This window comes from Lissotriton vulgaris, chromosome 7, assembly GCF_964263255.1.
Source record: "Lissotriton vulgaris chromosome 7, aLisVul1.2, whole genome shotgun sequence".
In the NCBI taxonomy this organism is placed as follows: Eukaryota; Metazoa; Chordata; class Amphibia; order Caudata; family Salamandridae; genus Lissotriton; species Lissotriton vulgaris.
The window spans coordinates 1,190,521,930-1,190,666,108 of record NC_141695.1 but is presented as its reverse complement, the minus strand read 5'-3'; the positions used below and the strand labels follow the sequence as shown (position 1 = coordinate 1,190,666,108).

General features: G+C 46.9%; 1 long non-coding RNA gene across 1 annotated transcript; it reads right to left on the bottom strand.

Moving 5' to 3' along the window:
- Positions 1 to 22,709: 22,709 nt before the first annotated feature.
- LOC147703138 (uncharacterized) lies at positions 22,710 to 136,253 on the bottom strand. Its single transcript, XR_015297282.1, has 2 exons — positions 136,157 to 136,253; positions 22,710 to 25,840 (listed from the first exon to the last, which is right to left on the bottom strand). It is a non-coding gene; the product is annotated as an uncharacterized LOC147703138 (long non-coding RNA).
- Positions 136,254 to 144,179: the final 7,926 nt, after the last annotated feature.

Sequence of the window (144,179 nt, the reverse complement as noted above, 5' to 3'; positions counted from 1 at the left end):
CTCTGAGAGCTTCTGCCCCGCCACCAGACATCCTGGCCTTTCTCCCTGACTTCCCGCTCAAAGAAAGGATTCTCAGGGAGGCTCGACATGCACAGCCCCTTCACTTTAAAGGTCACCCTGTTGCCTTGTATCAAGACCTTTTGGCCATCACTTTGCAAAAACGGAAGGAATTCAAAGTAGCAACGGATTTCTTACGGCAACAAGAAATCCTATACTCCCGGGGCCACCCGTTCAGACTGATTTTTAAATGGAACGGCACCCTGCACCAAATGCGCTCACTCAAGGACACATGCTCTCTTCTGGGTCTTGAAATGGAAAACGATGAACCAGTGACAAGGACCTTCCAGAGGCGGGTGGCAAACGGTGAGTCGTAGAAGATCCCCAACACATCGCTTGAAGCCTGACGCCTCCGTCATCACGCAAGAGAGGGCAACAGCGGTAGCTGAGGTGGCCCAAGAGGCTTCCCCTCCTGAATAATTTGTGCACTCATGGGAGAGATTGTTCATAGCACACACTTCGCTCAAGTGTTGGGGGGGTGACGGGCGTGGGGCCTGGTTGGCCACCACTGGAGATGACCCCCATAAGTAACTTCACCACGGCCCTGCATGGACTGGCAGGACTGGGACTGTATATTTTTCTGATTTGGGGGTTGGGGGGGGAGTTGGGTGGGGGGGACGACCATCCTGATCTGCACGTTGGGGCATTGGGCAGAGGATGTCGGGTTGAGAGTTGGGTTGCGGGGGAAGGGAGGGGAGAGGCGGGTTCTGGGTGGAGGGGGGGGCACTGGTTGTTTTTGGGGTGTTTGTGGGGGGTGGTTGGGACACAGATCGGGGATGGGGCTGAGGGTGGGACCCAGTGTGCCAGGGAACTCTATGGGGCTAATTTGCCCTTCGATTCATTATCGGCTCCCTCAGGGAAATTGGACTCACACAGCTCGAGGTCTTCGTGCTCTCCCTTGATGGAGTCCAGTTTGAAGGTACTAACTCTTAATATCAAGGGCCTGAACAATCCGATTAAGTGGAGGGCCGTGATCTCATACTTGGAGAATTCCGGCGCCGACATATGCTTACTGCAAGAAACCCATCTCCTACTCAAAGATTGGCATAGGATGCGCTCGCGCGCTTTCCCTCAGCAGTTCTTCTCCTCGCTTCCGACTAAGAAGGCAAGGGTTGCCAATTTGGTCTCCAGGGGCTTCCGCGGCTGCGTGGGGGACAAGGTGGGGGAGATTAAAGGCAGATTGCTAGCACACACTTTCCTCGTGGGGGGACAGCGCTTTACGATTGCCTCATTATATGCCCCGAATTTTGGTCAAGAAACTTTTCTGAAACAAGCTGCTTCCGAATCCCTTCAATCCCTTAACTCGCCTTTACTTATCGGGGGGGACCGCAACTTAGTAATGGACTCAAACATGGACAGGTCGGGTCATCGATATGGGGCCACGGGAGCCATAACAGCCGCTGGTAGGGATTGGTTACGCGACAAAGGTCTAGTGGACCTATGGAGATCCTCCCACCCCACCACAACACACTACACGTTCTACTCTCATGTCCATCACACTTATGCCAGGCTAGACCACTTCTTGGGCTCCTCTGAATTGCTCCCCATCCTTAAAGATATAACCATTACTCCTGCGGCGTTGTCTGACCACGACGCTGTGGAACTAACACTACAGGTCCCTAGGTCCACCCGCCCTCCTGGTACTTGGCGGCTGCGTCAAACCCTACTGCAACGAACGGACATCCCAAGCAACTACACACACGTCTCACTGACTATATGGCCACTAACGACACTCCCGGGACCCCTGTGACAGCCCTTGAAGGCGGTAGCCCGAGGCGAGCTCATTGCCATCGCGGCAGCAGAGGCCAAGGACCGCAAAGCGAAAAGAGACGGCCTCACAGCCCAGGTCTCTGAACTCGAGAGGGTCCACAGCCGCACCGGGGCTCCGAGGGTTTGGAAACAATTGAAGACCGCCAGGGCCCAACTGGCAAGCTTAGATACCAACCGTGCGGAATTCGCAGCTCTGCGCCTCCGTCCTTCTTACTATGTCGGGGGGAATAAAACAGGCCGCCGGCTAGCTAGCACCCTGAGGGCGAAGGCTCAACGCTCCCAGATCACTAACCTGACAGATGACTCCGGTCAGGACATTTCAGGCGAGACCCGGACTGCAGAGGCGTTCAGGACGTTCTATGCTACATTATACAAGGCGGACTTTGTCTCGCCGGAGGACGTTCGTAACTATCTAGACTTTGCAAATGTAACGGAGCTGTCTCAGGACAACGTGGTCTCCTTGGACGCCCCTATCCACCTGGACAAAGTCCTAGCTGCTATCTCCCGCCTCCGCCCTCTTAAATCCCCGGGGCCAGACGGATTCTCATCTGGGTTTTATAAAACTATCAGCCAGTTGTTGGCTCCGGTCCTTACTCGGCTCTTCAACTCCTTCGAGGGACCGAGCTCTATTCCTCCGGACATGCTGGCAGCCGAGATCATAGTGCTACCCAAACCAGGCAAAAAACCTACCTGTTGCCCCGCGTTCCGCCCCATATCCCTACTTAACCTGGACCTGAAGATCTTTGCAGGGATCTTAGCTGAGCGCCTAGGCCAGTGCCTGCCCGGGATCCTAGAGCCTGATCAGTCCGGCTTCGTCCCAAATCGCCAATGCAGCAACAATACTAAACGTATACTACACCTGATTGATAAAGCCCACTTCCAGAGCTCGGACTCAGCGTTATTGGCTATTGACGCAGAGAAAGCGTTCGACCGAGTGGACTGGCTCTACCTTCAGCAGGTCCTGCGGCGCTTCCGGGTGGGTGATTGTTTTCAGGCCTGGATTGCGAGCTGCTACCACCGTCCCCAGGCCTGTGTCTGCATAGGCGGTCTGCGCTCTGACCCTTTTGAGATTCAGAGGAGCACAAGACAGGGGTGCCCCCTTTCGCCCCATTCTATTCGCCCTCTATGTAGAACCTCTAGCGCAAAAGATCCGCGACAATCCCACCATCCGAGGGATGACCTTTGGTCGGGAGCCCCACGTGATAGGTCTCTATGCCGACGACATCATCGCCGCCCTGGATCGCTCGGACTGCTCCGTCCCCTCCTTTCTAGCAGCATTGGAAGCCTTCGGGCCGTCTTCGGCTTCAAAATCAACAAAGGGAAATCCCTTATATTGCCCTTGGGCAAGAACGCCCAAGCGCACACCATTCCGCCTGCTTACGGCAGAGGAATCCCATCGGCAGCACATCTCCCTTACCTGGGCGTCACGCTTACTGCTTCCACAGCATCCACGCTGCCCCTCAACTATGCGGCACTATCCTCCCGGATTCGATCCGACCTTGCACGTTGGGCCAAACAGCCACTCTCCCTACTGGGCCGTGTCGCAGCGATCAAGATGTCGGCCTTGCCTAAAATTCTGTATTTTTTCCAGACTCTCCCGGTGTTCCCCCCTGTGGATACCATCCAGGCCCTCCAGGCCGCCATCCATCATTTCATCTGGGAGGGCAAACGGGCGCGCCTACATAAACACCTAGCCTACAGGAGCCCGGACGAGGGAAGACTGGGTGTCCCCAATCTTTTGCAATATTTCCAGGCTGCGCAACTCCGATTTCTGGTGGAGTGGTTCAGGCCGGAGTCCGAGAAGCGCTGGTTATTCCAAGATAGGGCAATGGCAGGCACCTCCCTTTGGAGGGTCCCTTTCCTTTTCAGACAGCACCGACCACGCTATCTCCTAAAATCTCCTATCACTCGCACTGTCATGCAGGTCTGGAACGCGGTCGCGGTCAAAAGAGGACTTGCCACCTTCCCCTCTCCTTTAACGCCTGTTTTGGACAACCCAGAGTTCCCGCCAGGCAACACCCCTAGGGCCTTCCCACAATGGCGAGACATCAGTAGCTTCTCCACTGGTCATCTCTTCGACTTGCAGGGTTTCCTCTCCCTTAAAGACATTACTCAAAGTTATGACGTTGTGTCTCCTCATCTATTTCAATACTTCCCGCTTCGACACTGGCTTACCCATCCTGACGTCGCACCCCTGGTTGGCAGGCCCATGACTGTCTTCGAGAAATGGCTGGTGACAAAAAACTCGGACAAGCACCTCATAACGGACCTTTACAAAATGCTTACCCCCACTTCCCCATCGGGAAAGTCAGCAGGCCAAAAGAGGTAGGAGGCAGAGCTTGGGAGGGCCTTATCACCCCAAGAATGGCGGTCTGTCCACTACAGGGCCGCACACACCACCCGCAACACTGCATCCAGGGAAGCGGCGACGAAACTGGCCATATATTGGCATCTCACACCGGTCCGGCTCAATAAGGGTAATCCTACACGAAGCGCTCTATGTTGGAGGGGCTGCGGGGAACTGGGCACCCTGACTCACCTCCTCTGGGACTGCCGTGAATTCCAGGACTACTGGAAGGCTGTCTTGGATGAGATTGACTCCACATTTGACACCGAAATCCCCAGATTCCCGGCATATGCCCTCCTGGGCCTACCCAATGCACTCACCTTCCCCCTAAAATCTCAGAGGGGACGCCAGATGGGGGTTGCCATGCAGGCCGCAACACAACACATCCTATCCCTGTGGGGCTCCACCACCAGACCCACTCACAAGGGCTGGCTACATAAACTATGGTTTACCCTGGGCATGGAGTGCATTCACGCCACACTCACGCATTCCACGGCTGCTTATCAGAAAGTGTGGTTCCCACTGCTCTCCCTTCTGTCCAAGGAATTCAATGAGATCACATGCCACAAGTACCTGCGCATTTTACGACTCACAGTGACTACAAATGACTCCGCAAGTTCACCTGAATGATGACATCGACCACTACACGACTATAACTCTGCTTGTCCCACATGTTCGGCACACTGGGGGGGTGGGAGTGGGGAGGGAGGTTGGGGGAGCGGGAGGGGGCTAAAGTTGGGGTTTTTCCTTCTTATGATTTCATTGCCACACCGGGAAAAAGGTTCATACTCTCAGCACTAAGTTATTGTTTCACCAAATGCAAATTACCAAACATGTGATTATTGGACACTGCATATCTCTCTGCCTGATTGCCTCATATGCCCACTACGTATCTCTTGCAATGTTTTGTATACTGATGCTCATGAACCCAATAAAACAAATTTGAAATTAAAAGCGCTTAAAGCTGGAGCTTTTGCAATCTCACATTTAATGTTCTCAAATTCCTCTTAACACTCAGCAGACCACACAAACTTGTTCTTTAACAATTGTCTGATATTAAAAATTTTACTCGAGAAATATTTTAAAAACTTTGAGTAAAATTCAACCAGACCCACAAAAGATCTTACTTCATCTTTATTACTAGGATTCGGAGCATTAATCCCTGAATTCACCAGGGAAGGCTTAGTGGAAATCCCTTCTCCACTAATAACATGTCCGAGGTAAGTAATTGATCTCACACCAAACTTGCATTTAGAATGCTCCACCGTCAAACCTTTTTTTTCCAAAACACTTAAAACTTCTTTCAAGATGTTATCATGTACCGCTTTATCTTTTCCAAATACAAGAATATCATCTTGGAAGCATCTCACGTTATCAAATTTACTGAATAATTGGTGCATTAATCTTTGAAAGATAGCGGCAGCAGATGCTAAACCGAATGGTAGTCTCTTATATTGAAAACAACCCGAGGGGGTAATAAATGCAGTTAAAGATTTGCTTTCATCAGTGAGTGGGATCTGATGGCAAGCGGCTGACAAGTCTATTGTTGAAAACCAACTTGCATCCTTAATCAAACTCAACATTTCTGAAATCTTAGGCAACGGAAACTTATCAACTACAATATTGTTATTCAAATGCCTTAAATCCATGCAAAGTCTCAATTTTCCATTGCTACGTTGAGCCACCACAATGGGAGAAATCCATTGTGATGACTCGATAGGTTCAATGATATCCGCTTGAACAAGTTTTTCAAGTTCCAGCTCAACTTCTTTTCTTAACAAAATAGGAATGTTCCTCACCTTGTGCACTTTTAGACATGCATCTTGTTTCAAAATAATTTGATGTTTGAAATCATTTAGCCTTCCAATATTTTTTTTAAAGACATTAGAGTAAACATTCAAAATTTCCTTACAAAAATCTGAATTATCATCTAGTAGCATCACTGGATCCTCACTATTAGGATTAAGTATTATCCCAAGACACCCCTGATCAATCCATCCCAGTACAGACGGACCTTTCCTTGAGATATACAATTTTCCATAGGCCTCTCTTCCTTTAAATCTAAAGAGAAGAGGTCTATACCCAACTATGTCAATTTTCTCATTAGAAAACCCCTACTGGTCGAATATATGATGGTAATAATTCATTACTCAGTTTCTTAACAAACATACTCTTCCAAATAGCCTCATTGACTATTGTATATGGAGAACCAGAATCCGCATATATTTGGACGTCAACACCACCTAAGGATAGTAGACAAAGAGGTTTCTTTCTGTTATTTTCCTTGTCAGTGATGTTTAACAAAAAAAATTCTCTTGAATTCCCAGCATCCTTATCTTCTAAAACAGTATTAAACGAGATTTTTTTAACAGAGTTATCATCTTCGCTAGAACTAGTAAAATTTCATCATCTACACATTTCACCTTAACCGATTTTTTCCTGTAACAAACTTTTGCAAAATGACCTACAATATTACAATTTGAACATTTATGCTTTAAGGCAGGACAACTCTTGCTGTTAGCAAGATGTGAACTACTTCCACAGCGAAAACATTTTAAACCTTCCTTTTCCTTAGGAGGATCACGTTTAGTACTCTTTACATTAGTCTTCTTATATTTTTCAGACGATTTGTCTCTGATTTTACTGACGGCACTTTCACTCTTATCCTCAGTCTTGTTTACTTTCTTTAGAGCTTTAGCACTTCTGCTTGAAAGTTCTGCTTTTCTCACTAGCGCTAAAATATCTTTCAATTCTGAGTCACCATTAATCCACAAACGGTCTTGAATGGAAGTGTCACTAGCATGCATAACAACTTGATCTCTTATTAAATGATCAAATTTGCAATCCTCAGCTATTAATCTTAAGGCTGAGACATACTCGTCGATGGTTTCGTTAAAAAATTATTATCAAATTCTTTTAAAATAATTGCAAATTCATCCATATCACCACTAACTGTAGTCTTTTGCATTTTTCATAAGTTTTTAAACCAGCTGGGCCAAGAGAGTATAGTTTAAGAGTCTTTTTCCTTTCTGTACTCATTTTTTTGTCGACATCAATAGCCTTTATAAAGTTTAAAAAATATGCCTTCCATTCTAACCACTTAATAGGAGGCTCACAACCAGAAGACAAGAAAGGAGATGGATTTAGAATAGTAAAGTTTTGTTGAGAAGCCATCTCACAATTAAATTACTATTTTCCTTTGCAAAGAATTTTTTTTAAATTGTTTAAAATTATCAAATGAGAAAAAATTGTACCTTAAATCCTTATAAATCACGTTCCAGGAACTGAAGAAATCAAAAATATAATTAATTATATAAAATAGTAACTTTCAAATGAGAATAGAGTTTCACTTGGCTTGCGATGACTAAATCCTTCGAAATCAACAAAATCCAAGATGGAGGCACGTTGCTTAACCTCAGCGTGACCTTGCGTACGTCATTTACGTTAGCACACGTCAGAAGGAAGCTCATGTGCCCGTAACGTAAGCGTAAGAAGTCACTCGAGGAGACGTTCCAAAGCTGCAGGGATTCTGTGTTTCGAGTGCGCACTTTAAAAGATGCCGCTATGTTGGAAAAGCCGGTGAGAATTTTCTTCACAAAATAGTAAAATGCTCATACGTTACCAATTTCAATAAGCGCAGAGTTGTACGTGGGCCAAGAATGATAGACTTTCAAGCAATTTCCTTCGAAACAAATTTTAACGAGATGCATTAAAAATCTTGTAGAGTTCTTGTGGGTTCCTCCGTTGGCAAGGAATCGTCGCCAATTTGTTAAGTAATACGCCAGAGTATTCGTAGATTTAAGTTATTTATTATTATAGTCAGGATACCAACGGAGCTTCTTTCCTCAGTCCTTCTCTCTGGTCAGCTGCTTGAAGTAATGCAGTATGACCAGTGAGAACAACCGTCAAGGAGGAATGCTCACTACAAATAATAACATTCTGCATATGACATATTGGCTCGTGTAGCAACACGAGAACACATTACTTGAACACATTCCTTAAAGGTACATAACACAACAAGGCCCCTCCTGTATTGCTAGAATGAGTGGCTTCCGGGCTGTTGTCTCCCCCATTCGACCTCCTCGCTCAGGGGGTTTATCTCACCTTATTATCGCCTGTAGGAGGGCCTGGTTTCCACTGTACTGGCTTCTCTCTCTCCTCCCTGCTTGGCAGGCATTCTGTCTCAGGGGCCCAGTTCTGCTACTTCTGTCTCTTGCGAGAATCCTCACTCCATTCGCTTCCAAATGTTGGAGGTTTAAGGCACAGGCAGGCCCTTTGATTCGCTCTTCCGAATCTTGTAGGTATAGACTGCTTTATAGGGCATTCCCAGCCCCAGTGCGATGCTTATGTGGGGAGGGGGGTGGGGGGGGGGGAGAGACCCCGCCGCCCTCGTTCTTGATGTCCCTTTCGTATTTCCCTGGTCCCGTTAGGGTCCCTCCCCACCCGCAGGTCAATTCGCTTTTCTCCCCGCAGTTGCTTCACTTTGAGATTAGGCTCTTAGGCTGTTTCCTCCCTTACAACACTCTGTCACTGGGGCAGAAGCGTGCTGGGGGAGGACGACTCTGGACCCTCTTCACTCTGCACTGGCTCGCCGCAGGCGTCATTCCCTTCACGGCTGCCCGCAGCTTAACCTGTGAGACACGCAATGGCGTCTCGCTTTCCTGTTCTGATCTTCTGCCCGCGTTTCATGTGCTACATGGATCCTGCTGGGGTATATCCTCTGCCTGCATGTACCTTCAGCGGGCTCTGAGTCCCAGTATCTCCAGGGGGTTATTACTTAGAGGTCGTGGGCGCTATCTTGTCCATTCACCTGACCTTACCCCTCTCTTTTGCTTCGGGGGTCAATTACTGCCTCTCCTACCGCCTCACCACTCCCAGAACAGGGGTGCTCTGCGCTCCCAGAGGCCAAATTTACTGATTGTGGCCCCTGGGATCCACCGATTTGTTCAGGATACCACTCGATAGGGGCACGCCGCCAGAGCGCAGATCACAGCTTCCTACTCCATCAGTGTCAAGCCACTCCCCACAGTCCCATCACATAACATCGTTGGGGAGGGGGGTGAGGATATAGGAGGATTCCTCCAGGAGTGGAGGTCCATCACCTCAGACAATTGGATCTTAAACATTATAAGACACGGTTACTGCAAAGAACTTACCAATCCACTGCCACATGTTCCTCCAAAGACAAGACCCTTAAAAGAACAAGAACTCATATAGTTGTGAAAAGAAGGCAGGGAACTTATCAGAGAACTGTGCCTTATTGAGAGCCGCCCCTCCCCTAAGGAGAAAGGTAGTAGTGTCTACTCAGCGTACGTCTTAGTACCAAAACAAGACTTGACACCAAGACAGATTCTAGACCTTAGATACCTAGACAAGTTCATAAACTAAACACTTCAAAATGACAACGCTACAAATTGTAATACCAGTCTTAAGGAAGGGAGATTACAGTGTCACCCTAGACCTAAATGACGCCTGTGTACACTTACGAATAAACCAGAGGCATGAAAGGTACCTCAGATTCATCCTAGACCAGGCAGACTATCCATTTAGGAAGCTGCCCTTTGGAATAAAATCCACATCACGGGTGTTCATGAAGTGTGAGAGGGTGTGCCCTGGCACGCCAAGATGGCAGCTTGATCTTTTGAAGCATCCGGGCAGGGCCCTCTATATCCGAGCCCAAATGGCGGCTGCAGCAGCCATCTGCTTCCCCTGACCACCACACACGATAGGGGAGGTGTAGCAGAGCCAACTTCTGCCACAAGCTGGGAGGAGGGTCCTGGGACAAGATCCTACTGAGCAGTCTGCATCCCACACCCAGACGAGGCACAGCCCAGAGGAGGGCCTCCGAGAGAGTCTCTAACGGCAGGGCCATGGCCGGTGCAGGTATCCTGCCACAATCGATACCCAGAGCAACTGGTGACGATGAGTGGCACCTTGGAACCGTTGTGCTGTGCATCAGGGAAAAGGCCCTATACCGAGACCCGCATATGCTTTCTGCACTTCACATCGCAGACTGCACTCTGGACAGAGCGCTGCCCTGGGGACCCACCTGGATCTCCTACTACTAGCCCCCGATGATGACACTGTCATTAGGAAGTGAGTGGGGCGAGAGGCAGGGTGGCACATCACACACATGAAGGATCAGGGAGGAACACTAGCCCTGCCCTCCCCCCACTTCTTCCCTACCCAAACTCTTCAGGGATGCGCCCCACGGAGGGGGAAGTAGGGGCAGTGTAAGGAGGGACTCGCTCTGCTGGTTGCTGTTGGTGCTAGAGATGCACCACATTACAGTTGCACTGATTCAACCTGGAGACTCATGGGGGCTGTGTCTTGATGATGGGATGGGGCTGAGGGGAGAAGAGACAGCCTGCAACATGCCTATGGAACTCACAGCCTTCCCGCTGCTCTGAGACTACACGCTGCTCTTCCTTGTTTCCTTCTCCTTCCATCTTCAGCCCCCCTGACTTTTCTTCCTCCTTTGTTGCGACTTCCTCACTGCAGCCATAATTAGAGGCTATGAGGTGGTTAAGTTAAGACAAACCCTTGGACCTTCGCAACTAGGGGCCACCTCCCCAGTGATATATTGTAGGAAAGTGACCCTTTTTGGCATGGTCACTCCCACGTTTTGCCTGGTAAAAGATGTGATTTTGACTGAAAGTGCACTGGGTTCCTGCTAACCAGATCCCCAGTGCCAGAGCTTCCCCCCAAACTGTACAATTGTTTCCCCATTAGGCAAAACCTTTAGCACCCTCTGTAAATCCCTAGTAAATGGTATCATGGTACCTAGGACCTGAGGTACTAAAGAGGGCCCATAAGAGCTGCAGCACGAATTTTGCCACCCTAAGTGACCCCCTCATCCAGTACATGCAAGACTGCCATTGCAGGCTGCGTGTCTTAATGCAGATAAAAGTGAAAACATGACATGTCACGCATCCCTGGGTGCCATGTCCTCTACCACTGCATGTAATATTTAGAAGTCACCCCTACAGCAGGCTTGACAGCCCTAAGGCAGGGTGCTGAATATTACTTGTGAGGGCATACTTGCGTGAGCAGATGTGCCCCTCTGCTCGTCAGTCCTATTAAAGCCAGTACAAGTGACAAGGGAAGCCATTTTAAAACATGTGCCGGACACTGGTGAAAATAAGTTCCCCAGCTACATGATAGATTCACTGAAAATAAGGATGTTTGGTATCAAACATCTTGTATTGGAAAACCCACACTGATGCCAGTGTCAGATTTACCAATACATGCAGTCAGAAGGCACCTTAGAGGTGTCCCCTGAAAACCTACCAGAGTCTAGTGTGCTTGCTGACTGGTTTCTGCCAGCCTGCCAACCAAGACGCTGTTCTGACCTCCAAGGGTGAGAGCCTTTGCTCTCAGAAGACACAGAACAAAAGCTGGTCTGGAAAGATGGTGTACTGCCCACTGGACTCATAAATTCTACCGTGGTTGCTGGTCCCTTGTCCAGTCAGCTTCAGAAAGGGCTTTTGTCTGAGCCGGCAGGGAGCTCCCCTACCGGACTTCCGCTGCCCCCCCCCATCCCAGTTGACCATCCCCATTGGTCTCTGAGGCGCTGCAACCCTCAGCGATGAGGTGCCTCCATTCCGCTGCACCCCCAGTCTCTGCGCACTGGAGACCATGTGCCTCCCCAAAACCTCATCAGTTTGGGCCACCATTCCTCGCAAGCACCAGCAGACATGAGGCCAGAGTGGGGCCAGCCTGCAGTGACAATCACTGGGTCCTCCTTCCCTGGAAAAAGTGATATGTGAGAGGAAACGAGCAATGGAGGTGGCGGCTTCTATCCATACTGCAGACTGTGATACAGACTGATGCCACCCCCAGCGCTCCCCCAGAAAAAATAGCAGCTCATCACTAGCCTGCTGACCCCCCGCAGAGATCGCCCACACTGCCAGCAGTTATGCCACCAACGGCTCACGATATCCTCTGAACTCACTAAATACTTATTGTTTTTCTTCTACCCCTCTTCATGCAGCGTTTGGCCCATGCCATCCAGCAAGCATTATGTGCCCTATCTCGGGTGTTGCAGCACCCTTCTCCCTCCTTTCCTTCAGAGAGACCCGATGCACCCGATGCATGACCCTTGTCATTTCTCCTTCTCTCTTTCAACAACCTGCATTTGATCTACTAATTCCCCTTGCAGTTGCTTCCCTCATATGAGGCCCACCAAGAGGACGCCCTCAGCCTTGCCTGTCAAACCTCCAACATTGCACCATTACTATGGTGTGCGATTACATTGAGTTCGGGCGGGTTGCCTTTTACTCCTTGCCTGTATTAGTTTTATGCCCCCAATTTGCACACTAAACCATGCACGTCATCACCCACCCACTTCCTACTGAGAATCTGTCACCCCTATGGCGATCAACACCGACCTGAGTTTGCAACAAGTCTCTTACTTCACCCAACCTTAATGTGATCATGTGGAACATTAGAGGGATGCTTAGCCCCTCCAGACAATACTAGATCTACTCCTACCTATGCCATCACAACGTGAATATAGTGCTTCTGCAGGAGACACATATCACCCATGCGGAGTCTGTCCGCCTCCTTTGGGTTGGGGAGGCCAGGTCTTCATAACTGATTACTCCTTTCATGCTGGGGCGGAGGGGTCCTAATATGGAGAAAGGCGGTGGTTCCCTTTTAGCGACCTCTTTGTGGAGGGCACACTTAAGGAGAATCGCTTGTTGCTCGGAACAAAATATGCTCTGGACTCTGGCCAACCTGTCGTTTTCCTGGATAGGCTCTCAGGGATCCTGGCACGATGGGTAGGAATTCCCTGGATACTAGACGGAGACTTCAACAGTATCTCGATTCACTACTGGACAGGACTTATCCCCTTATCCCTCACTCTACCACACATTCTAATGCTAAACATTTGAGTGTCTGGCTACACCACTGGGCACTGGTAGATATATAGCAGCAACGCCGTGTGTACTCCCACTCCCACCTTCCGGACCGCCACATGAGCCTTGACTGCATTGTCTGCTCCACTGACCTGCCCGCTCTCGCGTCACACACTGATTACCTGGGGAGGGCACATCCTGACCACAACCCTCAATACACTCAGTTTGGTTGAGACCATGCCCCCTTCTCATACCAACATAGCACCTTTGTCTTGAGACCCTAGAGGACGCAACCCTCAATGTCTCCTGCCTCAAATTTTTTAAAACAAACGCTGGCACTGCATCTTCCCATCTGATAGAATAGGATGCATTCAAAGTCACTGTCAGGGGTCACTGCATGAACGCGGTCATGGGCACCAGGAAGCAGCTGGACCAAGACATTGCGCTAGCGGAGGATGATCTCTGCCTTGAGAGGCTGGCTGTCACCTCAGCAGAGGGTGGGGGGGCATTGGGTCACCAAGGCGAGATAGGAACACACGGTTTTGCTGGACCTCCTGCACTGCCTCAATAACGCTGCACACTCCGCCCGGACTCACTTCGGTGCAGACAAATCTGGCATCCTCCTGGCCTTGTTAATTTAAGTCCCCAGCACCCCATGCTATCCCTCGCATTGCCCCTAGCCACAACACTGCACACGCAACGCGAAATACATGTGGCCTTCACCCAATTCTACAAACGCCTTTACAAGCCAGCACCAGGGATCACTGGCTCGTCCATCGAGACCTTTCTATCAGACGTTGCTCTGCCACAGATTCCTCCTGACCTAGAGCTGATACTCAACGCAGAAATCACTCCATTTGAGAACCGCCAAGCCATCTTATTACTGGTGCTGGGGAAAACTCCAGGCCCTGAGGGGCTTCCCCAGGAGTTTTATAAGGCATATGCCACACTCCTGGTCCCCTGCCTTCAAACCATATACGAGGAAACGCTCACAAGCTCTGGTCTTCCTCAGTCTCTCCGGGAAGTGCTGATATTTTCCATCCCTAAACCAGACCACAACCTGTCCAACCTTGGTACCTACATACCCTTAACAATGCTCAATACAGACAATAAAATCTTTGGAAAAATACTTGCGAGCAGGCTGACCCCATTGATCCTGCAGCTGGTCCACAAAGACCAAAATGGCTTTGCCCCAAGCCGTAGCACATCCCTAATCCTCTGCCATCTCTTGTGGGTCCTGGAGCAGGCACCAGGTCGATGGCCACAATCGAGCCCCCTGGTGCTAGACCTGGAGAAGGCCATTACTCCTTGAAGGTGAGCTATTCTTTTCACCATCCTGTCCAAATTCAGCCTGGGTCCTCACATGCTTGGGTTCCTCAACCTCCTATACACTGGGTCAAGTCTGGCAGGTATATCTGCGAGAGCATACACATTGGTTGCCAGGGCTGTCCCCTCTCTCCACTTCTTTTCTCCCTGGCTATGGAGAACCTGAAACACAAACTGCAGGCCCAGGGATACGACTGGGATATTCTGTTGGAAGACAGCATCCATGCTGTCCCGTTCTATGCCTTTGACACGCTCCTTTACGTACAATACATCCTTCGCCTGCAACTGAGCATCTGTGTACATCCTGTGCTGCTGTCTCATGTCTATGCATCAACTGGGACAAGTCTTGCCTCTTCTCCCCCTCTGCTAGCAGGGGAAACAGACCCTGTACCCCGGCTGGCTGAGACAATGGTGCAGTGGCAGCCGGACACATTCCCCTACCTTGGCATTCAGATCTACCATTGCACAGCAGTGCTGGAGGACAGCAAGAAATGCCGGGTTGCTGGTGCACCTGCTTCTCCTCTTCCATCCTCTGGTTGAAGCTCCCATTCCGCTCAAGCGTCTCCGGTCTGTAGCACTGCACTTCTCCCGCCGTTGTTTGCGCCTCACTAACACCTTGGTGCCATATGCCCCTCTGCTTCCACTGCTCAGAACACCTAGAGGGCGTGCCTACCTCACACTGTCGGCTAATGTCCAGGCATTCATACCTTGGGGGACCTTTTCTCTGTCACTGCGCTCATTCCGTTTGCAGATTTGAGCGACCATACTGACTCCCCCGGGCAGTTCCTCGTATAAAATTCAATCGCACTGGGGGTCACTACATCCCCAACCATGCACACATGAGGTACGCCAATATTGACACCTCCTGGGTAAGGGATGCCACCTAGTCACATGACTTGCCAGAGCGATGCGCGAAAACACCTGCTTTGCGACTGGGGGGGGGGGGGGGGGGCGAGGACTTAGGCAGGGAATGCAGCAGCATGGATTGGGATGTGATTCTGGTCAACCGCACCACTGTCTCCCGGAATGCACAGGTCTTGAAAAATCTACTTGCCACGACGAGTTAGATTTTATTGGGTCAAGCTATTTTTAGCACCTTCTGGTCCGTTCTTGTGGGTGAACATATTCTAGAAAGGAACTGGTGCTCTGTTCATTCAAAAAGTAAATAAGCAATACAGCTGTCTTTAAATCCTGTTTTTATATTTACACATCAGCTGTCTCTTCAAGGAAAGAGGCCAAATGTCAGTTTGTCTTATTAATAATTGCTGCTTGGAAAATTGAGTTTATTTTTCTTTCTCTTACTACAATTAGAGGTTTTTGTCGAGTGAGTTTTAGGAATTAGGCAAGCAAATTTGTTTGGAATTAAGAAATATGATGCGGACAAAGATTTTAAGAGGAGCAAAAAAAATCAAAACACTTCACTTGGTGATGTGCAAATTACAAATAGTTACAGAAACTTGATTCCCAGACATTATGGTTTGTACACTATATCGTTTTTTCCGTAAAACCGCTTGTCAGTGGGTCTTTTGTGGCCATTTGAATGTAAAATCTGCTGATTGCAAATGACAGTATGCTACAACTTCATGCTTCAGCTATGTGTTTATTCTAAGTGATAGGTTTTAAACATGATTTGACAAACGGGCCTGCCCCTCCTCTGATGACAATGCTGTTGATGAGCTAAGAGGCAAGACGGGTCATGTGTATTCTATATGTGGCTGGATTTGTATTGTACATGGAGCAAAAGTTTAGTCTGTCAAATCAAAATAGTTTTTTGTACAGCAGATATGCTGAACACACATATTTGAAGATGCTTTCATATGTGGTAATTAAGAAAATGGCTACTTAATGAATTAAAATATTTGCACAGGATCACATCATTTGAAAACAGTTTATGGATCAAGAGCATTGCAATTAGGTTGAGTAGATTATTTAAGTCACTAGACCTGCAGATCTGGTAACATTTTTATGATTTCGAGGCCTGATGAGCTGTTCAAACTCAAACCTTTTATTATACTGTATAGGGCATACCAGTGGCGGCTTGTGTCATTTGAAAGTGGTGTGGCATAAAAGTTGGTTATGACTTTTATGTAGCAAGTGACGCAAGAAAGCTTAATGGACAAACGTAGGGTCCAGGGTGGGTCCTCCTCTCAAGCAAAACTTGAAAAAAGCTGGTTAATGATCTTTTTGAAAATCAAATGTTATGGTTGTTTAAAACAACAGCACAATAATTCATTTCACTATGGCATATAATACATTTTCAGATTTTCCCAGGTGTTACTCAATATTTACATAACTGGTTTTACTGCAGTGTGGGTCCTAAGGTTACCCACGCCCAGCTAGAGTGTCATTAGTTCGCCAGTCCTGGCCATTTGCTCAATATGTGATCTTATTTGGCAGAACATCCTCTCGCCTCGTACAGTGCTTTTTCCTGCATGGCGCACCAGTTCACTCCTTTGCACCATGTAGAGATGGTCGGGGCAGGGTCTTTCCAGATGGCCGCAATGTCCCTTTTGGCCACCATGGTAGCCGCCCCCAAGAACACTTTATCAGCAGGGGAGCCGTCTAACACCTCCATGACCCAGGATACAGGCTAAGGGACTGAGTGGTACCTTCCAACCCTGTGTGGTGTCCAATTCTGCTGCTATTGCTGTCCAATATTGGTTGAGGGAGATGCAGGACCAAACCATATGGTAAAAATCTGCAGGCTCTATCGCACATCGCCGATATTTGGGGGTAGGAAGAAAGCCAGCCCGATGCAGGCGTACAGGGGTGAGGTATGTACAGGGGAGGTAGTATATTTGGATTAGGTGGAGCTTAGCAGATATGGTAGTTACTCGGGGGCCATCCGGGCATCTCTCTAGTCTTCTTCCTCAAGAGAGCCCAGCCATTGGTTTCCGCGATTCTTTGAGAGTCTAAGGTGGATGGGGAATTGTTAACCAGGGAACAATAAATCTGAGATACTTCTCCCTTTCCTAGATTTCCCATAAGGATTTTGGTTTCTATTGGGCTTAAATCTGGGAATGTAGCACCTGCAGGCGCACAAAGGGTTATGGCATGTCCGAGCTGTAGATATTTATAGAATTGAGTGGAGTGTAGCAAGTAAGTGTCATGCAAGTATTGAAAAGAGCGTATTATGTCCCCCTTTCCACACATCTCCTAGGTGCGTTATCCCGATCAGGTCTTACTATCGACAATCTTCCAGTGCCTCCACCTCTAACAGCCAGGTGCCATGCCACAGGGGTGTCTGTAATGTGAGTTTAGCCTCCCATTGAGTTTACAGCAGCATGAAGCGCGATGCAAGCAGGGTTGCTCGAGTCACTGCTGGGACAGTGTGAGCGATCAGGTCCAATAGAGCATAGCCTAGATCCGGGATCCGGGAGAACCTGAAGGTCTCCAGTTCCAGACAGTAGGCCGGGTGGGACCAATCCCCGGAGAATTATATCACCAGGAAGCAAGTGGTACAGGAAAATGTTTGTCTTTCCCATACCCCCGTCGTACGGGGTCCGTTGGCAGTGGGCAAGGTCCATGCATGGCCTCAAGTTTCCTCAGAGAAATGGTGTGATCATGCTGTCTAACCCGGGGAACCATATACGGGGAAGATGGAGTGGAAGGTTCTGGATTACGAATTGGAAGCACCATCATCTAGAACAAGGAGATCTTACCAAGGAGATTAAGGGGGAGGGGTTGCCATCTGCGGAGGTCCTCTTTTGTTCATTTGATTAGAGGGTTAATGTTAAGGGACCAGGTAAGTTCTGAGAGGAGCGCCACCCAGATGCCAAGATATTTAAAGGTGAGGCATCATATGGGGATATTTGTCTGCCAGTCCACACATACCTTTGACATGTGGAAAGGCACCAAAGATGATTTGGTTGGATTCAGGCACAAGCCTGATGCCTCTCTGAATAGCTGAAGGATATGGAGGCATCAGAGACCTGAGCATAACGGGTTGGCAAGGAAGAGTTGAACATCATTGTCATATAGGGCGACGCGATCCTCGTGGGATCCCTGCCATTGCCACCAGATGAGGCGGGTGAGCGCCTCTATTGCTAGAGCGAAGAGGAAGAGAGATAGAGGGTAGTCCTTTCTCATACCTCTCCTGATAGGGAAGAAAATCGAGAATGTCCAGTTTATTAGTACCCTAGCAGACGGATTGGAGTAAAGCATCCTTACCAGTTTCCGGAAGTGTGGGCCAAATCCTGCTTTCTCCAGCACACTCTGCAAGTACTGTCAATCAACTGTGTCGAAGGCTCTTTCGAAGTCGATTAGTAGCAAAGGTAGGTACGGGGGAGCAGGTGGCGGTGAGCCTGTGCCACATGCAGGTATTGCAGGCAGTGTCTCATGCTGCAATGCGGCATATAGCCGCATTGTTCAGGATGTATGAGGCTATTGAGTACCGGTTTAAGGCATGTGTCAAGGATAGTCGCATAGATTTTGACTTCAGTATTAATGAGAGAGATCGGGTGGTGGTATAATAACCTATAACCTGGTATTTGTAAAGCGTGAACTAATCACCGAAGGGTCTCATGGTGCTTAGGGCCATCTGTAGTGCCAACAGGAGGCTGATGGGAGGTCCGTTTTGGGAATGACCACAACAGTAGCCATGTCAATTTCTGGGGAAAGGCGCCTTTCTCTGCCACCTCCTCATATAGATAAACTGGGGGGGATAGGCCCAATAGACCGGAACCAGGTAGGGCCTTTTTCAAATAGTATCAATAATAATGACCTGGTCTCCTTGTCACTTATATTTCAATTACTTATGAACAAACCACGCTAACTTCTGTTTGTGATTGGGTTATTTAATCACCCAGTTTTTTCAAAAATTCATTTTTTTTTAGATAAAAGGACTCTGTTCTCCTCAGAACCACATACACAGTTTACACACGTTTATCACAATACTTTACAAAAACTCACATTTACATATACAAACAATTCAAGCCTTCCCACTTAATGGGATTTTCTAATACTATACACAATAAACCTTACTATACATAGTACAACCACATTAAGAAACAAAAACCAATGTGGAGCAAAAATATATGCTCTTTGTTATTCAATCCAATTGCACAATAAATTTCATTTTCAAATTATTAATGCAGCGTCTTTCCAAAGTGTCAATCCTATATTATTTATGTAAGCGCTTTAGTGGCACTTTAATTTGACTCAGCGGAACTCTCGCTGTGCCGACGTGTTTCAAGCCACACTGTTGCCTTTGTGGGCTCTCATCAGGGCATCTTAGTTTCCAACATTGGGCTTATCTGCCAATGCGGTAAAGTTTTTTTTTAATATAAGGTCTCCTTAGCAATTTTCACAGCTGGTTGTAAGGTAAACCTGCAATTTCGTTCGTTATGCAACTTATTTGCTTTCTCTCTTCATTGCCAGGCAATTCTTTCAGCCTGTTATTAATTCACCGCCTACTCGTATGTGCTCTCTGGTCTTAGTTGTCACGTTTCCTTGCAGTATTCCTTGGCTCCCTTCAATGTAGCGCTCGCTCGACCCGTTTTCCTCAATGTGTGGCGCACAGTCATAGACACACTCTGCAAGTACTGTCAATCAACTGTGTCGAAGGCTCTTTCGAAGTCGATTAGTAGCAAAGGTAGGTACGGGGGAGCAGGTGGCGGTGAGCCTGTGCCACATGCAGGCATGGCAGGCAGTGTCTCGTGCTGCAATGCGGCATATAGCCGCATTGTTCAGGATGTATGAGGCTATTGAGTACCGGTTTAAGGCATGTGTCAAGGATAGTCGCATAGATTTTGACTTCAGTGTTAATGAGAGAGATCGGGTGGTGGTATAATAACCTATAACCTGGTATTTGTAAAGCGTGAACTAATCACCGAAGGGTCTCATGGCGCTGAGGGCCATCTGTAGTGCGAACAGGAGGCTGATGGGAGGTCCGTTTTGGGAATGACCACAACAGTAGCCATGTCAATTTCTGGGGAAAGGCGCCTTTCTCTACCACCTCCTCATATAGGGCATGAAGACGCAGTACAAGGGTTTCCCGGAATGTCACATAATACTCCGCTGGGAATCAGTCCGCGCCGGGTGTCTTCGCAGCAGCGACTGATAAGATTGCCTCCTCAATCTCATCTAGCATGATGAATTGGTCTAGGCCAGGCTTCTCCAACCAGTAGCTTGTGAGCTACTACTATCTCTCCAAATACCTGTGAGTAGCTCTCCTGTGTGCAGCCCAGCATGCCAACGTAGAAACTTTTGCTTGGTTAAATTGAGTGTGTGCCAAAATTGAAAAGTGTGTACTTGAGATGAAAATTTGTGTATTTTCAGAACCCATAATTTCAAAAATATATTTAAAGTGGATATTTAAATCATAAATCATGCAGCATTGAGAGAGTTATTACTAACAATAATCCCTTTGTGCTAGGGGGCATTGCAGCTGTGGATGTCATGAATTACCCTTGTAGAGGTATTCCAAACGGACTAAGCTTGTTTTTACATTCCTGCATAGAAATGATCATTGCTGGTAATTTTTCAGAGGGTGGCCACTAATGTACTAGTCCTAAGTGTACAGCACTGATAATTTTGGTTGCACAGGATGATTTCCGTGGAACAAAAGAAGCGCTCATTAGTGAAAAGGTTGGAGACCCCTGGTCTAGGCATTGTGCCTCTGGTTCCGACAGTCTACGGAGGGGAACACCATGTAGGAAATGGGGGCTGGAGTCGGATGTCCGAGATCGACCTGCTGAGTAGAGCAACATTTAGTAGCCTGCAAAGATCTGCGTGACTGCTGCAGGAGTGCGATGTGTGCCTCCCTGTTTTCGATGATCGCTGGAACTATCCAGCCATAGACTCAGGCCGTAGAGGACCTCCATATCCACTTGGCTGATTCAAGCGATATGTGGCGTATTTTTTCCTATAGAAGATCTAGTTGTCGGCACTCAGTTTCCCCACTCACTGTAGCAGTGTTCTGCTCTAGTTTGGAAAGGTTGTTTTACCGTTTGTGTTTGTGATATCCCTTGGCATAGCCTCTGAATGTGACCTTGCCCGCTGCCCATAGTGTACTCTGGGAGTGTACTGTGCTCTCATTTGTCTGGAAATATTGTTAGCGTTCTGCCCAAATAGCCTGCTCATAGTTGTGGTCCTGCAGGAACCAGGTGTTAAGTCTCTAAATGGGACGTTGGGTTCCTGTAGGACCTCCCACGTGGAGGAAGTGGGGAAAGTGATCAGATATGCCACGAGTTAGGATTTGAATATTGGTGACCACATAGCACTCAGAGCAGGCATAAACAATAGACCAATGCAGGAGTGGGTGTGGTGTGCGGTGGAGGTGTGGGTGTACTGGAGTGTCCTGGGAGTCCATGTTCGCCACACATTGCGTAGGCCTAGTCTGGATGTCCAGTCCGCATGTCGCTTGGCGCTCAGCTTTCTATTGGAGGAGGATCTCCCAGTGGCATCTTTGGTTGGTTCTAAGACTGTATTGAAGTCCCCCCAATCACTGTCTGACCCTGCGGAAGGGAGAATATTACATCTACAGTAGAACAAAGTGTGGGCTCAAGGGTCACTGGAAGCAGGTAGAGTGATACCAGATTGATAATAGCACCTCCTAGGGGCCCGTAAGGGCCAGAAATTGGCCTTGAGGATCCCTGATTTCTCTGACAGGTATGAAGGGAAGGGAGCGCCACAGGAGGATCGCCACTCCGTGGGAACCCTGTGTGGACCCTGAGTGCCAAACTCTGTCAAACCCCTGACGCACTAGGAAGGGGCAGTGATGTCCCACGAGATGCGTCTCCTGTAGCAAGATGACATCCGGGGTGTATCCCTGTGAATACTTTAATAACTCTGTGCATTCCGCCTTATCCAGGTGCCCGTTGACGTTCCAGGAGAGGACTCGTAGGAATGCAGCCATGTTGATTAAGTGTAGGTGCGTGGGGCAGTTTGAATTGGCTATCCATTGGACTTGAGTTTCTAGGGCCTGGGAATATATGGGGGCACCTTGCCCCATCTTGAGAGTGGTGCTAATGCGTATCGAGAATGTTATGCCAAGTGTTGCAGCTAAAAGGAAAAACTATAACAAAAACAGGTCCCTATCCATCCTCCCAACCAACCCCCCACCCTATACTTCTTTTGAGGAAGCATCTATTGCCCGGGTAATGATAACTCAAAACTAGATTAAACTACGAAGCTTAATGCAGGAGCAGAGTGGTAGACCCCTCCACTTAACAGGATTTTAAGACCTCCTAAGCAGTAGTACTAGTGACACTGCATTCTAAGTTAAAACTTTGGACTTTGCGAGAGTTCCGTATCTTCTGATCTCTGAAGGAATCAAAATTTTACAAGGCCGGGCTATACTTACCAATAGCCCATATATAACATAAAAGAATAATAAGACAGCCGGCAATGGAGAAGGTCGAATCGTTTATTCAATCAAATGCAAGCCCTGTCAGGGGAGCCTCGGTCTACACGACCCATGGAGGTGCGCAGAGGAGACTAACGAAATACAAGTGATACAAAGCATATATACGTTTTCACACATTCAGGTTAACACCCTACAAGGAAAAACACAAGTTGTCAGTAAGCCAGCAGGAAGACCCATATAAGGCACCATTGATTGCTAGTAGCTAATCCGGAGCTATTCCGGGGGCAGGTCGGTGAGGTGCCCTCCTGTCTATCTAAGGCCCGGGGAGTACAGGAAGGGGCTCTGCTAGAATGCATGCATCCCACAAGAGGGGCAGGTGTGACCTTGGGTTTCCCTGAGCCACACACAAAAGATCAGAGAAGCAAGCTGAGTGATTCAAAATGGTTTCGTACCAAGAACTAATACACGTGACTTCTGGGAAGCAGTACATGAACACTGAGAAACGAAACAAGGTAGTCCTGGTTATATCAATAGGTCTAGATGGGCCTACATGAATCAAATGTAAAACATACATATATTGCGGGATACTATATGGTTATTCATATGCATATATAGTTATATGGTACATAGTGGGCCAATCATGAATATATATGATTTTATATCCCAACAGACGGCCCTTTTGGCCTGCTATGGCCAATATGACTACTTCATTTCAAAAACACCCCTTCATCAATCTGCATGAGGTCTGTTACCTCTTTCTGAGTCATTTGTTTCTTTATCTTTTCCTGCCGAGAAAGGGTCAGAGCAGACGTTATCCTAGTTGCACAAAAAGTACAACATGCTGGGCCACATTGGAGGCACAAACAACATGTGAAAATAACCCCAAATGCTCCTGCTAGGATCATAAATGTCTTCCAACCCCAAGTAGCCATGAGGCCCCAGAACCATCCACTAAGGGACCAAGTGCCGTTCTCTTCATGAATCTCGCTAGCTAATGTATGGTAGGGGCCGAATTGGGAATAAAAACGCAACAAGAGCTGACGATCACGCGGCAAGCTCCACCCCTATCCGCTAGGATGACGTCTAACACCATCCGATTTTGAAGAGAAACGAGCCTCGTAGCCTGAAGTTCGACGGTAAGGTTGGTCGATATCTCTGTCGTGGTTTGAACCACATTTTCCACTATTCTAGACAAGCGTCTGATATTCCCACTATTGAAAATTGGACCCCAGAATGGAACCAGGCCCTTTGAAATGTCTTCAAACTGCTGCAACGAGGTATCTGTCTGATCAGTACTACCAGTATCATAGCTCCTAATAGTCCGATTAGATTCTACCTCTCTTTTTACTAGCCGATGGGTCTTATTGTAATCAGAAGGGGCAATATATACAGGGGGATAAGAAAGGAAAGATAACACCGTCCTGCCCATCCTCGAGGTAGCCAAGTATAAGCATTTTCCCCACATACAAAATATACATTAGGGGGAGTGATCTTCGGGGGAGGACTGTCGGTCTACAATGTATAGGTATAATTACAGGTGCTACTTCCTACCTTAATGTGACCTCGCCCCCTAATACAGAGCAGAGAGGTGGCCTTTATTATGGGGATCGGCAGGGCTCTATCATTTGTAACATTATCCTTAAAATGCTGGAAATACAAAGTAGAATTAAAAAGTTCAAAATCCTGCATTTCTTCCTGCAACCAGGTATCATTTTTGGAATCAGTATATACATTCATACAGGCATTTGGCTCTAAGGAACCCTGACCTTCATCCCCTTCAGCATCAAATCGTTGGTGTCGCTCTATATACTTCAAAATGGCTTCATAATCCCTTTCTGAATATATTTTGGGATTTGCAACATAGTGTGAATACATTAACGATAACAATTGCCAACATGCTTCACAGCTAGATAAATAGAATAAAGGGAGGGAGATGAATAACTCATGCTCATGCATGACTGAAGGTAACAAGCCACAAACCCAACAATTTGTTTTGTTTGTGGTACTATGTGTCTGATGCAACATTTCAATAAAAACATTCTTTGAATAAGTTTCCCTATGCCTAGCCTTATGCGGAGGCAAAGAATAAAAGAGATGTTCTTCCGGGGCAGGAGTAGTTTTCAACAATGTCTGCACTGGATGCTGAAATTTCAAGTATACAAACACACACATTATTTTTATAGTAATTATAACAATAAAAGCAATGAATGCCACCTTCACTCTGGTGGGCCATCCGGAAAACAGTTGCATATTATGAACATGACGTCGAGGGGCAAGTGGTAGTTCATCCTCCATCATAAATCGAGCAAAAGGAAACATACTCTCTATAAGTCCAAATCTATCTCGGTCCCTTGCTAAAAGTCCAAAACTAATCTTTGTATCCACAAAGCACGCACACCACCAGAGGGTTTCTTCTTCCCACAAAGGGATCTTCTCCCTGTGTCCGTTTTCTAGAGCCTCACAGGCAGACCCTTATCGCTCATCAAAGGAAAAGCAAATTTTCACATTTCAAAGGTACGATCGCGGCCCTTTTATCAGTCTTTCTTTCTGAACAGAGCCTTATTAACACAATGTTCCAAGCTCTCTGCGAGTTCAGTCCAGTGTCTCGCTCAGTACCCCAATCACTCTACTCAAGGTTTTTCAACACAAAGTCTTGGTCTAATTTCTTCCATTTGAGAGTGGGGTACCGCGCTGTTTTCGGGGCCGCAGATCGTATCGACAACGGCCAGGTTGCTCCTGGTCGGAAAACAATTCAGTGGCATGGGTAACAGACTCGGTCACCCCCTGTGATGCCTCGGGACTGGCAGTTGCTTCTGTCTGAGCTGTCTCACTTTCTTCTTCAGGCAACACTTTACTTGATTGCCCTATTTCCTGAGCATCCGAAAAGGGCACAAAGCTTTTGATCAACTCTCCTTCCTGACTCGGCACTCCGTCTTTGCTCTGCCGATCAGAAGGCAGGGGCAGCGGCAGGCGCTTCACGTGGCTAACATGGATCCAGTGTTTTCGGCCATGCACCTTCACCGCCGTCCTCGTGACCAAGATGATCTGGTAAGGCTCGGACCACCTGGGCTCCAAACTCGACATCCGTTGATAATTCTTCACCACTATCCACTGGCCGGGCTCCAAACGATGTCCAGGACCCTCCGGTAGTGGCTGCAATGTGTCCGATACCTGTTGATGAATAGAACGCAGATCTTTAGTCAAAGCATAAAGGTAATCTGTCATCAACGGATAATCAATATCCCTAAACGATCTGGGCCTGGGGACTCCCCACACATTTGCGGGACGTCCGAAAATCACCTCATAAGGAGACAAACCGGTTCTAGTATGAGGGGTCGTTCTAAGGGACAATAAGGCCAATGGGAGGGCATCAGGCCACTTTAATCTGGTGTCTGCACAGATTTTGGCCATTTTGAGCTTCAAGATACCATTATATTTTTTACCAAGCCCGCTGACTGTGGATGTCTAGTAGCATGGAACTTCTGCCTTATTTTTAATCCATCACAAACACTTTGTACAAGTAAGGCATTAAAATGGGGCCCGTTGTCTGACTAGATAATTCGGGGCAAACAGTATCTAGGGAAATATTCCTTGATTAGGACTTTAGCAGTAGCGATTGCAGTGGCATCTTTGGTGGGGTAGGCCTCGACCCATTTACTAAAAGCACATACCACCACCAATACATACTTCAAATTATTCACACATTCCATTTGTATGTAATCTATCTGTATAACTTCAAAAGGCAAAGATGGCGGAGCAAAATTGCCACTCAAAACAGTTTCTCTACCTCCAGGATTATGTTGTAAACACACTGGGCAATATTTAACAATGTGGGCTGCTATTTTGGAAATGTTCGGATTATTCCATACTGGGTCTAATACTGCACTAATTCCTTTTGCACTTATGTGGGCCGGGCCATGCGCCATGGTTACTACTGCATATACCAAGGCATTAGGGAGCAACCATCGCTGCTTCTCAGATCGGTCTATCCAACATTCATTCTTGTCTAGTTTCCCAATCTCCTGTTCTCACCTCTGCATCTCTTCCATAGTTGCTTCCTTCTGTAACTCTTTCACACTTTCAATAGTATTGTCAAAAAGGGATGTTTCGGTGGTCCATCGGGCAGATGTACTAGGAAACATGGGACTTCCTTTAGCCTGAGCCGTTTCCTTTGCTACTGAATCGGCAAAGGCGTTTCCCATTCCAGTAGAATCTACAACTTTCTTGTGAGCACTGCATTTAACAATAGCTAACTTCTTTGGTAATGTCAAAGCAAATAGTAATCGATCAATCAAGGGGCCATGTTGAATTTTCTGGCCATGCGTAGTAAAGAAACCCCTCTCCCTCCACAGCCTCCCAAAACTATGGGCAATGCCGAAGGCGTACTGGCTGTCTGTATAAATATTCACTCTCAGACCTTCACTTAATTCACAGGCTCTTAACAAGGCTATTAGTTCAGCTGCTTGGGCTGAATGGTGTGAAATCCTTACGGTTTCCACTACTGTCTTCAAAGTTGTAATGGCATACGCAGCTGTTGCAATGACATCTGGTAACTTAAAGCAAGAGCCATCCACATACAATTCCCCTTCTGGCTCAAGTAAAGGGGTGTCAGTTAAATCTACACGCCCATTTGTTTCTTCTTCTGTTCTAAATACACAATCATGGACATCAACTCTTTTATCCTTCTCAGGGAGAGGCAAAAGTGTGGCGGGGTTCAAAGTAGCACATCTTTTAATGGTAATGTGAGGGGCAAATAATGTCAATTCATATCCTGTCAATCTAGCACTCGTCAGGTGCTGGGTCTTAGTTCTATTTAAAAGAATATCCACAGCATGCGGTACCATGACTGTGAGGTCAGTGTTCAGGACTATTCCTTCTGATTGTCGGATGGCCAGTGCTACTGCAGCAGTGGCCCTCAGACAACTTGGGAGTGCTCGAGCAACAGTATCTAAAACCGAAGAGAAAAATGCACAGGGCCTTTGTTTTCCCCCAAAAGTCTGAGTTAACATTGACAAAGAACACCCGTCTACCTCGTGCACATAAAGTGAAAAGGGCTTCCGATAATCTGGGGTTCCCAACACAGGTGCAGAGCAAAGAGCAGATTTCAAAGATTCAAAGGCTTCTTGACATTCATCCGTCCAGGGCAGGGGTTCATGCACATCTTTGGTTGTCAATTGCAACAAGGGTTTAGAGAGAAGTGAATAGTTAGGAATCCATTGGCAACAGTAAGAGGTTATGCCAAGAAAAGCACGAACATCACGCTGAGTAAGAGGTACAGACATCTTAATTATAACAGATATTCGTTCAGGAGTTAATCGCCTCCCCGCTTTCGTCAGGAAATGGCCTAAGTCGGTCACTTCCTGTCGACAATATTGGAATTTAGAAAGGGACACTATTTCCTTTCTTAGCCAAATGGTGTAACAATTTAACCGTAGCCTCTTTGCATCCCTCTCTAGTATCAGAGGCCACCAGAATATCATCTACGTACTGAATAATTGTATTCCCGGCTGGCAAAATTAATTCATCAAGAACTGCCTTTAGGGCTTGGCTATAAATACCAGGACTCTCGGTATAGCCTTGGGGGGCACGTGTAAATCTAAAACTTCGGCCAGCCAATGAGAATCCGAAGATATGCCTGCTATCTGGATGAATCGAGATGCTAAAGAAGGCATTCTTCAAATCTATCACAGAGAAGTACTGAGCTGTGGGAGGAATCATAGTCAAAATAGCAGTTATATCGGGTACCACTGGATACTGTGGAACCACTATTTTATTAACCTCTCGAAGGTCAATTACAAAACGATATGTGTTCTTATAATCTGGGGCACCATCAACTGGGGCTTTCTTCAAAATCGGTTAAATCGGGCTATTACAAGTATTCGCCGCTGTTTCTTCCACTACCCCCTTCTGTATAAGGTTGCGAATAATATGTAACATAGCCTGTTCACGTTCTGGTGAAATTTTATACTGTGGAATGCGAGGCAGCTGCGCATTAGGTTTCAGGGTGATGGACACTGGGCTATCTTTAACAGACCAACATCAATGTCCCCTGTAGCCCACAGTGTCTGAGGAATTGTAGAAAATTCGGGGGGAATGCGTTCACTTTTTGCAAAATACTGAGCGTCCGTCAAGGAAGGTTTCTGCATCGTCAGATACACACCATCCGGGGAACAATAAATCTGAGCATGTAATTTCTTCAAAATATCCAAACCCAAAAGGTTCTCCCCACAATTTGATGTCAACAGAAAGGGTGAATGTATAGAAATAGGCCCTACAGTGAAAGGCAAAGGCTTAGAAACGGGAGTAACCACAGGTATTCCAGAGAAACCTACTGATACATTCTTTTGGCCAGACAGAGCAGCCCCTGGGACCATTGTATGAGTAACTGAACTATTCATTGCTCCAGTATCCAATAGGAATTTTCCTGATGCACCGAACAGTTCCCCTTGTACATAAGGTCCCTCTTGGTCAACTGGTACTGTAATGTGGCCCCCTCTCTGTCCCTGGCTGTCTCATGCATAGTCTTGTCCATCATACCCGTCCTCTCTATAATTCTCGTTATAGTACTGCCTATTTTGTGGGCTGTCAAAATAATTTTTTTCGAGAATCCTCTTCCTCTTGTCACAAGCTATTTTGATCCATATTTCCCCGGCCCCGTCCTCGTCCCCTACTGGGGCCGTTTCTTGCCACCAACAAAGGACAGTCCGCTCTCCAGTGCCCCTCCTGTTTACAATATGAGCATTGATTAATGCCGATATTCGGGGGACCTCCTCTTCCTCTGCCTGCAGCTATACCTCTTTGGGAGGAACCACGCCCACCACGTCCCGCATTGTGTCCTCTACTAACTTGCTGCAACAAAACTCTTGTCTTTAAATCTTTCGTCTTCTTTTCAGTCTTTTCCTTACTTTCATTTACTCAATGCTCATAATATTGAGCCATACTGAGGATCACGGACGGGGTGGCCGTGGTCCATGTACTCTCAGCTGCCTGGAGGCGGGACATAATCTCTGGCAACAGATTTGTCACAAATCTATTTACGAACAGTCGTATCCTCCCATCTGTGGATAGATCCTGTCCACTAAAATCTATGAATGTTTTCTCAAACTTGGTGAAGAAATCCAACACACTTTCATCCTTCTTCTGTTTACAAGCTGTTAATTTATCCCAATCTATTTTCTTAGGAGGGAGGAAGGTCTGCATAAATGTAATAATTTTATCTGGTACTGCTAAAACTTCATCTCGGGGTTTCTCTCCAGGTTTCCGTTCCTTATCCCAAGTCTTCAGTTGATCCCATGTCCCCCCTAGCTCGGGAACATGATCTATATCATGTATCTGCCTCCAGATATCAACCGGGATCAAAAGGCCAAAAAATAACTCAATGTCAGCTATAGTCATAACAGCGGAATTGGCGGCCTCGGCCAATTCCTTATAATAAGCTGTGGGATTCTTACGGGGGTCAGGGAGCTGCGCTTTTAATGTAAGAACCTCGCTTTGTTTCCAAGGGGTATAAACCCATTGTTCCTGAAGCCTTGCGTCCACCCTCGCTCTGGTAACGTTGCCCCCTGCGTCCCTTATTTCCGGTAATTCTGGAAAGAAGAGAGGGTGTACCTCTCTCATAGGATTCTGGGTTCCCCAATCGGCACATTTCCGATGCATTAGTTCTCAATAATGTAAGAGAGTTGCTACATTCTGATATACTTCATCAGACTGCAATTGGAATTTGTGGGCTCGATCTTTTATATCCCTCAGTATTTGGGGAGGGAACCCTTCCTCAAAACACTGTTCCCATGGCGAAATTAGTCGAATCGCTATGTTCTCTAAGACTAGTTGCTGTGCAACGGGTTAAAAATCTTTCATGGTACTCCAAATGTCCTCCATTGTATAAATGGCATTCCGCATCCATTGGGATGCCTGATTTAATATAGTCCTTCTTTCCTCCATACCTAACGAGGATCTAGTAAAAGTCAGTTGATCACTCAAATCCGACCTAAGACGCTTAGGCGTGGTATCTAAGGTGGCCAAAGCTCGGGGATCTATAGCGCTCTGGGCCGGAGGAGAGAGAAATACTGGATGCAAAGGGGACGAAACAACCGTGTCCGGTTGTAACGAAATCAAGGGAGAGGTAGTCAATCGCAGTGAGGGAGGGGGGAGTAGCACACTCCGTACAGACCCATCAGACGGGGCCGTAGCCACGGCTCCCATAGGGTCCTTAATGACTAACGCAGCCCCAGGGTGATCTATTCGGGCCAAAGGCACTGCTGGATATAAACCCTGTGGAGCATAAGGAGGAGGTGGACGGGCTTCTAATAAGTCCTCCAGCTCATCTCTGGTATCGGGTCGTGCCACATAACTTTTATCAGTTTCCAAACTGAACTGTCTGTCCATTTGGGCAATATTTTCTTCTACCTTTCCTTTATCGTAAGCTATGGCTTTCTGCGTTACAGTCTGTCCTGATTTAATCTTTCCCAATTTCTCCTCCCTTATCCGTCGCCGTTTAGCCTCCTTTAACCATAGGTTCAAGGAGTCAAACATCGACTGGCGGCTTTTCTTCATTAACATTTTATTTTGGAGGTGATTAATCTTTTTCTCATCGAATGACCCTGTTAGAGGCCATTGCAAGTCAGTATTATCATTGGTGTATTTGTGCCATCAGGTATTAAACAGAATTGGTGTAAGACCATGTTTAACATACATATCAAAACTGGGGCTTCCCTCGGGAGGGGCAGGCTGTCTTTCTTCCAGCGGAGCACCTCTCAGACAGCAGCACCCAAAACATATTTTGCTGAAACAAGGCATGACAATAATGATATCACAATTCTCATTTACAAATTTCAATCATTCCTTTCATGCGGGCGCGCTCTCTTCACCATTCACTCTCTCATACTCCTCCTATTTTCCAACCATGTAAAGTGCTGTAAAGCGCGTCAGGGTTACAATGAGCTCAATACAAATTCAAATGCAAATGACATGTCTTCTGAAACGAACAGAGCCCGTCGACTCTCGTTCGGGGAATCAATTCAAAAGAATTCCAGACCAATCCGAAATTCAACCACAAATGAGACAGTCCGTAGACTGGTCTGAGACCACTCGGCAGGAGAACCACAAACCCACTCACTGGTCATCCACTGGTCGTATTCTGGTTGGGCCGGATTTCGGGGCACGAAGCTCCAGAACCCTAGCTTACCCAGTTGCTCCCAGGGCTTCCCCGGAGTGAGTTTGGCCGAGCGAGCACTCCGTGCTCTGCGAGGCACCAAGTATTATCTCCAATATTTACCAAACAAATCCATGAGGTGTCTACCCGTGCAGCCCCTGTGCCGCAGCGTCAGACCCCTCTGATTCCCTTGTGGACCGGCTTCCCCGACCACCAACAAAAAGCAGACTGCTATTACCAAGTGATTTAGAAAAGGGGTGGTGATGAACAGAGTGTCTGAGTTAAACAGACCACTCTTACCCAGTCCAAAGATCAGGGCTTGATCCATCACCGTTATTTATCTCACTGCCCCATCCCAGCTCAGAACCTGGCTATATGCAAATCAGTCTGTCCCTGGCCCAGTGCATCATGGGAACAGGGCAGACTAAACTACCAAGCCAATTCTTCACCAGAAAGGAGACAAGCTACCGGGGACCGGTTTCTGGCATTTCAGCCTTCTTCGGCCCGGCTTGCTTGAATCCTGATGGAGCAGTGAGAAAGGGACTCATGTCTGAGTATACCCTGCCACACCTATAGTGGCCAAAAACGATTTAGAAAAGGGGTGGTGATGAACAGAGTGTCTGAGTTAAACAGACCACTCTTACCCAGTCCAAAGATCAGGGCTTGATCCATCACCGTTATTTATCTCACTGCCCCATCCCAGCTCAGAACCTGGCTATATGCAAATCAGTCTGTCCCTGGCCCAGTGCATCATGGGAACAGGGCAGACTAAACTACCAAGCCAATTCTTCACCAGAAAGGAGACAAGCTACCGGGGACCGGTTTCTGGCATTTCAGCCTTCTTCGGCCCGGCTTGCTTGAATCCTGATGGAGCAGTGAGAAAGGGACTCATGTCTGAGTATACCCTGCCACACCTATAGTGGCCAAAAACGATTTAGAAAAGGGGTGGTGATGAACAGAGTGTCTGAGTTAAACAGACCATCTTACCCAGTCCAAAGATCAGGGCTTGATCCATCACCGTTATTTATCTCACTGCCCCATCCCAGCTCAGAACCTGGCTATATGCAAATCAGTCTGTCCCTCGCCCAGTGCATCATGGGAACAGGGCAGACTAAACTACCAAGCCAATTCTTCACCAGAAAGGAGACAAGCTACCGGGGACCGGTTTCTGGCATTTCAGCCTTCTTCGGCCCGGCTTGCTTGAATCCTGATGGAGCAGTGAGAAAGGGACTCATGTCTGAGTATACCCTGCCACACCTATAGTGGCCAAAAACGATTTAGAAAAGGGGTGGTGATGAACAGAGTGTCTGAGTTAAACAGACCACTCTTACCCAGTCCAAAGATCAGGGCTTGATCCATCACCGTTATTTATCTCACTGCCCCATCCCAGCTCAGAACCTGGCTATATGCAAATCAGTCTGTCCCTGGCCCAGTGCATCATGGGAACAGGGCAGACTAAACTACCAAGCCAATTCTTCACCAGAAAGGAGACAAGCTACCGGGAACCGGTTTCTGGCATTTCAGCCTTCTTCGGCCCGGCTTGCTTGAATCCTGATGGAGCAGTGAGAAAGGGACTCATGTCTGAGTATACCCTGCCACACCTATAGTGGCCAAAAACGATTTAGAAAAGGGGTGGTGATGAACAGAGTGTCTGAGTTAAACAGACCACTCTTACCCAGTCCAAAGATCAGGGCTTGATCCATCACCGTTATTTATCTCACTGCCCCATCCCAGCTCAGAACCTGGCTATATGCAAATCAGTCTGTCCCTGGCCCAGTGCATCATGGGAACAAGGCAGACTAAACTACCAAGCCAATTCTTCACCAGAAAGGAGACAAGCTACCGGGGACCGGTTTCTGGCATTTCAGCCTTCTTCGGCCCGGCTTGCTTGAATCCTGATGGAGCAGTGAGAAAGGGACTCATGTCTGAGTATACCCTGCCACACCTATAGTGGCCAAAAACGATTTAGAAAAGGGGTGGTGATGAACAGAGTGTCTGAGTTAAACAGACCACTCTTACCCAGTCCAAAGATCAGGGCTTGATCCATCACCGTTATTTATCTCACTGCCCCATCCCAGCTCAGAACCTGGCTATATGCAAATCAGTCTGTCCCTGGCCCAGTGCATCATGGGAACAGGGCAGACTAAACTACCAAGCCAATTCTTCACCAGAAAGGAGACAAGCTACCGGGGATCGGTTTCTGGCATTTCAGCCTTCTTCGGCCCGGCTTGCTTGAATCCTGATGGAGCAGTGAGAAAGGGACTCATGTCTGAGTATACCCTGCCACACCTATAGTGGCCAAAAACGATTTAGAAAAGGGGTGGTGATGAACAGAGTGTCTGAGTTAAACAGACCACTCTTACCCAGTCCAAAGATCGGGGCTTGATCCATCACCGTTATTTATCTCACTGCCCCATCCCAGCTCAGAACCTGGCTATATGCAAATCAGTCTGTCCCTGGCCCAGTGCTATTACCAAGTGAACACTTCTTCCAAGCGTCCGTTTCCTAATATAATCAAAAGGCTCACTCACCTGGTGCACTCAGGCCGATCCAGACTTCTCCACTGCAGATTTCTAGACAGACCGACACAGCCTGTTCTTCTCTCGGGTTAAGCCCGTAGGACTCCGGCGTAGGGTCTTCAGCAGCTTGGAGGGATACTGGGCTCGAGGGCGGTATCTCTAGTTGTCTTACCACAAACGGGTGTTTCGGATCAAAATTCTGTTTGTCCACCCACTTGGCCAGAACTCCTCGCTGTCCATTCTGCTCCTGTTTACAGGAAGGGACGACCCTATCGCGGAGTCGCCAACTGAAGTAATCAAAATTTTACAAGGCCGGGCTATACTTACCAATAGCCCATATATAACATAAAAGAATAATAAAGCAGTCGGCAATGGAGAAGGTCGAACCGTTTACTCAATCAAACACAAGCCCTGTCAAGGGAAGCCTCGGTCTACACGACCCATGGAGGTGCGCAGAAGAGACTAACGAAATACAAGTGATACAAAGCATATATACGTTTTCACACATTCAGGTTAACACCCGACAAGGAAAAACACAAGTTGTCAGTAAGCCAGCAGGAAGACCCATGTAAGGCACCGTTGATTGCTAGTAGCTAATCCGGAGCTATTCCGGGGGCAGGTCGGTGAGGTGCCCTCCTGTCTATCTAAAGCCCGGGGAGTACAGGAACGGGCTCTGCTAGAATGCACGCATCCCACAAGAGGGGCAGGTGTGACCTTGGGTTTCCCTGAGCTACACACAAAAGATCAGAGAAGCAAGCTGAGTGATTCAACATGGTTCCAGGGTCCAACCCCAGAGGCGTAACAAACATAAGGGATGCAGAAATTTGCTGGCCTACCTAGGAGGATTTCAGACTCTTGGAGACCAGGTGCGGACACTGGAGCTTCTCCAAAGGGGAGGGTTGGGAGGGGACTATGCCCACCGGATATTGTATCTCTAGCTTCATTCCACCCCTCTAGTCCCTGAACACAATTGAGGCCAATGCCCTCTGTGTGATATGAAAGCTGTGCGCTCTTCATGGCACATCAAGACTTTCCATCACTGGTGACACTCTTCTCTGTTTCTACATTGCCCAGCAACAATATATTCTTTATGTAATTGACCTCTGTTGGGTCCTGGGGCACAGCGGGCCCTGATCCAGTGCCGCTTTCCAATGATAGGACTGTTCAAGGGTGGGAGAAACCATTCTGTTGGCCTCTCTCCCTTCTGTTCTCTTTTTTTTTAATCAACAGATGATTCTGGGGTGGAAGTGTAGAATGGGGAGGGGGGCTGTTGGCAGGCTGTTGTGGGATATGAGGAAATTGGTTTTGGCCCGCTTGGCCTCAGTTGTTGTCACCATGCAAGCTTATCTGCACAGCACTGTCCGTCTAGACTATACATAACTACCCTACATCATAGGTGGACCAGGTTCCATGACCCGGGGATACTCCCTCGGGCTGGCATCCAAACAATACACAACCTGTCATGCACAAGTTTAAGGTATTGACATGGAATGTCAACAGGATGAATAACCTCATTAAAAGAGGGACAGTACTTGGGTTGGCTAAATGCTATAGCCCTGCAATTTGGCTGCTACGAGAAACAGCCCTCCTCACACCTTCTGGGAAGTGCCCGTGATTGGTCCGCTAAGGTTATGACAAGGTACCTGATGCCAGTTACACATTGGCATCCAGGGGCGTAGTAATCAACTTTCAACAGAACCTTCCCCTTTGTGACTTCCCGGGTGGTTAAAGATCCTAAGGGCACAAATGTGGCAATAGGAGGGGTGCTTAACTGTCAAGCATGCAACCTCATCAGTGCATATGTCCCCCGCAGATTCCCGGTCACACCCTGCAGGCCTTTAAGACCTTTCTACTGGAACCACAGTGCAGCACTACACTTATAGGGGGACTCTAAGGGGTAATGACCCCTCCACTGGGTTTATTGTGCCAGGGAGGGGATCAGGCTAAGGGGTAACTGGACTAGCTAAGTGAGCCTCATGTCTGGGCCACTGCAATGCCTGGTACTCCTCCATCAAAGAATATACACTTACTTTTGCAGCCCATACATCTAGGTCATGCATAGACTTGTTTTTTCTCCCTGCTACTTATCTACTCCTCACAACAGGGGCACAAATACTTCCATGGTGCATTTTAGACCACTCCCCAGTGATGCTCTGCATACGATCCCAGAGGGGAGGATACCACCTGATTTGTGGCTCAATGTATGGCACCTGTTGTGCAGGGACTGCTTGAACCTTCTGGCACAAGAGCTGCGACCATACCTTGAACTAAATTCGAAATCTGTGGACTCCCCTGGCGTACAGTGAGCGGCAAGGTAGGCCCATATGAGAGGGGTAGCGAGATCATTCCTCAGGAGCCGAGAGCATGAGAGGATGCATTCAATTACCAAAGTACAAGCCCAGGCCCTTCTCCTTGAACGGAAGGAAGACCTGGACACCGAAAGTCATGAAAGTCGCCAGCTAGCTATTCACTAGGCGACGCTTAAGCAACTCTGCCTAGATGAAGCCAAACAATGCTGGATGGCCTTTACCAATCAAATTTAGTGGTGGGGAGATAAATTTGGTAAGTTGCTGAACTGGTTGGCTACCCAGGGCCAGTGGTGGTCCCATGGGTGGTTGCTTCTGATGGCGTGGTCGCCACAGCGGCTACATCCATTGTCTCCACATTTGCATAGTGCTACCAGTCCTCATATACTAAATGTCCCAGTCCTGAGAGAGAATCTACTTGCCCCCTCACAAAGATATCCCACTGCCAACTCTATCTCTTGATCTAGCACGTGACACCTAGATCGCCAAAGAGATGGAGAACCCCCTTAGAGATATGAACCAAAGCAAGACTCTGGGTCCAGATCGCTTTTCCCTGGAATATTACCAAAGACTAAGCAAACACCCATCAGGCCTCCTGCTCTCATTGCTTGAGTGAGGCCATTCAAAAAGGAAAGTTTGTCCCGAAGTTGGACCTCACCACGATTGTACTCTTACACAAAGAGGGGAAGCTGACCAAGAACTGCTCCTCCTACCGCTCCATTCAGCTGATAAACACCAAATTGAAATTGTACACTAAAATACTAGCAAATAGGCTCCTCAATGTTCTCACAAAGCTTATCCACTCTGACCAGTGCAGATTCATGCCCCACGCAGCACAAGACACTGTATTCAGAGAGTGCAGGTGGTTCTGGCACATCACCGGCTGCCGGACCGGACTGCGCTTATACTTATTGACTTTGAAAAACATTTGATTCCCTCGATTGGGACTTCCTTAGGGGGGTGTTGGAACGCGTTAGATGTGTGCGTCGATTTTTAACCTATGGTCGAGTACTGTACACAGATCCCCAGGGCACAGGTCAGAATCAATGGAGTGATGTCTGACCCTTTCCCAATCCTTCGAGGCCCGCTCTCACCCCTTCTGTTCACCTTGGCAATAGAGCTGCTGGCAGCTTGGGCTGTTGCGATGCCTAAGTCCGGGGATTCCAGTAGGGAGATGACTGAGACGACCATATTGTACTTTATGTGGACAACATCCTACTATTGATCTTGCAACCTACAGCATCGGGTCATCTGCTCCTCCATTACCCCTGTCTGGGGATACAAGAGTACAGGACTGGCAGAATAGACTTCTAACCCGTGAACTTACCTTCCTTTACCTGGGCATCCACATCTCTCTCCTTCTGGGTCTCACATGGAACCTTAACCTCAAACACCTGGTTGCACAGATTTCTACAGACTTGATACTATGGATGAAACTCCCTCTTAATATTATGGGAAGAGCAGTCCTATTCAAGATGATGATGATACTTCTGTTTTTCCTATATGTGTTTCAAAACTTCTTGATACTATTACCACAAACCTGGTTTCACATGCTAGAAATTAACATCCGAGTATTCTATGGGCAAACCAAACACCACCAATGGCATTTCATATAAGCATGCAGTCCACATGTGACCGGGAACTGGGGGCAGCCGACCTGCACCGGTTCTAATGCAGCTCACAACTGTTTGTTCTAGAGTGGGAGGTTGGCGGGACCCCGCCTTCCGATTAGAAACAATCTCCATTGGATGTGATAGCATGATAGCTATGATGAATGGATCTCCAATTCCCAACACGTTAGCAGCTATGTCTACGACATTGCTTCTTGCCTGGAGGACGGTTCAGCGCCAGACAGGGTGGGAACATCAACACACACAAGAGACCCACCTCCACCTCATCCTCTGTGGAGGGGTTGTGACCTTGCTCAGGTGTTGTGGTTGGAGGGCTTTGAGGGCTGGGATCATGTAGGCATCCCTACACTAGGGGACGTTTGGAAAGGATCTACCACGAAGTCCTTTATGGAACAACAGACAAGAGTTTCAGCTTCAAAAATCGCAGTTCTTCCATTACCTGCCGTTAATCCATGCCCTAGAAGTCCGTGGGGACACCCTAGGAAAGGGGCCAGAGAGTAGCCCGATGGAGGAAAGATCCTCATGAGTTCCCCGAGAAAAGTCCCATTCTGCGTCCTGCTGCTGATGACACACTGACCGCTCCTCCACACTGGGCGACAATTCCTACACGGCGGATCCTAGCCATGCCCCTTGGAGAATGGCCCCTGTCATAGCTGTGTCCTGGAGTCGTCTCACGTGGGCCTCCACCCGGGCCCCCCGCACCCCGGCGATTACCCCATCTCACCCAGTCCCCGGACTGATAACTCACTGCTGCACCTGCGACCATCCCCCCCTTACGCGCTGACAGATGCTATTGTTTACCCCCATAGTTTTACAAGTTCTGGAACTAGTTCCCACGCTGGTCATGTTCCCCGACCAGGCCCTTTATTGTTCCTGTCGATACTACTCTACACGCCATGGCTATATCACGAGACAGCACGCACCTGCAGACACACCATGCTCCTATTACAACGACGTGGCACGACCCACCGTACAATAGAGGCTTGGGCCGCGGCCTGAAACAATGTCTTCCACCGCCGGACGGCTGACACCATGCACCGGCAGCTACCGTAGACATCTGTGCACACGCTGGCGTCACTACAAGGTTTACCAACTGCTAGGCCTGTGGGCAACTGCGTCCCAGCTACAGTGGTCGCAACCTGGCGCCGTCGACATCATACGCTTATGCACATGCCTTAGTGAGCTAAACTATTTCACACCAACCCGCAACAGGATGGCATTGTGAACACACAACCTTTAGTATCCATACTGATAGTCCTCTCCCTGTGGAGATGGATCAAAGCTCGAGTGATGCCAACACTGACAAAGCATTGATGTGTTTAAACTAACTACAAAATGACAAAATTCATAGACCTGCTTGTTACTGTGCTGTGTATTGAACTATGTTCACATGACTCTTTTCCTATACTACGCCGCCGGACCCCAGGGTTGGCAGCTTATTGGCTGTGTTCACTTGCTAATGCTTCCTACGATCAGTATTACCTGCTGCCGGCCCCTGTGGGTTGTAGGCCAAGACGCAGAATGTAAGAGAGAATTGAACAATAAAGGTCTTTAAAAAAAAAAAATGAGTTCCCCGAGAAAAGGAGTCATTTCCCATATTTACAAGCCCCTAATCTTTAGCTAACCTGACCTCTTCGTGCCCCTGAAGGAGGATTGGGAGAGTTGGGTGGAGGTGACAGTGACAGTGACTGGAAGGATTCTTAAATGGCGCTGCATACGCTGCCCATATCATCTCAGCTTCGGCTCATAGAACTAACAGATTTAGACACTGAATGTCACCATTGAGGTTGTTGAGTGTTCAGAAACGTCCGTTCTCTGTTTGTTGTAGATGCCCTGAACCCAGGGGAGATTTCTTCCATGTGTTGTTGTCCTGCTCCAAAAGCTTGTTTCCTTACAACCCCAAATGCCTCACTATTGTCTACCGCTCTCATGACCTTTCTCTGCTCTCTATCCTTCGCTTTGCCTTTATTTATATGCATTGCTCTCGGTCCCCTCTCTTTAACCAAACTCTCTCTTCCTTATCCCTTGCTCTCTACCTCACATTACTTTTTCCATCAGACCTCTCCTCCATCTACTTCACTTCCCAGACAACCTCATTTCCATCTTTAGCTAACCCATCCCCTCTCTCTCTCCATGTCTATGCTAGCTTTCCTCCCTCTACCTCTCTCTCTCTCAGCCTTTTCTCTACCGCTCTTCTCCGACTCAACTCTAACAACTCATTTCTCGCTCAACCTAAAATCTACCTCACCTCCCATATCCCATCGCTCTTTTACTACCTACCCCTCAATTTTCCTCATCATTAGTTCATTACCTCACATCTCCACCTACTCTATCATTCTACTTTTGTTCCGTTCTTTCACCATCATACACCTTTCTTACTGTCTTTATTTCTCTATCTTCAACTCATTTCCTTCTCCCTCTTCCTGTATGTCTTTCACACATACAATCACATCTCTCTCTGGACCTAATGGTCCAGAGAGAGATGGAAAACTCCTTCTTTACAGATCTCACTACCTCACCACCTCGCCATCTCTTCCTCTTTTTATATCTCGCATCTCTCTACCTCTTTCTCTATTTCACATATATAATATCTGATCTTTTTCTTATTTTACCATTCACGTCTCTCTGCCTTGCTCTTCCCCACTACTCTCTTTACCTCTCTACTTTCTTTTCCACTCTTTACTTGCTCACATATAAAGAGAAGAGTTACAATGCACGGGAAGAGAAACTGGGAAAACACTATTAGATTTGTAGCAATGACATTGTGAAAATCCTCAGAGCAGCTCTTTGATTTGAACTGCTGCAGTAAGGGCGTCAGTTGTGAAAGGAATATATTTGTGGTTACACATGTTCAGCAATTAAAGCTACAACTACAAGTGCTCTGTGCATATGCGTTACTTTAATATAATGCATTAGTCCACTAAACATCTAACAAGTCGACCATAGCATGTTTTTACCACAATGGGAGTAAAAACCAGGTAAGACATATAATTCTGCATAAAATGTCGTTGTTGCGAGCCAAACAAAACCCAGTGTCAAATTTTTAAAAAAAATGGCTCCATCAGTACTTGTTCAAGCTTTCTTTTGATACTATTGGGTTGCTGGATAGCAGGCTGCTTGAACTTTGACTGTGTTTCCGTCCCTGGTTTTTGGAGGGTTAGCATACATTTCAATATTGTTTGGCATTACAAAGGTTTGAATCAGCCGACAATGGGTAATACATTGAAGGTGCTTCAAACAGGGGCCCTTAAAAGACATATTGCTCAGGGCCCTACAAATCCGTAATATGCCCCTGCTGGGTTGCGGTCCAAGTCAAAGGTACTCTTCTCACTGCAGGAGTCGAAAAATATGGTCCAGAATCGTGTCTGCTTTGAGATCTATATTGTCTGGTAAGTCTGAGAAAAAAGCCAGGAAAAAATCAAAGTGGGATCCTTTTGTCATTTACAGAGGCATTACCAGATACCTTGCTTGGGCCAAACCTACTCCTGCCCTTCCCCCCAAATAGTGAGACGCCATTACCCTACCCTGGCTATCCTTGCATTCCTGTTTCTGCACCCTTCCCTGAAAGGTTAGTGAGGCAGGCATTCAATAGCGGATCTAACCCTAACAAATTACATTTTAGTACCCCCTCCCCTCCCCTCCCCCCCCGCCCTAATCCCTTACGTGGAGTCCAAGTGGGTGGAGGCATTTGGGAGGGAAGTTTTTCTTCTACCAGTCTGGCTCTCCATTTAGTAAATGTCAGCCGTCACCCGGGATGCTATTTCCACGAACCTTAGGGACTTGGTAGCTCAAATCTTCCCTGGTGTCTCTGAAGATTCCCAACCTGTCCTTGCCCAGGCCATTCAAAATGGTTGTGATGCAGCCAAGTTAACAATATGTTGTGGCTTGGTCACCACTGATTCCATAGGGTGAGGTATTGGTTCCAGTATTGCCATTCACCAGGATGAGTGGCTGTGTTAACCAGTGTTTTCAGGCGATGTCCAGTCTTCCCTGATTGACATACCCTATGCCAGGACTTGCCTGTTTGTGGACAAGACTGATTCCACATTAGAGTGATTCAAAAAGAGCAGACACACAGCACACTCCCTGGGCTTATCCACCCCACCAGTTGCACCAACCATCCTGCTCCTTTTGTGGCTTAGGTATATCTTCTCCATACCACCAGCCTGTCAAGTCTTAGCAAGGAAACCAAAAGTTTCATGATTGAAGTCGTGGTGCCCACTGCATCACAGTCAAGGTCAACGGACTGCCCAGTCTATGGCTCCCCCTGCACCCTCACATGCAAAACCCCTTTAACGTGCCCTTACAGGAGTACATTTTGTTATAGAAAAGGGCAACCCAGTAATCCCTTGTGAGAATGGGTGTAGACTAAAGTAAAGGTAAATGGCTGACTAGGGACCAGCATTTTCAGAGATTCACAATTGATTGTTTGCCTGAATACTTGCAAAACAAATTACAATCAAGATATTCATATGAAGAATTTTTCAAAATGAATTATCGCGAAGATACGGGCTTATACAAGATATGAATGCAAGTCTACTTGTTTGTACATCAATTCAAGGTGACATAAAATAAAGCATCATGACACACATCAATATTGTTTTATCATAATTAAGAGAAGACTCAATCGTTACAGATAACATAAAGCATCATGACGCACATCAACATTGTTTTATCATAATCAAGAGAAGAATCAATTGTTACAGCTACATATGTCGATGCATGTGGTGCCCACTCTCTGAATTTTAATGTCCGTCTTCACTAAAACGTGAGTCCTCATAGGTGAAGATCGAAGAACTGTAGCAAAAGGATGTGGACTTAGCATTGAGGTTTCAGCCTCAAAACATCCCAAGTCTGCGAGACTGCAGTGGTGGTTACAGAAATAATGTATCACTTCTGGGTTGGGGTGGCCACTTGCAAGAGATGGAGATCAGCGGCCTCTGATCTTTGGTGTAGTCCCTGCTCCATATTAACCTTCTCCCACTGAGATCCATCCACTTGGCACTGAAAGCCTTCCTTTCATCCATCAAGAGGAGGCTGGTGCAGGTGCTTACAGACAACACCACTGTTGCTCTGTGGTACTGCAGCAAGCTGGGCGGGGTGGGGGGTCACAGACCGTGTGCCAGGAGGCCTTGCCCCTTTGAAAATGACTGACCCACCCAGGGAGTTTCCTAATGGTGAACCACCAGGCAGGATCATTACTTAGCTGTTGGCGCCTAGCGGATCAGAGTGGCAAGTACACTGACGGTGAAGCAAGATCTCTTCAGAGACATAACATAACATAACATTTAATATCTGAGCAGCCTAAAATCAGCTCCAGCATTCCAACCAATGGTGGACGTCAAACTTCTGTATGTATGGTAAGCATAATGACTCCTCAAGCAACCTGGTAAAAAAAAGCATAAATAACTTGAAGATGCTGCACAAATCAATCACGCAAACGGACAAATGGCATAGCTTCGAATAAACACATGTCCAGGCCGAATTAAACATTGAAACAAAAGCAAGCAAATCAGAAAAGGATAAAAAACAACTGGCTTCAAACAAGGAGGAAACTGTGAAACGCGTCATTCTACTAACTCTACAATACACTTCGAAGGGTCAGCATGTTTATTTTAATCGGGGCAACATCTTGAAACTTCTAAAATCTCTGCAAACCATCAGATGTTCTCTAATCAATTGATAATTAAAAATAGCTTATCTACCTCCTCAGTGAAGCAAAACTCAATAATCTATTAAAACGATATCAGATTAAAAAAAAGAATTTGACTATATAAGGTCTCAAAAACAAACCTTCGCCAGTTGAGGCATTTAAACTTTATACCCAAGCCGAAGCAGTATCCTGCAACCTTAAGGCCTAACCAAGATCAGCCATCCATGCCTCAACGACCAAATGAAAAGCCTCTAAGAAGCAACCAATACACAAGAGCAAGATTGGCAACAGATTCTGATAAAAATGGTGTAGGAGCTGAAAATTAAAATAGACACCCAAGAGAAGGCTGTAACTCGAGCTCAAAGTAGTGCAGTCTCAAGTCATTAAAGTATGACAACAATGACATTTATCTCAACATTAACAGCTTGGGTAAGCGATATTGCAGGATAAAAAGTGCAAGAAAACACAGAACAAGACTCGTCCTGGCTGCCTGAACCCTTCTTGAAACAAATCCCATGCATGAGATAATTAGAAACGTGACATATCACTCCTGAAAATGCCAGGAAAGGGATCATCACCCAGATATAAAGTCAAATCTACTTACCTGAACTTCCCGGTCTCTGCAGAAGCAAAGATCTACTGCCCGTGTCCCTCAAAAGCTGATTCTCGATACTCGGGTCCCTTTTCACTATTTGATAGAGAATAGCCACTGGAGGAAAGGTGCTGGGAGAAGACATAGCGAGAAAATCACCTCCTGTGGTGATCTACCATGGTGCTCTGAAGTGTGTGATATTGATTACTGCTCAACCTTCTGAATCACTAACCTTCAGGGTTGATTGACTCTCTTTTGTTTGCTCCTAAAGAAATGCAGAATACATATCCGCAATTGCAGCGAAAGATCTAAATCTTTGCTAGGTGACTGCAATTATTGGCTCCCTAATCCTTCTATCATGTACCTTGGTCACCTTTTCTTTCGCGCAGGCTGAATCTAAAAGTCCTATGTCTCGTTTTCTCTCTCAAAGGGATGAGTCTTCTTTGATAGTTGTTCTTTTTCTTTTCCTTTTTTTTGTAGCCGAAGGTTTCCGAAGGTCTCTGAAGGATGTAACTTGAGGGAAGGTTTAAAGCAAGGAGTCCGTCTGTGTCTTCAAGGCGGGTCAGGGTAGGATTCTCTGCAGGTAAGGAGCACAAGGTCTTCTCCCTGTGGGTTTCTTAAAGCCAGGCAGGGTTGGGTGGTTTGTGCTCAGTCTTTATAGATCCACATCCAACATGACTATTCAGAGGATGCCCCAAGGCTCAAGTGGGAGCGAGAGAAGGCCAAGAAAGCAATGAACAGACCCCTGAACTGGACCGGGGGTGGCACTAGATAAGCTTTGTAACATTGAGAAACTAAACATGTTTTCATGAAAGATGTAAGATAGAACAAGCTGTATGCACAAAAGGATGCAACAACTTCCATATCAATTTTTGACGTGTTTGCCAGAGATATGGAAAGGTGATGGGTTATGACACATTTCATAGCCAGCAGTAAAACTTGGGAAACATCACTTACAACGCATTTATTACAACGCACTACCATTACAACGCAACCATTACAACGCAAACCATTACAACGCATTGCGCTGGGGGGCGCTCTAGGATAGGGAATATATTTAATTTACTATCCAACACCTTCCCTACTATCCACGGGGACTGGAGTTGGAATAGTAAATTAAATAAATCACTATCCAGCGCTTAAAAGCACTATGCGTTGTAGTGGTATGCGATGTAAAAACCGCGTTGTAACAGCAGGCGTTGTAATAGCCTGCGTTGTAATGACACCAATCCGTAAAACTTGCATCAATGGGCAGACCGGCAGGGGGTCTGGCAACGTTGGGGACAGCCAATCTAATCATCAACCCTGAAAAGTTGGTACCAGAAATCCCTGGCTGCTGGGGGTTACAAATACAAAAAGAACAATTGATGGACAGAATGCTCAACAGTGTTATACAGTCACCCCAATACACAGATCTGGGTTTTATACATAATTTTTTTGCTCTCCATGTTTCTCCAGTTTAGACTCAGCCATCTGCAAATCAATCTTGGCCCTGATGTAATCTAATAGACAATGGTTATTTTTTGGGCTTAATATTTGCAACAGATTGACAAAATCATGTTGAAATGCTGGCAGTAAACTATTTTAATTATTACCACTCGATAAACAGTAAAGAAAAGGCTTTAGTCTTTCATAATTTTTCGGTCTCGCAGACCGAGCACTGGAGCGCGCATGTGCTCCTCGCTCTGCGAGGCTTATTGTCATCGATACAATTTCAGAAGGGGACTTGAAGCCCCACCCCTTCTTCCCATTGGCTTGCGTCATAGTTCAGGCAAAACACTGGCTTTCTATTGTGAAGTAGGCTTTTCACTCCCTCCTTATTACCGCCCTGTCTCCTTTTGGCCCCGCCCACCTGGATGGATCTTTCACATGTGGCGACTTTGTCGGCACATGCGCTTTACCTTCAGCCATGTTAAGCTGAAGCGCGGGTGCCGCGATTGTTAAAAAAGTACACAAATAGATGTTTTTCTGTTTGCTTACTTTTGCTACAACCGCGGCACCTGCGCTTTACTTTAACATGGTTAAAGGTTAAGTGTGGGTGCCGCAATTGTTGAAAAACTAAACAAATAGAAAAAAATCTATTTCTTTACTTTTACAACAATCGCAGCACCCCCGCTTAACTAAAGAAAAAGCAGGCCCTGCTACCTGAACGAGTGGATAAATATCCTTTTTGGCATGGCGAATGGTGCACAGCCTGTGCCAGAGTTGGTTTGTTAGTTTTCTTTCATGTCTTTGTTGACGTTTTGAAATATGAGTATCACTCTGTAAAATGCTATAATTTGATGTATGTGACTAGTCATCCTGACCAAGTTGTACCATTTAAAACATCAACAAAATATTAACAACAAAGTTGCTGAATAGGAAATAGAACAAAAGTAAATAAATAAGGACAGGGGAAAAGGGGGGTGGGGGAACAAGGGAGGAGGGGAGAAGCGGTGACTCAGGAAAATCATGGTACAATGTACACAGTTTGGGTGGCGGCTTAGAGGAGTCCAGATCAGCAGAAAGGCCGCAAAGGGAGGCATCTATTGGTTATGTCAGAGCTAGATAGAATAGTGCACCCCCTGAAGGGGCAGAGGACCCAGCTTCCGGATCTTCTCGCTCACTGTCCACAACATCCACTCAGGCAAAGAGGTACATCTCAAGTGGGTTCCAGAGATCCTGAGGTCAGGAGCTCATGGGCATAATACTTCTGTCCTGATATCTTCTTGGAACATCTTATTGCGTTGGGCTCTAGCAGGGAGCCTCCATGAAAATGCACAAGAGGGACTGCTGGGGCGCAGGAGTTCCAGTAACACCAGAGCATGATCCGAGAGTGTTCTTAGCAAGTGAGATATCTGAGTTACCCATGTCAGCATGTCCCACGATGCCAGCCAGTATTCTATGCATGACTACAAAGCATGGGTTGTTGTGATACATGTGCCCTCCTTAGCCCTCGCATGGCGAAATCACCAGAGGTTAGTCAGATAAAAGTCATCCATAATCAGTTGCAGCTGAGCTGCAGCACAGGAATAAGGGTGCCTAGAGTCGCTAGATCTATCCATCTCGGGGTTGAGTATCACATTGAAATCACCTCCCCATAAGATCGCCCCAGGACCAAGAGTCCCGGCAAGTAGACATATCTCAGCAAAAATCTGGGGTTCGTCTATATTAGGGCCGTAAATGGAAAGGAGTTTGACCAGATGGTCGTGGAGGATGCTGGCAAGGAGAATAAAGCGGCTCTGCATGTCACATATGACCCAGTGCATTTGTGAAGCTAACCCCCTTCCTGATGTGTTTTGCAGCTCCTCAGCCATAATTGTAGCATTATGCTATGTGCTTTTCCCATCCCATCCAGATCGCAAACTCACCTGTGCTCCTTCTAGGACGTGTAATTCTTGTAAAAAGCAGATGTTAGTGGAGTGTCTCTGTAAGTATGCAAAGACCTGGCGTGCTTTGCGGTGATCATTAAGCCCCCGGACATTCCATGTCACTACTCTAATTGACAGCATGATAAGGGAGGACTGGGAAAAGGAAGCAGTAGCCGCCGTCCTAAGATCGCATGCAATAACTGTGGAAATCACTGGCTGAGTGACACAGAACAAAAAAGCTACAAGAACAGTGAGCAGCCAAGTGGCTACAAACAAAACCTATAGTGAACATAGCCCCACACCCCCTACTTTGGACCCCCATTCGGACCAAATTCACCAATCCCAGCCTACCATAGAACCCAAACACAGTGAGATTAGACATTTCTGGGAATCATCCCTTAGCAGCGAACTAGGAGACCAATAACTCTCCCAACCCAACTCTGAACAGCTGGGTGGCCCGAGGAGGAATGAGGAGATACCCTAGAGAACCCCCAGGTGGTAAGTATTATTGACTGTCAATTGTAAGAAGTTTGAACTCCTTTTTTAGAGCAGAGATTTGTTGATACTGGAAGAACTCTACTGGTGCACTAAGAAACTATCAGTCCGCTTGAACGGTTCTAATGTAATTCATCAACTGAACTATTGTAAGTTACGAAGTAAACAGTTGGAACTTAGGTTTCTTTATTTTTAGCTCCAGCCTACGGCATTTCAGACGGGCCAACTCAAACCACCAGTGTGCTTGTGCCCCCCTCTGCAAATGTACTAATACAAGGAGGTCCAGAATGTCTACTGAGGGGGTATGGTGGCACTGAGGCTTGGGACACAGCACCCAGGTGACTTGCCCGTAGGATAGAATTTAAATCCAGCAGGGCCCTACACATAAACCTGCTAGTGGTGGCAGAGTGGCAGCAGAGGCATCAGTAACTTCACATACTACCTGGCATGCTTGTGCCCCCCTCTCTAAAACGGCAGGATGCATTGACGCACCAATGGTCAGGGGAGAAGCGGTGCCGGGGCCACTGATCACCATTGACCAGGCACTAGGCTTATTCATGAGGTCCAGGAAGGTAAGGGGCCCCCTCCCAGCCACCACAAGGAGGAAACGTGGCAGAGGCAATAACTCTCCTGCCCAGGCAATAAAGCAAGTGAGGTCAAAAACATGCCAAACCACGACCTGATGAGGGCCCTCTATTAAATCTTTTAAGCCAAGAAGAAAAGGTAACAAAATCTGGGGACACTAGGAAATTGCTCCCCACCCACCAAATAGCTTGCTGCCTGTTTGAAACAGCCAACATTTTCAGAAAACAGAACTTTTTAAAGGACCCCAGTTTAGCACTCTTTTTGGGCAACGAAAGGCTCGCAGGCCTGCAAACTCCCCATCTACCCCTATCTCCGATAGCCACTTTCAACAACACTGAAGCAGCTTTGGGTCATTTCCCCTTGCCTGAGACCCCAACCAACAGTTAAGTGTTTCCTCCAAGCCCTGATGGAGATTGACAGAGCTGTCAATGTCCCCAAGGATGGAAGCACCTAAATCCTCAGCCCATACAACCATAACGGAGAAGACAATGAGAGTATCCTCGGCATGCAGGAAAGCAGTAGAACACAAGGTCACCTCTGGTTAAATGCTGCCCGAGAAAGGTCCAGTTGATTCCACCAAAGCAGCCAACTCAAACAGCACCCCAAACTCTCATACCCTACCTGGCGCCACAGGGGTGTCACAGCAGGACCACTCAGAGTCAAAGAAGATCCATAAGAAAAGGACTACAAGGCACTCTCTTATTTGAAAACACCAGACTAGTAGGAAATACTGGCAACCTACTCACAGGACTGAGTAACTACTCTGAACTCCCTGGCAACCCAGTTCTCGGCACATTCCTGAAGGCAGTAAATCAAAGGCAGACGTGGAACAACAGCTAACCCCAAACAATGTATGGGTGTCCTTCCTGAACATGGTACAGCTATCTGTGGAGACACTCAGCGGTGGCTCCTCAACAATGGTGTAGGAGCATCGCCCCAAAACCTGGCTCAGAACCAGGAAATGAAAAATAAAACGATATTCTAGCATAGTCTTATTTTAGCCGGATCTTAGCCAGCTTGTGCAGGAAAAGGGCAGGGCAGAGCATGGGAGGAGGAGTGCTAGATTTACTCCCTAAGTGTGCATATGTGCACTTAGGTTTCTCCAGCCGGGCTGCATTGAACAACTGGTCTAGATAAACTCCCACAGACACTGTGGCCTGAGCGGAGCGTCTTTTCTACCTGCTCAAGCCAATCCACGGGCTGCTTGCCTAGTAGGAGAGCAGCGTGGGGATTGGATGGAAGTCTGTCCCAGGGGATGTTGGGACCTGGAAGAGAAGAGGAAGCGTGACACAGGAGGCGGCTGATGGCCTTAGGCAAGTTCTTTTATTTTGGTATATTCTAACACCCGCCTCACTCCCCCTCCTGTGTTCCTCAACGCGCCTCACTACCCTTTGTTGTGTGCAGTACCAATCGAATAAGATGAACATCCAACTCTTACCTCAATACCCTGGCCGTCTTTGTTGCTGGGATTGATGACAAACTAAGGGAATTAGACTCCCTGATCAAACGAGTTCAGTCTAACACCACATTCAGCCAAATAAACTGTCCCTGCACCAATATTGTTGATAAGCGGTCAACTTTTCCTACAATGCTGAATGACTTCATATCTTACTTCAAACAAAATCCAACAACACATGGCGATCAACAAACTGGGGTTAAACCTTCAGACTCAACCATAACCTCCCCCAGGGACCATACAAGCCTTCTATCGATCACCGAAGGTACCAGCTGTTGTGCAAATCCAGTTCAACCATCAGCGGCGACCTCAGGGACTGCAGGAGACTTAAACAGGGAGACACCAAACACAGGCGGGTACTGCCTCAGCACATCTCCAAACGACACAACGTCAGATTGCCCGGCAGAAATAGCTGTCCCCAATCTGGGTCAAATGTGGCCAGGAGCAGAAGGAACAGTGCCAAATACAGATGGACACAAGGGAGAGAGGGACAAAATAAAAAGCTTGTTAACCAAGAGAGAGTGTACCCCCTTCTTAACTAAATTGTAAGACCAAACGCGATGGTCCACCAAGCCTCCCAGGAAGAAGAGCAAGAGGAAAAGCAGGAGGGGCAGGCTCACACCCCCAAAAATCCACATGGGGCAGGCAAATAGCCAGACTTGACCAGCACTAGACCTCCAGCCGCAAGCCTGCTCGGCATATCGCCCGGTCACCCATCTATAACAAATCTCAATCCCAACACTCTAGAGGCACCTCCAATGGGGTCTGAGGCTGATCTCCCGGCCCCACCTGCCACCGGATGCCCCATAGACTCTCAATTGACCAAACAAACGCAAGTGTGTCCACAACTGAGATGGACCCCGCAAACATCACTACGACAAGGAACAATCACCCACCCATGGCATATAGGTGGAGCGCTGAACTTATTGACAAGCACAGATCAAGAATCTTTGCCCAATTGCTGCACTTACCAAAGTAATAAATTCAGGGCTACCTCTGAAATCAATGTGATTGGCGAAACCCCACAAGAAATCACACCAAGTACAACAGGAGAATGAACACCCCCTGGAAACTGCTGGGGACCATCTAGACAACTGCAAAAAGAACAATTGATGGACATAATGCTGATCAATGTCAAACATTCACCCCAGTACAGAAATCTGGGCCTAAATTCATCTTTGCTTTCCTCCCCATGCAATTCCAGTTTAAACCCAGACATATGGGACAACACCACAGTGCTACATTTCATCCCAGAATATGCCTCCAGAGGGAACCATGATGTCCTAAACAAGGGCAATATCCTTAATCTACTATCAGATATCCCTGTGCATTGCGCCTTGAGCTCAAAGGACCTTGAAGCAATTTGGTTTGAAAGCTTGGAAGAACCCCTAGGCGGGGAAACAACAAAGACTATATGGATATCAACCGACTCGCAAAGAGAATACTTACAGAAGAGTCTACCGTTAGAACGTATGGAATAAAGATTGCGCCATGTTATGAGCCAGGATATCCCTACCTCTTCTCCCTTCTTGGCTCCAATGAGGGCTATCCTAGGTGCAGAAGACAATCTCCGTGCTCAAGGGTGCAAGAGGTTCCTCGCCCAGAGAACCACCAGCACACAGAAGCCACTGGAGAACAGTACGAACTGGAATCGAGTGATCTAATGATGCTGCAAGTGGCATGGATAGGCTTTTGGCTAAGTGGGGTCCGAGTAGTTTGGCCATATATGGAAGCAGTGAGATAGGTCTGTAATTGGTGAGGGTTCCGGGATCTGCTCCTGGCTTTTTCAGGAGGGGGATGACAAACGCCTCTTTAAAGGCAACAGGTACGTATCCCTGGGATAGCGATTTGTTTAAGAAGGCCATGGCTGGATCTGGGCAGGCCGTAAAGGCTTCCTTTAGGATGGAGTAGTTTCTGTCCTGTAACTCCAGTTCTGTAGTAGGGTCATCTCTGTTATAGTCATAATCTAGTGAATAGTCCCGCTCATGTGCGTGGACCCCGGCAATCAAAAATAATCTCTTAAATTGTCAAGAAATGCAGAACTGCAAGACACTTAAGAGAGAATTAAAGACAAATAATGCAACCTATATCCACAGGCTACACTGTCCAGTACTTCAACTAGAAATTCCACCAATAAACACCACACACAATACAGCCTGCCCAGTTTCTACCATAGAGAAACTTGCCTCTACCAGTAAAAGCCTCTGGAATGATAGAGAGGAAGGCGTGGACAGGCAAGCCCCATAGGCTGCCATTATGTGGCTTACAATAGGATACTGTGCCTTTAAGAGAACTTTCCAGAACTTTCTTACAGTATTCCAGAATGCACAGCAGGTCCCTTTTACTTTCAGTTCTTTTTGAAGGTGTAGCAAGCCAGACCTGTAGCATTCCTTGCATGAACATTTATCTCCACCGGGGAGGAGGGCGGGCGCTTATGACTATAACAGAGATACCCCTACTACAGAACTGGAGTTACAGGACAGAAACTGTTCCTTCTGTAGTAGGGGATCTCTGTGTATAGTCATAATCTAGTGAATAGAATGGCAAGCCCATCCCCACACCAAAGCGGCGGTGGAGAGAAGAAAATCAACACCACTATTGTGCGAACAAATTTCGCAGCGAAGCCTGTCCAACCTGAGCATCCGCCCTGGCATCAGTGTCCAGGCAGTAATGCATAGCAAAGGTATGAACCGACTTCCAAGTGGCCGCCTTGCAGATCTCTGCAATCGGAACATTACGGAGTAAAGCTGTTGTGGCAGCTTTTCCCCTGGTGGAATGAGCCTTAGGCTTACCCCCTAAGGTCTTATTAGCTTTTTGGTAACACAACTGTATGCAGGACACAATCCACCTAGAGATGGACTGTTTGGAGGTCGCTAGATCCGTCCTGACCGATCCATAATTGACAAATAATTGGTCAGACCTATGCATATCTTTGGTTTTATCCAGATAAAATTTCAACACCCTCCTAACATCCAGGGAATGTGGAGACCTTTCCGCTGGAGATGAAGGATTCTGAAAAAACGTAGGCAAAATTATAGTCTGGTTGACATGAAAATCAGAAATAACCTTGGGAAGAAATTTAGGGTGAGTACGCATAACAACCTTAGCAGCATGAAATACAGTATAAGGTTCTTGGCAACACAACGCCTGAATTTCACTCACCCTGCGGGCCGATGTAATGGCCACGAGGAACGCCGCCTTCCAGGACAGGTGCTGCAACGAAGCCTTATGAATGGGTTCAAAAGGCTCCTTCATCAATCTGGACAGCACCACATTCAATTCCCATGAAGGTGAAGGAAGCCTGACAGGAGGGAATACTTTCTTCAAGCCTTCCAAAAAATCTTTGATCACAGGGACCTGGAAAAAGGAAGTCTGTGAAGGGCATTTCCTGTAGGCAGTCAATGCAGCAAGATGAACCTTAATGGAATGAACATTAAGGCCAGATTGTGCCAAATGCAGAAGGTAAGGAAGGATGACATCTTCCTTACACTTTGTCGGGTCATAGTTCTTGGACTGACACCAGATACAGAACCTCTTCCACTTGTAAGCATAGGAAGTCCGAGTGGAAGGTCTCTTAGACTCCTTCAGTACGTCCATGCAATCTTCGAGCAGATTAAGATGGCCATGCCGCCAAACTCAAAGACGAGAGGTTGGGGTGCAACATCTGCCCCCCGAACTTCGTGAGAAGGTCCGGCCTGCACGGCAGCCGAATGTGAGGAAGGAGAGACCGGTGAAGCAGGTCCATGAACCACCACTGTCTGGGCCATTCCGGGGCGATCAGGATCATCCGAGCCCTGGACCGGGCCAGCTTGATGAGTACTGCCGGAATCAGGGGAATGGGTGGAAAAGCGTACAGAAAGCTGTTCGACCAGTTGATCCATAACGCATTCCCCAGCGTGTCCTGCTGGTAGTACCTGGAGGCGAATTCTCTGCATTTGCTGTTTTCGGCGGTGGCGAACAGATCTACGTCTGGAGTTCCCCACCTTGTGAAGACTTCTCCTAGTACTTCGTCGTTTATGACCCATTTGTGGTTTTCCTGAATCAGTCTGCTCAGCGCATCTGCCTGAACATTCTGCACACCGGGCAGATGGGTAGCCGTCATCGTCAGTCCTCTGGCCAGAAGCAGTGCCAGATCGCCTGCGCCTCCTGGGACAGAGTGCGTGATCTTGAACCCCCCTGCTTGTTGAGGTAATACATCGTGGTGGTATTGTCCGTCTGTACAAGCAGAGAGTTGGTCCGGAAGGACAGAAGAAAGGCCTTCAGTGGCAAGTGAACAGCTCTGAGTTCCAGGAAATTGATGTGATACGTGGCCTCCATCGGGGACCACGTTCCTTGAATCTGTAGACTGCGCCCCCCACCCCTGGAGAGAAGCATCCGTCACGACAGTCTGCGTGGGAATATCCTTGTGGAAGGGAACCCCTCTGAGGAGATTCTCCGCCAAACACCACCACTTCAGAGACTGAAGAGCATGCAGAGACAGTCGTATCTTGTCGTCCCAAGATCCTTTCCTCTGATCCCACTGGTCCTCCAAGCACTCCTGCAGCGGTCTCATGTGCAGCCGCGTGTGTGGCATCAGGAAGATACAAGAGGTCATCGATCCCAGTAGAGAAGACACCGTCCTCACTGTTGTAGATGGAGAAGTCATAAGAGCCTGAGCCTTCCGAAGGAGTGATAATCGTCGCTCCTCCAAAGGAGACACGCTTACTGACAGCGTATTGATGGAGGCTCCCAAGTACTGTATGCATTGGACTGGAGTCGGGACAGACTTGGACATGTTGACGTGCAACCCCAGTTTGTTCAAGAGAACGCATGTCTTCTGGAAGTGTGCTTGCGCTTCCGAGAAGGAGGATGCCTTGATCAACCAATCGTCCAGGTACGGGTAGACAAACACCTTGTTCTTCCTCAGGTGTGCCGCTACCACCGCCATGCACTTCGAGAACGTTCTCGGCGCAGACTTTAGTCCGAATGGGAGTACTGTGTATTGATAATGATTGGCGCCGACTTGGAACCGCAGGAACTTCATGTGTTTGTGTGCAATGGGCACATGGAAGTACGCATCCTGTAGGTCTATTGCACATAGCCAGTCTCCTTGTTGCAACTGAGGATAAATCTGATGCAACAACAGCATGCAAAGCTTTTCCCTGTGAATCCATCTGTTTGCCTGTCGCAAGTCCAGAATGGGCCTGAACTCATTCTTGTCCTTCTTGCGAACCAGGAAGAACCGGGAGTACAGACCTCTTCCTCTCTGAGACAGAGGTACGTCTTCTATCGCCCTTTTCCTTAACAGGATATCTGCCTCCTCCTGGAGCTCCTGCAGTTGATACTGCGAACTGACTGGAGGGAATGAAGGAGGCGGGCTGGTAAACCGAAGACTGTATCCATTGCAAACATTATTCAGCACCCACTTGTCCTGAGTAATTTTTCTCCACTCTGCCAGAAAAAAATGAATGCTCCCCCCTACCGGAGTGGGTAACAGATCCGGGGGAAGTAGGTTCCTAGGTCCTAGACCCAGCCTGGCCCTTGGTCGCTGGAGCCGACTGCTGGCCTCCTCTGCCCTTCTGGCGTTTCTGGAACGGCTTACGGAACTGTTGTTGTTGTTGCGACTGTCCCGAAGCTTGGCCACGCCCTCTGCCCTGCCCACCGAACCGGCGTTGGAATGGGCGGAACGATTTCTTCTTGTCTTTGGGCTTCTCCAGACCCACAGCCGTGAGTGTTTCGGCCTCCGCCTTCATGCGGGCCATTTTGTCATCCGCATGTTCCCCAAAGAGGGTTTCGCCAGAGAATGGAAGGTTGGCCACCCTCTGCTGCGCGTCTGGTTTTAGAGACGTAAGGCGTAGCCAGGCGTGTCGTCTCTGGTTAATTCCATGGCAAAAGCCATGTGCCGCTAATAGGGATGAATCTGCCGCAGCGCTGATAATCTGATTAGCTACCAGCATCCCTTCATTTAGCACTTCCAGGAAATCCTCCCGTTTTTCGCGAGGTAAGTGCTCTGCAAACTGCTGAAGAGATTCCCAGAGGGAGACGTCGTAGCGACCCAAAAGGGCAGTGGCACTTGCAGCCTTCATGGAGATCGCCGATGTTACACACATCTTCCTTCCCGCTGAATCTATTCGCTTAGATTCTTTGTCCGGGGGGGCGATGGATAACGGGGTGGTGGCATGCTGTTTGCGGGCCGCCGTCACAATCACTGAATCCGGAGGAGGGTCCACACCAAGAAAAGCCGGGTCCGAATCAGGAGCCTGGTACTACTTCTGCAACCTTGATGGTGCTGCCCTAGTCACCGCAGGGGTGAGGAAAAGGTCCTTGGCCGGTTCCTCCAGGCCCGGCACCAAAGGTAGTAGTGGACGAGACAGGTGTTTCTGGTGCAGTGTCTCGAAGATGACTGAAGTCTTAGGCGTGGGCACCGTCAAGGATATGCCCAATTTGGCAGCGCCTCACAGAAGGACATCATGGAACGCCACCAAGTCATCAACCAGAGAGACCCTTGTATCCGGTGATCCGGACAACGTCGGGGAGAAGTCCCTGGTTCCTGAGGACCTCGTGCGTGAGCGAGACCTGTGCTTCCTATGGCGATGTCTCGACCGCGTGGACGAACTATTACGCGATCGCTCCCTCTTCCTGGAACGAGAGCGTGACCTCCCAGTCCGTGGGCGCTCCGCAGGTTCCCTTGGGGGCGTCTTCCGCGGCTTATCCCGGGGACGAGGTTTTGGAGTCCCCTTAGGCGGAGTGGGGAGAAGCGGTAGCGACACCGATCTCGGCGGAGGGACAGGGGGTATCACCGGCCGAGGGGCGGGCCCATGCGGCGGAAGCAGAGGTGGTGGCAGTCCTGATGGTAGAGGAGGATTGACGGGAGGATTCTCCTTCGGTATAGGAGGAGGCGGAGGAGGAGACCTTGGCCGGGGTGGCGTATATACCACCGAGTACACCGAGCCCGGTGACTTCTTCGGAGGAGGGGACTGTGAATCAGCCCCTCCAGTACGTGATCGCCGCCTCCGTCGGCCTCCATCAGACCCAGCGTGACTTCTGGCGCCAGAATCCCTTCTGCGCCGCTTCGGGGAGTGCGAACGACTCCTCAAAGCGGACCTCTTTCTCCTCGACTCCGAACGACGTTGTTCTGGTGTCGAACATCACCTCCGCGACGCCGAACTATCCTTCCTCGACGTCGAACGCCGCAGCCGCGACATCGACCGATCCCTTTTTGACGACAGTCGACTCCTCCTCAACGCCGTCCTCTTCCTCGAGGTCTTCGACGCCGAAGATCCCCTCGACGGCGACCATCTTCTCGACGGCGATAGTCTACTCGATGGCGAACGGCGGTGTCGTCTCCACGACGAGCGCCAACGCCTGTCTGTCCTCCCTTGACGCCGATGGCTCGACGCTGACGTCGACAACGACGATGAAGACACCGTCGACGGTGGGCTCGACGGCGGCCAAACCGGGCCCCTCGACGTCGACCTCTCACGCCTTCTCGACCCGGAGCCCCAGGGAGATGGGGAACACACCGTCGTCATCCCTCTCAACGCCGACGTTGAGGCAATCGACGCTGGCGGAGACTGGGACCTTTTGCTGGTCTTCCTGCCCCTGAGGTGCCCCCCAGAGGCCTCAGCAGAGGCAGAGGGAACCTTCCCAGCCTGCCCAGACCCACCTGCAGCCTGCAGTCGTCTCTCCTCAAGGCCTTGAAGCCTAATCTTCAGTCTTTCCCTCAGGGTTCGAGCTAAAAGGTGCTGGCAGATGTCGCAGTCTTCAGGGACATGTGCCTCAGGGAGACAGATAATGCAGACCTCATGCGGATCACTCTTGGCCTTCTTCCTTCCACACATTGGGCATTTGTCGAAGAGAGCAGGCATTTTAGAGCCCTAAAAGCCTGAACAAACAAACAGGAGAGAAGAAAAGCACCAAGGAATATATATCACAAACACTTTTTTATCAAAAGAGTGAACAAAATCCAATAAACCCTTGAAAAAGGGGAGAGCTCAATGCCAGGGTCTTGTTAGCAGGAGCCGGAAAAAAGAACTGAAAGTAAAAGGGACCTGCTGTGCATTCTGGGATACTGGGAGAAAGTTCTGGAAAGTTCTCTTAAAGGCACAGTATCCTATTGTAAGCCACATAATGGCAGCCTATGGGGCTTGTCTGTCCACGCCTTCCTCTCTATCATTCCAGAGGCTTTTACTGGTAGAGGCAAGTTTCTCTATGGTAGAAACTGGGCAGGCTGTATTGTGTGTGGTGTTTTTTGGTGGAATTTCTAGTTGAAGTACTGGACAGTGTAGCCTGTGGATATAGGCTGCATTATTTGTCTTTAATTCTCTCTTATGTGTCTTGCAGTTCTGCATTTCTTGACAATTTAAGAGATTATTTTTGATTGCCGGGGTCCACGCACATGAGCGGGACTATTTATTAGATTATGACTATACACAGAGATCCCCTAGTACAGAACCAAGGTTCGGGCAACAGTCCCTAGGAGAGCCAGATTTTACTTTGGTAAGTAGGTCTGTAAATACTTCTTGGCTCATTATTGGGATTTGTTCTAGCCTTTGTGTATTTTTTGGTATGATTTGACAAGTGGGATTTGTGCATATGGGGATGCTTGCTTTGATAGTTTTGATTTTGTCAATGAAGAATTTATTCAGGGAGTCTAATAAGGATTGCGAAGGTGTGATTTTTAAAGCCACTCAATCAGGGTTTGATAGATCGTATATTATTGAAAGAATGTCCTTTGATCGTTTTTTGGAGGTGATAATTTTAAGTGAAAAGTATTCGGCCTTTGTGGTCAGAATCGTTTTTTATAAGTTCTAAGGGCTGTTAGATAGGTACTTTTGTTGTCGGGTGAGTATTTGCATCTCCATTTCCTTTCTGCTTGATGCAGAGCAAGTTTTAACTCTTTTTAGTCATCGGTAAACCTTTTTTGGGCTTCGTGACAACGTGCTCATTGTATATTCCTAAGTAGGGCATGTTTATTGCTGGCTCTCAAGAGCCATTCAACAGGTTTTCCTCACTCTCATCTTTAGATGATTGGCTGATGGGGATTGTATTGGCCAAGGTTTCGAGGAATTGGGATTTGTCTATGGTGTTCCAGCTCCTAAAGTATCCAGGTTCAGGTAGGGGTATTTTAGGTTTAGTAAGGTTGTTTATGGAAAATTTGCTGAGATAGTGATCTGACCAGATACAAGGAGTTACATCTGGATTTGTCATAGTTAGGTTTGTGGACCATAACTTGTCTAGTGTATGCCCTTTAATGTGAGTAGGGGAGGTGATGTGCTGGCTGAGGTTTAGCCCTGTAAGTAAAGCAGTTAATTTGGCTGAGTGAGGTCCACCTGCTGGGTCGGTTGTCCAGTAGTTAAGATCACCAATCAGTAGTATTTTCACGTGGTTCGTTATAACATGTGTCATCTGTTCATCAAAGATTGTGGGAACTGTGGCATGCTCTGTGGTGGTCTGTAGAGTAGGACATATACTAGAGGGGCGGAATCGGACTCAATGTAAAAGAAAAATTCAACAGTGCCAGAGTAGCAAAGCCAAGGAGAATAGAATAAGATTAGAATTAAAGAAATATAATGGTAGAAGAGCAATGCAATGATAATTGGAAAAATCATTAGGAATAGAAACAAGGACTGTTTTTTTCAAAGTTTTTGATTCAAGGTTGTATTTCTGAATACTCCTTGACTCACATTAGTGTGCAAGCACAGCGTATATTGTGTATGTATGAAGGTACCTATTCCCACCTATTATCAATCACATGCCTCTGACTTAGAGGCCCACTCCCTACCTATACCATTTTCAACTGTGTCAGCCTGCCATGGGTGGCATCTCGGCTGCATGGTTAGTGTTACACAATCCATCAATAGTACCTCATGCTATTCCATATATAATCAATCATCATTTGGTTCAGAAATCATTTGCCTTGTAGTAGTCAGGGTTAAAGTGAAATTGGGTAGTTGCCATTCATGTAACAGAGTATGGCCATAATAGAAAAATAAGATCATTGTGTGGTTGTAGACTACAGCTGCCCTACCTGCAGACAGTAGTAAATAAAAATAACGTGAGGCTGCGACACAAGTATGTCTGTCTGGGTCACAACCTGACTGAGCTGGCATGCCTAAAAGGTTACTTTAGCTAAAGAAGAGAGAGAGAGAGAAGACGACTTGTCTACTCCATAGTGCCTAGTAGTAATGCCTGAGACTCCCACAAATGTTAGAGGCCGAGGATACCACAAATGTTATGTACCGTGCTTGCTAGTGCTATTGTGCCACTATGTGTATAATTAATATTGTGTTACTGTTTTGCTAAGAGTATTGGTTACAAATGTCTTTTTTCTTTCTTGATATAGCAAATCCTTCCCAACCGAAATCACCACCAAACAGGAAGGATTTAGCAACCATGGCCCGGCACCGAAAGCTGGAGGCCATCTGTACAGAATATTGGTGGCTGGTGGCTCTGGCCGAGGAGGAGGAGGCGCAGCAGCTGCAGCCTCCGCCAATGCCCCGGGCCCCAGCCAGGCCCCCAAGTGCCTCCAGTGGTATGGCCCCATGGTCTGGCAGCCACCCGTTTCACTTCTTTGAACGCTGCTGCCCACCCCTGTGGATGCAACTGTAAAGCATTCAAGTGCCACATGCTCCTCCGGATGGCACGCATAGAGGAGCGGATAAAAGTCTTGGAGAGTAACCAGAGAGCCCACCTCTAGAATTCCGTCATCTTACCCCTTTTTAAATCTTTTTTTGGGTGGAAGGGAATTGGGCGTTGGGGAAAAGTTTGGGTTTATTTTTATTTATGGACAATGGAGTGGAAATTGGACTCTTATCTTATGGACATTGGTTGGGGTTAGGGAGAGGGGTGGGTCACGTGTTGTGGGTTTTTTCTATTAATTTATTTCGTAAGGGGAATACATTATTTATATTTTACATACAATGTAAATGTTTTGTGGGGGTATTACTATTTTACTTCACATGGTTGCCTTTGCTGCTGCAGGGCGGCAGCCAGTTTTTGATTGAAATGATCTGCCAATAGTGTAACACACCAACAGATAGATGCATCACCCTCACTTTTGACTTGTTCTACTAGTACTGTCAGTCTCTCCTCCTAGTCTATGCAATCTGTAACTGGACTCAGAAGGGTGTGGGTGTGTGAATTAATTTCCATATTATTAATTATATTATTAATTACGCCTCCTCCCCAAACTTCTTCTCTTACCTGTGATTGATGTTTATTTATACTTAGGCTAAGCGAGGGCTGCATTTTGATGATGGTTTGGTTTCCCAAGGTGCCATAGTGGTGGTGGTGGTAGTAGTAGTAGATAATGACAGTAGCATTTGCAAAAAAGGAAAATGAGACAGTCAGTCGCCTGGGTGATACTCGGGAACGAGTAGTAGAAGTACAGTATGTCAGCCTTATAAAGGATACAAGCCAGTTTCCACAGGAGCGAAGATAAATCCCCTTAACCTCCAAAAAACAGGGCCAAGAATGCAAGGTTACACACACTCCTGATGACTGTTTTCTAAAAGTATGGGGGAAAAATCCAAGGAGTGTCCACCAATCTCCCCATACATGATGCTGGTCTGTCTGATGTAGTGAATGCTGTAAAACAAAAGCAGGGCAGGTAGTAATACTACTAAACAGGATTCAAGAAGCAACCATTTCTTTTACATTGACATGTGCTTAGAATAGAGGTTCACTTACCCCAGCCAAGTCCAAGGGCGTCTTTGAAGAATGGTGTCCTCGTAGTAAAGAATAGCCTAGGAATTCTGACACCAGGCCAAATAGTAGAGGACTCAAGAAAAGACACATACATACACCATTGAGGTACCGTTTTTTTTTAGGGACCCGGCGGTGCCAGGGGAACACCCAAAGACCTCTTGAGTTCTTCCTGTTTCGGACCACAGAAACACAGAGTCTTCTAGGTGATGTCAAGGATCGAGTTTATTGGCTGCAACCAGTAACAGGTATCCTAGAAGTACAACAGCATAGAGCGCATGCATGTTCTCAGGAGACTGCTCGTTTTTACAGAGCCAGCCTTCTCTTTATATACACAATATTACACTTCAGGCAACAATTCTTTGTTTTTACAGTTAGTCATATAAATATTTCCACTACAAAGAAAAAGCAGAGTCATGATGGCAATTCCGTATTTCAGTTTGTCCAGTTCGTGATAGATTACCCAGCAAGGCCCAGAACTTCCATCAGATATCGATGAACCCCCAATAAAATCGGGCACCTCCTCCTCGTAAAACTAGCCATAAAGAAGAAACAGGGACAGGTGTGTGTGAGATTAGCGTAGCTTGTATGCGATGAACGGTTTATGACATGTTGTGCTTTGATGCTAATCTCGCTCGGCCATTGGGATGGGGACTGCCCGAACAGGTTTGGCTTGAGGCAGTGGAGTCAGCTCGCCTAGGTCACAGAGGAGTCAGCAAAGGTGTACGTGTCCTTTCAGATCGAATTCGGCCTTGGTCAATTGACTATGTAAGGGCAATCACAAAATGGATGCCGCTCACAAAATGGAACCCGAGGGTTCAAGACAGAAACTACGATTTAAGGGTGATTTTGTCACCCAATCATGACGCAAATGCATAGGTATAATATCTTAGTCATTACCGGTCTGCCGATACCAAATTCGTCATGATACGATGACATTTTTGACATGAGTGAAAAGCTTCAGTACCACACAGAACATGGTCCAAAATTATCAGTACCACAGACCCTCCTTTTGCCCTTATATAGGCAATAACCTATACTCATGCTAATCTGAGTCCAGGTCTGTATTCATAAAGTCATTGAGATGCTGCTGTAGCATCATCCTGTTACTTAGTTCATCTCTTGATACAGGCTTCCTTACACATGATGTAACACAGAGGCCACATATTGCAGGAGTGCACTGTACACACAGGCAGAACATGAACAGAATGGCTAAGACCATTCCAATGACTATCAGAATCTTCCATCCCCAGGCAGATATCAGTTCCCAGAACCACCCCAGCAAGGACCAGTCTCCTTTGTCCACATGAATGGACTCAGAGATCTTTTGCAGTTTGGAGATGGCCTGGTATACTGTCGGAGCGTTATCGGGGATGAAAATGCAGCAACTGGATTGGATCACTTTACATACCCCACCACGGTCTGCAAGTATGACATCTAGGGCAACCCTGTTCTGAAGAGTCATAAGGCGGTCCGACTGGAGCTCCGCAGTTAAGTTACTAAGGGCACCAGCCGTTTCAATCACGGCGGATTCAACTACCCTCGTCAATTGGCAAATGTTTCTGCTGTTCACCGTAGTCCCCCAAAACAGCAGAAAACCCTTTGCGAACTCCTGTTCCGCAGTGTCGTCTTTACTCACAACACCCCTAACTGTCCTTGTCCGATGGTAATCTGCCTCGGCCGTGTAGGTGGGTGGCAACAGAAACAAGATAGAACATGTGCCCGAAAAGTCAGGGGGCAACCATGTGTATGCCCTATCATGGCAGACGAAGTAGGTACCCTTAGCTGCTAAGAATGAAGGAGATGTCTGAGACGAGAAGACATAAGTTTCGGTACAGACACTCTTCCCTAGCTGAGCTCTGGGGTTTTTGCCATTTCCCTGCAGACATAGGTGACCTTGGTGGGGTACTATCCAGATTGGGGAGGATTTCTTTGCTCGCTGGCTCTCACTCAAGGAAATTCCATATTTAGTTATATTCCATTTACTGTACGCCTTAAATTCATCTTTGGGAATCGTTCTATACGTGTCGATATCTCTGCTCAGATTTCTTATTCCTGCCACGAGTGCCTTGTTGCTTGAGTTGCTTCCTGTGGGAAATGGGGGATATGGTTTGATGGCAAATAGGAACATTGTTTGAAAAGCCCACAAAGAACCATAGTAGCTAAATGGCAGGACAAAATATGGGATACCCTTATCTGTTGTGTGTGGCATAAGTCCACATACCCAACAATGTGTTGTGTTCATTATAACCTGGTGCTGGTGTAGGAGCTGAACGAATGAGTTATTTATGAATTCTAATCTTATGGCAGACTCGTGTTCAGGGAGAGGGTGAGAAGAGTGTGAGGAAACATTAGGAGGAGGTGTGGGCTGTGTGGTGTGTGCAAATGATACTCGAAAGGTGAATAAAGCATAGCCAATCAAAAACATCATTATACTACACAACATAAGAATGCATATTATTAAAAATCGCTTTTTCGCCATTAAAGTGCATATTCCTGTTTCAAAGTTCGCTGATCTGGCAGGTCTCTCCATCTTGGGAAACTCCATCCTCTAAGTTGCTGCCCGTGGTGGGAGATTGATTCTGCTAAGGAGTGCTTCTGTCAGTTTAGGGCAACTCCCTTAGACCAACCAGAACTGTTGACCTAACCGTCTCCAGCTGCACTCCAAAGACTGTGGCAACCGCGACCCTAGCAGCAGAACCGGATGGCGGTTCGAAAATCAAAAAAATGAGCAAGTTTCTTGGATGAGAGAGCTGCACAATCAAAAAGAAAAAACCTTTTTATTTGTCCATAGTCATAGGTCTTGGCCTCAAGTTATAGCGTTTTCTACCAGGTGCTGTGTGGTCTAGAAACAATAGTTCAGGCTCTGCAGTGTCCAATCGCATTGACGGTGGCACAGCTTCTTGTAAAATGTTATCGCTTTCCTTTTCAGAAGTAGTTCCTTTCAAACGTGCATCACTAAAGGGTAAGAAGCGAGGCACTGTCTCAGCCTCAGAGTCAGCAATTCCCTCCTGGACCCACCGGTCATAAGGCAGAGGTAACGGGACCCTCTTGCAATGGGTCCCGTGGATCCAGTTTTTCTTTCCTTCCACTCGAACTGACGATCTTGTGGACAGGAGAACTAGGTGAGGGCCGGTCGCCCGGGGCTGGTCATCCTTCGTTCGCTGGAAGTTTTTCACGAGGACATAGGTTCCAGGATCGATAGGGTGTCCTGGAGCTTCAGAGGCCCGAGGTAGATTGTTGTGGACCGGTTGGTGTAAAACACGCAATTTAGCCGTCAACTCATACAGATAGTCAAGCAGTACAGGATGCTCTATTTCACTGAACCTAGTGGGCCTTGGCACTCCCCATATGTTGGCCGGGCGACCGAACACAATTTCATGTGGACTAAGTCCCATTCTAGAGTGAACAGTCATTCTTGTCGATAGGAGCGCCAAAGGCAGGGCGTCAGGCCATTTAAGACCTGTGCTTGCTTGAATCTTGGCCAGTTTCAACTTCAACGTGCCGTTATAGCACTCTACTAGTCCAGCTGATTGGGGGTGATTTGCAGCGTGGAACTTCTGATGTATGCCTAGCCCCTCACACACTCTCTTCATCACGCGTCCCACGAATTCACTCCCATTATCACTCCAGATCATTCGAGGCATTCCAAACCTAGGGAAGAACTCTTTGACAAGGGCTTTAGCTGTGGATAAGGCAGTGTTGTCTTTCAGGGGGTATGCTTCGACCCATTTGGAAAAAGCGCAAACAACAACGAGTACGTATTTCAAATTGTTGCACCTTTCCATGTGGATGAAATCTAGCTGCAAAACCTCAAACGGATACGTTGGAGGTGCAAAATGACCAGCTGGAGTCGGGGTTCCCTTACCAGGATTGTACTGCAGACACACCATACAATTCTTGACCACATTCTCTGCACACTTAGGGATTCCACTATTCTGCCATACTGGAGCCAACAACTTACAGATCCCTTTCACACTGATGTGAGCCATTCCATGAGCCATTGTCACCACTGCAAGCACATACGCATCGGGTAACAACCATCTTTGGATGCGAAGGGTTGTTGGATTGAATTGTCAGAGCATCAATCTACCCCTACTTTCTCTCCATTCATTCAACTCTTGCTCTGTGGCTTCCGCCTGAATGGATTTCAAACTCTCAATCGTATCTTCACACATACCAACATCACCAATCCATCTCGCAGGGCCTGCAACATACATTCGGCTCATCACATTCCTTGCAGTTTCTTTTGCAACTTCATCTGCAAACGCATTTCCACGACCAACATCATCCGTCACCTTTTTGTGTGCACTGCATTTCACAATCGCAACTTGTAGTGGCAAGGTCAGTGACTCGAGAAGCTCATTCACTAGCTGACCATGCTGGATCTTTGTACCATGCGACGTCAGGAACCCACGTTCTCTCCACAATCATCCAAAACTGTGAGCCACGCCAAAGGCGTATTGGCTGTCCGTGTACACATTCACTCATTTTCCTTTTGCCAACACACATGCTCTTGTAAGTGCAATCAGTTCTGCTGCTTGCGCAGAATTGTGTGGGATACGTGCAGCTTCAACAATCGTATGCAACGTCGTCACAGCATATGCTGCAGTCGTATCACCATTCGGCAACTTGAAACATGAACCATCAACCCATAAAGCATCATTACAATCAGGAAGAGGAGTATCCTGTAAATCAACTCTCCCTTTTGTCTCTTCTTCTGTCCTAAAACAGCAGTCATGTTCTTCGACCTCATCTGTCTCTACTGGAATGGGCAATAACGTGGCTGGGTTGAGTGTGTCACACCTCTTTATGTGTATGTGACTCGCTAACAGTGTCAGCTCATAACTTGACAATCGAGCACTAGTTAAGTGCTGTGTCCTTGTTCTGTTTAACAAAATGTCTACTGCATGTGGGACCATGACAATCAGTATATTATTCATTACTATCCCAGCAGACTGTCGAATACAGACAGCTGCTGCCGCAGTGGCTCTCAAGCAACTTGGCAATGCCTTAGCTACCGGATCTAGAGTTGCTGAAAAGTACGCGCATGGACGCTGTTTGTCCCCAAAAGGCTGTGTCAGGACTGATAATGCGCAACCTTCCTTCTCGTGGACATACAACGTAAAAGGCTTACTGTAGTCGGGGGTACCCAACACAGGAGCCAAACACAATGCATCACGCAATTCGTGAAAGCTTTTCTGACACTTTTCAGACCATGGAATGGGTTTCAGTGTATCCTTGCAAGTTAATGCCACCAAAGGTTTGGCCAACAAGGAGAAATTCGGTATCCATTGTCTGCAATATGATGTAATGCCCAAGAAAGGACACACTTCTCTCTGTGTCCTTGGGACACTCAATTTTGCAATTGCCTGAATTCTCTCTGGGGTCAGCTTCCTTCCCTCAAAATTGCAGTTTTGAAAGAGAGACTTTGTAGTGCAGATCACATAAATGACGCAACAATGACAAAGTGGCTTGCTTGCAAATCTGCTCAGTATCTGCAGCGACTAGTAAATCATCGACGTACTGAATGAGAGTCGCGCCATCAGGTAGAACAATCGTGTCAAGTTGTGATTTCAGAGCTTGACTGAATATTGATGGACTTTCACAGTAGCCCTGAGGAGCGCGTTTGAAACTGAAGCTTCGGCCTCCTAAATTGAAGCCAAAAATATCTCTGCTCTCCTCGGCAATCGGGATGCTGAAGAAAGCATTCTTCAAGTCAATCACCGAGAACCAAGTGGCTGAAGCTGGAATCATAGTCAACAGGGCAGTGATATCGGGAACAACTGGAAACTGTGGCACAACAATCTTATTGACCTCTCTAAGATCAATCACAAGCCTATAGACAGGTGGTTGGGAAGGATCAGTACGCTTTAAAACCGGAAGAAGAGGACTATTACAGATGTTGCCTCTTGTCTCCTCAATTACATCTTTCTCAATCAAATCGTTAATGATTGCTAACAACGCCTTTTCACCTTCGCTAGAGATCTTGTATTGGGGAATGCGTGGCAGCCTAATATTAGTTTTCAATGTTATAACATATGGCGCTATTTCCAAAAGACCCACATCATTAGAGCCTGTGGCCCAAAGTATATCCGGAAGAGAAGACAATTCTGTTGGAAGCTTTTCCCTTGACAGGTACATCGGAGAAACCACTTTCTTACCTACGGTAAGTTGTACTCCCGAAGGAGAACAGTACAAAGTCGCATATAATCTCTTTAACAGAACCAATCCCAACAAGTTTTCACCACAACCTGTTGTAAGAATGAGGGGTGCTTCTAATTCACATGGCCCAACAGAAAGGGACATAGGACTAGAAATCGGGTTCTTAACCGGGGCGCCAGGAAAACCTACTGAAACGTTCATTTCGCCAGACAAAGGTGCGCCAGGGAGCTTTGAGTGCATAATAGAACTCTTTGTAGCACCAGTATCCAAAAGAAAAGGCTCTGACACACCTGATGTAATCACCTCAACATAAGGTCCATTCTGATCTACAGGAACTGAAACAACTCCCTCTCTTGTCTATGGCTGTCCTAGCAATCATTACCCACATTCTCGTTTTCTGCATAGTAGTCATCAGCATAGTACTGGGCTGACCTGGAAAATGCATTATTCTGTTGGTCAAAGCTATTCATGGAATTCTGAGGCCGAAAGGGACGAGCGTTCTGGGGGAAATTTCCACGGCCCCTACCTCTAGGAGCCTGTTGAACACCTCGACCTCTCGCACCAGAAGCACCATTCATGCGCTGTAACAAAACCGGACAATTAATCTTGAAATGACCCTCTTCCTTGCAATACGCACACTGATTCGGACCATACGGTAAACGCCGTTGAGAAGACTTTTCTTTGCGAGTCCCTCGAATACTGTTGGTGTTGCTGATAATCGTGCTGACTAATAGTGCGAGGTGAATAAGCTTGCTGCAGAAGGACTTTAGTTTTCAATTCTTGAGTCTTTTTGTCTGCCTTCTCTAGCTCATCTTTGCGTCTATTCTCGTAGTACTGGGCTGTGGCTAGAATCTGCGCTGACGTGGAAACAGCCCAAGCACTCTCTGAATCTTTCAACTTATTACACAGTTCAGGAAGCAAATTATGTACAAATTTGTCAACAAACAATCTCTGACCACCCTCGGTAGCCATATCCTGACCACTATGATCGACGAAAGTCTCTTCAAACCGCGTGAAAAGTCAGACACATTTTCATCTTTCTTCTGCTTGCACGCAGACAACTTGTCCCAATTTACACGTAATTCGGGCATCAAAGTCTTCATATACGTTATAATCCTACCAGGAAGTTCTGCTACTAAAGGCTCGGGCTTAGAGCCACCAACTTGTCTAGCATCAGCAGCAGCAATATTAACCCATGTATCACCTAACTCTTGGTCATGATCTGCATGACGAATCTTTCCCCATAAAGGCTGTGGAACAACATTTCCAAACAACATGTCTATATCAGCTAGATTCATAATACAGGAGCTGGCAGTCTGTGATAACTCCTTATAATACCCTGCAGGATTTTTACAGGGATCAGGCAATGTCTGCTTGAGCGCTAAAACCTCAGATCTTTTCCAAGGGACATGAACCCACACACGCTGAAAATGCGGTGGAATTGCTGGATTCGCATTTGCATTACCTTCTCTCCAAACTGGGGGAACCTCTCTCATGGGATACTGTCGCGCCTTTTTCCTACCTGGCATGTCATGTTCAGATAGTGAACGAGAATTGCTTCCCTTACTCCTATAAGACAACAACATCTCAATCTCAAAGTGAAGTAGTGTGGCTCACTGGTTAGAGGCGGCAGACCCGAGAGCAGAGGACGGCCCGGGACCAGGGTTTGATTCCCGGCGCGGCAGGTTTCTGGACCAGGGTCAGCGGACTCGATAATTCTCTCGCCTCGGTGCCCACTCTGATCAGCGATCACACTCGGCAACTCTGGGCATTAGCTTGCCTCATCTTCACTAACGGCCCCACCAGACCGCCGGGGATGCCTGGTCTCACCCTGGAGATAACCATTAAGGGACCATCTCTCAGGGAAGCCAGGAAGGGTTTCGCAGCGGTCGAAGCGCCTTGGGACCCTACGGGTAAGTAGTGCGCTATATAAATGCCTATACATTTACAATTGCTTGTTCAACATCGGCACCCACAATCATGCCTTCTGCGAACTTGAATCGCACACGGAATAATTCAGGCATGTCATACTCTGGATCATTTCCCCCCTATTCCTTACAGAGGAATATACACATTTGCTCAAAAACATATCTCTGCGTAGATGCTTCCCACTGACAGAAGACTTCAATGACGGACTGAACGTCATACTTTACAGTATCAGTAACCCATTTACGTGCCAACTCATTCAGTACTTCTCTCTCTTGATAGTCAGGCAGTCGACCCCGCAACTGTCTTCGTTCTGTCTTAGGGGTCATATTAGGCGACCCAAAGAAAGGTGAGAAAAGACCAGTGACAGTGTTTGCTACTCTCTGTCGAACTTAAGGAGAAACTGACGGAACGGCAGAAACGCCAGAAAAGACAGGCTGATGTAAAGCAGAAATGGAGGCAGTAGCAGAGGTAGTATTAGAATAAGCAGTTGGAGCAGTAGGCGAAGTCGTAGAAAAAGCAGATGGAGTATGTAGCAAAGGCGGCGGCCCCTGAGAGGGCTGCGCCGGAGAAGTAGAAACCAGCTGAAGAGGAGCTGGTGATTGTATTAGAACTTGTTGTCCAACAATTGGAGGTTGTACAACCAAAGGTTGTTGCGGTGCTGTAGCACTTTGCGCATATGGCGGTGGTGAATTCAGTAAATGGGACATTAAAGGATCCTTCTCAAGTGTCTCTTTTGATCCTTGTCCTTTATGTGGCAAAACTGGGTAGCATTTGTCTACCGCTAACTTCCTACTTCTAAGCGTTTGTTCACTCTCTTGCTCTTCCTCGTTATCCCTGAATGCAACGGCAGCTTGTACCATTGACATAACTCGTTTATTTTTCTTTGCTAATTTCATTTCTTTCTGTTTGGCTTCTTTGCGCCGTAGGCGAAAGGAGTCAAACATCGCCGGCCGGGCTTTCTTCTTGAAAAGTTTAACCTCTAGATTATCTAAAATCTCTGTGTCAAAGCTACCATATTGGGGCCATCTTAAAACACCATCGTTTCTGGTGTATCGGATCCACACTTCATTGTATGTGATAGGGCCTACGCCATGCTTCACATAGAGCTCATATGTTGGAGTTCCAATCAGAGGAACCGGACACAAGTCCTCCAACCGGGAATCCCTACTACAACCAAGACAAAACAAATTTCCAAGTCTGCTAAAACCAGGCATCTTCGCTCTCTAGTCTAGCTTCAAACTTCAAAGGATTATCGAATACGATAGTCTCGTGAATACACGAGTCCTTCGGCTTTGGCGCTTGCAAGTTCCAAACAAAGCGTATCTCAAAGGATACCAAACTAAGAACCAAACTAAGGACTGGGAGACACTCCACTTATACTTAACTGAAGTATCGATGATCGATGACGTCATCGTTTCGCTCTACCAAGCATCAATGGGTCCAAAACAGGGCGATAGTCAGGGCAGCAGTCCTTCGTAGCCGTCGGGACGCGGGGAACCTCGCAGCAAAGACCTTCGGAACCACGTCGACATACAGGGGTCGCGGAAGTGGCTGGCCGTCCTCTGGAATTTTCACACGAAGCTCCTCACGAACATCTGGCTTGGACCGACACCGCTTGATACCGCCCCGAGTTGGGTGCCAACTGAGGTACCGGGTTTTTTTAGGGACCCGGCGGTGCCAGGGGAACACCCAAAGACCTCTTGAGTTCTTCCTGTTTCGGACCACAGAAACACAGAGTCTTCTAGGTGATGTTAAGGATCGAGTTTATTGGCTGCAACCAGTAACAGGTATCCTAGAAGTACAACAGCATAGAGCGCATGTATGTTCTCAGGAGACTGCTCGTTTTTACAGAACCAGCCTTCTCTTTTTATACACAATATTACACTTCAGGCAAGAATTCTTTGTTTTTACAGTTGGTCATATAAATATTTCCACTACAAAGAAAAAGTAGAGTCATGATGGCAATTCCGCATTTCAATTTGTCCAGTTCGTGATAGATTACCCAGCAAGGCCCAGAACTTCCATCAGATATCGATGAACCCCCAATAAAATCAGGCACCTCCTCCTCGTAAAACTAGCCATAAAGAAGAAACAGGGACAGGTGTGTGTGTGTGATTAGCCATAGCTTGTATGCGATGAACGGTTTATGACATGTTGTGCTTTGATGCTAATCTCGCTCGGCCATTGGGATGGGGACTGCCCGAACAGGTTTGGCTTGAGGCAGTGGAGTCAGCTCGCCCAGGTCACAGAGGAGTCAGCAAAGGTATACATGTCCTTTCAGATCGAATTCGGCCTTGGTCAATTGACTATGTAAGGGCAATCACAAAATGGATGCCGCTCACAAAATGGAACCCGAGGGTTCAAGACAGAAACTACGAATTAAGGGTGATTTCGTCACCCAATCATGACGCAAATGCATAGGTATAATATCTTAGTCATTACCGGTCTGCCGATACCAAATCCGTCATGATACAATGACATTTTTGACACAAGTGAAAAGCTTCGGTACCACACAGAACAGGGTCCTAAATTCTCAGTACCACACATTCACACAAACTAATAATAATGGGAATGGATTTGAGGTGTACTGGCCGGCTCTTCAGGGTGGAAAAGAGCAGAGCAGTCACAAACTCAAGAGAGGTGCAGCCCGGCCTGGTAAGGTAGTACCAAGCGAGCGAGCACTCTCTCGACAGGGCAAAAAGAAAATACTGAGCAGAAATGCCCGTCAGCTCTAACCCATGCCCATAAGCGGGGGAAAAGAATAGCCAGCAGTAAAAGACCAGAGCGAAAACCTCCGAAGCACTCTTAGCTATGAGGGCGGGAAAAGTTACTTCAGGCGGGTACGGAGAGTTCCGAGAAACCTCCGCAAATGCTCGGGTCGAGACTCCGGTGTGGACGGAGATGTAAGGGAGGGAGTCTCCGTTCTAGTGGTAGACGGGAGTCAAGAGCGCTTTCTGATCGAGGCTGGAAGTGGGAGAGCGAACAAGGAATAGAATTGCCCCAACGGCCCTGAGAAGGATTCTGTAAGGGAGGAGGGGAATCCGGAGCGAAGCGAGACGCCGAGAGAACGGCGTTTCTCACAACCAGGAAGCAAGGAGGGGGCGTGGTTCCAGAACAGTAAGCCAAGCAGTGGCTTGCGTTCTGACGTGTCCCTTTACGTATGTTTTTTTTTTTTTTTATTTTTTTTTTTTTAGTCCTCATAAGTGCAATATTTGAAGTAAGGAGTTGTCGGGGCCCCTTTCTCTCATTGAATCTTACCCTTCACTGTCCAAACATAGGGTGTGTGTAACTGGACAGTTCCCCTGGAGCGTCAATTAAGAGAGAGGAGGGTCCCCTTGTTTCCAATACTTTGTAGAAGGATTGAGTACGGGGGGTGGAGCTAGCCATTATGGCTACTCATGCAGGCCTTCTCCTGCGTTTCCATTGCTTACACATAATCATTGGACTTATGTAAACGTTTGTCGTACCAATCACAAAGACAGTTTTACATCTTGGATACCTCCATGATTTAATTTGCACCTTGCTGGTAATTTTCCCAGATTTCCCAGAACTTGAGTTTTTTTCTAGGGGCCTTTCTTTTATCAAGTCTATAAATTCTTAGTATGGAAGTTAACCAATCACTATGAGTTGGAGGAGCAGAGCTTACCCAATTTATACAAATTTCTCTCCTTGCAAGCAAAATTAATAAAAAAAGGAGATTTTCCTGGAGAGTAGAAAGCTTGTCAAATGCATTTGAGCTCCTTACCCCAAAGATAATTAAGTCAGTACTTACATTTAGATGTCTTCCTAACACCCCATCCAAAGTCTTACCCACATCATTCCAGAAGCCGTCGAGAAGGGGGCACTGCCGAAACATGTGTAGATCGTCGGCTCTTTCCAGCCCACATTTGGGGCAGGCCTTCACCGTTGACCCAGCAAACTTCGATAACTTTTTAGGAGTCCAGTAGGCTCTATGAGAGGTGAAAAGATGGTTTCTCTTTAAGGCAGCTGAAGACAAGATTGTCCAGCATTTACTCATAGATACTTGCCATTGGTTGTTTAACTCCGGCGTCGGCAGATCTTTCCCCCATACTCTCTCCGGAATCCTGAAATCTTCCTCTCCTCCCAGAATCAAGGCCCAATACCAAAGTGCGATTTCTTTATGAATAATGTCTGTTTTCTGCATTTCACTTTCCAGGGAAGGGTTCCCAGTTCTAGATTCTTTTAATGATTTCGACCAACCTGAGAGTTGATAGAACTTGAATTTAGAAAGTGAGCCCAAAGTCTTGGAGGATAAGGTATTCCACTCCAAAAGGTTGTTTCCAGACATCAGTTGACCCCACGTGGTTAGACCAGCTGCTTTTATAGGGAGAGCTAGTTTATCTTTAAGGCACTCAGGGGTGCCAGGAGAGTCCCAGATGGGGGCCAGGTCGCTGTAATAGGGAATGTTTAGAGTGCATCTTATGCTAAACCACAGTTTGGCCGCGGATTTCAACATCTTTAGTTTAATTTTTTTAAAGAACTTCGGATGTCCGAATTTATATAGAAAGTGGCTGGTTTTACGGGTCATAGTCTGGAAATACAGAGGGTAGCAATCAAAAACACATAGGAGCTTTCTATTAGATTTAAATTGAAAAGCTCTACAATATTCATAGAGATCAGGGCTTGCAATGCCCCCCTGGATTTTTTTCCTTCTTAACTTGTTCCAGGCAATTCTGGGATTTTTTGAAGACCATATGAAGCTTGTGATCTCACTCTGGATTTTTTTTAGAGTTATTTTATTAAATTCAAGGGGGATAGCACCAAAGATGAATGTAAACTTTGGCAGGATTGACATTTTAATTAAGTTCGATTTGCCTTGAAACGACAAAGGGAGACCCCCCCAAACTTTCAATAATCTTTTAACGTCCTTGTCTATTCTTTGGAGATTTATATGGGTGACTTTGTCTAAGTCTTTGACTAGGTCTATACCAAGATATCTGATTTAATCTTTGTTATGGGGGCTAATAAAGTTGTCGTTCCAAGTCATGGTTTCAGTCTTGTCTTGATTGACTTGATAGCCAGAAATACTCCCGAACCTGGTCAATGACTCCTCAGCTATAGTTAGTGTCCCCCTAAGGTTATCTGTAAAGATCATAAGATCATCTGCGTAAAGCGCGATTTTTTTAGACCAGTCTTGAAAAGTAAAAGGAGAGATTAAGGGGTCTGATCTAAGACGTTCCGCCATCGGTTCTATAAAGAAATTAAAAAGGAGAGGCGAAAGGGGGCATCCCTGCCTGGTTCCTCTCTTTATCTGAATGTTTGGGGTCAGACTGCCATTTATTAGGATTTGGGCTCTCGGAGAAGTATATATTTTAGAGACCGCGTTTCGTATGTTTCCCCCTAAGTTAAACCTTTCCAAGACTCTGTTTAGGTATACCCAGTTAACTCTGTCAAACGCCTTTGCGGCGTCGATAGTAATTATCGATAGAGGGGTTTTCTCATTGGAAGCAATATCTATGGTGGCAAACAACTCCTGCGTTAAATCTTGTAGTTGTCTTCCCGGAATGAAACCCTTCTGATCGTTGTTTATTAAGAGCCCTGCTATTTTTCCCAGTCTCTTCGCCATAATCTGCGTGAAAATTTTATAGTCGCAATTAAGGATCGAGATAGGACGATATGACTCACATTTTCTTGGATTTTTGCCCTGTTTTAAAAGGATGGTAATTATGGCTTCATTCCAAGAATCGGGAAGATTAGCTTTATCTATGAATATTTTATTCAGCAGTGATGTTACAGGTGGGATCAAGACCTCTCTTAATTTTGAGTAGAATTCATTGGGAAGGGCGTCTGGCCCAGCTGCTTTACCATTCTTAAGGTTTTTTAATACTTCCTCCACTTCCTGAGTTGAGACTTCCGCATTTAGTTCCTTTCTCAATTCAGGCGTTAAACTGGGAAGATTCAGGGGGTCTAGGAAGTGATCTATTTCTTCCAAATTCAGATGGCAATCTTCATTATATAGATCAGAAAAAAAGGAGAAGAATTCTTGTTTTTTTACTATATCATCGGTCCCATTTTCTACAATGTTTCTCGGGTCGACACAAGCGACTTTATTCCTAGTTTGTTCTGTCTTCGTTTTCCAGGCAAGAAGTTTGCCACATCCTTCTCCATATTCGTAGTGAGCTAGTTTGCTCGCTTCCCATTTTTCTCTCACTTTATTTTCTAAAATTTCAGCTAGATTTTCTTTTTGGTTCATTCTGATGGCCTCTAGATGTTCTTTAAGAGCGGAAGAAGTAGCTGCATCTATTTGTATATCCAGATTTTTAATCTTATCTTCCAAGATTGAAATCGATTGTTTTAGGCCCTTCGATTTATGCACCGCCAAGTTACGGATATAGCCTCTTATTACAGCTTTATACGCATCCCAAGTGATCTGTGCAGAAGTACCTTCTTTATTTTCCTCAAAGAAAGTGTTAGTCCGTGATTTTAACTGGTCAATAATCTGGGGGTCTAAGAGGATTGTACGGTCCAGAGTCCATCTAATGATGTCATTATTCGGCTCTAGTTTCATGGTGATCTGGACTGCTGAGTGATCTGAAAGATGGGCGGGGATGTGTTCTACGTTGACTGTTTTTTCAATCAGACTGTGGTCCACAAGAAAAAAGTCAATTCTTGATTGAACTCCAAGTTTTTTGTTTTTAAAAGTAAAGTTGTTCTGATTGTCCCCTTTTAATTTCCAGATATCAACTAACCTCAAATCTCTTTTATAAACCCCCAGCCAATCTCTCATTTTCGGCAAAGTTGTTTGTCTTCTTATGGGGAGTCGGTCTGTTTTTGGGTCAAGGATTATATTAAAGTCCCCCCCTAAAACTATTGGGGCAGGAACCGAGAGTAAGTGAGAATATAGTGATTGTAGGGGGACCGGATCATCCGAGTTAGGGCCGTAATACCCCACCACTGTTAGGGCGTTGTTTCGAATCCTTACTTTAGCCGGGGCCCATCTCCCCTTTGGGTCCGCTTCAAAAGCTTCCACTTTGACGTTCAGAGATTTTTTAAAAAGAATGGCAATGCCTTTGATAACACACTCCTGGTTGGTGCAGACATATGAATCAACCCAGTGAAGTTTTTTCACAATGTCTTCCCACTCTTTTTTTAATAAGTGAGTTTCTTGAAGTATTATTATCTCGCTGTCTACCGTTTTTAAATACTCTAGTATTCTCCTTCTTCTACTCTTGATTCTTAGTCCATTGACGTTCCAAGAAATAATTTTAACTTGAGAATTATCTTTATTCATTTTATATGGGTTTTTTTGTTTTTGTTTTTATCTTTTGGGCGCTCCGAGTTCTCCTTCTGTTCATTCTGTTACTGCTGAGGACTATTTTTTCTTTTTTTTCCCTAGTTTGCTCCCGTATCCCGTGCATAATTTTTATATTTTTTTGTTTCATTGAATCAATAGTGTACCTATAAAAACGAGGTATATTAAAAGAGTCCCCCCCCCCCCCGGGGAATCCTCCCTTTCTTCTTCTTTGGGCTTACTAAAGCCCTCTTTGAGCTCCGTGCTTAACAGACGTGAAAAGAAACATGAGGCGCCAACTAGTTCCTCATCTGATCTCGCAGTTGTTCTAAGAAATTTTCGGCTTCCTTGATGTCTTTTATGTTATGCATTTTGTTTCTCCACATTATCCGTAGAGATGCAGGAAATTTCATCTGGACTGAAGCGCCCAGAGCTTTCAGCTCCGGCATCAACTGCCCCAGCTCCCACTGCCTGTCTTGGGTAGCCTTGGAGATATCTGATCTGATCCTAAAGGACCAATCGTCTTTGTTGTGAGAACCACTTTTTATTGCTTCACTTAGTAGTCTTTCCTTAATGGAGTATGTTCGAAAGTTAATCAGAATTTTCCTCGGGTTCTTCCTCTCCTTACTTCTACCAAAGGGGTCTCTGTGAACCCGCTGTATGTCCTCCTCCAGTCCTAGGTCTTTGCACCAAGGGAAATACTCCTCTAGAAGTGCGATAATAAATTTTTTGATGTCCGTACTTTCTCTGCCTTCCGGAACATTTAAGACTCTCAGGTTATTACGTCTGGAATGGTTTTCTAGCGTCTCCAGCTTATCTGCAAAGATTTTATCAGCTTCTCTTAGCTTTCTTATTTCCTTTTGGTTGGAATCCACTCTCCTGCATAGTGAGACAACCTCTGCCTCCACTGCCGTGACTCTGTCTCCAAGGGCATTTAGTTTTGTGTCTAAGAGATCACAGGCTACGTGTATCTTGCCTTGATTTCCCTCCGAGATCTCAAATCTGGACCTCATTTCAACCACCATTTTCTCTAAAAAGACTTCAGTGGGGGATTTTGTCAGGAGCTCAGAGTGAGACTGGTCTAAGGTTGAAATAAGGGTCTCCGATTGAGACTCAGTCTGAATGGAAGGAGGGACTTGGGAGATTAGAGGTTCATCTTCCGTTAAAGACGGAGGCAGAGTAGACATCGTCAGGCCGGCTAAGGTTTGGGGGGGGGCTATAGTTGATACTAGGGGGGGCTCCGACCTTGGGCTCAGCTCCACTAGACACTTGAGTGAAGTTAAGCTCACAGTCCTTCTTTCTCTTTTTTTCCTGTTTCTGTTCTTGAATTTTAAAGAAGGATCTCAATGAGGGAGTCACTTTGATTTTAGGGGCGTCAACCCCCTCTCGTAGGTCAGTAGGACCCCCGGGTTTTTTGAGTGTCTTCCCACCCTTGGCCTGTACTTTACAGGCTTTCCTGGTTTTCTTTTTAGTACTTCGAGGGGGGAGGAGGAACTAGGGGTTTTGTACTTATGACAGGGTTGGATTTTAGAAATTGCCTGTTCCTTAAACAGTATGTTGATCTTCCTGTGCAATCAGAGGTCTGCCCCGTCACCTCCGGGACCTCCGGGATACCAGAAGATTTTTCTACAGCACCACGACCCCCCTCTTTGATTGAAGCACAGGGGGGCGCCCCGGTACCAGTATCAGTATCAGAAGAACAATCCCACTTATGTATCTCTTCAGCGCTCTCACTTTCACATTTGCTGCTTGCTGTCTGTGCCTTATCGGGACCTTTTGCGCTGCACCCCGCCTTCAGAATCCCCCCCTCGCTTACCCGGATCATGTGTTGTAAAGAAGAGGTCTCTGTGTCCTTCCCCTCCGTGTCTGCAATCAGGATAGATTTCACAGGGAGCTCCGAGTCGCGCCCCACTGCAGTCAGACCAAGCCTTACTGCTGCGCACCCAAGCCCGGGACTCTTGCGGAGACCAGCAGCATTAGCATAGGGTGTGCTGCCTCCACCTCCCTTGCCCCGGAAGAAGACGGTGATTCTCCTTGCAGCCCTCCGGCAGTTTTTTGTAGCCTCAGAGGCCGCCTCCCACCGGCTAAGGAGAGACTGGAACACAGAGCTCGGCTGCAGCAGTGGCGCCCGGCTCACACGCGAGACAGGTAAGGAAAACAGCGTCTCTGCTCGGCTACCCCCGGTCCCAGTAATCATATCCGAGAGAGCTGAGGGAAGGAGGGAGGAGAGAGAAATCCGAGATGTGAGATACGTTTAGACGAGGTGAGACGTGGTGAGGCTGACTAGAGTCCAAATCCGAGTCCGAGTGCGGTAATGGTGGAACCAGTGGAAAGGAGCTGCCGAGTTTAAAGTCAAACAGGCATGTTAGCAGTTTCCCTTTACGTATGTTAGGGAGCGTCTCAAAAGAACGCGATCTTGCAAAGAATGTCTAGGGAGCGTGTGCAAAGGACACAGGGGAGACCAAGGCTAAACACATGTCAATGTTTTAGGCGCAGCCCATGCCGCAACGACCTAACACAGTACACAAGAAGACTGCCAAACAAGAAACCATGATGATGATAAGCAATGCTAAAATAAAATAGAACAATGGTGGCGGGAATAGCCTAGTACAAGTTACGAACTGAAGTTGACTCGACCTATGAAGTGGAAAAGTGTAACCTTTAGTGCTGGAAGGATGATGAATCAATGATGATGATGATGAAGCAATGGCAGTTAATTATGATGGATTTGTTCCTCTGGAAACAAAATTGAATAGCAAATGCTGAGAATTAATGGGCAAGCAGTAGAAGATCCTCGCCCTGCCTTGAGTTAGTGTTGCTTTCACCACATCCACCCCAGCAAGTGTGTGATCAATTATTGATGTAAATTTAATTTAGTCACATCTCAATGTAAATTACACAGCCTGGGGAAGGGGGGTTAGGGCTTGATGAATGGTTTGGAAGGGGTATTTGAGGGAAAGGTTTGACAAAGACAAACACTACACATGGACAACACACAAGCTTAGCAGACGACCATCATAAATCTGTTAAGTGAGAAAAAGGAAATGCATGCATGATGATGACTTGATGAGTAGTACTAGACTAGTAGTACAGGGCAGCAGTATATTATTAATTAATATTATTAAGCGATTGCCTTGACTGTCTGCCCCCAGAGAGACCCAAGTTACATACATGTTATGGTCTGTTGTACGGGCTTCCTTTTAAAGCTAGCAAAGAAAATTTAAAAATATCTGTACGAGTCAAATATAAGCAAACATAATAAACAAAAACACACACAGTCATAATGATCGAAGAGAAAAAATGAAACAAATGAAATGATGATTCTATAACTATGTTATGGTCAAATTGGGAGTAACATCTCGGCATTCCTCTTCATCCTTCCTTCCATGGATGCTCCGTCTGTCAATCTTGGGTGCCTGCCTGGCGGCTGCGGATTGATCAGGTAAGTGTGAATTGTTTTTCCCTTTATAGCACAAGGTAAAGGCCGGCCTGTAAGTGTTGATGGAAAAACAAAAGAGATACTAAAAAATCAAGGAGAAAAGTAAAGTTAAACTGCATAAATTAAGGAGGAGTGCAACAAGAAAACTTTCAGAGAGGCGGCATGGCTAAATCATGTCTACTCGGTTTCCAGCATTACCCTACAACAACAACAGGAGCAGGACCGCCCAAACAACCTCAACTTAGCTTAGATTTTGAGCTAGACAGCACTGAGCATAAATACATAGCAACATGGCATTTTCCAAATTAAGTAACTAAATCAATGCAATGCTGTCAGTCATACCACTACACTCGCCTCCACCACTACACAGACATGTAGGTCTGGTGTTGCTATTCTTGTTTGCCTTTTAGACCACTTCATGAAACGCCCCGAGTTATTCCATCAATCATCTCCGATCCTACTGACTGCGAGTATGGTGTGGTCATCATGGTGTCCAACTCTGTAGTGTACTGAGTGAGTCCAGAATCAAAAATGCAATGGATCAGCCTGCAGTAGTACAATTTTGTTATTGAACAACAAGAAGGGAAACATTGCCTTGGATCACTTTTTTGTGTGTAGATTAAATACTAGAAGACATCATGCACAATAACAACACAAACACCAATCACTCAGAGCCATCGTCCAATGCATGTCATCATTTACCTGTTCTTTCAGGGCAGTCCCTCTAGGCTCAGAAAGGAATAGAGCTATTGTCAGGTTATTTGGAGGGACTCAACGAGGCAGGCACACATTTCACATTTGTTGCACTATTCTCCATCCAATGTCCAGTTAGAGGGAAATGGATTTAGGGCAAGTCAGGACTGGAGCAGGACTCAGAGGAGTGGACTGACTTCTTCACTGACTGCACACCGTTGCAACTCTAATCTGGCAATAAAAGAGTAAGATGGAGGTGAAGGATTTGTTGTGATTCAAACCAGAAAGACAGTGACTGTGAAACACACAAATAATAAAAGTAAATCATATTCCTTAGCCGTATCTTTTTGGGGGCGTCAAAGCAAGAAAGAAAATAAGTCGAAAACCCGGTTGTACGGGAAGTAGAGCTCAATCTCAAACTCTGGTGGTTCACCCAGAAGTAGGTAATCTAACACAATACTTCCATGACCCAAGCCGCCGTCCTCATCTTCCTGCTGTGCTACTTCAGGTATGGTATAATCTGGTGGTATAAAGTACTGATTCATTTTGATCATGGTTAACCTCTCCACGTTTTGGGACAAGAGACTGATCCTTCTCACTGTCAGAGCGGCACCAGCAGCACTGAAAACATGCTCAGAAGAGACACTTGCGACAGGGCAAGCCAGATAGTTTATTGCCAGCCTGCTGAGCACTGGCCATTGGCGCCTTTTCGCATGCCACTACAGAAATAGGTTTTGATCAATGTAGACCTCTGTTGGGTCATTCAGATAGGACTGGACCATCCGCTCAATGCTCATGGGTGCTCCACTTTGATCAGCCTCTTTTGCCTTTGCATCAGCACTGGACTTAAAAAGCCCTTGTAGAAACCATTCTTGTGCCGATTTTGGGGCTGATGCTCCTGTTCTTCTTGTTCTTGATGTTGGTGGTTTTGGCTGCTGTGAGCCTACAGCACTACCTCCAGGCTCTGAAGTTGAACTTGAAACCGGCTGCCCTGCAGTACTTGTTGTGCCCTGGAGTAGCAGGACTCTAATTCCAAGCAGTTCTTTTCCTAAGTGACTGGCTTCCACAGCTATGCACGTTTTGTAGTTGGGAACATCCCCTTCTGAAAGAGGAATGAAAGTGTGCAGTAATGGTTTTTACTGTGGATCAGAATTTTGGCTCAAATGTAATGGTTGGATGACACAATGCCTCTTTGCACCCTTGTAATTTCAGATAAGCGAAGGGTTAAGCTCTCCACCAACTCATGTGTTTTCTTTTTTCCTCCACACCTGTGTACATTGCAGACTCCCACTTCAGCTGTTCCTGTAGCATATGCAACAATGGAATAGCTTGGCCCATACTACAGTCCTCCTTGCTGACTTCAATTGTGAAGAGCTCAAACGGAAGTAGCATCCCTGTCAGGCATTTAACTAGGCCCCATTGGTCCATCTCAATGATCATACCTTTCACAGTAGCATCCCCTCTTTGCATGACATATTAATGTCAAACAGATGTTCAAGCATGTAATTAGTTGAGTTCCAACGTCTTGGCACCTACTGGATGACTGCTTTAACTGGCATTCTATTAGCAACAAATGAAGTACAAACAGCTTTAGTGCATATGCCAGCTAATATAGCTTGGAGAGCCACCATGCTATAAAAAAAAGCACAACTCAGTTTCAAATTACACAGACTGCGAATCTAATTTTATAATACTAATTTTGGCAAACATCCATACCATTAATATAATCTGAACAATTCCTGCTTTTCCGTTATGTCCCACCCAGATTACATGCATTTCCTTCAAGTGCAGCAAACATACAATGAGAAGAAAAACACTTAAGTCAGACCACATTTAGACCTTTTTGTGATAGCAGACTGTAGGTTATTACCAGATAAAATGTGCAACTTAAAATGCTCTTTTAACCACACACTTAAACTGCATTATACTGATTTTCTTTCTTTACATGATAATATTTCACAGTATGTTGGGCAAGTGATAGGTAGAACAGAATAATGAACAGAATAATTAGGGCCTAAATCTAAATTAGGGTTTTGATTCCTTTCAAAGTTGAATGATCCTCAACTGCTTCCAAAAAAGGTCTTGAGTGACATACCACTCTTGGTAAGTTATAGTGCCTTCTTCTTACTGGCAACTTTCTTGGTACGGGACCTGGTACCTTTCTTTGGGGCCATCTTGAGGATGACAGCTGCAGGCAGTGGCATAAGTTGAAGAGATGTCTGTGGTCACACATCACGTGACGTCGTGCACAGCAGGAATTCTATCTGGCAGTACAATGGGTGATGACGTCTCCTCTTCTTTTGTGCACCTAAAAGCAAAAAAGCAAGAAGAACATCAGTGAAACATGGCATTCATTGTTGTGGTTCAATTACTACTAGTACAAACAAACACATATAATATGTAACTTAGCGTGTGGTCACACTTGTTAGTGTTATTAATACTATTAAATATATTACCTCTGTTATTAAAAAAGCATAACAACACAGTGTAGACATTTGTGAGACATTGACAAAAACAAGGCCTTTAATGGTTGGCGTACTAGTGTACAGTACTCAGGAATGATAGGAAAGAAGAAGAACAACAAATATACAAATGTAATGGACCCCGTTTGGCATTTTGCATCACAAGGGATTCAGGATTCATGGAGCTGCAGCTGACAATGGAAAGAAGCAATAAGCCAAGAGGAACAAAGGAAAGACATGCAGGCCTATTGCAGAAAAACACTGGCTGCCTTCACAAAATGGCGGCCAGCCACATAGCTAGGCCACAAGAACAAGAAAGGGAAGACAGACAATACAGGCCTATGGCAAAAGCACCCTGGCTGCCTTCACTAAATGTCCGCCAGCCAAGTGCTTAGTCACTCACAACAACAACAAGCAGGAGGCCTGGAAAACAATGATCTCAAGCAGGCCTATATGGATACAGACTTTACAAAATGGCCCCTGGCCACAAGGGGAGGTTCAGTCAAGGCAAATGCTGGCCCACTATTACAAACACACTCACACACTGGCCAGAACAAGCATTTGCAATGCAATAGGTCTCGCATTAGGAAAGTGTGAGCTATTGGTATTGTAAATGACACATTTGTTTAATATGTGTTGGCTTTGAAAATATATAAATTATTAGCATCGTTATTCACAAAGCCAAAAGCTTACACTTTCCTAATGTGAGTCCTATTGGCTATGGCAATGCTTGTTGGTAGCAAGCAAGGACAGTGCTGTTGTGGTGCTGAGTGATGTGGTGGTGTCCCAGAGTGATGTGGTGGTGTCCCGAGTGATGTGGTGGTGTCCCCGAGTGATGTGGTGGTGTCCCCGAGTGATGTGGTGGTGTCCCCGAGTGATGTGGTGGTGTCCCCGAGTAATGTGGCGGTGTCCCCGAGTGATGTGGTGGTGTCCCCGAGTGATGTGGTGGTGTCCCCGAGTGATGTGGTGGTGTCCCCGAGTGATGTGGTGGTGTCCCCGAGTGATGTGGTGGTGTCCCCAAGTGATGTGGTGGTGTTCCCAGAGTGATGTGGTGGTGTTCCCAGAGTGATGTGGTGGTGGTGTCCCAGAGTGATGTGGTGGTGGTGTCCCAGAGTGATGTGGTGGTGGTGTCCCAGAGTGATGTGGTGGTGGTGTCCCCGAGGGATGTGGTGGTGTTCCCGAGGGATGTGGTGGTGTTCCTGGGTGATGTGGTGGTGTTCCTGGGTGATGTGGTGGTGTCCCTGAGTGATGTGGTGGTGTCCCTGAGTGATGTGGTGGTGTCCCCCCTGAGTGATGTGGTGGTGTCCCCCCTGAGTGATGTGGTGGTGTCCCTGAGTGATGTGGTGGAGTCCCTGATTGATGTGGTGGAGACCCTGATTGATGTGGTGGAGTCCCTGATTGATGTGGTGGTGGTGTCCCAGAGTGATGTGGAGGTGTCCCCGAGTGATGTGGCGGTGTCCCCGAGTGATGTGGCGGTGTCCCCGAGTGATGTGGCGGTGTCCCCGAGTGATGTGGCGGTGTCCCCAAATGATGTTGTGGTGTCCCCGAGTGATGTTGTGGTGTCCCCGAGTGATGTGGTGGAGTCCCCGAGTGATGTGGTGGTGTCCCCGAGTGATGTGGTGGTGTTCCTGAGTGATGTGGTGGTGTCCCTGAGTGATGTGGTGGTGTTCCCGAGTGATGTGGTGGAGTCCCCGAGTGATGTGGTGGAGTCCCCGAGTGATGTGGTGGAGTCCCCGAGTGATGTGGTGGAGTCCCCGAGTGATGTGGTGGAGTCCCCGAGTGATGTGGTGGAGTCCCTGAGTGACGTGGTGGAGTCCCTGAGTGACGTGGTGGAGTCCCTGAGTGACGTGGTGGAGTCCCTGAGTGACGTGGTGGAGTCCCTGAGTGACGTGGTGGAGTCCCTGAGTGACGTGGTGGTGCCCCTGAGTGATGTGGTGGTGCCCCTGAGTGGTGCCCCTGAGTGATGTGGTGGTGCCCCTGAGTGATGTGGTGGTGCCCCTGAGTGGTGCCCCTGAGTGATGTGGTGGTGCCCCTGAGTGATGTGGTGGTGTTCCTGAGAGATTGGAGGGTGGAGTTGGAGGGTGGAGTTGGAGGGAGAGCAAGGAGTAACAGAAAGAGCGTTGGTGAGAGAGTGAGAAAGAGACTTAGAGAGAGGGGTAGGAGGAGAAAAAAATAACACAAGAGTGGTGCGCACGTAGAAAGTGAAAAAAAATTAGTTAAAAACACCTGCCGACTGCTTATTTTTTTCAATATTCAGCATTGAATGGGAAAGTAGGTTAGCGAGAGTGATGTTGCGGGGAGAGTGAGGGAGAGCGCGAGAATGAGAGAGAACTACAGGGGAGGAATGGAGATAAAGAGAGCAAGGAGTAACAGAAAGAGTGTGGGTGCGAGAGCAAGAAAGAGACGTGAGGAGAGGAGCTTTTAGCGAAGGGCAAAAGGGCCACTGGTGAGCTTTAGCTAATGTATGGCGAGTGTAGGGCTAAAAGAACAAGATAGTGGAGAGTGCATTCCTTTCAAGTCTGATGTGGGGGCCGAGGGAGCAGCAGCCTTTGAAGTCTGATGCGGGGGCGGGGGAGCAAATGATGAGGCACATGCACTGGCCATAATCCGCATTCCAAAGCCCTTTGGCATCAAAGGAAGGGTGGGAGGGAACAAGCATATGTGGTGTGAGCGATAACGAAAGTAAGAGGGGGAGCAGGAAGGGAGTCAGAGCGTGCGCTGACAAAAGCAGTCCAGATGCCAGCTTCGCGCTTGACTGCCTCACATGCACTAGCCATAAACCGCATTTTTAAAGCTCTTTGGTAGACTTTTCTTTTCCCCTTACTATAATCTCGCCAGCAATGCACAAGCGCATTGTCTCAGGAGAGACCTATAAAAGAGACGTGCTAAACAACACAGCTTTAATACAACAATGCCAAAAACAATTCACAGGGCTAAAAAGGTTTGCAAGTAACACAACAGCCACTGTTGGTTTGCTGCCCAGGCCAACACCAAGGACTGCACCAGTATAACGTTCATTGGGAACGAAGAGAATATCCCCTCCTTTCTCAGAAATACCCCCCAGTGTGATATTCAGAATACACCACCAAGAGTTAATATCTTTAAAAAATGAAGGGACCAAGAACCATAAAGAAGTCCCAATCGCAGTCAGCCAGGAGAAGACCCACTTCCGCCAATGTGAACACTAGAAAAACAAAAAGGGACAACAATGTATGTATTAGAGATAACAAGGCATACTAAAGAAAACATCCACCTGAACAATTTCTATTAAGTTGTGCACTCTCCCCACTTACTTGTTATAGTTTTGGTAGTGTTAAGAAGAATGGTTTCTTGAACAAAGGTTAGTAACAAAAAGAAGGAAATCCAAAGATCGATACTTCTTCTGGAAAAAACTCAATGTCCTGAATCCCCAAAAGAGATCAAGCAGTCCTGTGCTGGTTTCGATGGAAATGATGTCCAAAAGAAAACAAACTGGCCCAAAAGGATCGAACCACTGCGCAATACGCTTTCAGAAAAAAAAAAAGTCTCTTCTTTGGAAACTGGAAAAGCAGGACTGGCGTAGCTATTGTACGCAGAGTACAGTCCAAGGAGGCAGGGTGTCCCCCCACGTAAGGAAAGCTTACGACTCTCCGGAGCCTGTGATGAAAACACTGCAACCGACAGCAACCTTCCAAAGGAAAACACGTGCATCAAAAATGTGCAGACTCGAGAAAAAGAAAACTATCAGTAACTGTCCAAATCGAAACGCTACAAACACGCGTTAAATAGGAAGGCAATATACAGCTGGGGAATGTTAGGAATGAAGCTGGAGGGTCTGGGAAGAGGCAGGAAAGTGACTCGGAGCAGGAGGGAGAGGCAGGGAAATGGCTCGGAGCTGGAGGGGGATGCAGGGAAATGGCGGGGACGAGGCTGGAAGCAGGATAGGGAAAGAAGCACGAACTTGCGCTTCACAGGAACCAAGAGCAGGGCCTCGAAGAGCAGAGAGAATCAGGAAATCGAAACAGGAATCGCTAGGCAGGGAAACAGCAAACGCCGAAAAGCCAAGCTATGCGTTACTGCAGCTGCTTGCTTAAATCCTCCCCCTCACCTGACCAAGACCAGAGTAGTATGGGAGAGTGCACAACGTCCCCTTTTCCTTAACTCCTTCTGGGAGATGTAGTGTCTTAATCCCACATGAAGTCTGGCTCCTGACAGCCACACTCATCCAACAAAGGAATTTATTTAACACACATGAAAAAAGTGAAATACCCCAAAAAACACATTTTGCATTTCAATCCAATGCCATCCATGCCCTAAATGATGTTTAAAATTCAACAGACACCACAGAATCAGTTTTTACATGCACCCATGGATAGCTCTGGGCCTACTGGCTGAAAGACCTATTGGCAGACTACTGGGCTAGTGAATTAAATAAATATTGCAAATTGATCTCAAATGGAGAAAATGTAGTGAACTGTGTAACATGTTTCCTTCATAAAACAAGAAAAATGACTTACAAAGAAACAACTAGGCCCCTACTGAAACTACAGGCCACCCTTCACAATAAAAAATGCGAAACAATGTATAGTACAAAAAAATATTTAGGTGCAATCGAACAAACACAAATTTTCAAACTTACTTGTGAAATCTCAAATTCAAAAGTCCTCAAATCCAATGATATATGATGCAGCAGACACACAGAGGGATCCTTCCAGCTCCAAATCCAAATGAAAGGGGAACAGGAGATGGATAAATCACTGGGAGGAGCCTGCTGGACAGGAACAGGAAGTTGGAGACTCTGGGGCACTTCCTTCCTCTTAAAGAAAAAAGTAAAAAAAGACTCCTTGCACAAAAAAGTGCAGCCAAATGTCAATCTGATGAGTTTTTTAAAAATCCAAATCATCATTTGGAGAAGGTTTTTATGCTGCTAGAGAGAGATACTTCTCCAGATTGCAAATTCTGCGTGTTCGAGATCGCGTTCTTCACAAAACTTCCACCAGAAGTCCGATGGCGCCACCGAATGACGTGTTCGTGATCGCACACTCTTGAGGGACCATTCATCCGGCTACCAAATCTTGTGGCGCTCGCGAATAGATGGGCAATTCCGTCTGCGATGGCAGGCACCCGGTAAGTCGCACGAGCGAAAACGCATTTTGGGTGTGTGAAAAGAAAAAAAACTCTGCTCCGCTGTAAACCCACAGAACTACCACACAGAAATAAGGCACCAACAGACCATATGTATGTATACTAATTTATGGAATGAACATGCACGGTCCATGTAACACGCTGTAACGTCCAGCAATAATGAGAACGGGTTCTCGCCACCCAAGATCCCACGTGTACATTCACACCGTCCTCCGCATGAATGCCGTTCCTGACACTCCCCAATGGAGGGCACTGTGCCAAGTAGTGGCCGACAATGCCACTCAAGCCTTTTTAATCGGTATAAAATAGTACAGACGAATATGCCGTCTTACTGTCCCCCGCAAGAATGCCGGTCCCAGCACTCGCCAACGAGGGGTACAGTGATGCCTTGGTTAGAGATTCACCAATAGCACTGTGGTCCAAGTCCTGGTGTGGAACTAAGAACTGCGGCTCCCAATTATGCTTAGAGTCATTTGACCAGTGCTGGTTCAGGGTTCTCAGGCAAGGACCCAAACTGTGAGCTGCTACTCCTCACTGGGCCCCTATTATGTCTAGATAGTTAAGCACACCCTCAGATGTTTAGTGTGACAAGGAGACGCGCAGGAGCAACCGGTCGACTCACGCCTGGATTCCCGGGGACTCCGGCAAGGCAATCAATGACCCCAGGCAGAGCAAACCAACAAGGTTCCCAGAGAGCTCACGCACCTGGTGGGTCATGTAGAAGCAGCCGCTCGACCCATAGGAAACCCGAACCTCGGCACGCTACGTCGGTAAAGCAGAAAGGAACGCTGTTCCATACCTCACGGCATCTCACCGACCTTCGGCACAGATCGATAATATCCGACGTTTGTTCTTGGCGGCCGCCATTGCTTTATACGCCTCTGGGTTTTGCGCATGCACCGCGCACGGCCTCCTGGGATTTGTAGTTCTTCTCGGGGCCGATAGTGGGAGTTGTAGTTCCGTTTCGTCCTTTGTTGCGGTACGGTTGTTCTCCTACCGCTTGCTGCTCCTTACCTCTTCTTGAAACATGACACTAAATAACACAGCTTTACACAATTATCAAAGGGTGAGTAAAAAAGGGAACATAATATATAACGACGAAACCAAATTGGCCATATAGCTAAAGGGAAGGAAAAAATGGAACACACTATTAAATAAAATAACCAAGTTTAGTTACTTTAATGGGAGGGTGAAGAAAAAAGAAACATTTATGCAATCATGAAAAGCGTTTTAGCATTCAACTACAAGGAGGGTAAGAAAGTGAAACACGCTATTAAATAGCAAAAACATGAATTTATCATTTATCCAAGGGAGGGTAAGAAAAAGGAAACATATGCAATTAAAGGTTAAGCAAAATTAGGGAGGGTAAAGAAAAGGACGCAAAATATACTGACAATTACCCATACAGATTTATATTTACCTAGAATGGTGTAAAGACCAACCCTGGCCACGGGTCAGTTGAAAGGACAGGAGAACCCCAAAGGTTGCAGTGCCAGTAGGCCAGCAGGTGCGGATCCGAATCAGGACAGGAAAATCCAGATTTTGATCAGGACCGGACCACCAAAGGTTAAGACCAGCACCCGCAGTTCAGTTGCTACGCCTGCGCTACTCCTTCTCTGCAGCTAACAGTCAGAACCCCGATTGAGCTATCGATTTCACCGACAAAGTGCTTCGCCAGCACTTCTGCTTCCCAGAACCCGATTGGGTCAGCGAATCTTCTGACAGAGTGCTCCGCAGCCCTCTGCTCTTAGTCACCTATTGAGTGCGTTGGGTCAGTGACAGGTCAGCTATTGGGACAAGTCAGACAAATTAACTAGCTAAGCCTACTCTAGTTGTACTATTTTTCAGGGCAGTGTACCACCCCCCAATGTTGCAAGTGTAAGGATCCCCAATTTCGATTGGACAGAAAAAGAGGACAGGTCTTCACACCACCTAAATTCTGTTACTTCAGTGTTAAATATGAATTTTTCGTTCCCGCCCTATCAATTTTACTTTCACATGACATCTGTATTTCACCTAAAAATGGTTGTTCTATTGACAAATACACTGTATACAGTTTAGTCGTCTTCTAGCAGGGTCAGAAGTCATCTTCCCAGGCGCATCTTGGCTGTGACTGTCTTTTGGCTCAAATTCAATGATAGCGAGTTCAGTTCCTGGCCAGGCTAGGTCATGCGCAAAAGGACTTTCAAAATGGAGTAACAGCACCTCCCAAGCCCAAAGAATACGATACATAAAAAGTAAAAGGAAATAGTTTTAGAACACGGAAATACACGAATACACTGTATACCATGTATTTTCTACTCTATACCCATTACTTTATAATAAACTATAGCATTAGGATTAGGCGGAATGAACAGCTTATCAAAAGCAGCAGTGCAAGCTTCTTGCATGTGAGAACACAGAGCAGCCATATTAGCACTAGTGCGCAGATGCGACAGATTCTCTCCAAAATAAAACTACGTCATGTCATGTGGGTATGACAGACGCATGCGCAATAGAAACATTCGCATAGCAGCAGCCACATTAGATGCAAGTTATTAAGGTTTAGTAAACACATAAGCAAGCTTCTCTCGGACACCCGATGTCGATGTAAAAGGAGCAAAATTAGTAAAACAAACATGTTGGTTACATAATTACCGTTATTCAAGGTTCATGAATACGAGCAAGTCGCTTCTCGTGCGAATCCTTGCTCCATCACAGCAACTATAAAATCTAATATGAACAAGTTTGCTGTAAGGGCTTTGAGGGTCTATCTAAACTGTCCATATACCAAGACTATCTTTATATATATATATATATATATATATATATATATATATATATATATATATATAAATATATATATATATTTGTGTGTGTTATATATGAACAAATATATGCATATATATATATATATAGTAACACAATTAATAAAAGCATACATTTTACATTATATTAATTTTATTTTTTTATATTTTAAATTGATAACTATAAAACAAATATGAGGCGAGGGGAGGCGACCCTGAGGGAGGAGGAGGTGAAGGGGACTCAAATATCCCATCTCGATGGAATGGGCACAATTCCTGTTCCAATTCACACAGGAGACAACACATGACAACTCACCCGGGGCTGCGCCATCTCAGTCTCAGACACCAGCAGTCTCCGATAGCGCAAGCAAATGCCATGACGCAATAGCTTGGGCCCATGGTGGATAGGGCATGCACTAGAATCCCGCCAGACCAGAGCCACGGCTGCTGATGAGGAATGCTGCCCCCGTCCTTGCCCCCCATGATTCTGATACTGCAGACCTCTAGCAGATGACACGGAAATCACCATACAACAGCCCCTTAGCATTAAATATCCTTTTAGCAGATCCCCGGACCCCTCTCGAACCCCCCCTACACCCCCTCCTGCAGTTCATAGGTTCATATTTACCCCCTAACACCAGAGAGTAGGCTCCTATATACTAGGAGCACATACATGGGCAGTATTCAATGAGGTACACCAGAATAGGGTGGGGGGCATTACATCAGCCCGCACCCCCACGGAGACCCACCTGTATAGATATTCAGCATGGGTCACTTTACCACACCATATTTCAGATCAACAGGAGCTTAATACCAGCACACAGGATGTTGTTTTTATACTTGAACTATTGAATGTACAATGTGCTAGATCATGGGTACTCATAGTTTGGCCCGCGGGCCGGTGGCGGCCCGGCAAGCCTTCCTTGGTGGCCCGCGGACCTTTTCAAACATCGTACCCATGTATGTTTTTTTTAAAGAGTGTCTGCTGCAGCGCGACTCTGAGAGTCTCTGCTGCTCTGTGAGGGCCGGGCCATTCTCACTTAGCTTGTGGAGCTGCAGGGGCCTAAGATGAGGGGAAATACAACAAAGCGTCATTAGCATACAGATGGCCTTTAATGACCTGTGAAGTGCTTGGGTGTGGCTGTGTGTGTGCGCCTGGAAACTGTCTCAGTCCAGGCTGACACACAGGCAGGGTGAGATGACAGAGGGAGGTAGAGAGAGGGAGGGAGAGAGGGAGTGAGGGAGAGAGAGGGAGTGAGGGAGAGAGAGGGAGTGAGAGAGAGAGGGAGTGAGAGAGAGAGGGAGTGAGAGAGAGAGGGAGTGAGAGAGAGGGAGTGAGAGAGAGGGAGTGAGAGAGAGGGAGTGAGAGAGAGGGAGAGAGAGACAGAGGGAGTGAGAGAGAGCGGGAATGAGAGAGCCAGACAGAGGTAGGGTGTAATGACCAGATTTTCAGACCAGATAGAACCAGCTCACTGAGCAACACCAACCTGGCCAAAACGTAACCACCTCCCTCCTCAGGACCCATCTTTCCAGGCACCTGGGTACCTACCTGAGGATGGGGAACTCGCAATATACAAGCTCATATCATCAGAAACACCACTAAATCTATAGGGATTACTAGGAATACTCACTAAGTACGTCCATGCCCTACATCACACTCATACCTCATAGTCTCGCGGCCACTTAGGCCCAGACTAATCTACCCTGGGGCAGTTCTGATTATGTACCATTACACACTGATCACCCTCAGTGCTCACTCGACACGCAATCCGGCGTGCCATACACACTGATCACCCCCAGTGCTCACCCGACACGCAATCCGGCATGCCATTCACACTGGGCTGCAGTCCCAGTGCTCTCTTTTTATCCGGTCCACAATCCGGCGGGCCTAAACACTGGTCTCCCTCCCAGTGCTCGCTCACTTACAACCCGATCCACAATCCGGTGGCTCTAAGTACCAGTCTCCCACCTGGTGTTCTCATTAACGCCACTTACCAATGACGACCACTTTCCTATGAATACCTTCAGCTCTCTCTCTATGTTGGGAAGTCTCTCTCACTATCCACTAAGGGTTCGCTACTACAATAATATTATGGGATGGCCGAACTACTTAGTGTCTGAATATTTCCCTAGCTCAAGGGCTCCTCTCTCTCCCTAATTATTCAGTGGCTACTTACCGGATCAGGGGCAGCATCTGTTCTGGCTGTAACACCTGCCTAGAAGGAAAGGTTACCTGTGCTTTAAGAACAATAGACACACACTGTATGCAAGAGTTAAAATGCTCTCTATCATAAGAACAACACATGCACACTAGTTCACTAAGAACTGGGGTATCTTTATTACAATAACAATAGAATACACATACACAAATCTGCGGGGTCTCTGTGACTAACAGGAACTTTAACACACCGCTGAAAGAAAAGGATTAGACATACAATAGCCTAGGGATAAAGACAAGATTAAGGTGTAAGTGTAAAGTAAGCTGATTCAGACTACCTCACCGATTAGAAGGAATATTTTTCTCTCTGTATCTGGTGGGATCAGGGCTCTCTGTCTCTCCCTCCGTCACCACAGCTTCACGCCTCTGGCTCAACTGCTTCAGCTGACAGCCTCAACTCCTCCATCTGCTTTAATGCATTCTGACAAACTGGCAGTCCCAGCTGATAGTTCATATGACTGCTCTCTCCAGCTTCAGCAATCATCTGCCTTCTTTCTCCATTCCAGAAAACCAATAGAACTGCACTGTACTCTGCAGCTCCAGCAGACATCCTACTCTCCACTCTTCAAGAACCAAACTGACCACTCCTCCTCTTCTGCACTTCGCTGATATGGATTCCTGTCCTCTAGTGGAAAGCTCCAGCCAGTAGCCTCCTCCCACCAGGTCCATGCACCGGGCTCCTTGCTCTAGACGCTCCCACAGTGATCAGCTGCTTGTTTCGTCTAGAGACCTGAGCCCAGGGACACTTCTTGATTAGATTCAGCTCTGGCCGGTTCTCTCCGGTTCGCTTAGGGCGAACAACAGCTCAAAACCAAAATATTACCTTTCCCCTTCAAGCATCTCAGCTCTGCAGGGATAGAAAGCAAAATGGAGTCTCTCTAGTTCTGGGCCTTGTAGGCCTGAGAAGGATGAAATAACCCTTAGCTCTGTCAGAGTACCTACACAAACCATACCAATGTGTAATATAAAGTCAGGACCACAGGATCCACCCTCTACTATAGGCAGGATAATGAAAGGACACATAACTATGCTAAAGCCAATAGGCAATAGATGGATTAGAGTCAAGAATAAGGAATCTATCATCATATAAAGCAGCTATCCTCTTCTAGGTCTGGAAGAAAGGGCTTAAAAGGGCCAACACAAGGTAAGAATACAGCCCATAGGTGTGAGCAAGTTTAAAGTCTTTATCACTCCGAAATAGAGCCAAAAAACAGGTCAAGACATTCCACCCTAGACTTTATCTTGCGAACATCTATAAACAACAACAAACTAATAAACAAACATCAACACAATCTATCAACAAAACCAAAAACCAAAAGACTCTCTAAAATAAATGACAACTTAAGGAAATTCCACCTGAAACTTAATGTAGGGAATACAAATCTAACAAGGTCTGGGCACACATTACTAATAGATGTAGGACATAACCTAACTAAAAGACACACCTCCCAGGACAACTTAAAGTTTAGGGTAACCACCCTTGGAACTAATCCAACTGTTCTAATTAAGAGTTGATGAATCAAAGTGAAAGTGTAATAACAGGAAAATAAGGATAACCCCATTCCTACAAAATAGCTGGTGTAGCACTATGCATATCAAGCAATAAGTCAAGGAAAATTATCTAAGTGTGGTTCATATCTAAAAGATAAATTTGAACCATGCCAAAGGCAATAGGTAAAGATCAAACAGTTTGCACCTAGTTCCTCACTGTATCACACTGTGGAACACATGTGTGCACTATCATTTAGAACATTGTTTACTCTTCCATTGGCAAGACTGTTTTGCAGAAAACAGGACAACTATGAAATAGGTAAAAGATAAACAAGTGTAAAGTCATTTTGTATCAATGATAGAATAGCATAGCATACTAAAGGCAAAATATATATATATATATATATGAATTATTTCATTCATGTGGTACTGCATAAACATCAAAACCATGATATTACTCCCGAACTGATCGTAGAGGCAATAGACTCGCTGAAGGGTTCCTCGGCGCCAGGCCTGGACGGTTTCACTGCAGATTTTTATCAAACATACAAAGAGGAGTTGGTCCCTATCCTGGTCGAGGTGTACGCGGAGGCCCTGGAGTCCGGTATTCTCCCCCCTACGCTCCGTGAGGCGGTTATTGTCTTGCTACCCAAACCTGGCCGAGACCCAACGGTCTGCGGTTCCTATCGCCCGCTATCACTCCTAAACCTAGACTATAAAATCCTTGCCAAGGCGCTCGCTTTGCGGCTCGCGCTGCTAGTGAATTCTATCATTTCACCGGTTCAATCCGGCTTCGTGCCCCAAAGGTCGACTTCCCTGAATCTACACACAGTCTTCTCGGTCCTACATAGAATTGACCCGATCGTCCCAGCGGCGGCGGTCTTTCTGGACACCGAAAAGGCGTTCGACACCTTGGAGTGGCCCTTTTTTCTAGATGTGATGCGTAGGATGGGCATGCCGGCTATGTTTGTGGCGACCGTTGAACTGCTGTACACGGCTCCCACGGCGCGTCTTCGCCTCAATGGAACTATTACCGAGAGATTCACTCTGTCTAGAGGAACACGTCAGGGATGCCCCTTATCCCCCTTGCTTTTTATTTTGGCTATGGATCCTCTGGTCCGTCACTTTCAGGAGAAACACTTGCACAGGGGACTCCAGTTCCGCACAGGGCCTCTGCTTGTTTCGCTCTACGCGGATGACATGGTTCTGTACATCCGCACCCCAGAAACCAACCTACAGCCTCTGCTGTCGGAGATTGTACGTTTTGGTGATTACTCTGGCCTCAGGGTTAATTGGCACAAATCGCAACTGTTCCCCCTTACCCTTGCCACTTTGAGGTGGCCTTGCGTCTTCCCATTGGAATGGTGCGAGGACTCCGTTAAATACCTAGGAATTCACATCCACATGGACACTGTGGCTATCATTCGCATGAACTATGGACGCACCCTCGATTTCTTGGAAGATAACACGGATAGGTGGCTCCGCCTTCCCTTGTCAATGGCTGGTCGCATTGCCATAGTGAAAATGGTGGTACTGCCCCGGTTCTTATATTTATTCAACAACATTCCCATCCCTCTCACTCGGGTTTTTTTCACGCAACTACGCACGGCCCTGTTGAGATTGGTTTGGGGTGGGAAGCGCCCACGTCTGGCCTGGAGCGCGCTGACGCTGCCATATGAAAGGGGGGGCTTTGGGGTCCCGGACTTCTACCTCTACTACCTGGTTGCCCAGTGCTCGTATGCCCATTCCTGGTTCCATCCGGACGCCAGGATTCAACACTTGAAACCTGAGGCGGACGCTGCACTCCCTATATCCCTGGACAACGTGCTCCCTAAGGGCCTTCCTCGCGATCCGCATGACATACTTCCTCTTACCACTACGGCTTGGGCCTGGGACAAACTTAGACGCTTACTGCGTGTTGACACTCTGTACTCACAGGCCCTCCCACTGCCCAACCCTCATTGGCTCCCCATAACTGGCGAAACATTGATCTGTCGTACACTAGCTAAATACCAATTGACTACGATCGGTGACTTGTTCCCCGACGGCCACGCGCTTTCCGTTTCCGAGGACCCTCGCTTCTCGGAGCGCACTTTCATGGACACCTTTGTGCTGGCTAGACTCAAGGCATTGTTGCGTGCCACGTTCCACACCTTCCCGTTGCCACCGGACGACACTCTCACACTCACTTCCATTATCCAGAACACTTCAGGGGCCCACGTGGTATCCAAACTTTACAAATTATGTTTATCCTCACTCCCTTCGTCGGATGAGACGGTTCGTGCCGCTTGGGAAAAGGATCTGGGCACCCAGATCTCTGACGATCAATGGGACGCATGTTGCGCCACGACAAGAGAGGTGTCGATGAATAACAGACACAAACTCATTCATTTCAAATTCCTTCGCCGACTGTACCACACCCCGGCGATGGCCCACAGAATCGACCCTGCGCGCCCCCACACCTGTCCCAAGTGCAACACCCCACAGGCGGACTTCGCCCATCTCTCCTGGACATGCCCCAAGCTCCACGCCTTTTGGGTTGCTATACATGATACACTGGGTACGATTATAGGCATTCCACTGGCCGTTTTACCTGAGATTGCCCTGATGGGATACATGTCCAACTTTCCCCGAAAGATACGCAAATTGGCATCGATCTGCTTCCTTCTGGCCAAGAGAGAGGTTGCACTGCACTGGTGCTCGAGACGGGCTCCCACAGTTGCCGCTTGGCTGCGAAGTGTGGCTTATTGCAATGTCAATAGTGTGGAATATTCTGGCCAACTCCCGGCAACCTCCCGCCCCACCGACATCTGGGACCCGTATCGCCAATACATTGCGGGGAGGGCGAGGGAAGCCACAGCTCAGTCCCTACACCCCAATTTACCTACTGGGGTGGGCTAGGCCTCAGGTACCCCACGCGGCACTCCATTAGCTAGAGCTTCTGCCACGACACGCCGCTCTCCTGCTACATGGGGATGGACCGTCCCGTTTGCTCGCTGCTTTACCCTACTCTTGGTCCCTCAGGTATTGTTGGCGATCTATGGCCTTCTGTTTTTACTCCTGTTCCTCCCGGGTGGGGTGTTTAGATGTTTGCTGTTATAGAAGTGTGGTTATAGTCTGCGATGCCTCCTATTGTGATACGGAACGGACTGATGTGCTGGTCTCGCAAGCTGTTACTTCTGAATGATGCAATTTTCTTTCCTTTTTTGAGTTTTTTGGACTATTGTTTATGCTTGCTTTGAATTTCAGTTGCTTATCAGAAAATTCTACTATTGTGACATTGGTTATGCTCCATGATGCGACCTAACTGTTTATTTCCTAGCGTCACTTTGTTACCGGAACTGATTGAACTCTGCCTACTTGACGCTATGTTCAAAATCTGTAAGCTGTATTACTGTGGTTTGCGTCAATTTGCTTTAATAAAATGTTTAAAAAAATAAATAAAAATAAAAACCATGAACAGGACTGTGAAACTCTTTTAAGTGGGGCCTGTATATGGTAACTGCAAAAGTGGCATAATGTCCATCTGAAATAAAAACATGGGAAAAATGACTCCTTCTGTTGGAAACATAATTATAACCAAATAAAAATGGGTTCTTCAGCATATCATCATTAGGGATCATAGCACATGACTCGTGCAATACTGTAATTTAGGATTCAAGGCAGTCAATTGTGGAAAGAAAGTCTGTTGATTCATCAGTGTAGGTCACCACCCTTCATCTTCATCTGTATCCGGTGCCAAGGAAGCACTTCCTCCGATCTGGTCATTAGTCACCAGCTTCCGCCGTTCATCCGCCACCAATCCGGTCTGGTCTGGTTCCATATTCCAAAAACAACAAACTAACATAAAAAATGAAAACAATAAAGTAAAATAACAAAGGGAGTGGGAGGGGGGGTCGGCCGACGCACACACCAAACACCACAACCCAACAACCTGAAACGAAAAAACAAGTATCATTAATCTAGCAAAAATACATTTACCGGGGCGTGGCTTAGCGGCTGAACATGGCGGTCGCATAGCTGTAGGGCTCCGTGAGTGAGGCAGCTACCCCACTACAATCCGACCATTAATCCGAACTTGATCAACCTCTGATCGGAGGAACCCGGCTCCAGGACTGAGCGGGAATCACCCGGAGGCGAAACGGCCGAAATCGGATGCCGGGAGGTGGACCTACGACATCCGTCGCCAGGGGGCCTGCATCGATCCTGCAACACCGGGCTCCGGTAGGACTAGAGGCCGGGCGGAAGTGAGTGAGACACGGCAGAGGGCGACCGGAAGGGCGCGCTACCCGCCCCCCCCCCCGTGCCACTCCGAAGCCTTTGACCGGAACGCTCCCCTGGCACCCCCGAGTGACTGTGTTCCAAATCGCCCGCAGGAGAGAGGGGTCAGCGAACAGCGGCGACGAGGACTCTGCATTGGTGCACTAAGCTAAGTCCCCCTGCAGTGAACAATAACTACGGTGAGGGGAGGGCGGAGTGCCCGTTCGGCAAGGGCCCCTACGTAACGGCTCGCTGTCCGACCCCCCCCCCTCCCACCGGAATACAAGGGACTGCACGCACGCAACTCGCGGCACTCGCCGCCACATACAGAATTTTGCGCCAATTTGGAAGCGCAACGCATCTTGATAGGAGGCGGACTTCGCCCTCACACACGGCTGGGGGGAGAGGGAGGAGCTGGGGTGCGACAGAAGAGGGTGCGAGGGCCAGAGAACAACGGAGGCACGGGCGGGGAGCCCCAAAAACGACATAGAGACCCATAAACTGCCAGTGGCCAGGGAGAGACGCTGATTCCACCCCACTCAGACACAGCAGGCACTGGAGGTGTGGTCTGGCAAAGCATCACCAGACAACACGAATGCAGCGGTAGGCAGAGACCGAGGGCAAGGTGGAACAAAGAGTGTCAGGCAGGATACACGTTGCCTTGGGACTGACTCGGGTCTGACGGCACATTCAGCAAGCAGTGGCAGTGGGTGAGCAACGCCACTGAAGCCTACCTTTAACCTATTGGACACAGACACCCCCCCCTTGGGATCACTTGCCACGGAAAAAGTAGACATCAAGGGTACCGGGAAGAAACATGACCGGCAGGGGCCCGAAAAAGCCTCGTCGCAGTCTAAACTGGAGAAATTTGCATATGACAGACAGGTGCACTCCCAGGCAGAACCGCGCACGTCAACGGGGAAGACGCCAGAGACCGATGGGACAAAAAAAGCAACACTTGATGACGTGATGAAGGCGCTGGCACAAGTGCAGGCAACAGGGGTCCACGGCTACTAAGGTCTCGCTGCTTAGGGCGGACTTCCAAAAAATGGGAGAAAGAGTGAAACAGGTCGAGGTGGTCACTAAATCTCTGATTGAAGACGTATCAGACCTACAATTGGCAATGGAACGAGTGGCGGCAGAGAATAAGACACTGACAGAGAAGCTGGACGACCAGGAGGGGCGCTCCAGGTGCAACAACGTACGAATTCTTAGGGTCCCGGAATCGGAAGGAACTAGAGCCATGGATCTGTATGTGGAAGACCTGATCAAGACACAGCTCAAACCCAAGGGTTTATCGCAATTTTTCTCCGTTGAAAGGGCGCACAGAGTTCCAGGGGGAAAGCCCAAGCCTGGAGCCCCCCCTAGACCCATACTAGCGAGACTCTAACTTTCGGGACCGGGACGCGATCCTGCAGGCTGCGAGGATGGCTGCGCCGCTGCAGGTTCAAAACTCTACAGTAGCCTTTTTCCCGGACTATACTGCGGAGGTGGCGCGCCGGAGGAGGACCTTCCTTGATGTCAAGAGGGAACTGAGAGCTAAGGAACTGCCGTACTCTATGCTGTTCCCGGCCCGGCTGCGAGTGGTCGCGGACAGTAAGGTTTGGTTTTTCGACACGCCAGAGTCGGCGCGCGAATGGTTGGATGGCTGGCGACAAGTAGAACTACCCCGCCGCTCGCATAGAACTCACCAGAGTCAACGCGGAGACAGCCAACCGAGATCTCAAGCATCAGGTGGAGTTGAATCGACACACTCCCAGGCGCAGGACAACACCAACGCACTGGAAGACGTGGAGGAATAGTCGCCCGGCACCAAACGGAATGAACACTGACATGGCTTCGTGGGTGAGACCCGGCTTGGACACTGTCCCGGGGGAGACCGGAGAGGGCAGGGGTCCTGTTCACTCCGGAGGACACTTCACCCCAGCAAGCAAGTACTGTTTATGGGTTGGGTAAAGCACTCTGCTGAGTTGGGGTGGCGGGCAGTTCTGAGCCCGTCTGGCAGGGAGGCAGGGAGGGGGGAGGAGTGGGGGGGTTGTTTAGCTGTTCATTGCAAACCACAAACTGTGACAGGCTACATATTTCTCCAGGTTCAGTTTGGGAAGGGAGAAGAGAAGTTAGTTGAGTTTTTCAGAGTTCTACAGGATTGGTCGGATTGTGCTGGCTGGTACCCGTGCTGCTTCCTTGGTAGGGAGGGGTGGGACACTGTGACCGCAGGACACACTGGACACATGATCATATACACGACGGACTATGGCAGATTGCCCACGACGTAGACGGGAAGAGGGTGCACCTAGATCCCAGGGAGTACCCCTCCGCATACTAACATGGAACGTACGGGGCCTGGTAGACAAGGTCAAACGTGGGCTGGTACTCACTGCACTGAAAAGACAGGGGCCGGCTCTAGCACTCCTTCAAGAAACACATTTACAGGGTGGGACCGCCAAGGCGCTTGATAGAAGAGGCTATAAAATGATTGCACATTCAGAGTTCACATCAGGATCTCGAGGGACTGGGATTTTACTTAAGAAATCCTCACAGTTTATACCACTGAGTACGAAGATTGATGGGCAGGGTTGCTTTGCGGCCCTACAGGGACAGTGGGAAGGAAGGCTTATTAATATGGTCTCAGTATACATCCCACCGGCGCTTCATTCGGTCATGCTTCCAGCTCTGGGTGAGTTCCTACTGGCCCTTCCAGAGGGAGACATCATACTTGGGGGGGATTTTAATGCCACTGTAGACGGTACACTTGACAGGTTCCCGGCCACAAGCTCAACCGGGGGTCCCTCACGCTTCCAACGTTTCTTGACCGCTATGGGTCTAGTGGATATATGGCGGCATGCACACCCTAACATGAATCAATACACTTTCCACTCTGCTGTCCACAACAGTCTCTCGAGGATATATTACTTCTTGGCACTGGGAGAATGCATACAACACGTAGAAACCATAGACATTCAACCCAGAGGCATATCAGACCACTCCCCGATTCTTTTAACACTCTCCACCCAGGAGAAAACACGCAAACGACTTTACCCCAAACAGGCAGCATACCTAAAGGCGCCCAAAGTCAGGAAAGCACTCAAGACGGCGACGAAGCACTACTTCGAAGAGAATCTAGAGTCAGTGCGCTCGGCAGCGACCCTATGGGAAGCATACAAGACAGTGTTAAGGGGGCAAGCAATAACCACACTTACAGGCTATAGACAGGAAAAAGCGCTCGAATTGGCAGAAATAGAGCTGGCACTGCGAGAAGCGACAATAAGACACGAAACACACCCCACGCCGGACACGGCCCACACACTGCACCTCCAACAACACTCGTATACGGAATATTTGCGGCACCAAGTCAGAGGGCAGATAACGGAAACAAAGAACAGAATTTATGATATAGGAGATAAAGTGGGCAGGATGCTGGCCTGGTTAGACAAGAAGGGAGGGAGCTCTAGGAGTATCCAACAAGTGAAAGACAGGAGAGGTACACTGCACACGAGCCCGGAGCGAATCGTAGAAATACTTGCTGACCACTTTGAGGGTGTTTACACGTCTGACAGGGATGTGACAGTAGAAATGGCCAGGGCGGCACTGGAATCTATCCACACACCGAGGCTGCAGCTGGAGGCATCAGCGGAACTAGAGGCAGATCTAACCATGGACGAAATCCACATAGCGATACGAGCAATAAAACCCGGTAAGGCGATCGGCCCAAATGGCATCCCGATAGAGTGGTACCAGGCCACGTCGGAAAGGCTCAGTAAACACCTACTGGCCATGTACACGGATTGCCTATCAAAAGGCGAGCTCCCACCAGACCAAAGAGTAGCGACCATCATCGCGATACCTAAACCAGGGAAACCACCGGAAGATTGCAATTCCTATCGCCCCATATCCCTTCTCAATGCAGAAGTTAAAATACTAGCCAAACTCCTGGCTACCCGACTATTGACACACCTACCAGACCTCATACATCCCGATCAGTCCGGGTTCATGCTGCACAGAAACACGGCACTGAATTTGCTAAGAGTGCACGGAATGTTGGCAAGAGAGGACTCGATTCTCGAGCCAGCGGTTATATTGGCCCTCGATGCGAAAATGGCATTCGATCTGGTCGAATGGAATGACCTGTTCGAGGTCCTGGCACACTTAGGATTTGGACCCAAATTCGTAGCATGGGTCAGATTGTTGTATGCGAGACCGGTGGCACAGGTGGTAGCGAACGGCCATATCTCGCGCACATTTCCATTGGGGAGAGGCACTCGACAGGGTTGCCCCCTGTCACCACTGCTTTTCGCGATCGCCCTAGAACCATTAGCACACCTGATACGGTCCACCCCACTGATTAGAGGGATTTCCTGGGCTGGGGGAGGGGAGGACCGCGTCTCTCTATACGCAGACGACATGCTAGTTTACCTCACTGACCCGGACCATAGCATTCCAGCGCTTCTGACTCTGTGTGATGAACACGGAAAAGTCTCAGGATATACGCTGAACTGGAATAAGTCGGAACTATATGTTCTGAAGGGACCGGGCCCGACACTGAGTGCTCATTGCCCCTTGACCGAAGCCGGTTCATCCTTTAAATACCTGGGCATACATGTCACCAAGGACCCGGTAGAATTTGCGCAGAAAAACCTGAGGCCACCTATAGAACGGCTTAAACAGGACGTTGGGTTCTGGGCCGGACTGCCCCTCACGATGCTGGGTAAGGCAGCATTGTACAAAATGATGTCACTGCCCCGTTTCTTATACATCCTGGAGAATACGCCGTACCCGGTAGAACCAGGTTACTTTAGGAAAGTGTCAGCGTTGGTGGCAAGTCTCCTGTGGAGTACCCGCCCGGCCCGCATCGCGCAGGCCAAACTTCACAAAGGGTGGTACGACGGAGGGATCGCACTGCCAGACCTGAAAGTGTATTACTGGGCAGCGCAGCTGAAAATCATAAATCAGTGGATCCACGCCCCCAAAATGACCCAGCATTCAGGGCAGACATGACACAGTTAGGCGCAAGTACCCTACTGGCCCCCTTGTACGACCAACGGTTAGTACGCAAACTGAAGGGACCCACAAAACTCACAGCAGCGATATGGCACAGGGCGCAGGCGACACTGGGATGGAAAGGGAGAATAACTAAACTTACTTCCCTGTGGGACTCCCGGGTGCTGGGGAACTTGCGGAATAGCAAGGGCTTCTCCCATTGGGATGTGATAGGCCTGTCCACGGTGGGAGATTTATGGGAACAGGGCACGGTGATTCCATGTGCACGACTGAGAGAACAATACGAGCTAGGGCCACGAGAAGAATTCCGATATGCTCAGATTCGGCACGCGCTGCTTACAGCCATCCCCCCCAGAGACGGAAGTGCCAGAGGCCTCCCCGCTTGAAGACTGCCTCCTTACGGACTATATGCCAGAGCGAGCAACCTCGCTCACATACCGTAAGTTAAGCAACAATTTGCCGGATCCCATGATCAAACTCAAGGAAAAGTGGGAGGGGGACGTGGCAGCTATGGACGAAACCGAGTGGAATGAAGCAGTGGCTTCACCCAAAGAAGTAGGTATCTCAGCTAAATTCCGTCTCATACAGCTCAAAATACTACATAGAGTGTATTATACTAGAACGACACTACACCTCATACACAGCGCGCAACACCCCTTCTGTCTCCGAGGGTGTGGGGAGGAAGGGACTTTCTTCCACACAATATGGGACTGCCCACGCATTCAAGAATACTGGAGACGTATATTACGCACTATATCACAGACTGTGGGGACCTCCCTGATCCCTGAACCACGAAAATGCTTGCTTAATGTGTGGGAACCCAATGATTTGTCAAGACATGGACTACAATGGGTCACCTTGGGCATGGTCATAGCTAAAAGGGACATAGCACAGAAATGGGGGGCGATAGAGGTGCCGACGAGAACACAATGGTGTGAGAATATGGACAGGGTAATGGTCACAGAAAGGGAGGTGTATGCTAGCAGGGCCTGCCCGAGAAAATGGAATAGGATCTGGACCCCGTGGAATACATACCGGGGGGACATTTGCGAACCCTTACCAGAGGACGAACCAATATCATCTGATGAGGAAGGGGAGGACGATTAGCGTTCATAAGAAGAGGTTGAGTGGGGGTAGGGATAAGGAATGGGGGAGACCGTGGGAGTCGGGAGGAAAGAAACGGAGGGGCAAACAGGGCAAGTACCCCGTAGGAATTTCCATGTACACCTATCATTAGCACTAATTAATATGTGTGACCTTGCAGACCTAAATGTAGAATAATTTGTCAGGAACTTTGCACGGCACAGTATATGCGGACTCACTTCAGCACGTGACGACCTACCTGTGATTTCTTTGTTGATTTTGTACGTTGTTTATTGTTGAAAAAACAAAAAACAAAACCTATTCAAATTAGAACATTACTTGTGAATGATGAGCCTTTACTTAAGTGTGTTAGAAACCAGACCACGAAAACAGCAGCAGATATACAGACTTTTCCAATACTGAGGCTATTTCAGCATTGGTGTAGCGGCCGGCCCGTGGGGTTGTAGGCCAGACGCTGTGTAAGACTAAAAGGAGCAATAAAGGTTTTGGAAAAAAAAAAAATACATTTACCATTTAAAAAGCACCCCAAGTACTTTTTATTGTCGAAAGAAACCTCCTAATTTATAGAAGTAATTCTTCTAAATTCAAGGAATAATTTAAATCATATTCTGTTAAATTTGTTTGGGCAAAATCCAATTTTGTCATACACAGCCAGAAGGGCTGGGGCCTAGCTACTCCTAACTCATCTGAGAAACAGCCCCTCTCTTCAGAAAGATGTTCGCGCTCGGAGTTTTGAATCCGCTCCAAAAATAAGCAGGAGCTGGGCTACAGTGCGATGTAATTTTGAATCACTGCCAAATGCTGATCTCATTGCAGGAGCAAGGCTACTGCCAACCATTCTGTCCAAGCATCTCTAATCTCTAGTCAGGGAAGCTCACTTAGGCCTACTGTATTTATCTAACTCCAAGGGCCAAGCGTCTGCCAATTATTCTGCATGTGCAAGGATCCCTTATCTGAAGTCAATGAAGCTGTCTGCGCCGACAGCAAGGAAGAGCGACTTGACCCCCACTTACATAAACATTTCTCTGCGGAAAGAAATTGGAACATAGCCAAGAATAACAAGCTGGCTCTCTCTGCTCTCAGAAGCTACCCATGGCCTCCACCATTTCAAGACTCAGAGCGCGAACAGATGCAGAGCTCATATCAGTCAAGGTCAAAGCAGATGCCTTGAAACTGAAAACATTACAGCTTTTCCCAGGGCAGAAGCACAGACCATTATTTCCTAACTAAGTGAAGCAGATTGAAACGTGGCAAAAAGCAAATTAATACAGACATATTTTTTGCAACTAAGTCACATGCTAGTATTTTAAAATAAATCTATCATAAAAACAGCTACTGGCTGAAAGGGAAAAAATTATTAGAACAACATTGCATGCAAACACATTTCATTCTTCTTTTTGAAAATAACATGTGAAATTAAACAAGGGGCAACATGTAATTTTGCATTGCAGAACCAAGAATTCATAATTTAGTGTGCAAGCATTTCTACTCTACCTATTAAAAAGGGCCAGATTCAACATCATTTATTTTTCAAATAGCCAGTTTTTCAAACTGAGTGGGTTAACTTTCACACGCTATTCTAAGGGGCAGCTTGCATTGGAAAAAATAATAATCATGTATATTTTCTAGAACACATTTGTTTTAAAAGCACACAGTTGCATTTCACTAATTAAAAGCACATTCTATGATGGGTCTGTTTTTATATTTTCGTTCTTCACAACCGCGAAAGCATCAATTAAAACACTGGTTCGTGTGCCATCCACAGCTGAAAACCCTTATCTCAATCCGACTGGTTGATTTATAACTTTCCGACCTCTGAGTCAGACACATTAAATCATGTGTTCCAAGGCAAACCCACACAAATTTGTGGACGCATTTCAAATAGAATGTTAAATGAACACTGCTTTTTTTCTCCATGCAAGATGTAACCATTCTGTCAGCAAGCTGACAAAGCACATAGGCAGAACCCAGCAACCAATGAAAGTGAAATCAAACCACCATTCATCTAAACACTCACTGACTTTTAGTGTCAGCTCACATAACCATGCATGTTAAACAGCATGTTAAAATAAATACTGCCGTCACAATTCAAGATATTAACCCTTTGGCAGCTCAAACACAATCAGTCCCCAATGTCTGCAGTACATGGAAAATTCAAGAACTTATCACGCCACGTTTTCAAATAACACGCGCGCACATCTACAAAACAATTTCCCCAAGCATTTGAAAGAGATCCAGCTCTCTCCTGCCTAACGCAACAATAACATGCTCTGTACAAGCCATATCCACATGGCGCTATTCACAAGCCATATTTACAAGAAAGTCAACAAGTCCAAAAAATGACATGCTCTTCAGAAGGAATATATTCAAGGCGCAATTCACAAGGAACACAGCAAGTCAAAATGAGAACATGCACCTCACAAGCCATAATTACATGGCGCTATTTACAAGCCATATTTACAAGAAAGTCAACAAGTCCAAAAAATGACATGCTCTTCACAGGACATATATTCAAGGCGCAATTCACAAGGAACACAGCAAGTCAAAATGAGAACATGCTCCTCACAAGCCACATTTACATGGCGCTATTTACAAGGAACTCCACAAGTCATATTACATTGAACACATTTCACATTGCACAGCGTAAGCAAACGCAGCAAGCAATTTAATGGGCAATTTAAAAGCATTTTTCACACACATTTGTACAATTGGATCATCACAAAGATGTAATTGGCTCCCTCATGTAATGTCACCCTTCAAGCCTGACAGTTCAAACACCAAGATGAAAAGCATTTCTACCACCCTGCATAAGTCAAATGCCATGATGTACTGCAATCTCCTTACACTGCAACTGTTCAAGCCCATAGGCCAATTTTCGTGCCAAGTGCAAACCATCAAGATAAAAACCAATACAGCGCACACAGGCTTCGTAAACGGTTCGTTGACGCCAGATGTAATGACCAGATTTTCAGACCAGATAGAACCAGCTCACTGAGCAACACCAACCTGGCCAAAACGTAACCACCTCCCTCCTCAGGACCCATCTATCCAGGCACCTGGGTACCTACCTGAGGATGGGGAACTCACAATATACAAGCTCATATCATCAGAAACACCACTAAATCTATAGGGATTACTAGGAATACTCACTGATTACTAAGGACGTCCATGCCCTACACCACACTCATACCTCATAGTCTCGCGGCCACTTAGGCCCAGACTAATCTACCCTGGGGCAGTTCTGATTATGTACCATTAAACACTGATCACCCTCAGTGCTCACTCGACACGCAATCTGGCGTGCCATACACACTGATCACCCCCAGTGCTCACCTGACACGCAATCCGGCATGCCGTTCACACTGGGCTGCAGTCCCAGTGCTCTCTTTTTATCCGGTCCACAATCCGGCGGGCCTAAACACTGGTCTCCCTCCCAGTGCTCGCTCACTTACAACCCGATCCACAATCCGATGGATCTAAGCACCAGTCTCCCACCTGGTGTTCTCATTAACGCCACTTACCAATGACGACCACTTTCCTATGAATACCTTCAGCTCTCTCTCTATGTTGGGAAGTCTCTCTCACTATTCACTAAGGGTTCGCTACTACAATAATATTATGGGATGGCCGAATTACTTAGTGTCTGAATATTTCCCTAGCTCAAGGGCTTCTCTCTCTCCCTAATTATTCAGTGGCTACTTACCGGATCAGGGGCAGCATCTGTTCTGGCTGTAACACCTGCCTAGAAGGAAAGGTTACCTGTGCTTTAAGAACAATAGACACACACTGTATGCAAGAGTTAAAACGCTCTCTATCATAAGAACAACACATGCACACTAGTTCACTAAGAACTGGGGTATCTTTATTACAATAACAATAGAATACACATACACAAATCTGCGGGGTCTCTGTGACTAACAGGAACTTTAACACACCGCTGAAAGAAAAGGATTAGACATACAATAGCCTAGGGAATAAAGACAAGATTAAGGTGTAAGTGTAAAGTAAGCTGATTCAGACTACCTCACCTATTAGAAGGAATATTTTTCTCTCTGTATCTGGTGGGATCAGGGCTCTCTGTCTCTCCCTCCGTCACCACAGCTTCACGCCTCTGGCTCAACTGCTTCAGCTGACAGCCTCAACTCCTCCATCTGCTTTAATGCATTCTGACAAACTGGCAGTCCCAGCTGATAGTTCATATGACTGCTCTCTCCAGCTTCAGCAATCATCTGCCTTCTTTCTCCATTCCAGAAAACCAATAGAACTGCACTGTACTCTGCAGCTCCAGCAGACATCCTACTCTCCACTCTTCAAGAACCAAACTGACCACTCCTCCTCTTCTGCACTTCGCTGATATGGATTCCTGTCCTCTAGTGGAAAGCTCCAGCCAGTAGCCTCCTCCCACCAGGTCCATGCACCGGGCTCCTTGCTCTAGACGCTCCCACAGTGATCAGCTGCTTGTTTCGTCTACAGACCTGAGCCCAGGGACACTTCTTGATTAGATTCAGCTCTGGCCGGTTCTCTCCGGTTCGCTTAGGGCGAACAACAGCTCAAAACCAAATCAAATCAAATCAAAATTAAATTGACTTTATTTCGGATATATTGCAATCCATAAAAGTACACAGCATTAAACATTTCATAGTAAAAACATTACAATAATTACAAAGTCAATCTAGATTACATACAACACATATGGTACTTAAAAGAGTGCATAGACAAAATCAGTACAAGAAAAAGTGCAAGTAGTGCCCACATACAATAAAAAGTGCATTAGTGCATTGGGCTGCAGATGATTCACAATTACTCATCTAAACATTTTCTTAGTCTCACGGTTAGTTTTAAAAATTCTAGCACCTGGAGGACACTATCAGAGTGCAGCAGCTGTAAATACATAAGGGCAGGCCTGATTTGATTAAAATTTAATTTCTTTAAAAGAGTAACAAGATACCGCCTACGGGGATATTCATAAAATGCACATAAAAATATAAAATGCAGCATATCCTGTGGAGACTTCCCGTCGCAGCCACAGGTTTCTTAAAAATGTCCGACTTCGGTCTAGTTAAAAGATGATGAAAAATGTTGAACCTGAACCGGGTCAGCAAAAATTTCTCATGGGAGGTAAAGGAGCATGTTAGGTACATTTCCATAGTATCACACGTTCTCAGCATAATATACTTTCTAACATTGGGTTTCGTGAGCTCAACTTCATCTCAAGGCATTACAATCCATGAAAAAAGCTCTCTTAATTGCTGCAACATCACCCTTAACTATATCCCTCGGGTTGTCAAACAGGTTCAGGCGGCCAAGCTTCGAAAATTGGGACTTCAAATATTTAAGCCAAGGTACACGCATTGCATGATCGAGCGATACGAGATCTTCCACTATCAGGTGGGTTAAAGGAATTTCATCACTTAACCATAATTTTACCCAGCATAACAGTGGTTTCAATTTAACAATATCAGATAAATACAGACAACCAAGCTCTTCATGTACAGCTAAATTCGGTGTGCTACCTGGGACACATAACAGACGCTTTAAGAAATTATTTTCAACTATTTGCAGTTGTTCGCCATTTGTGTAGCCCCATATCTCGCTTCCATATACTGTGGTGGCTATGGATTTAGCATTATATAATTTCATCATAGCCACATTTGGCTTTTTCCCCAGTTTGGAAGCAAAGTTGAAGATGGAGGCATTTACTCTAGTCATTTCCCCCTTCTTCTTGGCCAACTGTGGGGCCCAACTAAGCTTCGTATCAAATAAAACACCCAAATATGAGAACGTCTGGGTGATGGGGATCAAAACATCATTCAGTTTAAAATTGAACTTCTTTTTAGGTTGACGGCCAACATGCATTATATAAGATTTAGAGTTGTTGACCATAAGGGCCCTATCAGACATAAAATTATTAAAAGCATTCAAAAGTGCCTGGAGACCTATTTCTGTTCGTGAAATTAAAACAGCATCGTCAGCATATAAAAGTAAAGGAATCCCCCTCGCACCAGCTCTAGGACAATCTGATTTAACATCTTGTAATTCAGCCTCTAAATCATTTATATAAAAATTAAAAAGAAAAGGGGCCAAGATACACCCCTGACGTACTCCTTTAATAATGCTAAAACTTCCTGTGGTTTCCCCAGTCGATGAAAACCTCACGTTGGCTCTTGTGTCATTATGCAGATCCGCTAGGAACTCCACGGTCCCCCTATCAATACCTTTATCCTTCATGGTCTGCCACAGCCTCCCCCTGTTAACACAGACGAAGGCTGAGGACAGATCCATGAAGGCAAGGTGAATTACTCCTTTCTGTACAACGGTATATTTGTTCAGAATAAGAAACAGGTTGAGACACTGAGTTATAGTAGAGCGCCCTTCACAAAAGCCATATTGAGAAATCGACATGATATTATTTTCATTAGACCAGCTTGTTAGGCGTTGAAGTATGACTCTCCCCATAATCTTAACCATTAAGTCAATTAGAGATATTGGTCGGTAACAAAGAGCACTTCCCCTATCTCCCTTCTTGAAGACAGGGACTATAGTTGACAGACCCCACGTTCCCGGACAACCCACTATGGCCACAGCATTAAATACAGCAACCAGAATGGGAGCCCAGAAAGCTGGATCAGATTTGTAAAGATCCGGTGGAATTCCGTCAGGTCCTGGAGCTTTATTTGCAGTGAGACCCATTATGGCAGCCAAGACCTCACTTTTGTAAAAAATAATAGTGCTGTCCCTATCATGGGGGGCAACAACCACAGTTCCAGATCCCTCAGAGTAGTAGAGACTTTTAAAATGACTTTCCCATTCCTCTTTAGTTATACAACAGACAAGTCCATCTCCAGGGTCCTCGGTCAAAAAAGGTTTTTTAACCAGTGCCCAGAATTTGGAGCTGCTGTTCAGGGTAGAGGGGTCAAGCAGTTCCTCCCAGGCCTCTTTCCTCAAAAACTCCTTACGGGCGACAGTAATAGCCTTGTATTCCTTTCTACAGAGTTTTACGACCTCCCGATTCCTCGGGGAAGCTGACAGTGCAAGCCTCAGTTTGCGAGCAGCTATAGTACAGTCGTGGCTAAACCATCTCGGGCCTGTATTGACCTGGGTTTTATTAGTGACAGATAGAAGCGCTGACACCTTCTCCGAAATATTTTGATAAGCCTCCAGAACCAACCTAGGTTCACCCCCCACATCAGTACAGACTTTAATATCTTCTGCACACCCTTCAGAGATATTCTTGTAAAAGATATCCGCAGAGACCATAGACCATTTTAACCGCCTTCTCCCATCTGTTGTGCCCAATCTACCTTGATTAATCATCTTATTACCTTTTTTTACCCATGGACATTTTAAACAGATTGTCAGGGGGTTATGGTCGCTAAATTCGCTAGGAACAATGCAAAAAGAATCTAAAAAAGTTTGCATCGTCAGCGAAACAAACCAAAATATTACCTTTCCCCTTCAAGCATCTCAGCTCTACAGGGATAGAAAGCAAAATGGAGTCTCTGTAGTTCTGGGCCTTGTAGGCCTGAGAAGGATGAAATAACCCTTAGCTCTGTCAGAGTACCTACACAAACCATACCAATGTGTAATATAAAGTCAGGACCACAGGATCCACCCTCTACTATAGGCAGGATAATGAAAGGACACATAACTATGCTAAAGCCAATAGGCAATAGATGGATTAGAGTCAAGAATAAGGAATCTATCATCATATAAAGCAGCTATCCTCTTCTAGGTCTGGAAGAAAGGGCTTAAAAGGGCCAACACAAGGTAAGAATACAGCCCATAGGTGTGAGCAAGTTTAAAGTCTTTATCACTCCGAAATAGAGCCAAAAAACCGGTCAAGACAGAGGGAGGGAGCAAGGGAGGGAGGGAGAGAGAGGGAGCGAGAGAGGGAGGGAGAGAGGGAGCGAGAGAGAGGGAGGGAGAGAGGGAGGGGGAGAGAGGGAGGGAGCGAGAGAGAGAGAGAGAGGGAGGGAGGGAGAGAGGGAGGGAGAGAGGGAGTGAGGGAGAGGGAGCGAGGGAGAGAGAGAGAGAGGGAGAGAGGGAGGGAGGGAGAGAGGGAGGGAGGGAGAGAGGGAGGGAGAGAGGGAGGGAGGGAGAGAGGGAGAGAGAGGGAGCGAGAGACAGAGGGAGTGAGAGAGCGGGAAGGAGAGAGGGATCGAGGGAAGGAGAGAGGGGGAGAGAGATGGAAGGAGAGAGGGGGAGAGAGATGGAGCGAGAGACAGAGGGAGTGAGAGAGTGGGAATGAGAGAGACAGACAGAGGGAGGGAGGGTGGGAGCGACGGAGGGTGTGAGGGATCGAGGGAAGGAGAGAGGGGGAGAGAGAGGGATCGAGGGAAGGAGAGAGGGGGAGAGAGATGGAGCGAGAGAGGGAGGGAGTGAGGGTGAGAGGGAGGGAGGGAGAGAGAGAGGGAGTGAGGGAGAGAGAGAGGGAGTGAGGGTGAGAGGGAGGGAGGGAGGGTGAGAGGGAGGGAGGGAGAGAGAGAGGGAGGGAGTGAGGGTGAGAGAGAGGGAGGGAGTGAGGGTGAGAGGGAGGGAGTGAGGGAGAGAGGGAGAAAGGGAGAGAGGGAGAAAGGGAGAGAGGGAGGGAGTGAGAGGGAGAGAGGGAGAGAGGGAGGGAGTGAGAGAGAGAGAGGGAGAGAGACCGAGGGAGAGAGGGAGAGAGACCGAGGGAGAGTGAGAGTGAGAGTGAGAGACCGAGGGAGAGTGAGAGTGAGAGACCGAGGGAGAGTGAGAGACCGAGGGAGAGTGAGAGACCGAGGGAGAGTGAGAGACCGAGGGAGAGTGAGAGAGTGAGAGAGTGAGAGAGATGTGTGTATGCCGGGTCTGGTGGCTCAGTGGACGAAGGCATCCGCTGCAGGGACCTGTGATCAACCTAATGGTCATAGTTTTTTTGTTGTTTTAGCCCGCATCCTCCCCCACTGACCCGCCCCCACCGGTGCGGCCCTCGGACACAAACCACAATGTAAATTTGGCTCCCGAGAGAAAGTTTGTGAGTACCCATGTGCTAGATGCTCCACACCATGTTAAATTGCCTGAATACCTGTGTATTCCCGACAAAATGCTTCACTATACAATGATGTACCATGTAACAAACAATAAAAGCAAAACTCTCAATAAAGAAATTTTAAACAAAAAAACGATAAAACAAATATATTTATATATACATATATATATATACACACACATATATATATATATATATATATATATATATATATATATATATATATATACGCACACATACAAATTAAAGTAACAAAAACGATTCAGTTACAAAATATATTATTTAATTTAGTAAATAAAAAATATTAAAATTTTAAATCCCAAAAAACACATTTTACTAAAAATACTATAAACATTTTTAAAAACTATATAAAATATTAAAAAATACACAAACCATACTCTAAAATATATTTAACCAATATAAGGAAAAGTATTGGAGTCTGGGAGTATTATACATACTATTCCCACTCCCGTTTATGCAACAGTAGGGTTAGATTTACTATTTCTACTTCAGTCTGCACAACAGTAGGGAAAGAGTTGGACTTCGGAAGGGTGAAATTTACTACTATTCCCACTCCAAACTAAGCAACAGTACTGATAGAGTTCAGTAGTGAAAGAGTTACATTTTGGAGGGGTTAGATTTAGTATTCCTACTTCAGCCAGCACAACAGTAGGGAAAGTGTTGCACTTTGGAGGGCCTAAATTTACTATCCGTACTCCAGTGAGCAGAGCAGAGCAGTAGGGAAAGCATTGACCTTTGGATGGGTTAGATTTTCTATTCCTACTTCAGTCAGTACAATAGAAGGGAACGTGTTGTACTAGGGAGGGGTTAAATGTATTATTCCCACTCCAAACAGTGCAAGAGTAGGGAAGGTGTTTTATTTTGGAGTGGTTAGATTTACTATTCCTACTAAAGTCTAAGCAACAGCAGGGAAAGTAATTCACTTCAAATGCATTGCACATGTGAATAACCTTATTAATGTAGAAAAAATATTCACTCTTAATATAAACATTATTAATTACCATTAAAAAAAGTAATATATATATTTATTAAATAATATAAACAAAAAAATTCTAAATAAGAAAGAAAGGAAAACATCTAAATAAATATAAAAAGTTAAACTTCCCTAACTACCAAAAAGAATATAAAATCATAAGTAATAGATTCATTTCGGGTAATACATAAAAAACAAATAAAATAATAAGTATCATAGCACAGACAAACTTTCACAAACACTTACCATACAATAAATAAAAAAGGGTAAAAAATGATAAATTGCTAACAATGTACATAATTAATATATTACTTATAAATGTCCATTGTTATTCTTTTTTTAAATATATATTTTCTTCTGAACAAACTCATACAAAAAACATAAATCACACCATTTAGAAATATATGTGTAATACACAGATAAATATTAAAATCCATATAAAAAGAAATTAAACTTTAGCACAATCACATAATTATGAATAACTTAATTATTTTACATAATTAGTAATTAAGTAGCAAGTAATGTACAAAAATGTATTACATTAAATTACATTTAATTTTATGTAACTTCCCACCCTAAACCCCAACAGCCCACATCTAAATTATAACTAAAATAAATTAGTATTACATAATTTACATAAATTAAATGTATAATTAAAATGTAACAAGTAATAATACATGAATTATTATGTAATTATCTTCCCACTCTCTACACCTACAAACCCAGCAGCCCGCACTTATAACTTAACTAATAAATCAGTATTAAACAATTTAAATAATTAATAGTCAATTAATCTCTTGGGTGTCCATGACGAGCTGAGCTTGTCATGCAGCACGGTGGTGATGTGCTGATGACGAGCTGAGCTCGTCATGACCGTTACGGAACGCCCACGTGAGGATAATTCCCTTGCTGTGCTGGGCGTTCCATTGGAACGGGCGTAGTTATGACGAGCTCAGCTCGTCATTAGCACAGCGCCACCGTGCTTCATGACGAGCCGAGCTCGTCATGAGCACCGTGGCACCGCGCGCGGCCTCTCCTCCCCCCCGCGCCACGGGAAAATCAGCCCTGCGGCGAGGGGGTTAAATAATTAACAAGTAATAATTAATTGTTAATTATAACTTAACTTCCCATCCTATACCTCTACAAACGCAGAAGCCCACATCTAAAATATAATTAAAATAAATCATTAGTAAACAATTTACATAATTAATGTTCAATTACATAATTAATAATTACTTTTTAATTACTTAATTAACTTTCTACCCTATCCCCCTACAAACCCAGCAATCCATTATAACACTATAAATTACTAATGATAAATACAAAATTCTAACTCTAAAATTACAGACCATATTAAAAAAATGTATAACAATTATACAAACAATGGTAAAACATAACATTTATATATAAACTAAAACACATTAAAATAATTTTAAAACTATATTTTTAAACTATATTTCTGAAAAGGATATTAAAAACAAAAATATCCTTTAAAAAGATCATGCTTGCCCTAAACAAATGATATTCTTGAGAACATTATCTTTGTATCATGATATTTTTGTATCACAATATTTTTCCTGATATTTCTGTCTCCTGATATTTTGTACTCTAAATGTTGCCTAAATATCCGTGTTTCTGCCTGGGAACTTCATGTTATGTTGTTTGCTATTGTAACATCAACTGCTCCTCTTTTCTTAGCAGTGCTCAGAAGTTAACTTGTTGTAATCTGAGCACTATAGAAAAACTAAAAACGAAATATAAATAACTTTGAATTCAAGGATGCAAAAAAGCCCTACTCTTCCCTATAAAATGATGCAGAATCACACTGACAAACAAATGCTATTGTCTGTAAGGAAAATACAGACATCAGACTATTCAAGATCATTTGCACCTTAGCACTAGTCCTGTTCCAGGATGGTAACCAGCGGCAGCCGGCAGAGGTAAACGCGGTGGGGTGTTGGGACGGGACAGGAGGGGGAGGATGACGGAATACGTATAATAATTAAATAAATAATACATATTTTGTTGTCTGTCGGATTCCCCTTGCCGCACCCTGCCCCTCCCCACTGCCCTTACCTGAGCCGGCCGAGGCTGATGGTAACCATGATCACATAAGCAACTATCATACGGTCCACTCAAAGCACAATCACATTTACACAATCATTGTCACATGAGATGTGCATTGCTCATGTAGCTTTTAGAAGTGTAGTGTTTGATTTACAGCTTGTTGTCGTTTATCCCTGACATCACTGATCTTAACTGCAGTTGCAAGTGGTGGTTGAATCACAGTATTGTTATCATAGGGTAGAATTGTTTGCTTGTTCCAGGTAACTGTGAGCAGAGAGGAGGGACTTCTAGTGCTTTTTAGGATTCAGGGAAGGGTAGCATTAAGGGTTGGGATGTTCGGGGATTGGTAGCATTAAGAGATAGTTAGGGGCTTTTAGGATTTATGAAAGTGTAGATTTACAATTACCATGGAGTTTGCATTCAGGTAATCTTTAGTAATATTGTTCAGTACCACAGTGAATGTGCACCAAGGCTGAGATTGCACCGTGCCTGGTGTTTCAGCATTCAAAACTTTTTTAAGAATTTGGCACCTGTGTTTCTGTCTAGAGCTCAGTCACTTAGAATGTGGTTGGACTGCTCCAAAAGCAATGAGCTACTAGATTACAGCTACTTCTCACTACAACAAAGACCAATGAATCAACTCAAGTGGCCCGAAATCCTAAGTTGCTTTGTTTTCATGACTAATTTACCACGTTTCATATTGAACTCATCTCTGCATTGATTTAAGTCTACAAACCTACATAGGACTTTCTCTTCAGAACTCGTGAGCCTAGTTGATATTGTCTAATTGTAGAACACAGCTTTGTTTTCACCTGTAACATTTAAAAAAATGTTCATTCAACATTTGAGCTGGTGAAAGGAATCATAAAAACAGCGATCTTTGAATGTGTAGTTCTGTGAAACGCAGAGCATGAAAAAGTTAAAGTGCTGGTGAGAAAGAGAGGGGTATGAGCAAGAGAAGGCACAGTGTAAGGGAAGTTAAGTGTGTGAGAAGGGCAAGTGACTGGACCTTTCAAGGGAACGGCGGATTTTCAAGAGGTATGGTAATTTATGTTTGTGAGAGCAGCATTTTATTAAGAGGTGAGGGTGTGGGAGTTAGAACATGAGTGAGGGGAGAATAAAAAGAGCAGCATACAGCTGTGTTTTTTCCCGTCATTTTGTCTTTACATGAGTGTTCTGGACGCATGCCTCTCCCTCCATCCCATTTCACAAAATGAGTCCGGAAGGTCTCTCTTTTGGTATAGCAAGGGCCCAGCCTTTGAGATTAAATATTCAATAAGAAGTGTGTATGTGAATGCCAGCAGTTGAATGCACAGGAAGTGACAGCAGTAAGGCCCGGGAGTCATGTGGGGCATCCCCCCGACCCTACTAGAGAGCAAATTAGTACATACCAGCTGGGGACAGGACTGTGTTGCTGCTGCACTGTCAGTGAGGAAATTCGCAGGTCTGAGCATGGGGGTGACCTCTCTACTGCACGCCATGGCCACATCCCTGATCAAATCTTTTGCAGCTGAGGACTGGTTCTGCCTCCTCACCATCCAGTAGATCTGGACCTCAAGGCCCAGGCTTGAAGATCGTGAGGCCCCGCTGCTTGCGCTACCCAAGGGTAAGTTGACCAGGGTGCTTGTGATCCCCACCGACCACCTGTTAGACTAGGAGTATCACCCCCTCCTGGGAGCTGACTCTACTAATTTCGTCACAATGAAGACTCAGGCCTGAGACAGGCACCAGTGCCGTACCGTAGGACCCACTCCACAGAGAGGGGCCTTGCTGCATGTGCTGTCGTTGGCAAGCAGGCCAGGGTGCAAATATACCTTCTAGATTGGCCCTCAGGTCTGGGCCTGCACAAGCCAAACCGAAATGGATCAATACAAAATGGTGGCTTCGGGTGGAGGGGGCTCTTCCTGCTTCTCAGCAGTGCCATACAGGATGCTTGAACTGTCCGAACTTGCTACCATTCCACTAGCCATCCAGGAGTCAAGGATAGTGCTGGAGACCAAAGTGGGCGTATTGCAGGTTGGTGTATCACTTCTCCGCCAGGACCTCAGGAATGTTGTTCGCCGCATAGCGGAAGCTGAACGACAGATATCATCTGTGGAGGATGATGTGGTTGTCCCAAAGAGGCAGGTCTCCAATCTGCTTTCCTCCATGACGGCCCTGGAAGAATGTGCTGAGGACACTGAGAATAGGTTGTGTGTTCGTACATCCAATCGAAATCAGTCATCACTCGCCCTTGTATACCACGTTTACACCATACGGTCTATTTACCTAAACCGAGTCCCTTACTAGTCAGATTAATAAAGTTTATACAACACGGTCTTTTAACTAAAAAACGCATCGCATTTGTGAACGTGTTGCTTAGCAACCACCTATCACATAGAGGCTACCACCAACACTAGTCACATCACCCCGGGGGCACCAATCCCCTCCGTTAATATAGAAGGCATTACACGCTTCCCGCACAACTCTACGATCGACGCTTGAAACGCGCTCGCATTACGACCCAGAACGGTAAGCCATTATGGAAAACACATTGCGTTTAGTCAGCACGCCAGTTCCAAAATATGAGCATTAACTAACGTCGTGATCCTTGTTTTTAACTCAGATTGAAAATCGATAGAAAACAGTAAGAACACGTGCAGTTCCAGCGTATGTCACAGGTCAGAATTCGTATCGGTCACACGAGGGCATAACCACATGTTACACCGTATGTTTGGTAATTCACCCAAGAGTTGATTAATGCATGCAGAACGTGTCTAGGAATGCACTACATTCACGTTTTTTAGACCGGCTAATTGTCTGTTAACACTCGTGAATATTCATCACCACCTCCTAGTATACAAACACTCGTCAACACCTTCTAACATGGTTAGGCACTTGCTTTTGATCTCAGCAGTCAACAGAATCCACGGGTGACGTAAAAAATGTAGGTTACTTCAAGTACTGCCCTCCCCAACTCCCCTTGTGCATGCTAATTTAATTATGTTTATGAAATGATGACATGTAATTTGAATCATAGCGCCTTGCTAGTTAAGTGAACTTATATCACTCTTGTATGATTTCACAGGACTGATAATACCCCTGATGAAGGGCACACGCCCGAAATGCATTGGGCACAATCACAATAAATGCTTGGAAATGCTTTGAAAGCCTTATGAAGAAATAACGCGCATCAAAGAAATATGAAATAAAACAGAATAAAAACATTGAATACACTTTTTTGGAAGAAACTTTATTGAATGAATGGGATGAACATTTCATTTACAAGTGCATCGAAGGGATGTCACTCCTGAGGGAATTGTCGCTTCCTGAATCATTACACGCCCAGAGCACAGTGGGCTGTACTTCGATAGCACCACTCACACTTATAAATATACAACGACCACATCCTACCAGAGTGCGATTACGACTCTACAATCCAGTGGGACACTGAGAATAGAGCACATAGAAATTGCCTGCAGTTCATTGGGTTTCTGGAAGGCTCCAAAACCTCAGACACTGAAAAATTTCCTGACGGATGGCTGGGATCACGGGTCCATGAAGGTGCACTCGCGCCATGGTTTGTGGTGAATGGACCTGCAAATCCCTGCTCCCCTGGCTCCTCCTGGAGCATCACTACACCCGTTTGATTGCCCAAATACTCTGAAACAGAGACACCATCCTCTGAGAGGCCAGCAAACACACCAAACTTTGTTATCAAAAGTCCAGCTTCATGATATTTCCAGACTACACTATGGCGGTCCAACAGTGCAGACAATCCTTCGATGAGGTCAAACAAAAGTCTGCTCTCTCAATCTTCAGTATATGCTTCTTTTTCCTGTGAAATTGAAGGCACTTTTTAACTCAAAAATGTACTTCTTTGAGACACCCTAGCAGGCCTGGGAGTGGGAGGCGGAGAGAAGAAACCTGCATGGCATGTGTGTGACGGGAGGTACATAGGAATGACTGTGTCGTGGCCCCACCTGCCATGACCCAAAGCCAACTAGGAAGAGACCCACAAGATCATGTAAGCACCAAACCCATGTCTGTAGCTGCCCGGGTACCCAAGGCTCGGTCTCAGACCAGACAGTCACAGTAGAGACCTTAGATGGCGATCAAAGTTCTTGCACTGTGGTTCACGATCCCTCTGGGTCACCCGGAATGATCTCACTAGACGTGAAGGGGCTGGTGCTAAGTAAAGGAGCAGGGTCTGCTGAGTTCTACACGGAGATATTATACCTAATAACTGGCAAGGAATCCTGCAATGGTGGAGGTCCCCATCATATCCCTACATTTTTGTTTGTATTTCTATGGTTTATGTCAGGGCTTAGTTTTGGGTAACAGATGATTTGGGGGCTAAATGTATGGGGTGGGGAGTTGGGAGGATAAGGGAAGTTGTTTGTTGGGACAAGTTTTACTGCACTACACCTAGGCAACAGGAACTGTACTCAGATCCACTGCAGCACCACATACACAGTTTTTAACAGAGACCACCATCACCTCCAATCTCACCTCTTCCTATATGCCAAGATTGTAGCTCACCCACTGCAACAATTATGATCCACATGACAAACTTTAAGCTAACATCCTCCAAAGTGAATGGCCTGTGGACCACATTAAGTGCTCTGCAATCTTGCGCTACGGCAAGCGTTTTTCAGCCTGCAGTTCTCATGCTGCAGGAGAACCATTTGATAGGAGATCACTGTCCTTTTCTCAAAAGGTTTGGTTATGACAGAATATACCACTCTGAATTCATCCGGGGGTCCCAAGGAGTGGCTATCCTTCTACACAGAGGCTTCCCTCCAACGGTCACCAAAATCCACGCAGATCCTGATGGTAGATACACTAGTATGGAAGGCTCCCTTGAAGGCAAGCAGTATAACTTTGTATCAGTGTATGTAAGCGGTTATAAGCCCACCTCCACGTTGACCTTTCTTTCCACTGTCTTCTCTGGTCTACCACTGGATACCAGCAAGAAACACAGAACCTCTCCCTAGCATTACTTTTAACAATTGGGTATTACCTCAATTCTTTACATAAAAATCAATATTGTCCCAAACCAGAATTATATAAACAGTTCTTTTTTGAGTCAATTTCTTTTTAAACATGCTATTTATATCTTATATACATTAGTTATCTGTACATCCTAAATATTTACATTAAGCCGCAAAACCGAATATATACATGGAGTTCATTTCCATCCCACTCATTCCACACATACCCATACACATCAATAAAACCATAAACAACACAACACAAATTCCATCATACTGGGATACATGAAACAAAACAATATAAAAATAAAGAAAAAGAAGCGCCGACATGTGTTTCGAAGAAGGACAAGGGTCCAAGTTCCTTCTTCAGGGCACAGTAGATGCAATTCTTTATAGATACGGGGTTCCTCCAAAAATATTGGAACACAAAATTGTGAAAATACCAGAAGGGGCTCAGACTCAATATCTGGATGGGACAATAAAACAATGATATACACAATTATTTTCAATACATTCTATGTTGGACCTGGCCCCTTGGCGTGAGTCTCCCTTCCACTTTTTGCGGATGTGCCTCCGATGTTTTTCTGGTGTTAGCTGCTCAGGGCACTGCGCCACGGCCAATCCGTGCCGCAGTGCAAGTGCTCCCAATGTAAAGTGTACTGGTGATTGATTTCCATGATTGGCTCATTTGATTTACTGTCAGTCCCCAGTCAAGTGCACCAGGAGTGCCGGGCTTGTAAATACAAATACTGCTAGTGGGCCTGCAGCGCTGGTTGCGCCACCCACAGAAGCAGCCTTTTAAAATATGTCTAAGGTCTGCCATTGCAGAACCTGCGTGCAGTCTGGTACTGTCATGCTGGCTGGGCAAGTGCACATACTTGCCAGCCTCCAAACCTTCCCTTTACTTCATGTGAGTCACCCCTATGGTAGGCCCTGTAGCAGGGTGCATTGTAAGCCATTTTCGTTTTTCACTATTGTAAGGCTACCTGCTTTCCATAGGCCAGAATGGGCTGCTAGAATTATTACACTATATAATCCCAACAGACTCAGAGAGCATAGTAGGAAGTCAAGTTTAGAATGCCTGAACTCAAAATAATAAAATACTTTTTTTAGTAAAGTTTATTTTAATATCCTGTGTTTGCAAATGCTACTTTTAGAAAGTTAGCATTTGCTTGCCTAACCATTTCAGCCCGCCTCTGCTCTTATGTGTATCTGCTGCCTGGTTTCTGTGACGGACAGGGCAAGGGATGACAGGTGGTGAATAGAGGGATTACACCAGGATGGGTGGGAGGAGTGCCCCTTGACTCTGAATAGGGCTGTGCTCTCCCACCACAATGCTGGCTCCGCCCCCTGGGGAGCGACTGATGACTCTGCCCTGCACCTGGTCCAGGAAGAGGAAAGACTGTCAACAGAGTGCTCCTGACTGTACTTGTCATCACAATGCTGGCTCCACCTCCGGAGCGTCTGATATGCCTGCCCCACTCACTGAAAGGATAGACCAGAGTTACCAAAACAAAGTACTCCAGAGCTGAAATGAGCTATGTCAAGGCCCCCCTGGCCTGCCAAGACAGAAGAAACTGTGGATAAAAGTAGGAGCCCTGCTCCTAACAAATCAGATCCTGTTTTACCACAACGAACCTCTGCCCAACTAGAAGGACCAAGAAGAAACTGAAGGACTGGCCTACAGTGGTGCCTTGCTGAGGAAGGAGAGGAAAACACCAGAGAGGACTTTGCTTTATTGTGCTTAAACTTATCTCCAAGGGCTTGATCTGAGCTTGCCCCCTGAACTGAACCCCAGGACCAGTGGGTTCAATTCTGCATGTGCCCGTCTGCTGCTGGGCCCTTGCGTTCTCTTCCCTCGCTGGAGTCGTGACTCTGGTGCCCTCGCCTATCCTAAGGTCATGACATCCCGGAGCCTGGCCGCCCCTGCCCGCTGAGAGCCCCGCTCGAGTTTGAGTCGCTCTCTACCCACAGTGCCAGGCCGCCCGCTCTCCTGCCACCTCGCCTGCTAAGGAGCGCATTGTGCGCCTCCTCCCCTCTCCCGCCGGAATCTGCACGGAGCGCATCTGATAGCCCCGGCGGTCCGTACGTCGAGACGTACCCGACTGTCCCTCCTGCATACCAAGGCCCGTGCCGCACTTCAAGAAGAGCCTCTAGTACGTCCGGTACCGGAGGTCCGGTGCTGCACCTGCCTGCCCAAAAACGCAACGCCCCACCCAGATCCACAGGTACGACCCTGCAACGCGAACGGAGAAAAGTTTGCTGCGCATCTCCTGCGTACTAAACAGAAGTACCACCCGCAGGACCAAACGGCGCCTCGCCCCGTGAACTGCTCTAGACCCCGGATCACCCGCAACCCTCCACATCGTCCTGCTCCCCCGCCTCGCACCTCGAGGGGGCTTCGAGCTGGATAAATTCCTCAGAGAACCGCCGGCCCCGTCCCGGGTCCACCCTCACCTGTGGCCGCGCCTGAAATGCCTCGGACACCCACAACAAGGTACACTTGAACTCGATCCAGAGTTCACATTGGATCCAGGTTCCGCAACGTTTGTTTTCCCTGTCGTCCTTTGTTCACCAACGGGTCGCTTCACCAGCGCGAAGGGCACATCGACCCCCAGCGTACCTTGCTGACAAGAACACTAAAGAACAATTGCCTATTTAAATCTGGTGGCCTCATTCGCTAAACGTTATATGGTCTTGTGATAACTCTGCATAAACGATGTATTTTTACATAAAGCTACGTATTTTTGATAGAAATTCTACGCCTGGTGTCCGTTTGTGGTGGGTCATTGTATTTACTGTATGTGATCATAAATGCCTAACTGACTTAGCGCCCTGAAGATTAGCCTGGACTGCTCGCGCCACGCAACCTAAAGGGTGAGCAGGAGTTATTCTGAAGGGTTAGTTCCCTTGCCCTGAGTAGAGGAGAGGGACCCTGCTTGTCACAAGTGCCTACCTGTGCCAACCAGAAACCCCCAATTCTAACATTGGTGGCAGCGGTGGGATTTTCGAATTTGCATTTATGATTGATGTACAGTGAATTTTTGATCACCACATAGTGAGAGCAGACCTATAACGCAGCCACAGATTTATTGTCCTTTTTTAATTTTGCTGAAAGATCTCCAATCATTGAAGTCATGCCTGGCTCACTCCCTGCTGGAAGAGCACCATCAGTAATCTCTGGGATTAATGAAGTAGCTTGGGAAGACCAGGTACTGGAGGGTTACACAGTGGAGCAGCTGAAAGGCTACTGCAAGAAGTTCAGAGTTGTCCACTCTGGATGCACCAGGAAAATCCAACTCATCAAGGCGCTGAGGGCCTGGAAGGAGTCAAGGGATCCACTGAATTGGGTGGTAGTGGAACCACCAGAAAGCCTTGTTGATGTCAGCAGGGTCCTGTCGCCAGAGGAAGTGGCAGACAGGGCAGCAACCAGGGCCCATTAAATGGAGATGGCAAAATTAAATGGACAGATGGAAATGGAGAAACAAAGATTGGCAATGGAGGAGAAAAAGCTCCAAATGGATCATGACATGAGATTAAAGGAGTTGAAGCTGAAAGCGAAAAGTTTGGAAACATCTCCTCCTGGTGGCAGCACAACGCCGGTGCAGGTAGAGTCAAGGGTGTACATGCCTAAAGATGTAATAAAGGAGTACTTAAAGGGGAATGACATAGGGCAGTGGTTCAAGGCCGATGAGGTAGCCATGTCCTCCCACCGGGTCCCTGAGAGAGATTGGGGAGCGGGGTTGTGGGGGCGGTTCCTGACAGAGGGGCGGTACACTCTGCTAGATCTACCCTCTGAAGTTTACAACTCTTATTCCCAAATGAAAGATGCCTTAACGGCCAGGTTTGGGTTTACCCCTGAAATGTATAGACAGAGGTTCAGGGGTTGTACTAAGATTCCTGGGGGTACGTATGTGGAGTATGTTACCTTTTTCTGCAGAGCACTGGATGGTTGGGTGAAGGGTAGCAAAGTGAGTGATTTTCAAGGGCTTCTTGATTTAATGGCATGGGATCACTTGTCTAGTTATTGTTTTCCTGAGCTACGCCAGCACCTGCTAGATAGCAAGCTGACTAACCCTAGGAAGCTTGCTGAGGAGGCGGACTGCTGGCTCAGCACCAGGGTCCACAAGGGTCCAGTGGGAGACTCAGCCAATGGATGGCAGGGTCCCCAGCGGAAGAGTGGGGTGGACAGGGGTAACCAGAAAGGGGTCCAAAAAGGCCCCCAAAGTAATCCCCAAGGGAACCAGCAGAAAGGTTCTCAGCCTCCCCCACCCCCGAAGCAGACCGGGGCCCCGACAGGTAAGCCTGTTCAGAGAGGGCTCTTCACCTGTTACAGGTGTGGTGACCAGGGTCACATTGCCACTGATCCTAAGTGTCACCTATCTGGAAAACCCGCACCCACTGGTACTTCACCCCGGCAAATGGCTAGTGTTAATTTTGGGGAAGATGTAGAAATCCAAGGGGGTGCGGATTCTGTTCAGATGACCCTAGCCTCACTAGGAGACAGCGAGATGGTCCCTGAGAACTACTTACCCTCTAACACAGTGGTACTCAAAGTACGGGCCGCGGGCCATTTGCGGCCCGCCAGACCTCTCCTTGCGGCCCCCCAGGGAAAACAACAGTCACTGACTTGCTATTGTGATTCCTTGTGGGCCGCATTTAAAGAGAATGGGCATGCGCAGACAATTAGTGTCTTGCATGCTGACCTGCTCCCCCGCCCTCACCTGCTTGCATGCTTGCCTAGCTGTGGTGCCACTGGAGCCGATGCTCGTGGAGAGCGGTGGCTGCTGAGAGCATGCCGCAGGGAGCATCGGTGTACGGGGGCTGACTGTAAGTCACAAGAGACCTCAAATGCACAAAGGGGGCAAGTTCTGCTTGGTGCCACGAAAACGGAACCAGGGCAATCGAAGTATTGGTCCACATTGAAGAGGAGCCTAGGAGAGGAGCTGGGCAGGAGGGAACATGTACATTAACCAGGCACAAAAAACGAGGGGAAAAACGAGTGGAACAGAGGGCAGAAGGGCACAAAAAAACAAGGGAAAAACAAGTGGAACAGAGGGCAGAAAGGAACAAAAAACGAGTGGAACAGAGGGCAGAAAGGCACAAAAAACGAGTGGAACAGAGGGCAGAAGGGCACAAAAAACAAGGGAAAAACGAGTGGAACAGAGGGCAGAAAGGCACAAAAAACGAGTGGAACAGAGGGCAGAAATGCACAAGAAAACAAGGGAAAACGAGTGGAACAGAAGGCAAAAGGGGCACAAAAACGAGGGAAACAAGTGGCACAGAGGGCACACGGGCACAAAAAAATGAATGGCACAGAGGGAAAACACAGAATACAGAAATACAGGGGCAGCTAAGAACAGAAGGCAGAACGGGAAGAGAGGCACGGGGGCAGCTAGGGGAACAGAAGGGAAAACCGGGCAGAGACACGGGGCAGGGAGGGGCATGGAAGGAAAGACCGGGAAGACAGAGCAGGGGGACAGCGAGGGGAACAGAGGGAAGAAAAAGGGGCATGGACCACGTACAGGCAGCGGGGGAAGATAGACAACAGCAGTCACAGAAACAACAATGAAAATACAGGCAATACAATAAAAGCAATAAAACATTGAAAGGCACATGTGTATAGGTTACCGTTACTTGGCAGGCAGGTAAAAATAGATGCAGCCAGGATCAGCAGTAGGATTTTCGTGCTGCTGTCTGATTGCTCACTTTCCACAAGCCCTTGGGTACCACTAAATAATACACTGCTGTATGCATACATGTCCATGCCAATAGGCCCAATTCAGGCTGTCTCCCTCTTGAAATTGCCCCTGCTTCAAAAGGCCTTTTTAAAAAGAAATTTAAATTGTACAAATTGCTTGGGGGTCCTCAGGAGTCAAAAGTTTGGGAACAACTACTCTATGACAGAACCCTTTAGGGGTGACTTCTATTTCAAATGTCACCTCAGACGTGCGCATGGCTTCATGCGCTCACCTGCACCTCCAAACTGGTTCACATGTTCCACCAGGTCCTCATTGAACACCAGCCACCCGAGACTGTGCCCACCTGTACCCTTCTACCCGGGGCGGAAGGGGGGGGTTCACCCGCCTTTAGCCTCCAAGCCTAGGGTGCTGTAACCCACCTCCTTTCTGAGCAGAAAGGTGGGCTGTTCATACAACTCTTATTTGAAAGCGCTATACTCACCAGGGTCCAGAAACCCTGAAGTTAACAGTGCAGCCAACAGGACCCTCAGTGCGTCCCCACGAGAACCTACCCCGTGCCGTGATACTTTGAGGCTGTGCTTGTACGTGCTTTCTGAGATGTAACGTGGCCGACTTATTCACCTGCGAGCAGGCGAGTGGGGGCAGGGAGCACTTATTTGTCTGCTGAGACTTTGAGAGTGTGTGTGTGTGTGTGTGTGTGTGTGTGTTTCTACCTAAGACCCCTGGGAGGGGGCGTAGTCATCTCTGCGTGTGCACTAGGTGACAGCGAAGCTGCGCACGCACGTCCACCGAAACCCTGACCCAGCGCCGAGGGGCCAAGATCGCATTGTAAAGCCACATGCAAGTCCAACAGGGTCCCCAGCGCCGGAGTCCGCTAGAAAGCACAACATGTGGGTCACAAGCAACAGAGTCCATTCCAGGGTGCCAGGTCGCTTATTGTCAGCCATTCCCAATGTGCCGAATCCTGCACTTTCGTTTATTAAACCACTGCATTCTGGGAGTCTTTGCTTCAATTATATCAAAATATCCCATTACATTTGCCTTTGTACTTGCTATTCTACTTTCACTAAAGGTCTTCAAATAAAAATGTTTTATCAAAATTTCCTCTTTGTAGTTACATCTGATTTTGAAATACAGCATTGTCGTATTGTCTAATGTTTTGAAACAGTTTTTTTTTTACTCTAGCTCCGCCCCCCACTGTTCCCGGCCCCACTATCCCACCCCTAACAGTGCGGCCCTCAGCCACAAAGCACACTGTAATTTTGGCCCCCGACAGAAAGTTTGTGAGTACCCATGCTCTAACACTAAGAAATATGGGTAAGTAGTGACCGTCAATGGAAAGAAGGTAGAGGCTCTTAGAGACACAGGAGCCAGTGTGACTGCAGTCCGGCAGCACCTGGTGTCTCAAGAGCAGGTTGTACCCCATGCCTACTGTAGGGGTGTCAATGCTAACAACTCAGAGAGTCGTTGTCCAATGGTTCAGGTTCCTTTTGAGTGGTGGGCGGGGTCTCTGGTACTCTGCAGGTTGCTGTGAGAACTGCCATGCCTGTAGACTGTTTGCTAAGGAATGACTTGGAGAACTCCCCTTGGGAAAAGGTGGAGAAGACGACTCACCTGCGGATGGTGGGTCTACCCGACTGGGCATGTGTGACTACCCGGTCAATGGAAGCCAGTAGGGGTGTTGAAGAGGTCCTGGAGCCTGAGAGAGAGGCCCAGGAACCGGCTTTAGAGGGAGGACGCAGGGGGCGCGGGAGACTGGCCCCTGATGTTCCCATGGCCCAGGAGGAAGCAGACCTTGAGGGGGATGCCCTGAAGCCTCCCGGGGAACAGATAGCCGAACTGGGGGACCTGCCTGAGCTGACCCATTGGCAGCAAGAAGGAGGCCCCTCCAGGAAGGAATTCTGCAGGGAGCAGAGAGAATGCCCCTCTCTCGTGGGTGTGCGGCAGGAGGCTGCAGACCAGGCCAATGGTAGTCAGTCCGGTACTCACTTCATTTACTGGGAGAATGACCTCCTGTATTCATAGCCTAAGGTTGCTGAACCTGGGTCAGCCCGTGCGCTGGTGGTACCCCAGAAGTTCAGAGCCTTCCTACTGGGGCTGGCTCACGACGTTCCATTAGCAGGACATTTGGGGCAGGACAAGACCTTTGAAAGGCTTGTCACCCACTTTTATTGGCCCCAAATGCGCAAGAGCTCAGATGTTCATTGCAGGACCTGTCAAACCTGCCAGGCAAGTGGGAAGAGTGGGAGGAAGCAGAAGGCTCTGCTCCAGCCCTTCCCTGTGGTCAGTATCCCATTCCAGCAAGTGGGAATTGACATTGTTGGGCCTCTGGACCCCAAGACAGCCATGGGCAACAGGTTCATCCTGGTCTTGGTGGACCATGCCACCCGGTACCCTGCAGTGACGGCTCCCGTGGTGGGACGAGCACTGATGAGAATTTTCTTCCGAGTGGGATTCCCTCTAGAGGTGGTGTCTGACAGGGGCACCAATTTCATATCAAAGTATATGAAATCCCTTTGGCAAGAGTGTGGTGTAACCTACAAGTTCACCACCCCTTACCACCCCAAGGAAATGGGTTGGTTGAGAGATTCAACCGAACCCTAAAAGGCATGATTATGGGCCTGAAAGGACCCATGAGGCGTAAGTGGGACGTCCTTTTACTATGTCTACTCTTTGCATACCGTGAGGTGCCACAAAAGTCTCTAGGGTTCAGCCCCTTTGAGCTTCTGTATGGCCACCCGGTCAGAGGACCTCTGAGTCTGGTTAAGGAAGGATGGGAGCAATCTCCCAGGAAAACCTCCCCAGAATGTATACAGTTACATGCTGGCCTTCAGAAACCAGACCAGGCGATTCAGGAAACTTGCTGAGGCAAATCTGGAAGCCAGCCAGGAAGAGATGAAGCGGTGGTATGACCAGAATGCCACTCTGGTAGAGCTTCAGCCTGGTCAAAAGGTATGGGTCTTGGCCCCAGTGGAGCCTTGTGCACTTCACGATAAGTGGACAGGTCCATTTGAGGTTGTGGAGCGCAAGAGTCCTGTCACCTACTTGGTGAACTTGCAGTCTCCCAGGAACCGCTTGAGGGTCCTACATGTTAACCGCCTTAAGCCCCACTTGGAGAGGTCCGAAGTGGGCATGCTCTTGGCAACCGATGATGGGATAGAGGAGGAGACAGAGGCTCTTCCTGACCTCTTGGTAGCCTCAGAGCGAGATGGGTCAGTGGATGGAGTTAACCTCTCACCCACCCTGACTCCTGAGCCACAGGATGACTGCCGCCAGCTGCTGGGACAGTTTCCTGACCCGTTCTCCCTGGTTCCTGGTGTCACAGATTGGTGCGTCCATGATGTGGACACAGGAGACAGCTTACCTGTAAAGCACAAGGCTTACAGAGTAACTGACAGGGTCAGAGCCTGCATCAAAGAGGAGGTCTCAAAGATGCTTGCTCTAGGGGTGGTTGAGTCCTTGGGCCAGCCCAGTGGTCTTGGTCCCAAAGGCTGCAGCGCCGGGAGCCACACCTGAACTCCGGTTCTGTGTGGATTACAGAGGACTCAATTCAGTCACCAAGACTGAAGCGCACCCCATCCCCAGAGCTGATGAGCTCATCGATCAGTTAGGGGCTGCCCGGTTCCTCGGCACGTTTGATTTAACGTCTGGGTACTGGCAGATCGCCTTGACTGATGGGGCCAAAGAGAGGTCAGCATTATCCACACCAGATGGGCATTTCCAGTTCCGGGTTATGCCATTTGGGATGAAGAATGCCCCTGCCACCTTCCAGAGATTGGTCAACCAGGTGTTGGCTGGACTGGCTTGGTTCAGCGCTGCCTACTGGATGACACTGCAGTGTTCAGCAGCACATGGGAAGGACACTTGCAACACCACTGGGAAGTGTTGACGGCACTGCGCAAGGCAGGCCTCACGATCAAGGCAAGCGTCAGATCGGGCAGGGTTCAGTGGTGTACTTGGGACACCAAGTGGGGAGCGGCAAGGTGGCGCCTCTGCAACCCAAGATTGAGACCATCCTGGCCTGGGAGCCCCCCAAGAGCCTTCCTAGGACTCACAGGGTACTACAGGAGGTTTGCCAAGGGATATGGCAGCATTGTTGTACCCTTGACAGAGCTGACTTCTAAAAAGCAGCCCAAGAAAGTGATCTGGACTGACACCTATCAGAAAGCTTTTGACACCCTGAAGACTGCCATGTGCACGGCACCCGTGCTCCTCGCTCCTGACTTCTCCAAGGAATTCCTAGTGCAGACAGACGCTTCAGAGCATGGTGTAGGGGCTGTTCTCTCACAGATGACTGAGGAGGGTGGGGACCAACCTGTAGCCTTCATCAGTAGGAGGTTACTTCCACTGGAACAAAGGTGGAGTGCAATTAAGCGAGAAGCATTTGCTGTGGTCTGGGCATTGAAGAAGCCAAGACCCTACTTGTTTGGGTCTCACTTCCGGGTTCAGACAGACCACAGACCCTCAGATGGTTGATGCAAATGAAGGGTGAGAACCCAAAGCTGTTGAGGTGGTCCATTTCCCAACATGGTATGGACTTCATGGTGGAACATCACCCTGGCACAGATCACGCCAATGCTGACGGTCTGTCCAGGTTTTTCCGCCTTAGTTTTTATTTTATTTTTTATTTTTCAACATTTAAACAGCGCACTGTTACCTGGGGGTGTCCTGGCGCTAAATGAAAACTCCATAAGGGTTCGAGCCGATGAGATTACTGTGTAAACAGCCACGTCTTAATACCTCTCCTGTGCTCGTCTGCTGCTGGGCCCTTGCGTTCTCTTCCCTTGCCGGAGTCGTGACTCTGGTGCACTCGCCCCTCCTAAGGTTGTGACAGCCCGGAGCCTGGCCACCCCTGCCTGCTGAGAGCCCAACTCGAGTTCGAGTCGCTCTCTACCCGCTGGGCCGGGGCCGCCCGCTCTCCTGCCACCTCGCCTGCTACGGAGCGCGTTGTGCGCCTCTTCCCCTCTCCCGCCGGAATCTGCACAGAGTGCATCTGATAGCTCCAGACGGTCCGTACGCCGAGACGTACCCGACTGTCCCGCTTTGCCCTCCTGCATACCAAGGCCCGTGACACACTTCAAGAAGAGCCTCTAGTACGTCCGGTACCGGAGGTCCGGTGCTGCACCTGCCTGCCCAAGAACAGGACGCCCCACCCAGATCCACAGGTATGACCCTGCAACGCGGACTGAGAAGAGTTCGCCATGCATCTCCTGCGTACTAAACAGAAGTACGCCCCGCAGGCCCGAACGGCGCCTCCCCCGTGAGCTGCTCTAGACCCCGGATCGCCCGCAATCCTCCACATCGTCCTGCTCCCCCGCCTCACACCTCGAGGGGGGTTCGAGCTGGATAAATTCCTTGGAGAACCGCCAGCCCCGTCCCGGGTCCGCCCTCACCTGTGGCCGCGCCTGAAACGCCTCGGACACCCGCAACAAGGTACACTTGAACTGGATCCCGAGTTCACATCGGATCCAGGGTCCACAACCTTTGTTTTCCCTGTCGTCCTTCGTTCAACATTGGGTCGCTTCACCAGCGCGAACAGCGCATCGACCCCCAGCGTACCTTGCTGACAAGAACACTAAGGAACTATTGCCTATTTAAATCTGGTGGCCTCATTCGCTAAACCTTATATGGTCTTGAGATAACTCTGCATAAACTAAGTATTTTTACATAAAGCTACGTATTTTTGATTTCTACGCCTGGTGTTCGTTTGTGTTAGTTTGTGGTGGGTCATTGTATTTGTGGATATTTGTGGATATTTGTGGGGGTATTTCTAGAGCGCGACGTTCGCTCCGGAGGGAGCATCTTGGCGCTGAGGATCCAGAGTGAACCAGTCCAGGAGGATTAGATGGAGGCTTTGGAGTAATCGTCCGGGAGATTGAAGATCCATGTCTTTAGAAGCTTTCTAAAAGGTTTTTCCTGAGTTTGTTGTCTGAGGGTTTTGGGCAGTTTATTCCAAGCTTTAGTGGCAAGGAAGCTGAGGGTCTTCTCACCCTTCGTTTTCAGATTGTATTTAAGGGGAAGGATGAGGTTGTCGTGGGTCGAACGAAGGTGACGACTGGGCGTATAGTGGGGAAAGTGCTTAACTGACTTAGCGCCCTGAAGATTAGCCTTGACTGCTCGCGTCACGCAACCTAAAGGGTGCGCAGGGGTTATTCTGATGGGGTAGTTCCCTTGCCCTGAGTAGAGGAGAGGGTCCCTGCTTGTCAAAAGTGCCTACCTGTGCCAACCAGAGATCCCCAATTCTAACATTCTATAAGTACTAGTTTCCTTCAGGAAGCTACTCAAGACCTGGCTTTTCGAGCAATAGCAGCCCCCCCCAAGCGCCTTGAGACCCTCCGGGTGAGGAGCGCTATACAAATGCTATGATTGATTGATTGATTACTAGACTGAGCTAGACGGCTGTGGGGCAGAACCAACACCCAGAAAAGGATAATTCCAAGAAAAAGTGCGCAGTTACCCTCTGACAAAGCAAAGTGCTTGTCGCCCAAGGTATAAGTACATATTTCCTAGGAACCCAAAAACATTTTTATGTATACACAGACCACCAGAACCAAGAATAGAAAGAAAAGAGAAGAATATTAAATTAAAAGAAAATATTAGGAAAAGTTAAGGTAGAAAAGAAGTATATACAGAATCCTACCAAATTCCAAGCCTGGAATCTAGAGTAGCTGAAGAGATCTTAAAGGAGAGGTAAATCCAACTGGTTGCCTGCAAATTTACAATTAACCTGGGTGATGGAAAAAGAGACGAATGAGGATGCATCAGGACCAGTAAGGTAGATCACCCAGGTGACGGATCTCACAAGAAGACCTGTAGCAACTACTAAGGGGGCAAAGAAATAACTCCTGCATAAATCGCGAGCCTGCTGTAACAGATAGGGAACACTAGTAGGCAATAAGGCCAAACCATAATGCTAGATATTAAATATAGGCGCACTAGTAAGATGGCATAAAGCAGACTAAAGGACTCATCTCTGCTGCTAGATATGCCAAGTCAGCCTAAAAGTACACAGATAAACAAATATAAACACTGGCTTACCAGAGCAAGCAAAAAAGGAGCTCAATCTTCTACACAACAAACTTGGGGTTCAATCTCTTTCCGGGATTTAGGACAAGCAAAATATGCCTCCTTCAGGGGCTAGAAGTCCTGGCAACATATAAAATCCGGGGAAAACAAGATATAAAAATCTAAGGTCCCATAGCAGCTTACAGAAAGAGCCACAAAAACGCATGCTCCCAAAAAAACTTACAATCTAAATCAGACTACAGTCCACAGAGAGCAGGGCTGATATCCACATTCCCTGCAGGGAAGAAAAAAGACCAAAAATTGTAGTCAGGACAGGACCCTGTGCAAAATCCTAATCCCCCGTGCCTCCTACCAAGCATCAAGAGCCTCCTTACCTTGACGGCACGAGCGTCGTACTCCTCACAAGATACGAAGGGGTGTAACGACGCAGCTAAACAGATGAGGTTAAATACTGCCTCTCTAATGCGTAACTCAAGGCACCTGGACCGGGCTCGACGAAGGGAAAATAAAGATAGGACTAGCGCGAAAAGTAAGCATAGTCCATAGCGCAAAAATGGGCGCCATTTTGAAATATTCGTTCCCAAGATACTCGGTAGCAACCAGGGGGCTCAGTAAAATCTCGACCAACAGTAAATATGTGTTCACCTTAAAATTCTAAAAGGTAGGACTTGCGCAAAAATAAGCACAGTCCCAGTGCGACAACGAGCACCATATTGGAAATATTTCCCTTATATCAAAAGTCAGATCGGACGAAGCCCAATGATGAAACAAGCAGTACTAACTGCCCAAAGACAGCGGGCCCTAATAATAATCTGACTACCCTGACCCAATATACAGAAGTTTTTAGCCATAAAAAGTCCATGCTATAAATATGGCAAAAAAATATATATAATAGCCACTATAAAAAACTATGCCAAGATTTCTCAAAAGCGGGTAATCCATAGATGTGATACTAGGCGCCCAATGGAGAGAACTCCCCCTACCATAACCTCATAGAACTACACCAGTCTGGGAATGTACTGTAAGGACTGAAAGTTGCTTGGAAAAAGCACCATCTATATACACCCAATGAAAGGAAAATAAAGACTAATACCATACTGATGCCGAAATAGCCAAGGGCATCACAAAATAATATGGCTGTAATGGAATCATCTATGCTAAAGCTATCGCCCCAACTCTCAAACAGAGGAGAGATCATAGCAGGGCATTCTGCCACGGAATGTGGTCATTAAAGCCTGAGACAGCAGTCTGAAGGGTATATATCCAGAACACTTCTCTTTTGCCCCTCAGACCATTGATGTTGTAATCCTTCGGGTTATGGACTTTTTCAATGATAGTCCACCTAATGTCACGTACAGAATGATGCTTCTCCTGCCAATGCGCTACCAATGGCGCGCCCTTTCTATTGTTGTTAATAGCAGATTTGTGTTCACTTAGTCTTATCCTGAACTCTCTGCTGGTATCACCAACATACCCCTTCTGGCATGGACACAGTATTAGGTAGATAACATTGGCAAACATACAGTTGGTCATTTATTTAAAGTAAAACTTACTTTTGCCCCATTCCAATTCTGCTGACACTATGGCTAGTTGGCAAGCATGGCAATTTCCCCATCGATGAGTACCATAGACAGGATTGTCTCCAGTAATCGATTTCTGTAGTGACAATGGAGTAGTATCAAACTTGGACTTAACCAAGTGATTCCGTAGATTGGTATTTCGGCGAAAGGCACAAACTGGTTTAGAAAGAGTGAATCTTGTGCTCCAGAGTTTAGGATATGCCATTGAGAGCATATATTTTGTCGTAACTGGTTATTGATGGTAGAATGACGTGTAACAAATACTAGTTTAGGCTCACTCACAATATTTTTCTTTTGTAAGAGGACATCCCTATTATAATATTTAGCTCTTTTGTAAGACTCCTTGATGAGTCTATGAGTGTATCCTCTTTTAAGCAGTTTGTTTTTGAGCTGGTCGGCATGTATCTCGAAATTACTCATGATGGTACAATTTTTTCTAAGCCTAAGAAATTTGCTGAATGGAATGCCATCTTTCTGGCTACGCGGGTGGAAACTTTGATATTGGAGTAAGGTATTTCTAGCGGTAGGTTAGCTGTACAGTGACACTTCAATAACTCCCTCCCTCACTTTGATCCAAATATTTAGGAATTCTATCTTTTCTTTACTGATGTTCGAACTAAATTTCAGATTTGGATCACATAAATTGAGCCAAAGGGAGAATTCAATAAGTTGCTCTTCCGGTCCAGATGAAGTAAACATCGTCAATAAAACGATACCAATGTTTAATATTCTCAAAAAATGGGGCGATCTCATTAAAGATGAAACGATCTTCAAAATTTCCCAATTAGATATTGGCCACATTGGGGGAAAAAGCTGCGCCCATACTTACTCCCTGTATTTGCTTGTAGATGGACTTATTAAATTCAAAGTAATTCTCTTGAAGAACTGTACCAAGACATTCGAGGATAAATAGATTATCCGATAAAGGGTAGTAATTTTCGAATGCTTTTTTGACCGCCTCTAATGCCCCTCGCTGGGGGACATTAGTATACAGCGCCTCTATATCCATAGAGACCAAAAAATATGTATGGGGGTTAAAGGCCAATCCTTCAATAATGCCAATCAAGTGCCCTGTGTCATGAATAAATGGCGGCAAAGTCTGCACCACTGGTTTGAGTAATTTGTCGACATATTTGGACAAGGGTTCAGTAATAGATCCAATTGTGGATATTATCGGTCTGTAGGGTGGCCGCTGTAGGTTCTTATGTGTTTTGGGTAACCCATACTGTACCGGAATGCTAGTATAACTAGGGTTCAAATATCAAATTCCTGGGGACATATAGTACCTCTGTCTAAGGCTCTCTGTGTAATAATTAGAACATCTTCTCTAATCCGTCTGCTGGAATAACAATTGACCTTCAAATAGTGCTCGGGGATATTCAACGTTGCTTCCATGGCAAGTTTATAGTCACTACTATCCAGTGCGACTATACCCCCTTACTTGTCACAGGGCTTAAAGGTCACATCACTATTCTTTTACAACTTCTCGAGTGACATGTATTCCTCATAGTCTAAATTAAAGATCGGTTTAGGGACAAATCTGGTAAGGTTATTGATTTTACTTAACACCATCTTTTCAAAAATAACCACTTCTGGTCCCACTTCATCCAAGGTTGGAGTAAAAGTGGAATCTGGACGTAGTCCAGTACGATTGACACTATCAGGGGCTTCATGATGGTCAAAGAATTTCTTTAGCCTAACTTTCCTAAAGAAGGCTTGAATATCCCGATACAGTTCAAATGTATTCAGTCCAATAGTAGGGACAAATGATAATCCCTGTGAGAGTAGGCTAAGGGCATGCTCATCCATGTGGGTCTTAGACAAATTAAAAATGGGGATGAGATCCATATGATTGGAACTATTCATTCCCTCCATCCTGGATTCCTCCTCGCTTGTGGATATTGATGATGGTTATCTGAGTATTGGTATTGATTCTCTGACTGTAGATATTGGCCTCTTCATTGGGGTCTGAATCTCACTCGTAGTGTAAAGGGTCTGTTCCCTAAAAAACGGTTGCCTCTGTTAAACTGACCTAAAGAGGGTCTCCTATAGTTCCCACCCCTGTTGTAACTGGGTCCTACCTCTCCTTCAGAGTCCGAGGTGTCCGAGAACGTGAGGATCTTTTTATTTGACCAATGTTGGTAATCACCTTGATAGGGTAGATTATATTATTGGGCACCCAGATAGGGGTATACTTTTTCCTCCGAAAAATAACGAATGTCTTTCTTCAATTTCTCAGTTTTTTTCTTGATTTAATAGTCACTGAAGGAATTAAGTTCTGAATTAATCTCATCCAATTTAGTCTTAGCTTCCTCTACTGAATTAGTTCTCTTGAGTGTTTCCTCTATCTCAGCTATTTCCTTAAGGAGAGTATCAACCACTTCACATGCTGTCTCAATGATAAGTATCATGAGGTCTCTCGAACAACGATTAGCAATTAGCGACCATTATTCTAGGAATTTCCTTACTTCTATCAAAAGACCTGGTATGTTCCTGATTCGGAGCCCATTCAGAATAACTCCAGCTTTGAGAAACTCTAGCATAAACTCTGCATGAGATGCTTTGTCTCAGCACCAGAGGGTAACTGCGCACTTTTTCTTGGAATTATCCTTTTCTGGGTGTTGGTTCTGGCACACAGCCGTCTAGCTCAGTCTAGTACTTATAAAATGTATTGTAAATAATCGTGTATATCATTGTTTTATTGTCCCATCCAGATATTGAGTCTGAGCCCCTTCTGGTATTTTCACAATTTTGTGTTCCAATATTTTCGGAGGAACCCCGTATCTATAAACAATTGCATCCACTGCGCCCTGAAGAAGGAACTTGGACCCTTGTCCTACTCCGAAATGCGCATCAGCGCTTCTTTTTCTTTATTTTTTGTCTCTTGTGTTAGTAGATATTGTAATTTTTGTTTATATTGTTTTGTTTCATGTATCCCAGTATGATGGACTTTGTGTTGTGTTGTGTATGGTTTGATTGATGTGTATGGGTATGTGTGGAATGAGTAGGATGAAAATGAACTCCATGTATATATTCAGTTTTGTGGCTTAATGCAAATATTTAGGATGTACAGATAACTAATGTAAATAAGATATAAATAGCATGTTTAAAAAAAAAATGACTCAATAAAGAACTGTTTATATAATTCTGGTTTGGGACAATATTGATGTTTATGTAAAGAATTGAGGTAATACTCAATTGTTAAAAGTATTGCTAGGGAGAGGTTTTGTGTTTCTTGCTGTTATTTCCCTGCCTCCTCTCCCTGCATTTCAGTATTCAGGGACCCTCTTCTGTTTTTTGAAACTACCACTGGATACCGCCATCATAAGAGGGGATTTTTTTTAAAGACCTATATTGACCATTTGCAAACAGCACACAGCTTTTGGCCTACAACCTCTGGGGCCGGCCGCCACCTTATCGTATGTATGTATTATGTACTTGATTACACAGCCCGTATGCCGCCAACCCGGATGTGCGGCGGAGTTGTACATTTACATATGCAGTTGGTTCGTGCTCAGCATGCGGATATTTGTAGGTCTAATTTTTATTTTATAACAATAAACAATATTAACATGAAGTTGCCACTGTCGGTCATTCAATCTACCTGAAACGGGTGTATCACCCCCAATCCGGTTTCAATCGCCAGGCGTCCGTTTTGAGTGTGCAGATTGAAGACCACTTAGTGTGCTAGTAGCGTTCTCCATACCCTGTAGGGTGATTCTATATGATGATCAGCTATTACCTTGTAGTGCATCTCCCCTACTCTCCCTGTCCCCCTCATGTAATTAGGTATGCCCTTGGGTCTCCATCCCTCCCTCCACCATCTCTCTCCCTAGTCGTCCTCACCCTCCTCATCCGACGTCAATATGTCGTCTTCTTCCAGCGGTTCACATATGTCCCCCCTGAACACGTTTCATGGGGTCCATATCTTGTTCCATTTACCTGGGCATGCTCTACTGGTGTATACTGTCCTCTCTATTATCATAACCCTATCCATGTTAGAGCACCATTGTGTTAATGTCGGGGTATCTGCCGCTCCCCGTTTCTGCGCTATGTCTCGTTTAGCTATTATCATACCTATCATGGACCACTGTTGTCCGTGTCGGGTAAGGTCATTGGGCCCCCATATGTTGAGCAGGCATTTCCGTGGTTCGGGAACCAGGGATATCCCCAGTGTTTGAGATATGGTACGCATGATTTGTCTCCAGAAGGCGAGGGCACTCCCAGATAGTGTGAAACAATGTCCCCTCTTCCCCACATCCGCAAAGGCAATACGGATGTTGTGCCCTCTGGATCCTGTGGAGCATCGTCCTCATGTAGTACACCCTATGTAGGATTTTAAGCTGTATAAGCCGAAACTTTGCCGATATGCCCACCTCCTTAGGTGACGCCAAAGCTTCGTTCCATTCGGACTCAACTATTTTGCCTATATCTTCCACCCATTTGTCCCTCAGTTTTACTGTTGGGTCTACTAGGTTATTTATCAGTTAGCGATACGTGAGTGACGTCGCCCTTTCCTGCATATAGTCCGTAAGGAGGCGGTTCTCGAGGTGAGATGCCTCTGGGACTTTCGTGCCACTTGAAATGACTGCCAACAGAGAGTGTCGCACCTGTATGTATCTAAACAGTTCCGTGGGCCCCAGCTCATACCTCTGCCGCAACTGGTCAAAGGGGGTCACCGTGTCTTATTCCCACAGATCCCCCACTGTAGACAGACCAATGTTGTCCCACAGTGTGAAACCCTTACTACGTCTCAAGTTACCCAGTGCCCACGTGTCCCACAGTGGGGTGAGTTGTGTAAGTTTCCCTTTCCATCCCAGTTTTGCTTGTGCTATATGCCACAATGTTACCATAAGCTTTGTGGGCCCCCTGAGTGGGCGCACTTTTCTTTGGTCGTAAAGAGGAGCCAGTATGTTATTGGTACCCAGCTGGTCCCGGTCCGCCCTGTATGCTGGGTCTTCCTGTGGTGCATGTAGCCACTGGTTGATGGGCTTCAGTTGGGCGGCCCAGTAATAGAGTTGCAGTTTTGGCAACGCAATCCCTCCATCGTACCACCCCCTGTGCAGTTTGGCCTGGGCTATTCGTGCTGGGCGGTTGTTCCACATGAGGCCGGCTATCAACGTCGACACCCTCCTAAAGTATCTCGTGTCTACTGGGTACGGAGTATTTTCTAGGATATACAAAAATCGGGGCATGGACATCATCTTGTATAGTGCCGCTCTGCCTAACATTGTCAGTGGCAGCGCTGCCCAGAATTTAACGTCCTGTTTCATTCGATCCAACGGCAGTGTGAGGTTCTTCTGGAAGAACTCAGCCGGATCCTTCGTAACATGGACGCCTAGGTATCTAAATGAGGACCCCGCCACTTTTAGAGGGCAGGTGTCGCACAGTATGGGGGTCGGGTCTTGCAGTACATATAGTTCCGACTTACTCCAGTTCAAAGTGTACCCCGATACCTTCCCTTGCTCATCGCATAACCTCAACTGCGCCGGTATACTTCGTTCCGGCTCCGTCAGGTACACCAGCATATCATCTGCGTACAGAGATAGGCGGTCTTCCCAACCCTCCGACCAGGTAATCTCCTTCAGCAGTGAGGTGGAGCGTATCTGGTTCGCCAATGGTTCCAGTGCGATCGCAAAGAGCAATGGCGACAGGGGACAACCCTGACTAGTTCCCCGCCCTAACTGGAATGTTCGAGAAATATGGCCATTTGCCACCACCTGTGCTACAGGTTCAGCGTATAACAGCCGGACCCAGGCCACGAATTTAGGGCCAATCCCCATATGCACCAAGACTTCGAATAAATACTGCCACTCCACCATGTTGAATGCCATCTTTGCGTCAAGCGCCAGTATTACTGCTTTTTCCGATAGTGTGTCCGCTCTAGCAATCACACTGTGTACCCTGCATAGGTTGAGGGCGGTGTTTCTATGTGGCATAAAGCCTGACTAATCGGGATGTATGAGTTGCGGGAGATGAGCCATACGCCGGGTGGCAAGGAGTTTAGCCAAGATTTTAACCTCAGCATTGAGAAGGGAGATAGGGCGATATGATGTACACTCTTCCGGCTTTTTCCCAGGTTTGGGGATTGCAACGATGGTCCCCGTCCGTTGATCCAACGGAAGTTCGGCCCTGTCCAGACTGTCTGTGTACATAGCCAACAAGGGTCCACTGAGTCTCTCTGATGCGGTCTGATACCATTCTATCGGGATACCATTTGGCCCCGATGCCTTTCCCGGCTTGATAGCATGAATAGCCCTTTGTATTTCCTCCTCTGTGATGTCTGCCTCTAGCTCCGTCGCCGCTTCCGGCATAAGTGTCTGATGTGGGATGTGCTCCGGCGCTGCGCGTGCTATCCCTGCTGTTACCTCAGTGTCTGGTGTGTACACTCCCTCAAAATACTCAGCTAGGGTCTCCAATATCTCTTCGGGGCTCGTGTGCATCTTTCCCCGTTTGTCACAAATGCGTTGTATTCCCCTGGCACTACCCTCCCTCTTGTCTAGCCAGGCCAACATCTTCCCTGCCTAATCCCCTATGTCGTAGATTCTGTGGGTCGTCTCTGTCATCTGGGACATTGTCTGTTGCTTTACATGTTCCCTATACTGCTGTTGCTTTAGGAGCAGGGCATGGGACGTCTCCGGTGTAGGGCTTGTTTCATGCGCCATAGTTGCGGCGTGCAGGGCCAGTTCCAACTCGGACAATTCACGCTGTCTCTCTTTTATGTCCCGCTATGGATGTTATAGCCTGCCCTCTCAGCACCGCCTTGTATGCCTCCCACAGGTTAGCGGAGGACTGTACTGACTCAGTGTTCTCTGCA